The 138,096-nt window shown below is 50.4% G+C and overlaps 7 protein-coding genes and 1 long non-coding RNA gene across 15 annotated transcripts in view; 4 read left to right on the forward strand and 4 right to left on the reverse strand.

Moving 5' to 3' along the window:
• The first annotated feature begins 9,996 nt into the window (after positions 1-9,996).
• RARG (retinoic acid receptor gamma) lies at positions 9,997-30,947 on the forward strand. The gene is made up of 10 exons (XM_032876676.1): positions 9,997-10,254; positions 10,998-11,064; positions 14,645-14,973; positions 25,939-26,087; positions 26,305-26,446; positions 27,145-27,305; positions 27,493-27,669; positions 28,040-28,244; positions 28,681-28,839; positions 29,624-30,947. The coding sequence occupies exons 3-10, from the start codon at positions 14,790-14,792 to the stop codon at positions 29,821-29,823; spliced, it is 1,377 nt and encodes a 458-aa protein (XP_032732567.1). The 5' UTR covers positions 9,997-10,254; positions 10,998-11,064; positions 14,645-14,789; the 3' UTR covers positions 29,824-30,947.
• LOC116878871 lies at positions 24,889-28,682 on the reverse strand. The gene is made up of 4 exons (XR_004384901.1): positions 28,300-28,682; positions 28,034-28,186; positions 27,478-27,705; positions 24,889-25,303 (listed from the first exon to the last, which is right to left on the reverse strand). It is a non-coding gene; the product is annotated as an uncharacterized LOC116878871 (long non-coding RNA).
• A 2,137-nt stretch (positions 30,948-33,084) lies between the features above and the next one.
• On the forward strand, positions 33,085-48,849 carry ITGB7 (integrin subunit beta 7). 2 transcript variants are annotated; one of them, XM_032876675.1, is made up of 16 exons: positions 33,085-33,171; positions 39,702-39,838; positions 40,475-40,678; positions 42,360-42,561; positions 42,639-42,809; positions 43,558-43,799; positions 44,145-44,303; positions 44,617-44,712; positions 44,855-44,944; positions 45,817-45,957; positions 46,264-46,457; positions 46,818-47,041; positions 47,287-47,506; positions 47,645-47,853; positions 48,164-48,321; positions 48,578-48,849. In XM_032876675.1, exons 3-16 carry the CDS (start codon positions 40,478-40,480, stop codon positions 48,656-48,658), a joined length of 2,388 nt encoding a protein of 795 aa, XP_032732566.1. In that variant the 5' UTR covers positions 33,085-33,171; positions 39,702-39,838; positions 40,475-40,477; the 3' UTR covers positions 48,659-48,849. The 2 variants fall into 2 exon arrangements, 1 of the variants encoding a protein (XP_032732566.1); XR_004384900.1 differs by lacking the exon at positions 48,578-48,849 and having other exon boundaries at positions 47,596-47,853; positions 48,164-48,273.
• Positions 48,850-49,290: 441 nt separating this feature from the next.
• On the reverse strand, positions 49,291-58,908 carry ZNF740 (zinc finger protein 740). 4 transcript variants are annotated; one of them, XM_032876682.1, is made up of 7 exons: positions 58,629-58,904; positions 57,233-57,743; positions 54,900-55,049; positions 54,463-54,552; positions 53,904-54,027; positions 53,485-53,603; positions 49,291-52,572 (listed from the first exon to the last, which is right to left on the reverse strand). In XM_032876682.1, the coding sequence occupies exons 2-7, from the start codon at positions 57,239-57,241 to the stop codon at positions 52,483-52,485; spliced, it is 582 nt and encodes a 193-aa protein (XP_032732573.1). In that variant the 5' UTR covers positions 57,242-57,743; positions 58,629-58,904; the 3' UTR covers positions 49,291-52,482. The 4 variants fall into 4 exon arrangements, with proteins under 4 accessions (XP_032732573.1, XP_032732572.1, XP_032732575.1 ...); XM_032876681.1 differs by having other exon boundaries at positions 57,433-57,743; positions 58,629-58,903; XM_032876684.1 differs by having other exon boundaries at positions 54,900-55,081; positions 57,433-57,743; positions 58,629-58,903.
• On the forward strand, positions 58,364-86,049 carry CSAD (cysteine sulfinic acid decarboxylase). The gene is given in 16 exon segments (XM_032876680.1): positions 58,364-58,385; positions 75,522-75,658; positions 75,920-76,046; positions 76,165-76,255; positions 76,603-76,709; positions 77,140-77,255; positions 77,808-77,887; positions 78,203-78,257; positions 82,928-83,044; positions 83,123-83,187; positions 83,475-83,556; positions 83,979-84,178; positions 84,370-84,421; positions 84,559-84,591; positions 84,593-84,649; positions 85,531-86,049. Coding segments are annotated over 15 exon segments (1,482 nt in total). The 5' UTR covers positions 58,364-58,385; positions 75,522-75,532; the 3' UTR covers positions 85,705-86,049.
• Positions 86,050-102,071: 16,022 nt separating this feature from the next.
• On the reverse strand, positions 102,072-111,764 carry SOAT2 (sterol O-acyltransferase 2). Of its 3 annotated transcripts, XM_032876677.1 has the most exons (15): positions 111,471-111,764; positions 110,963-111,018; positions 110,369-110,505; positions 109,958-110,017; positions 109,533-109,640; positions 107,827-108,103; positions 107,335-107,404; positions 106,652-106,736; positions 106,111-106,156; positions 105,771-105,900; positions 104,718-104,815; positions 104,195-104,293; positions 103,336-103,471; positions 102,725-102,870; positions 102,072-102,528 (listed from the first exon to the last, which is right to left on the reverse strand). In XM_032876677.1, exons 1-15 carry the CDS (start codon positions 111,544-111,546, stop codon positions 102,478-102,480), a joined length of 1,575 nt encoding a protein of 524 aa, XP_032732568.1. In that variant the 5' UTR covers positions 111,547-111,764; the 3' UTR covers positions 102,072-102,477. The 3 variants fall into 3 exon arrangements, with proteins under 3 accessions (XP_032732568.1, XP_032732569.1, XP_032732570.1); XM_032876678.1 differs by lacking the exon at positions 109,533-109,640; XM_032876679.1 differs by lacking the exons at positions 110,369-110,505; positions 110,963-111,018; positions 111,471-111,764 and adding an exon at positions 110,277-110,305.
• Positions 111,765-112,665: 901 nt separating this feature from the next.
• Positions 112,666-116,357, reverse strand: IGFBP6 (insulin like growth factor binding protein 6; the record flags this gene model as incomplete). The annotated part of the gene is made up of 4 exons (XM_032876685.1): positions 112,666-113,011; positions 113,590-113,709; positions 113,896-114,035; positions 116,030-116,357. Coding segments are annotated over 4 exons (711 nt in total), but the record flags the coding sequence as incomplete, so codon positions are not given.
• Positions 116,358-131,536: 15,179 nt separating this feature from the next.
• SPRYD3 (SPRY domain containing 3) overlaps positions 131,537-138,096 on the forward strand; it is a 14,909-nt gene continuing 8,349 nt past the window's right edge. For both annotated transcript variants that reach the window (XM_032876696.1, XM_032876697.1), the window contains exons 1-6: positions 131,537-131,654; positions 133,112-133,258; positions 134,261-134,336; positions 134,852-134,976; positions 135,300-135,435; positions 136,271-136,456. In XM_032876696.1, the coding sequence (XP_032732587.1) occupies positions 131,632-131,654; positions 133,112-133,258; positions 134,261-134,336; positions 134,852-134,976; positions 135,300-135,435; positions 136,271-136,456 (693 nt within the window). In that variant the 5' untranslated portion in view covers positions 131,537-131,631. The remainder of the gene's footprint in view (positions 131,655-133,111; positions 133,259-134,260; positions 134,337-134,851; positions 134,977-135,299; positions 135,436-136,270; positions 136,457-138,096) is intronic.

The raw sequence follows: 138,096 nt of genomic DNA on the forward strand, positions 1-138,096 counted from the left end.
GCAAGAAGTGTCCCCTGGACCAAGAATCCCCTCCTGCCTCTGGAGGAGGAACGTACCTTATCCACACAAACTACAGAGACGATGAGCCAAGAAGGATCTCCAGCAGAGGTTGACTAGAGGAAGAGAACAGCCAACTTGCTCACCTTCAGCGGCCACGACGGAAGCTCTGGGAAGCACGATTTCCATTCCAGAAGTGGCAGAAGAGGATGTTCTGGAACCAGGGGAGCATGCCCAAAAACTAACATCAAAGCGGATGCACCGCTCTCAGGTACTGAGCGGGGGAGGCTGGGACTCTGAGCAGCCTTCTGCCTCTACCTGCCTGGGTGAAGGTGTTTAGTGATCCCTATCCTCACTCCAGAACTTCTACCTCCCCCCAGAGGAAGCAGTTGGCCAAAGGGCTCCAGGAGCCTGACAATCTCTCAGGGGGGGCAACAGCCCAGCTAGACTATCAGACAGTGCCTCTGAGAGGTGCGTTGTCCCCTGAAGCAGCGGCCAGTGCAGCCTGGAGGAGCCCCTCGGCCACAGCCACAATTGTCACTGCAGCCCAGGCAGGAGCTGGGACAGGCAGCTTGGCCTTTGGAGCAAGGGTAATTTGGGCAAGGTGAGCCGTGGCCGCAGGTCAAGTGCGGACCAGTGCACAGGCTGCAGGAGCCGTGTGGACAATTCAAGGGAGGGCAGGCAGGGCAGGGAGGGCAGGAGCAAGTACAGGGTGGGCCAGGGAGGCTTGGACAGGAGGGGCAGGGGGCTGCATAGGAGGGATAAGCAGTGCAGGAGCAGGTGGGTAGAGGACAGCTAGGGCAGGGGCAAAAACAGGCAGAAGGGGGACAGGACAGGCAAGGAGAGGCTGCTGCTGGTGGGCCGTGCCTGGAGGGTGGAGGGGGCTGTTGGTGAGTGGGTTTCTTGTTCCGAGGTCCCAAGCGTAGGCCGAGAGAGAAGTCCATTTAGCTGCAGGAGTGGCCAGGCTGGGGGCTGGGTAAAGGGAAAGGCAGGGGTGAAGTAGGAGGGGTGGACTAAAAGAGGCAGGGGTGGGGGCAGGATTAAAAATCTAAGACTTGGCTGAGCCTTTGCTGATCCTGCTTGGAGCTCAGACCTCCCCAGCCAGCCCTCCCCTTCAAGGCCTGCCCAGGGATGCCCTCCACGGAAAACTCTCTGGCCAGTCCCAGCGCAGAATGCAGAAGGCCTCGAATCTGACACTCTCGCTTTCATGCCTCCAGTCCTTTGTTTCCACTGTTCCTTTTGCTCTGCTCCAATGCTCTTTTTCTCTTCTCTGCCTGGTGAGGTTCTCCCATCTCTGAAGTCTTCCCCTTTATTCAATCAAATTGTTTTTTCTTGAGCTCCGGGCACCCGGGCACCTGACACCTGCCTGGGTAAGGACCCCTGCCCGACGTGCTGTTCTGGCCCAGACGGCCACTGGCCCAACAGCCAGACCAGCTGGTTCCAGCTCCCAGACAGTCCCCAAGGGATTTAGGGAAGCAGCAGCAGCAGCAGCAGCCGCTGCAGCAGGGCTGTCTGAGACACTGAGCCAGGATGTTGGCGGGAGCTGGCAGTGAAGGGAGGATGCTTAGGTTCTGGGGATTTCCAGCCAGGGCAAATCCCAGGTGTGGGGGTGGGGTGCCCTGCTGTCTCTGGAAGACTGTATTATTGAGGACCTACCCGTGTAGCAGGTAGTGAGTAAGACAGCTAAGTTAACTCTTTCACAGAGCTCCTGTGAAAGTGAGGGGTGGGGCAGGGTGGGGACCAAAACCAAACTAGTAAATAAACAAATACAGGAGCTGATTTCAGAGCCTGAGAATAGCTGTGGGAAAGCCACGGTGCCCTGATAACAAGGGGCTCAGAGAGATGGGTTCTTCGGCAGGAGCAACTAGTCAACCCCCAAACTGGCAGGTATGACAGCAGTTAAAAGTTTGGGGGGGAGGAGCGCCTAGGTGGCTCAGTTGTTGGGCCTCTGCTTTCTGGGATCAAGCCCCGAATTGGGCTCCCTGCTTGGCAGAAAGTCTGCTTCTCCCTCTCCCACTCCCCTTGCTTATGTTCCCTCTCTCACTGTCCAATAAATAAATAAAATCTTAAAAAAAAATTTTGGGGAGATACAATCTGTCAAGCCCCAGCAGACCAAGGGGGAGCTATCTGAGGCTGAATGCATCCCAGGTGTCTGGGCTATGGAGAAAAACAAAACTGAGGAGGGGATAAGGAATGTGGGAAGTTGCAGTATCAAATTTGGTGGTCTGTGTTGCCTGGTGGCTCAGTCAGTTAAGCATCTGCCTTTGGCTCAGGTCGTGATCCCAGAGTCCTCTAGGTTAGAGCCCTGTGTTGCATCAAGCTCCCTGCTCAGCGGGGAGTCTCCTTCTCCCTCTTCCCCTCTCCAGACTTGTGATCTCTTTCTCTCTCTGTCAAATAAATAAAATCTTTTAAAAAATTAAATTAAATTAAATTAAGTGGTCAAGGAAAGTGTCACCAAGAAGGGATATTTTAGCAGACTTGAAGGAAATGAGAAAGAGAGCCATGGAAAGATATAGTGGAAGAACATTCAACAGAAGGATGGGGGTGGGGCAGAGGTGGTGACCCTGGTGGGACTGGGGGTAAAGGAGAGTGCTAATGGCATAGGTAGGGAACAGGGCAGGGCCCCCAACACGCAAGGCCCTGGGAACCCCCGCAGGGGCTTGGATCTTACTCCAGTAAAAGGGAAAACCAAGGAGGGTTTTAGGCAAGAAAGTGTGTGGGTCTTCTTGGTCTCACTCCTGACCCCTGATTAAAATGTTCTTCCTGTGTATTTGGTGTAACCACTTTGGAAAACAGTTGGGCATTATCTAATAGAGATTGCCTAGAGGAACACTTTGACTCTAAGGTTTGGTTTGGCTTTTTTTCTTTTTTCAAGATTTTATTTATTTATTTATTTGACACAGAGAGAGTGAGAGTGAGAGCACAAGTAAGCACTGAGGCAAGCAGAAGGGGAGGGAGAAACAGGCTACTCGCTAAGCAGGAAGCCTAATGTGGGGCTTGATACCAGGACTCCAGGATCATGACCTGAGCTGAAGGCAGACGCTTAACTGACTGAGCCACCCAGGTGTCCCAGTTTGGCTTTTCAAGTAAGTTCTACACCCAATGTGGGGCTTGAACTCACGACCCTGAGATCAAGAGTTGTATGATCTACTAATTGAGACAGCAGTGCCCCAGGACTCTTAGTTTTGTTTTGTTTTGTTTTGTTTTTGTTTTTAAGTTTGTTTGTTTGTTTTAAGATTTTATTTATTTATTTGACAGACCGAGATCACAAGCAGGCAGAGAGGCAGGCAGAGAGAGAGGAAGGGAAGCAGGCTCCCTGCTGAGCAGAGAGCCCGATACGGGGCTCGATCCTAGGACTCTGGGATCATGACCTGAGCTGAAAGCAGTGGCTTTAACCCCACTGAGCCACCCAGGCGCCCCAGTTTTTTTTTTTTTTAAGAATTTTTTTTTAAGGTTTTATTTATTCATTTAACAGAGAGGAAGAGTACAAGCAGGGAGAGCAGCAGGCAGAGTAGGAGGGAGAAGCAAGCTCTCCTGAGCCAGGAGCTGGATGTGGGACTTGATCCCAGGATCCTGGGATCATGACCTGAGCTGAAGGCAGATGCTTAACGAATTGAGCCACCCAGGTGTCCCCCAGAACTCTTAGTTTTATAGCCTGGAAGAACTCTTGCATGTACGCCTTGGGAAACACGTGCAAGAATGTTCTTAGCTGGGGGTGCCTGGGTGGCTCAGTGGGTTAAGCCTCTGCCTTCGACTCAGGTCATGATCTCAGGGTCCTGGGATCGAGCCCCACATCGGGCTCTCTGCTGGGGAGTCTGCTTCCCTCTCTCTCTCTGCCTGTCTCTCTGCCTACTTGTGATCTCTGTCAAATAAATAAACAAAATCTTTAAAAAAAATAAAAATGAATGTTCTTAGGCGTGTTAGTTATGATGGGCATACTGAAAACAACTCAAACATCTACCAACAGTAGGATAAAAACATAAATAGTGATATATTTATGCAACTGAGTACTATGCAATAATAAAAAGGGAGTTATGTGCAACAACTTGGATATGTCTCACAAACAGGAAGTTGAACAAAAGAAGACACAAAAGAGTAATACAGTGTCATTCCATTTACATAAACCTCAAAAACAGACAAGATTAAGCAATATTGTTTAGGGATGCATATATAGATGCTAAAACTATAAGGGAAAACAAGGAAGGGACCCCTGGGTGGCTCAGTTGCTAGGCATCTGACTTTGGCTGGGGTCATGGTCTCAGGGTCCTGGGATCAAGCCCCATGCCCCCATGCCAGGCAACCTGATCAGTGGGGAGTCCGCTTGTCCCTCTGCCCTTCTCCCTGCTTTGTTCTCTCTCTCTCTCTCTCAAAAGATAAATAAATAAATAAATAAATAAATAAATAAAATCTTTAAAAAAAATGCAAGGAAATGATTATCACAAAAGTCAGGATAGTGGTTACTTCTTAGGGGAGGAAAGAAATTATGGGAAGAGGGGTGCCTGGGTGGCTCTGTGGGTTGAGCCTCTGCCTTTGGCTCTGGTCATGGTCTCAGGGTCCTGGGATCAAGCCCAGCATCCCATTGGGCTCTCTGCTCAGCAGGGAGCCTGCTTCCCCTCCCCCTCTGCCTGCTTGTGATCTCTCTCTCTCTCTGTGTCAAATAAATAAGTAAAATCTTAAAACAAAATAAAGAAATTATGGGACACAGGGAACTTCTGGAGTGCAGGAAATACTATTTCTTTTTTCTTTTTTTAAGATTTTACTTATTTACCTGGCAGAGAGAGAGAGAGAGAGGGAACACAAGCCTGGGGAGTGGGAGAGGGAGAAGCAGGCTCGCCATGGAGCGGGGAGCCCAATGCAGGACTCGATCCCAGGAATCAAAGGCAGACGCTTACGACTGAGCCACCCAGGCACCCAGGAAATACTATTTCTTGACTTGGATGGCAGTTAAATAGGTATTTGGTTTGTTCCAGTTTATCTGTACCCTGTTCGTAATGTATTTATATATTCTGCCTAGAAAGAGAAAATAAAGTATCACTTTTTTTTTCCTCTTGTCCATGCCACCTCGTTCAGATCAAGATGCAGAAGTTAGATACTTTCTAGCCCATATATCTATCTTTTCCACCAGATCTTAAGCACAGCGACTTTCCCTGTATTTCTGGCACCTATCAATGCCTGGCATGAAGCAGGTGATAAGTGTTTGCTGAACTGGATTGCATTGAATTTCCCAAGACTCCCATCCCATGGAGGGAGGGGCAGCTGCGGAAAAGGAGGAAGCCTGCTGTGGTCAAGTGTGCTCAGGACCGTGGCACCTGGGCAGCTCAGTGGGTTAAAGCCTCTTAACTTCTCTGATTCTCAGCTCCCTCTTCCGTGAAATGATAACATGGGATGATATCTGCCACCTCTCTGGACTGCGGTGTGGGTTAAGGCCCATGCCTAGCACAGTGCCTGGAACACAGTAGGTGCTCAACAAAGGATAGCTTCCCAACCCCCTGGCCCCAGCCCCACATCTTTTCTTCAAAGGAAGCTACTAGATGCGGCAGCCAGATATCAAAGATAGCCCCAGAGAGTGGGACAACATCTTTGGTGAAGGCCCCTGGAGCTCAGGTGGATCTGTAGTCTTGTGGAGAGCTGGCAGACAGGGGGATCCAACTGAAGCTGAACGGATCCCAGGCAGTTGGTGGGAGTTGGCCGGGGAGATAGGACACCAGAGTTCTGGGAGTTTCCATCTCGGGGAAGTCCCAGGTGTGGGTGCGGGGGTGCCAGTTCGGCCCCACCCAACACTCTGGCTCCAGGGGATGTGGGCACAGGGAGGAAAGTGGGTCAGAGTAGGGCTGGAATTTAAACCCATTGGTCCCATTACCTCTTTGCCAGCTCCAGAGGAGGCAGGGCCACAAAGGAGCCTGCTCCCTCCTCCAATGGGCCTTCAATTCCTTATCCTCAGAAAGGAAGAACCTTGGCACCTTGGTGTCTAGCCAAGAGGAACTGGAAGCCCCCCCCAGTGGACAGAGCAGAGAGAACCCTCTAACTCCTGGATTGAGGGTCTGTACAAAACACTGCTACACCCGCCCATATGACCACTGACAGACCCCGGGAGCTCTCCCCTCACATGGACTCCAGACAACTAGACCTAGTCCTCATTCCCGGGAGTGGGACAGGTCAGGGCTGGATCAGGGAGGGGGAAGGGTACATGGCAGAACAGCTTGGAGGAAAAGGCTTTTCTGTCTGGTGAGGCTCCAGCTAGGTAAACACAGGAATCCCTTACCCTGGGGGATCTGCCAGCAACGTGGGGCCTTGTATTCTGTGTATAATCTGAGGCCTAAGCCTGTGGTTTCCTCTTCCCTATCTGTGCCTCTATTTCCCTTTCTGGAGGAGGAAATCAAGGAGTTACTAGGTGTCCCCAGGGCCCCACTTTGGCTTTTAGGAGGTGCTTATCATCTCTCCCTTGTACTGTACCAAAATCCAGGTGGGGAACAAGAGTGGAGGGACCCTCTTCTTTCTCGGGGGAGAGGGTGGCTGGGAGCCAGTATCCTGTTTCAGGCCCTTTGCACATATTCCTTTGTTGCCTTCCTTTCTCTCCACTCGTCAGTTTTTCCTGGAAGCCTTTCCTGATCTCCTCAGCTGGGGGGGAGGTCCCCCTATTACCCCTCTCATTGTGCCTTATGCCTCTGCACACTACTTATTACTTGCAATTTTGAGGATAATTTGGTAAACATCTGACTCCTCCACCAGATTTTGAGCCTGCGGCAGCAGGAACCATCTCTGGGTATTCCCAGGGTCTAGTGCAGTGCTTGGCAAGTGGGTACTTAAAGAAGATTTCTTAAATTAACGAAGGATGCATGTTCAGGGAAGAAACTCCTAGAGTTGCTTAGGCTAGACACTAGTCCCCCAGTCTTGTGTTTCAAAATCAAGGCCTTATTCCTGTCGCTCTGGGCAGCACTGGGGGCCAGGAAGGGCCTTCCACACACAAAGTCATTCACCAGGAAAGCCGACAAACTGGCAAGCGGGAAAAGAGGCCTGGTCAGAGTGGTGGAATTGAGCAAGCACTCGGGACAGGGCTGGCACCAGCCTTGGCACGGGGCAGGTCTGAGGGAGGAGGTGGGAAAAGAGGGGAGGAAGGGAAAAGAGAAGACACGTGTTGTACAAAACATGTTTTCATCACACTCTCCCTGGATGCCCTGGCCTCCAAGCTCCAATGGCACTTCCGTGCCTTAATGATGTCCTTGGGGGCTGTAATGTAGCTCCCCCACCTCCTGCAGACATCTGCCAGCCACCTCTGAGCGAGGCATAGGATGTTCTCCCCAGCACAAGTGTGGGCATGGGATAATTACCCATTCAGTGTCCTCATGCTGGTGGGGAGAGGGGAGGATGACAATGAGAGGTGGGGCAAACAAGAACAGTCAGGGCAGGTGGGTCGCATGTCCTGTCCTCAGGATCTCTCCTTTTGGTCTTTGTGATGAGGGAAGCAAAGGAAGCCTGGTCCTGAGGCTCCCAAGAAATAATTTCTTCAAGTTGCCAGGGTGACCCGGTGGAGCAACCACAAACAGTAAAGGCTTGAAATAGGGATGACAGAAGGGGAGAAGAAATGAACGGAGTTCTCTCCAACCAGCTTTCAGAGTGGGAGGCTCTCTTCCCAAGGCTCCTGCTGAAATCCCTAGACGGAACACTGGTTCCATTGCAAGCCGGAGAGAAGAAGAAACCCAACCCATCACAATGCTCCACTTTCCTGATCCCCAGTCTGCTGGCTTTTTGTTTTGACTTCCAAACAGACCCCAGTCATTGGGTCCCAGGGAGGGGCGGGGGCGGAGGCGCGGCAATCCCGAGGGGAGGGGCCGGCACAGGGCGGGTCTTCCCGGGCATCGCCCCCTGGCTGCAGTCCTTGGCTGGGGACGGAGCAGGCCACCCGAAGGGAGGAGCCACAGTTACCAAAGGCGGATGGATGGACAAACACCACCAGAGACAAAGACAGAGGCAGACAGACAAACCAAAACAAAGAGAAGGGCAGAGATAGATGAGATGGAATTTTAGACCTGCTGACCCTTTCCAGGCCACCCCAAGGGTTTGGTACCTCCCCCCCGCCCCCTTTAGCTTCCTGGTCCCCAGCTGCTACCCCAGCTGCACAGTTCTAGAGCCCTAGCTCTTGGCCTCTGGGACCAGCCTCTGAGCCCCTTTAAGAGGGAGAGGGGGTAAGAGTTGGGAGAGGAGATTCCCAGCAGGAAGAGTGTCATGGGGGTGGTGCCTGGTTCTGTGTCAGGATGCCCGGCCAAGGGCCAGGGAGGGAGCCGTGCCCTTGTCCGGTCATGAGGACAGGAGACTCATTCACTGTAAACCAAGTACAGATGTGCTGGGACAGGGAGGGGGAATTGGGGCCACATTCACAAACCGCACTTGGGCCCACCCTTCTTCCGCCAGCCGCCAGCATCAGGACAGGAGGGGTTAACTCCGTAGCCTCCTGGCAGGATCCCTGCCACACAGGCCTGCGCCATCCCACCACAGCCTGGATGCCTGGGTCCAACTCCCTGACACTCGCCCCTCCTGTGCTGCTGAGTGCTGCTCCCAGGGTAACCAAGCAAAGTCAACAGCAGCCAGGCCACCTGGGGACGGGACCCTGGAGTACCTATTCCCAGTTCTTTCCACCCCTGGAGTGAAAGGGAGGGCCTTGTCTGCACCCCCATTGACGTCTCCTGTTCTCCTGAGAGAGCCGCAGCACGCCCCTTCTTTCCCCCTCTCCGTCACCTGACTCTGGCTACCAAAAGTGGCCTTTCCTAGGAGGAAGGACACCTGGCCTCCAGGGTGGCAGTGAGGACAGAGCAGAGTAATTTCTGTATGGAAAATGTGATGATGTGATCAGGAGCCCACGTCCCCAGCGCTGGTCACCCAGGGATTGTTGCTGGGGGAAGGTCCTTCGGGTGCGTCCCTCCCGCCCAGCTCAGCCCCTATTACTGCTCCCCTTCTCTCCTTTCTCACTCCCACCCTTTGTGCCTATGGAAGTGTTTGGGGTCCATGCACAGAGCCTGGATTTCAGACCCCTCCTTTTCTCTCACTCTGTCTGCAGTAGAATGGAGACAAACCCCTGGGTTCCCACTGTTGGCCTGAGACTCTTTGGTGGTCATGCTGAAGTCAGACACACACACACACACACACACACACACACACACAGAGTCAACAACATTCGTGGCGCATCTACCAGGCAAGCAGGCGCTGGTTAAGGCCGACACACACCCTCTGCTTGGGCTTTCTCCCTCACACCCAGCCCCAGGCTCCTCCCACTCCCAGCTACAGTTCCTCCTGCCCTCCTCACCAGTCTCTCCCTCTCCAGATCCAAGGTGGGGACAACATTGGCAGCCACCGACCCAGCGACCCTAAATCCCGGGCTTACTTAAGGCAGGGTGAGAGGAGGAGGTCTTCCACAACCCCTCCCCTGCCTCAGCAACCCCCCCAAATCCCACTAGGTAAACCAGTTTGCTCCTGGCACCAAAAGACGACCTGGGATAGGCTAGGGGAAGTAGAGACTACCTTGACCTGCAGGTGAAGGCTGAGCAAAGGGTAAAGACAGTGGCATTTGCTTCGTACCCAGCAGCCCCATCACTCCACCCCCAGAGATACAGCTCCCATCGTCTCCCCTCGGGAGGTAGCAGAGACTGGCTTCACTGAACCACACAGCCGGGCCAGGGAACCCAACCAGTACCCCTAAATGGCAGGAAGGAGAAAAGTGCCAGAGAGAAAGGGTGGCATCATGGGCCCAGGACACTGACCTCTTCTGCCAGCCTTGCCCAGCCTCCTGGGGATGGAGCCACGGAAGCCCAGCAAATGGGAGGGGCAGAGACCCAGGCGTCCGGGGCTGCCCCGCCCAACCCCCCTCCCACCCACCCCCGCCCCCCAGCCCCAGGGCACCGAGGAGGGAGCCGGGCAGGGGCAGGCGGCAGGGGAGGGAGGAGCGAGGGCGGGAGGGGGAGGAGGGAGCCGGGCTGGGAGGGAGGTGGGGGGGTGGGGAGGGAGAAAAAGAAAGAAAATATTTTCCGTGTCCCCGCCTGCAGAGTCAGTGTGCGGTTTGGGAGAAAATGTGTCGGATATTTTGGGGCGGTCACGTGGGCGGGCGGGCTCGGAGAGGCCCCGGGACAGTCCCAGCCTAGAGCCCGTGCCCCCCCAAAACCCCCCATTGCCGCGAGCCCCTGACACTGCGACGCCGCATCCCCGCGACCGCCGGACGCCGGGACCTCGGGGCGTCCGCGGCCTCCCTTCCCCCTCCCTCCCCTCCAGGTGAGTCAGGCGGGGAAGCAGGCTCGCCGCCGCCCGCGGACGCCTGGGTCCCGGCCGAGGTGGGCTGGGGGCGGGGGCGCGGGGCAGCTACGCCGCTCAGTCCCTGCCTCCGCTGCTCCGGCAGTCCGCAGCGCTGGAGGGGCTTCCTGCCCAGCTTGGGGGTCAGCCCCGATGCGGGAGGGAATAGGGAAGATTTAGACCGACTGGGGCTGGGTTGGGCTTCAGCGAGACTTCATTTCGGGAGAGCGCTTGGGGAACAGTCTTCAGCCAGGGGGTTTCTAGCCTACTTTTGCGCTTTGGAGCCTGAGGGAAGACAGGGTTCCCTCCTGTGTGGAAGGACCTCGCTAGCCCTCCCTCAGGCTTCCCCAGGGGAGTCTGACGGGTGAACTTCTGGTCCAAACTGGTCCAGGTTCCTCCTTTTCTGGTGGAATGGCCCAGCTGAGACATCCAAAGGGCAAGGAGACATCCAGAGGCAAGTGCTCCGAGCCCTTTGGGTCTGGAGTTTTCAGAGACAAGTGGATAGGATAGGGGTCTGAGAAGGTTCCTTAAACTGCACTTCTGTATTCCCTGTCACTTGTCCCCAAGCAGGCTGTGAGTCTTTGCTCCCTCCAGCCAAGGATGGGGGCTGCTCAGGAGTATTCAGGAGGGGAGCCCAAAGGGAACAAAGGAAGAGCAGCAAGACTGGGCCAGGGACCTAGGAGTCCTAGTCTGGGAGCCCCATTGACATGCCTCTCTGTCTTCAGCAGTGACAGCCCAGTCCCCTCAACCTGACCCAGTATGTAGGAGGGCAGCTCTGCAGGTGGCCAGAGGGTAAGAGTACGCTTGGCTGGGGGGGGGGGGGGCGGGGGAGGCTGAGGAGGGGTCTGTAGGGGGAGAAGCTGAGATGACTGTGCCCCTTCAGGGCCCATGTGCAGGGTAGGTGCAATTCCAGACCTCAGGTCTGAGGCTTCTGCCCTTAATGTCACTCCTCTGATGCCGAGTTTGGGTTGAGGACCACAGGCAGTGTCCCATATCCTTGAGGCAAGAAGAGAGAGGAAAGGGGTGGGGGGCACGAGGTAGTATGTGCAGGGTGCCTGGAGCATGGGTATCCCAAATAGACACACACACACACACACACACACACACACACACCACATGCATGCTCCCGTACACACATGCATGCACACTGTAGCTTAAAGCCTGGTAGGCAGGACAGGGCACACCCCCCCCATCCCGGCACACCCCCACCTCTGGCTCAGAAAGCCACCTAACTGGCACCTCCAGTTCCCCCCTCTGCCCCACCCTGCCCGTGCCCTCCATTGCCCACACACATTCCACTGGCATTGCCCGCCTGCCTGCCTCCTGGGCACTGCCCCTCCCTGGGGCCAGTGAGGTGGAGGGAGGGCACCTGGGGATGAGAGGTGGAGACTCAAGGGTCTGGACTCCCCCAAGGGTGGCACAAGGCCAGGGAAACCCAGGCCACCGCTGCCTCCTGGGGAGCAGGCTGGGGGCCCAGGCTAGAGCAGAGGATGCCTGGGTTCTCTGCCCAGGCTGGGGATGGGGTCATGGAAAAAGGTGGTCGTGTTTATACAGGGGGGAGGGGGGCAGCGGGTGGAGAGCAGCCGACAAGAGCAGCTTTGTTCTGAGCTCTAGAGCAGGCAGGGCGGCAGGGAGACTTGCTCCCCCCATCCGGCAGCCCCCTTCATCCATGCCCTCCCTCAACTCCACCTCAGCCCTAAGAGAAGCAGCTTTGTAAGGGCCCCTGGTCCCCTAGTCAGCCCCGCCTCCATCTGAGGTGGCATCTTGGGAAGAGAGAAGGGTTCTCTTCCTTCCACAGGTTCCCCAAAGAACCAACGCTTCTGGGTCCCTAGTGCAGGATTTCCTTTTACTCTCTGTACCACTGTCCTCTGTCCCTTGGTCCCTTCCTCCACCCAGAACCTAAGACCCTCTGGTCCCCTTCCCTTCCCAGCCAGGGCAGAGGAACCAGGGCTCAGAAATGGGTGACTCTCTGTGTCCTTCCCCTCTCCACTCAACTCTAAAGTCCCTTTTCTGAGGCAAAATAGGTGGAAGCCCAAGGCGAGCTGAGGTGTCCTTCCCTCATTACAGCTTCATTCCTCAGTAAGGACCAGGAGTCTGAGCATCCCTCTCTGGGACACCGACATCCTCCTGCCCCACACTCAGGTCTCTGTTTCCCACCTGTAAGTGAGAAGCAAGGACAGTGAGTGCTGGAGCCAGAGCCGGGGGCCCAGTGGAAGGCAGTCTGAAGAAGATGGGGGGGCTCTTGTAGCTTCTCACTCTTGGCATCCTAGGGGTTAATCCACCTGGAATGTGGCCCAGCCTGTTGAGCTATGGCCCAGGGGCCTCTGGGGCCCGGACTCCTGGCTCCACCTGGGCTTAAGCAGGGATGAGGACTTGAGGGAATAGGGGAAGGAAAAGGAGGAGGACCCTAGGGGCTTGGGGGTCAGCCTTTTAGGCCTGGGGAGACACTGGGCTGAGGAGTCTGAGGGCACTGGGGATATGGGTGATGCCTCGTGAGGAGCAAGGGTTCCTTCTTGCATCAGGACTGAGTGAAGGGTGGTGGTGTTAGGGTCTAACTTCCACAAGAGAGTTTACCCTCAGGAGTTTGAAGGCCAAGGTAGATGAGAGATAGAAAAGAAAGAAGGGAAGGAAGGAAGGAAGGAAGAAAGGAAGGAGGGAAGCAGAGGTACAAAGATGTAGAGGTAGGGAGGAAGGAAGGGAGGGAGGAAGGGAAGCAGAGGTACAAAGATGTAGAGATACTGATCCTAGAAGCAAAGACTGATGAAAAGAGATGCAGAAATGCCTATCACCTACCTCTGGGCCTGCCCACTCCATGATCTGTATGTGTTTCATTCTCAGTTTTTCTCTGTCCTTCTGCACCACAATCCATTATGGTTCTGGCTGGTAGAGGAGGTACCCAGGCTGGGTGACTCTCCTTCCCCCTAACTCCCCTAGAGTGGGCAGTTCTGGGGTTCCTGGGAAAGTCAAACTTTCCTTTGTCAGAGCATCAGGAGAGAAACCACCTGCCCAGTCCTTGGATTCCCATTTCCTCTCTCCTTCCTTCCTTTGTCCCTCCCCTGGGCTCAGGTTAAACATCTACTGGGGCCTGCCACACTTGAGGGAGGGGAGGATGTAGGGAGGGCTTCCTAGAAGCAGAGGGCTCAGAGAAGACAGAGAAAAAGAGTTGGGGAAGTAAAGTAAAGTGAGGACAAGGAAAGAAGCTGCTCCCTGGCCTCATACCTAGCACTCAGTGGGGCTTCCATCAACATCTGTGGTTTTGAAGGAGAGTAGGCAAGACAGGTTAGAGAGTGAGGGATAATGGAGATAGAGATCAAACTGGGAGAGGGGGAACTGGAAGAGGGAGTAATGAGGAAGATGGGGACAGAAGGAAATGCTAACTACAAGAGAGGTATGGAAGAAGAGAAGGTACAAAGAGAAATGACAAGAGACACATGGTATTTAATATGTGCCCTAGATTATTCTAAACGCTTTACATATGTGAAATCATTTAATCCTTACAACAACCTTATGAAGTAGGCCCTATTATTCCTAACCGACAAATGGAAACTAAAATTCAGCAAAGGGAGATTAAGTAACACACCTAAGGTCCAGCTAGTGAGTGGTGGGGATCAATGCTGGTAGCCCAGCTCCAGAGTCAGGGTTCCTAACCACTGGACCACTACTCCTTTCCAGAGAGATGTAGGGCCCCAAACTTACAACAGAAATATGTTTGCTTTCCCCAGAGTGGTAGAGAGTTTAAATAGTCTCTCTCTCTTCTTCTTCTTCTTCTTCTTCTTTTTTTTTTAAGATTTTAAAAATTTATTTGACAGAGAGATCACAAGTAGGTGGAGAGGCAGGCAGAGAGAGAGGAGGAAGCAGGCTCCCTGCTGAGCAGAGAGCCCAATCCTTTTTTTTTTTTTTTTTTTTTTTAAATAAGCTCTACACCCAACATGGGGCTTGAACTCACAACAGGAGGGTTTGAATCCTGGCTCTACCACGTACAGCCTTGTGATCTTAGGCCAGTCGCTCAACTTCAGTTTCCTCCTCTGTGAAATGGGAATCCTAATTCCTACCTCCCAGGATTGATGTGAAGGTTAAATCAAGGGTCTAGGGCTTGCTCTTGGGCTTCACAATCACAATCACAATCACGTCTCAGCTTAGGGGTCCTCTCTGCCGGGAGTCCTAAGACCTGAACTAGTTTACCCTTCCCTGGAGAATTTTTTTCCTCAACCTGCATAAGATCCTGCCCTGCCTCCTACCCTGGGGTAGAGCTAGGGCGGTGCAAACCTTTAGAAGCATGGAGGGAAAAGGCTTCAAGTGAGAGAGGGCCAGGGGGCTTGGAACCTTCTGGTGATCATTCTCTTATCCTTCCCTTTCCTCTCTTTCTCCCCAGGACTCTTGGAGACCCAGTGGGCAGGCCAGGAAGGGCGGGCACGGAGCCTCCCAGGCTGGGGCAGTGGGCATGGGCGGGGGCTGTGGCTGAAGACCTCCCCCGCCCATTGCAGACCCCAGGGGACTCAGCCTCCCTCACCGCAGCGATGGCCACCAATAAGGAACGACTCTTTGCAGCTGGTGGCCTGGGGCCTGGATCTGGCTACCCGGGGGCTGGCTTCCCCTTCGCCTTCCCAGGGGCTCTCAGGGGGTCTCCACCTTTCGAGATGCTGAGTCCTAGCTTCCGGGGCCTGGGCCAGCCTGACCTCCCCAAGGAGATGGCCTCTCTGTGTGAGTCTCAGGGACCTTGGGGGATGAGGGCAGGGGGAAACTGGAGGACATTTAGAGGTGGGAGCTAGAGAACATTGGCACCCTAGTTAGCAAGGCGGGCAGGGTTGGGGGTTTGATCTAAAGGAATAGGGGACAGGGGTTGTGGGAGGGGGTTTGGATGTGGAACAAATGACATTGTTTGCAAATGAGAGTTCTCCTGCCCCCAAAGCCTAGAATGTTGCCTCCTGAGTCAACTGGCGGTGGAGAATATTTTTTATGGGCAGCCAGGGGTGGGTCTGGGGAAGTGTGAGGCTCCTGCCTGTATGCTGTGGTGGGTACAGTGGGGGAGGAGCTTGGGGGGTGGAGGAGTCTGGAAGGCCAATCAGCTGATTGTGATCAAGGGGTGAAGTTGGTGAGGCAGCTTAGAGGCAGATAGCACAGAAAGGAAATGAAATAGTGCCAGGTGCCCAAAGATGTGTGGGGTCAGGGAACTCTCCTCTTGGTGGTGGGGAGGGTGGAAACAGCTGCAGAGAAGGTGGCCCTTATACCATAAGTAATCCGGGGAGGTAAAGGGGGGTGTTCCAGAAGCATCCTCTCCTCCAGCCATGTGGGTTCTGGACTCCTCCCCTCCCTCTAGGTCTGGCATGGTGCCCACATGCTGTGCAGATCCCTACTTGTTCCTCAGGCCTGCCCTCTTTGGGATAAGCCTTTGAGTGCTGACAGCAGACAAGCATCAGGCCTCTCCTCTTCCTTCTGGATCCTCTTGCCTCCCACTTCGTAGTGGGTCTTCTTGACCAAGCTATGACAGGCGTGGGTGCCAAGGGGCTGGAGGGCTGGGTGGCTGCGTTCTGCCGGGGGGTAAAGGGGCAGCATGTGAGCAGGTGTAGAGAACCCTTACCTGGAAAGAAGGGGCAGTGATGGAAGGAGAGGCACAGGGAAGGGCATAAAGCCGGAGGCCCAGAGACGGAGAAGGAAAAAAAAAAAAAAGACAGAAAGATAAAGACATCCTTTATAGCCCCGCAAGGTCAGGGGGAGAGAGAGGTGGGAGAGAAAGGGCCCTGCCTTCAGGAAGGGTGCAAACGGAGGGTTATGTGTTTGTGTGAAGTGGTGACTAGATGGGCTGGCAGCTCTAGTGGAAAGAATGTGCTCATCTGGAGAAGGCGTGTGAATGTGTGTGTTTGTGAGTGCACACGTGTGTGTAGACCATATACAGTTGTCTAGGCACAGCCTGTCCTCGAGACTCTCTGCTCATACACGAGATTCCAGTACGCACAACAGAGTCAGTGTGAGGACGCGACATTTAATTGGGCTGTTGAGGGTGTGTCTGGTTGCTGAGGCCTGCTGGTGGCACTGTCTGTAGACCAAAAGGGGATATTTGGGTGGCATACAGGTGAACAAGAGAGCACAAAGCCCCCTTTTTGGAAACCTCAGCTGGGCTTCCTCTGCCTCATTTACACGCCATGAATCTGTCCCAGGGCCTGAGGAGGGAGGAAGAAACCACCCATCGCACAGAGAACCGAGAACCCTACAACTCAGTGCCTTGGGACTTGGTTTCCCTAGGTTCTGGGAGAGGCCACTAAGGGAGCGAGGAGTAAGGAAGGAGAGGTGAAAAAGAATGGTAGTGGGGGAATGCTGAGAGCATGTGGCCAAGTCCCCAAGGAAGTTCTCCTGTGCCCTGGACACACTGAGATCAAGGTCAGGGATCAAAGCAAGGTCAAGGCAAGGGAATGGGTCACACTGGGCTCTTTCCCAGCAAGGCTGCACTGAAAGGGGGGAGGGGGACTGAAAGGAGAAATCCAAGGGAGGAGCCAAAATCAGGGAAGGTAGTTGGGGAGGGTGTGGCTGGCATGGGGGACAGGCCTGGGCAGAGAGGTGCTGGTGGGGTGGGGAGGAGGGGAAGGCTTGGGTCCAGACAGCCTGCATGGGAGTGGGGCATGCAGGGCCCAGTGGCAAATGAGAGGGAGGCAAAGGGGAGGGGAAGGGATTCTGGGGTCTGGGAGACCTCACATAGTGGGAGAGCAGCTGAGGGGTGAAAGGGCATAGTCTCTCATTTCTCTGCCCCATTGTCCCTTTTTGCCTAGGGCCACCCAGTGGAGAGGGATTGGAGGCCTAAGTCGGATGCCAAAGTCACACTCACCTTGAGTCTGTGTCTCTCTCTTCGCTCTCTCTCTCTTAGTCTATGGGAGGGAGGGTGGTGCATGAAGGAGTCTGGAACTTCTCCCTGAGGCTGCCTCCTGGATCCTACTGCTGGGTCCCTAGCACCTTGGAGACATCCACGTTGAGAAGGGAAATCTTGCTCCACCTCTTGGGGTTCTCCAGGGGCCTGAGTGGGTAAGGCAGGCATCTCAGAACTGGGGAGGGGAAAAGGGAGGGGGGCATGTGTTGTGGAGGCAAGCACAGGCCTGTGTGCATGGAAAAGCAGAGGTGTGTGTGTGTGTGTGTGTGTGTGTGTGTGCGCGTGTGCACGCATGCGCTTGTCCCAGTGTACATGCTCACACGGATGCATGAAACCCTGGGGTCTGCGTCTCTCTGTATCTCTGTGTTTATGAACACTGATGTGTTCTGTTTGCTTTGTCAAGACTACAGGGAACAGAGTGGGATGGGAGGGAAGGGAAGCCTTGCCCTCTTCCCTGCTTGAGGAGATGTCTGTGGTATAGAGGACCTAGCCCTGTTTATCCTCTGAACTTGGTGACAATGTCCCTGGGGCAAGGAGCCCAGGCTGCACTGCACTAAGTCACATGGAGCAACTGAGGGCAGGCTGGCACAGGAAGAAAAAGAGTTCTACTTAAAAGAAACTGAAAAAAGACAGACTCAGGGACCTAAGCGAGGTGACAGAGAACTATACAGGCCAAAAGGCACAGACACAGAGAGAACCCAGACGCTGGGAGAGGAGGCCAGTAGAACAGGCGGGTAAGGGTGGCGAGCAGGCGGAGACGAGGCCTCCTCCAGGAAAAAACCCCAGCCCACTGCCTCCTTCCCCTCCCCTCCCCGGTCTCCACTGCTCAGGCTCGGGCTCCAGCTCCAGGCCTACACAAACGGGGCTTTGATTGCAACAGGAAACCTCTCTGGCGGGGGGAGCTGGGCAAGCCGCCGCCACTGGGGCCCAGGCTGCACCCCCCTCTCCTGGCCCCCTACCCAGTCCCAGCCCCCATCCTGCCCGGCTCCTTCCTTACACCCCTGCTTTGGGCCCCATCCCTCATTCACACCTCCCTTCTCTCTTCTGCTGCCCCCTCCTCCAGAGACCCCCTCTCCCCATCTTCCTTCAGGTGGGACTCCTAAGTTAGGACTTACCCTCAAGGTGGGGCTTCTTGCTTTGAAATGCCCCCTCTTCACCTTTTTGAGGGACGGTTTTGGAAGAAAAGGAGAATTTAGCATGAGGAATTCGGAGCCACTTATCCTCCAGCTCCATCCAGAAGGTGGCAGGAGGGGGGAAAGGAGGGGTGCATAGCAGTAAGCTATTCCTCCCTCCACAGTCCCTCGTTGGCCAAACTCATCATTGCTGGGGTGGTAGAGGCTCGGAGGGGTGACCATGCAAGACCCTGAGAGCTAATGGCCCTGTTAGTGGGGGGAGGGGTACACTTCCCTGCCTCTGAGGTCTTGCCTTTGTGGGGCTCTAGCTGGGAGGGGTGAACTGTGGTGGTGGTGGGGATCATAGATGGGGAGGGGGGGGTGAGTCAGGCAGCAGCCCCCCCTCATACTCCCACCAGGCTGGTGGAGAACATCTGGTTCCCATGAAATGCTAGAAGGCTAATGGGTCTAATTGCTGCAATAAGGGCTGGGGGGACTTTGGGGATAAGAAGGGGCACTAGATTCCCCCATCCTCTTACCCTCTCTTCAAGGCTGTGCTAAGACTGTCTAGAATGGGGGGTTGGGGTTGATGGGAAGGGTGGGCCTGGCACTCTAATGCCTTGTCCCTTATAAGGCCCCCTCTCCCTGCAGTGCCTGGGAAGCACACACAGATGGGGTCATGAGGAGTGGGGTGCATCTGGTGAAGAGAAAGGGGGGCTATTGAGGACTCATGACTTCCTGGAGCCCTCCACCCGCCTCCTGTGCCCCACTCCCAACCCCCCTCCCTGTGGCCTGGCCACTTCTGGTTCTAATTACCAACCAGGCAGGGCTGACTTAATTGGGACCTTTCAGATTTCGGAGGAGGAAGGGGGGGGGGTGGGGGACTGACAGCCTGGAGTTGACTAATCAGGGCTCTTTTCCCCCTGGTTTTGGGGGTACTTCCCATTTTATACTTAATTGATTTTTTTTTTTTACCACTGCCCAGAGACTGACTCAGAAATCTATCATTCCCCCACACCTTCTTTTTGTGTGTGTGTGGGGGGCTGGATTGAGAAATGGGGTATTTGAGGTCGGGGGCAAGAGCAGGGAGCTCACATTGTGTTGGAAAGAACACTGCCTTCCCACTTCATCCCCACTTCAAGGGCCCCCCCCCCCCCCCCCCCCCCCCGCCACCCCGCGTCAGCCCTGCCACCCCGGCCGCACTCCCCATCCCCCCCCCATCCACGAGCCAGGCCCTCCTTCCCAGCCCTGCCCCCCCACCAGCCCGCCCCCCCAGTCCCGGGCCACCACTCCGGCCCCTCCTCCGCGCCCGCCTTCCTTCCCTGCCTACTCCTGGCACCCCTTCCTGCTCTTTATTCTTCCAAACTGGCGCCCCACTTCTGCAGCACCCCAGTGCGCCCCCCACCCGGTACAACAGATTCTTAGAAAAGCGCGCCCCGCCCTGGCCCAGCCGCAGCAGCCGGGCGGGGGAAGGGGCCGGCCGGGCGCCGCTCCCGCTCCCCCGGCGCTCCCCGTGCGAGCGGCGCTGACAGAGCCGGCTGGGCCGGCCCGCCGGGCGGGCGGGCAGCCTGGCGGGCGGGCGGGGCGCGGGGGAGGGGGCGGTTTCCGGGAGTCGCCGCCGCTGGCGCTGTCCCGGGGCCAGGGTCCCCGATTCGGCCGGGCGGCGAGGGCAAACTCTTGACGTGGCCAAACCCCCGCCCTCCTCACCCACTTCTCCGCCGGGCGAGGGCGCTCAGTGCCCGGAAGGGGCTACCGAGGGGACAGCGAGGCGGCCCTCGGAGATCTGAAGGGCACTCAGTGTGGCACTGAAGGGGAGAAGGGCCAGTGACTGCCCATGGGGGGTGATGTGTAATGGCTCTGAGAACAGTTGACGACCGGACCCGAGAGTTACAGCCGAGAGGGGCCCTTGGCTCTTTGGGGCCACTGGCACGGTAGAAAGCCTGGGGGAGGGGAGCTGGCACTCAGCAGGGCAAGTTCATCGGAGGCGCGGCTGGCACTGTAGGGACAGTTTGGGGTGGCAATTTTGTGCTCGGAAAGTGAAGTCAGGCTCGAGGAAGGGGCACTGAGAGAGGCGGTGGAGCGCCTGGGGAGCGTCAGTCGCGGGACGGGGCTGAGAGGACTTGAAGGGAGGCAGCCCGGGACGCGGCGAAGGGAGGACGGCTCCGGCTGGGAGGGGTAGACTCGGGGCTGCGCAAGAGGGGGCGGGGGACTCCGCGGCGGCGCTGGCGACGGCCGGGGGGGGGGGGGGGGGGGGCCGGGTCAGGAGGAGGTGAGCGCGCCCGGCCACCCGCCCCGAGGGGGGTTCCCGGAGAGTTCACGGCGGGAGCGCGCTCCGGCCCTTCGACCGGGGGTGGGGAGAACGGGAAGGAAGGAGGAGGCCGCGCGCGCCGAGCCGCAGGAATGTACGGTTCGGCCCCGAAGCGCGCCCGCGGAGGGAGAGGGAGGAGCCAGGCCTGGGAATGAGGGGGTGGAGGTAGTGCAGGTCCCCGAGCTCCGGAGAACTGCCGGGCGCCCGGAACCTCCATGTTCCCCTCTCCCCTGTCTTCCTTGATACCCCTGCCTTCCTTGATACCCCTGCCTGTATCGACTTGTGTGCAAAGAGTGCTGGGGAGGGGAGGGGGAAAACTCAAAAGGAAATGCGTGTGCTTGGTTCCTTCACTCCTTCCCCCGTTCCCGACCAGGGCACGCGCCGAAGTGCAAACGCGTGCAAAGCCTCGGGGCTGTGGAGAGAGAATGCTTAACAGCATTCTCCCGAGCTAGATGTGCTTGCACAAGCGTTTGTGCAGCTATGGTTTTGTGTGCGTGCAGATAAATGCATGCGCACTGTTGCATATTTGCAGATACGTGGTGCCTACCTAGATAAATGCATGCACGGATATGTGTCTAAGCAAGCGCGCGCGCCGGGTGCGAGTGTGTGTAAGTGTGCGCTCCACTCCCAGCTCGGCTAATCTTAGTGCCCGGCCCCCTTCGCTCTCCAAGCCCCACCCCCCACCCCTCCAGGCTTCGCTTTTACAAAAGGTCTCCCCAGTGTTAGCCGCCGAGGCGCCCAGAGTGAGCCGCACCGCGGCCGATGCGGCAGTCCCGGCTTTGCGCCCCGCCCAGTCCCTTTCCCCTGCTGGGGATCCCCCTCTTCCCCGCCCACCCCTTACCCCCCATGCAGCCTGGCGCCCTATGCTAGCCTTCCCCCTCCCCCCCTCCAGGAGCGGGGCGCCGCCGGGGGAGGAGGGGGAATCGGCTGCGGGTCCTTGGTGTTCCTAGCACCCAGCTTCCCTCCAAGCCCGGTCGCAATGTACGACTGCATGGAAACGTTTGCCCCGGGTCCGCGACGGCTGTACGGGGTGTCAGGGCCCGGGGCCGGCTTGCTGCGCAGAGCCACCGGCAGCTCCTGTTTCGCCGGATTTGAGTCTTTTGCCTGGCCTCAACCCGCCAGTCTGCAATGTAGGTACCAGAGCCCAGGGGTGGGGTGAGGGGTGCAGGAGAGGCAACACCTCCCCCTTTCCGTGTGTAAAAGGTGGAACCGGGGTGCAAGCGGAGATTCTCACTCTCTCAATGTGAGAGGCGGCTGTGTAGGAAAGAGAGGTACTGGCCCTTTAAACGTGGGGACCTTAGCGACTCCTTTGGGTGTGTGCTGTAGTGTTTGGAGTGTGTGTGGTTTTTATGGTGGGTGTTTAGGAGCTGCGGTTGATGCCACTCCAGACTTTCTGGGGATAGGGAGACCGAGATGCTATTGGTAGTTTGTGCCTGCAGGTCCGTGGCCCCGGAGGGATATGGCACCCAGAACCGTGGGTGACGTTTGTAGAGTCCATGTGGGAAGTTGGGAGCGTAAAAAATATTTGCAGAGCGTGTGAATCCCTGGAGTGTGCAGCGCCTTACGTAGGCAGTGTGGGTGTGAGTGTAGGGGGGTCTCTCCACGCCGCTCGCCCTCCGACAGCGCTGGCAGGTCCGCACGGCCCTTGAGTGGGGATGTTTGTGGCGTGGGGCCGGGAAGGCGTGTGCCCCTGCGTGGCTGCGGGGGCGGTTTTGGAAAGTGCCGTGTTCGAGCGTGCATCCTGTGTGCTCTGCGTGCGGGGTGGACCGGGTGGTGCACACAACGGGGAGAGGACTGGGCTCTGGCGCCCCTCCCCCACCTTAAAAAGCAACGTTTGGAACTGTGTATAGGGTTGTATGCGGCGAGACGACTTTTTCCTACGGCTCCAACACGCACAACTTCAGTAGAAAGCGAAAAGTTTACCCAAAGTCTGTTGATGGTGGAGGGTGGCCCGCAGGAGGCAGCGGCAGAGAGAACAGGACTCCTGGGTCCCCAAATATCCATCTTCCCCTCTCTGTGAAATGGGAGATGCCAGGCCTGGGGCCCTGGAACCCCTTTCCAGAGCGGTAATAAAAAGCTGGGGACTGAGAGGCAGTAAAAATGAAGTCCAGATGAGAGGCGGCTTTGAAGCCTGGGCCGAAGTGCCTGGAGGGGTGGGTGTGGGGAGGAGCCGGGAGGGGAGCCTCGAACACCCCCCAAATTTACCCGGGGCTGGGAGTGCGCTGGTAGCCCGGTGCGGACGCCGGGGCGAGGGGCTTGTGGGCAGCTGGGAAGGGGCAGGAGGCGGGCGGGGCGGAGGGCGCAGGGGGAGTGCGCGCGCGGGGTCACCGAGCCCCCGCCAACGCGCCTCGCTCCTTGGCACTCTGCAGCGCTGTTTACGAGAGTTCGGCTTTTTTTTTTTTTCCTTTACTTTTTTCTTTACTGCTCTTTTTCCTTTCTTAGTGTATTTTTTCTTTCTTTTTTCTTTTTTTGGGGAGGGGTGCTTTGGGTTCCAGGGCAATGCTGCTCATAGATTGGAGGAGGGAGGTGGCAAGCAGGAGACCGATCTTTGGGGGTGGGATGGGGCAAGAATTAAAAGTGTGGCATTTGTAGGGTGGAGAAAGCATGGAACTGTTATTACTTTGCACCAAATCCTGGCGAATTCTTAACTTTCCTTTCACTGCCCAATAGGAAGGGGAGTTGGGGTATGTTGGGAGGGGGGCTGAGGTGCAGAGACTTTCCCAGGAGGGGTTTTTGTGAGGGCTGGGTCCTTTTTTCAGGAGCTTGGCAGTCTCAGGGACTTGGCTGGCAGTCTGTTTTTTTGCATTTCAATTTGGACCAATAATTTTGGCCTCTAGGGTCTTGGTGGGCTTCAGGCCTGCTCCACACACTTTCAGAGAGAAAGTGTGTCTGCTTTGGGGAAGGGGAGAGGTCCCTTGAGGAGAGGGCCACATGGTGTGTTTGTGGGTGTTTGCCAGAGTCCTGGTGCTGCGCTGGCAGGCTGGGGGTGTTTGTCTGGTCGTGGAGCTGCTCTCTTGCAAATGTGAAGCTGGGTGTTGTGGCAGTGACTTGTGCCTCCACCGTGTGGCTGGAGTGAGTGTGCTTTTACCCCTGCCTGTGTGTTCTCCCACTCCAGGGGCCGGTTGGGCTATGGCTGCCCATGGGTAGTGTGTCTGCTTTTGTGCCCTGTGTGCTGTCGATGTGTGAGTGTCTCCAAGGAGGTGTGTGTCAGACTGTGAGTCTGGGATTCTCAGCCCTGTGCCTCGCAGCTGGGAGCGTTTACAGCCGGTTATAAAGAGGTTGTTTGAAGCTCCGCTCAGCCTGGCCAGGAATTTCCTCAATTTCAGCAATTTGGGCTTTAAAAGGAGAAAAACCTAGAGCCCACCCCCCTCCTCCCCAGCAGGGGCCCCTGCCTAGCTCTTGTTGGGGTCTCGGCCCAGGGCTGAGAAGGGACTCTGAGCAGGCCTAGGCCAATTAGCTCTCTTGTGCCCTTCGCCCCCAGAGCCCCTGGGCTGCACTCTAGGGTTCAGGGGGCAGGCTTGTGCCAGAGGGGTGCCCAGAAGGGGTGACACTACCACTTAGACAGGAAAAGTTGTCCCCAGGGCTGTCTCCCTGCGGCCCCCAATCTTGTAATTGCCTGGCACTGCCCTATGCCAGTCTGACCGCACCCAGGCCCTTTTGCAAGAGAGGAAATGAGGCAGCGCTCTGCGGGCAGGGAGGGCGTCAGCGCTGGAGCGAGCACCACCCCACGCACTGGCCTGTGGGCCGCACTTGTGCCCTCCTAGGATATCAGGAGGGGTCCTGAAAGGCATTCCAGCCCACCCCGCATCTCTCCGCCCCAGCACCTCCTGGAGTCCCCCCCACCCCCACCCCGGTCCTGAATAGATGGGAGGCACCTTTCCTCCCCTCTCCTCGGTCTTTTTCCAACTGGAAATCTCTCTCCGGCTGGATTCTTATGCTAATGGGGTCTGCGTGTTGGAGGGTGGGGAGGGCTTCCCTCCTGTGGGGTGGGTGGAGCTAGCCCGGAACCCCGGCATCCTGGGCATTCCTTCTGCCCTGCTGGCGGCCTGGGGCGGCCCTTTTGACCAGGTGGGCCACGGCAGGTTAGAATGAAGAAGGTGCTCACGAGGTGGGTGTGTGGGCCATTCCTCAGGGAGGGTCTCAGCGTTTTCTTGCACTAATTGGGCCCTCTAGGTGTGGGCATCAGGTCCTACCGGTTGTATAATTTATAGATTTTTCCAGCCTTGGAAGATGAACTACAGACCCAAACAACCAGCAGAATCAAAAAGGTCTCCCAAGTAGCCTCCTGAATAGGAAGGGTGTCCTCCCGGCCACACATGCTCAGTGTGGTGGGGGCTGAGAACCCCCCTCCCCACCTTTGAGCTGCAATTGGGTATTGGTGTGGGAAGTTTAGGAGTGAAGACCTAGGCTCAGAGAGGGTCCAGAGGTAGCTCCCCTCCCCCATGAGCCCTGTTTACCTACTGTCACCTGACTTTTCCTGCTTTGCTACACCCCCAGCCTCTTCTGGACCTGAGAATCGGAGCAAATATCTCGGTCTCTCCTTCCCCAACTTCTCTTGAGTCCCTGCCAGGCCACTTAGACTTAGTCAGAGGACCTAAGCGGCTTGGCTCCACCATCAACTGGTAGTGTGGCCCTGCGTTGGCCACTTCCCTCTCTTGGCCTCCGTTCCTCCAGGTGTAAAATCAGGCTATTGCATATCCTCTGACCTGCTTTCTTGATACTTGTGTCTCATTTGCTCCGCTGCCTCAGTGGTTCCTGGAGAAAAGGACACTGGCAGTTATTTGTGGGGAGGGAGCAGTATGAGAGGCAAAAGCTGGAAGATTATCCACCATGTACTACTTGAGAGAAACTGAGGACCTCTTCCATCTACTGAATACCCCAGCAGGTCAACTCCCTGGGTGCTAGCTGCTACTTGCTTACTGGGCCCCAGGACTCTTGCCTCATGAGGAGGAAGGTGGTGGGAGGTAGACGACCTGACGAGGTGGACCAACATGGACGTGATAGACAGCGACTATAGAGTGCAGATCACAGCCCATAACCCCTCCCCCTGACCACTTGATAGCTGGGGAAACTGAGGCCCGTGGCAGTTAACTGCCAGTATGACCTGGACCTGGAATTTGGGGAACTGAGCAGTGTCACGAGGGCTTGGACTGGCACTGTTGTGCAGGGAGATGGCCCGACTGCAGAAGGTGCACTAAGAGTGGTTTTCTGGAAGCGTTTGCTCTGGGGATGTACGTGGTCGTTGGGACTTTAAGTCACCTTGCCAGAGATGGTGGTGGCACCGCTGAGCTGGACGGAGAAGTGGGAATGGGGTGGATGTGTATAGTGAGGATGCCTGGAGAAGTGAGGGACCCTGCTCCCTGACCCTCATGTCACTGCTTTCCCCCCAGCGGTGGAGACCCAGAGCACTAGTTCAGAGGAAATGGTGCCCAGCTCGCCCTCTCCCCCTCCACCTCCTCGGGTCTACAAGCCTTGCTTCGTGTGCAATGACAAGTCCTCAGGCTATCACTACGGGGTCAGCTCCTGTGAAGGCTGCAAGGTGTGTGAGTAGTGGGGGTGGGAGCCCTGGGCCTCGGGTCCAGACCAGAGGGGCAGGACCCTGTGCGTGAGTGGCTCTCACTGGGGAGCGGGAGGGGCTGCTTTGCACAGACTTGGCCCCTAGTCTGGCGGGGGCCTGGGCCGACCCACAAGGCCCCAGAGAGGCTGGTATACTCCCAGCATCCTGCTTCACTGCCCACCCCCACCCCCAACTCCAGGGCTTCTTCCGCCGCAGCATCCAGAAGAACATGGTGTACACGTGTCACCGTGACAAAAACTGTATCATCAACAAGGTGACCCGGAATCGCTGTCAGTACTGCCGGCTACAGAAGTGCTTCGAAGTGGGCATGTCCAAAGAAGGTATTGCGCCTCCCCAGTCTGGCCAGAGCAGGAACCCTCCGGGCCCACAGGTCGTCGCTACCCTCTTCCCGCTGGCCTGCTGCCACTTCCTTGACTTCCGGGACCTGGCCTGCCTGGCCTGCCTTGCCTGCCTTGCCTGCCTTGCCGAGCTGCTTCTGCTTCTCGGTCCCTGGCCCATCCTATTTGATGAGTGCCCGCCCATTCACCCAGGAGGCCCCACCCCTTGCCCTTCTTCCCTCTCAGTGCTTAATCCTTCCTCTGAATGAGTGAATGGGGGTTACTGGCTCTCTTTGCCTGGTTTCATGGGGAGATATTGGTGGGGGGGGCTTAACAGTCACCTCCCTGCTCCCAAGACTGAGCCTGAGGTGGATCTGGGGTGGCCCCCCTCCCCTGCACCATTGTGCTGCCAAGGCTATAAGTGGATATCCTGCCGCCTGCATATCCTGCCCCCCCCCCCAGCTCCTGCAGGGTGACAGGAAGGGCAGGATGGAGCCGAATGGCTTGGGGAGGGAGCAGGGGCTGCAGGCCCTGGGTGGGGCTGGAGAGAGCCAGCCTGTGAATGGGAGCTCATAGGAGCTAGGGAAACTGAGGCAGCGATTAGGGTCCCAGGGAACAGATGTTCATGATAAGGACAGAGGACAGGATAATTAGGGTGAGAGGGGATACCCTGACCCTCTCTGTGTGCCTTCACCCCCAAGCTGTGCGGAATGACCGGAATAAGAAGAAGAAAGAAGTAAAGGAAGAGGGGTCGCTTGACAGCTATGAGCTGAGCCCTCAGTTAGAAGAGCTCATCGCCAAGGTCAGCAAAGCTCATCAGGAGACCTTCCCCTCACTCTGCCAGCTGGGCAAATATACCACGGTGAGTCCAGTGAGGGCAGGGGACCCTTCACTTTGGAGACTGGGTTGGGGTTGTATTGAGGTCACGGTCTAGTGCTGAGGCCAAGGAAGGGCAACAGAACGCAGAGGGGAGAGCTTGGGGTTTGGGCAGAAAGAAGATAGCCCCCAGGGCAGGCTTTAGCTTGCATTCCCACCTGCCTTCCCTGTAGAACTCCAGTGCAGACCACCGGGTGCAGCTGGATCTGGGGCTCTGGGATAAGTTCAGTGAGCTGGCCACCAAGTGCATCATCAAGATCGTGGAGTTTGCCAAGCGGCTGCCTGGCTTTACCGGGCTCAGCATTGCTGACCAGATCACTCTGCTCAAGGCCGCCTGCCTGGACATCCTGGTGAGTTAAGCCTGGTGGCCTGTCTCCCGCCACAGCCTGTGAGGCCAAGGAGTTGGTCTGCACAAAGATCTCATTATCTCCCCCAACCCCATCTCCAATCTGGGACTCCCCAGATCTTCTCTAAAGCTGAGCTTTTTTTGTCTTCCCCCTGCCCAAGACCTGATCCTACACTTCTGGACGCCCTGCCTCCTTCTGACCTCTCTTCCCTCCCAAGCTTTAGATTCCCCCCCTCGCCTCCCTCCTGTGCCTGCTGCAGGTTGCCCTCCTTCTGCTTCTAACTCCCTCCCGTGCACCCCATCGCCTCTTCTCTCCACCTGAGATGGGCTCTTCCCCAGACACAGCACTCAGCCTTCCCTTTGCCTACCTCCAGATGCTACGGATCTGCACAAGGTACACCCCGGAGCAGGACACCATGACCTTCTCCGATGGGCTGACCCTGAACCGGACCCAGATGCACAATGCTGGCTTTGGGCCCCTCACGGACCTCGTCTTTGCCTTTGCTGGGCAGCTCCTGCCACTGGAGATGGATGACACAGAGACCGGTCTGCTCAGTGCCATCTGCCTCATCTGTGGAGGTGCGGGGGCGCCCCCTGGTGGTTACCTGCGCTCCTTTCCCACTGTACCCCATACCTGCTCTGGGACCAGGCAGGAGACCTTGGTCCTTCATTGTTGCAGCCGCACCATGCGCAGACTTCTCAGAGCCAGTACAGGCTCCCCAGCAGCGCTGGGGCCTAGGACAGAAAGGAGAGCAGAGGAAGAGCTGAGGAGATCCCAGATGACTGGTGCTGAGATATAGCGGTCTGGGCAGGAGTGATTTACCAGAGGGGAGAAGGTGTGGGGCCTGGAGCAGGGGAGGTGGTCTGGGTAGGAATCATAGGAACCATAGGCAAAGGGCTGATGGGACAGAGTGGGGGGCCTGGGGGGGCCATAGGGCAGGGCCAGTTGGGGATGGGCCCTCTCACTGTCTCTCCCAACTCTTCCTCTCTCACAGCACTGTGCTTGTTCCTGCAGACCGCATGGACCTGGAGGAACCCGAGAAAGTAGACAAGCTGCAGGAGCCACTGCTGGAGGCCCTGAGGCTCTATGCGCGCCGGCGGCGGCCCAGCCAGCCCTACATGTTCCCGAGGATGCTCATGAAGATCACGGACCTTCGGGGCATCAGCACCAAGGGTCAGTCGTGAGGGCACCCCTTCCCTCTCTGGCACCTGCTGGTCTCTCAGGTCAGGCAGGCAGGCAGACAAGCGAAGACCAGAACAGAGCATCAGGGGCTCTGCACTGGACCCCTAGCTCTGCCGCAGGCTAGTGGGGAGACTTAGGGAACATTCCTTTACTTATTGTACCTTGTTTTCCTATTTGGAAGCTAGACTATACTTAACAGTTACCCCACCAGTTGTCGTGAGAACTAAGCAAGTTAACAGAGCGGGCTTAGAACGGCTCTGAATTAAAACTGCAGCTCCTCAGTGGCTATAGCCACATTTCAAGTGCCCAGGGGTGAGTGAGGACTGTGCTGGACGAAGCAGACAGTGCCATCCTCACAGAAAGTTCTGTTGGACAGTGATGATTCAGAAGGATGTGTGGCAGATAGTAGGGGTTCAGTTGTATTAGCTATTATTCTAAAGCTTAGTAAGAAATGACCTAGGAACAGTGGGCCAGCTGTAGACATGGGAAGGGGGAGCACCTGAGGGATGGGACTGAGAGTTGGGCCGTGATCTTGGAGCCTAAGAATGGGATGAGTGGGCAGCAAACTTGGCAGAGAAAGCAGGTAGAAGCTGCAGCAGAGGAGTGGCCCTCAGGGACCATGGAGTAGGGAGAGGGTGAGCTGGGACAGAGAGGTGGCAGGCTTGTGCTAGGTTCCTATGGTTCCTGTGTGTTCCCAGAGAGAGAAAGGTTAGGGAGATGGCCTCAAGGGGCATGGGCTTCTGCTCCCTTGAACCTCTTTGTCCCTCTGTTGCAGGAGCAGAAAGGGCCATTACCCTGAAGATGGAGATTCCAGGCCCGATGCCTCCCCTAATCCGAGAGATGCTGGAGAACCCCGAAATGTTTGAGGACGACTCCTCGCAGCCTGGTCCCCACCCCAAGGCCTCTGGCGAGGATGAGGTTCCCCGGGGCCAGGGCAAAGGGGGCTGCAGCCCCCAGCCTGACCAGGGCCCCTGACTTCCCTGCCGTGGGGGTTGGGGCTCTAGGCAGCAGACTGACCATCTCCCAGACACTGCCAGTGACTGGGGGAGGACGTGCTCTGCCCTCTCTCCACCCCTTCCAATGAGCTCCTTGTTTTTGCCAAAGTTTCCAGGGGTGCCTCTGTGTTCATCCCCTCCCTGTTCTAACTGGCTCCCTCTCCAGTCTTGGGGGCTTGCTCTGTTCCCATCAGGAGAGAGGGCAGAGGGGTGAGCCTCGGTTTGGACTCTAAAATCTCAGCACTGCCCCTCAGACACCAGGGTCCCACGCTCCCCAGGGCAGAAGGAAGACCCTGCTAGTTCCACAGCCCCTTCCTCTGCCAGGTGCTTAGGCCTCTGGGAGCAAACAGGAACACTAGAGACCAAAAAGGGGGCATGGGGGGCTGAGCCCACCCTCTTGCCCCTGCCCTTGGTGCCTCGTGCCGCTAATGCACCTGCCAGGTGCACGCTGCCCTCGGAGCCCCAGCCTCGTGCCAGGTCAGGTTGGGCCAGGCTGGGCCCTGCATTTTTGGGGGGCCCAGAGGGTGAAAGGGACAGACACAGCTCCGTTAGGCACCTCTTTGCTTGGGCCCAGAGTTGACCTTGTGCCCTCCCTTACAAGCCCCTCCCCAAGTCCTGTGTTGTCCACCACCCCTGTCATGTGCCTTGGGCTTCCCCTGCCTCCCATCTCAGCCACAGGGGCGGGGACCCTCCTACACTACAGAGGGGCCAGAGGATCCCTCTCCCCCTAGTGCCTTCCCCACTCCTTGATCTCCAGAGCAGCTTGGCCCAGGGAAGGGGGTGGGTGGGCGCTGCTTAGCTGATCCTTCCCTGACCCAGAGGAAACCTCTATTTATTTATTAGCTTTTGTTTACACCCTGGACTTGACCCCTTCCTCCAGGGGTCTTGGGAGGGGGAGCCCAGGGCCCCTGTGACCCCTCCCTTCTTCCTCCAATCCCCAGTTTGTATTTAGCTGCCAAATAAGATTCCCACTGGCTCCCCTTTTTCTCTGGGGGGTCAGGGTGCTGTCCCCTCCCCTCTGTTTACATCTCCCCTCCACCCCGCTGTATCGCATATTGCTGAGTTTTCTATTTTTGCAAAATAAAGTGATGGAAACTCATGGCACATGGCTGCCTCTGGGGGGGAGGTGGGGGAAATGACCTGGCTCACCTGGAGAGGGGCTGGGTGAGGAAGGTGAGCCCCTAGTCTACTGGATTTGCAGCTTTCTTAGGGAAACCAGGGAAATTGGATGAGATGCACCTGGATGGGGGTGGTGGGAGGGTGGGGGAAGGGACCCCATGGGGCCTACCCTGGGTTTTTGGGCCTCCCACAGCCACCAGGTGTGCACTCTTAGATTGGACCCTGTGGACCTCTGGGAAGGTGTGAATGGTCCCAGAGGCCTTTAAGGTGTCCCCACAGCCCCGTTATGTATATGTGCATATCTGCCCTTCTCTGGGGAGGGTGTTCATTGAAGCTGCCCTTGGCTCTCATGAGGGTCTCTGGCCCCAGAAGAACCACGTCCCACATCTGAGTTGCAGTGTTTCTGTTTTACACCAACCCTCTTTACTTCATGAGCTTCCCCGCTCTGTGACCCCACTATCACCTCAGAAATCACTCCCTCGGCCCCTTCTGACCCCACTGTTCCCTTTGGTCCTAATATCTCTCCTTGCCCCTACGCGCCTCACCTCTGCAACACTGCCACCCTTAGCCCACTGCCTGTGGCCTCCCCACTCCCCCTCTGCAACTCCCCCTCCATACCACCCCCCCCCAACCACACTGTGGCCCACCTTCCTCACTGGGACCGCACCCTGCCTACCTTGTGCCTGGCTTTCTTCTCGGATGACCTGTGCTGGGAAGACCTGTGCTGGTGTGGGAGAGAGGTTGGGGATGGGGGAGTTGGGGAGGAAAGAAGAGTGGGGAAAAGCAGAAGAAGAAAGTGAAAGAAGCTGTGGAGGAAACCACAGGGCCTGTGGGGAAGGAGGGGTCGTCGCCATAGTAACCCCTGCTTGTGGGGGAAGGGTACAAGGGCTGGTAGGCTGAGGCCAGCTGAAGAAGCGCCCCCACCCCGTTCCAGTGGCTCTCCCAGCAGCGACACTCCTACAGTCCACCTGCCGCTCACACCCACCGAGAGACAGGAGCTTGTCTACATGTGGTGACGTATCAGTCAGTCCCTGCCATGCAGAGGGTCCCTCTGGCAGAGGAGGCCAACTTGTGAACATAGATTTCCAGTCCAGCTCCTTCTCAGAGCTCCCTGTGGTCAAGCGTGGGTTGGGGGCGGGTATTTTCCACAACCCCTTCTCCTCCCAGCCTTTATCCTCGCCCTTGCTCCAGTGGCCGTGACCTCCAGCAGCCGTGACCCCACCCTCGGCTTCTCCCATTTCCCTCCTCTCCACCTTTCCCAGCCTCTGCCACTGCAGGGCAGGGGCCCCCCAGTCTTGTTCTCTGAGCCTGGCCCTGTATCCATCTCCAACTTCCCAGCTGGCCGGACCTTGAATTTCTCAGCCTCTCTCTCTGCTTCTCACCGTGTTCCTTCTCATCCACGGAGTCTATTATCAAGCCCTTAGGTCGTCCCGGGTTCTCTTGGAAGCAGTTGATGTGATTTAGCTCTTTTAATTCTCACGGCAATCCTCAGTTCCCTGGGACCGATGAGAGGAAGCCACAGGAAGGTTAAGTAACTGCAGAAGTTCTCAGGGCTGTCATGAGAGATCCAGGATTGGAGCTCAGGCTGTTTGGCCCCAGAGCCTGTGATGTTCAGCCCGCAGCATGATAGAGTGGGCACTGGGTTTTCAAAATGAGTGCCCATAGTCCCTAACATTCCCCTTCCCGGTACTTACTGCCTCCCTATTTCTTCCTTTCTTATCATGTTCCTGTATGAAGAAGTAGAGAGATCACACCAACTTGGGAAGCAGGCAGCCCTGGACGGAAAGCCCACACCAGCGAATTGTTAGCTATGTGGCCTTGGGCAAAGATTTTCATTTCTTACCTCTGAACCTCAACATCTATCTTTCCTCTTAGCCTCTATTTCTGTAAAATTTGGGGGCTAGGGGCATATTAACCTGTGGCTGTGTCATGGGTTAATTAAAATATCATGGGACACCCCAGCATGACATAGGGTCTTGGTAGCCAGACAAGCTTCCTTGCTTCCTTCCAAATCCCTGTATCATCACCCCCCTTGGCTCAGTTCCACCCCTATGGGCTCCACCTTCTCCTAGGTCAGTTACCCCACCATCCCGAAATCTCCTCCACCCCACCCCACCCCAGGGCGTGTCACTTCCTCCTCTGCAGCCTCCCAGATCAGTACACAAAGGCCACGGCTGCTGGAGGAAGAGCTGCTCGGTGGCATGCACCTGTGAGTACCAGGGCACTAGCCCTCTGCCTCCTCTCCTTACAACCCAACCCCTGCCTGCTCCCTACCACCTCCAGGGAATAGGGCTCCGGGCTCTGACCCGAAGATGCCCAAGATCCGGCTGAGACTGGAGAAAGGCTCTGAACTCCTTTCTGAATTCCTAAGATCCTCTTCCCAGTTCCCTCCTCCAGTTTCTCAAGCTCTCCCCGCCTCACCCCTACCTATCTCTCCCGCATAGGTTTCCCAAAAGTGGGGCTGGAGAGGGAGGCAAAGAAGGTAGGGGAGTGTATGACTGCTATCATTGGAGAGCCCACCATGTGCCAAAGATTATGTCAAGGTAGGGCTCTCCCAGTGTGACTCCCCAGCAGCTACCCCAGGTGCCTAGTGCCTGGTGCTCAGCTCAGATCTGCCAGTGACAGCTTGACAGTGGCTACCACAGTCCTGGGGGATGGTGGCCCAGTGGCTCTGTTCTCTTCCCTCCTTGTGCTGCTGAGTGGGCAGCAGAGGATTCCACCCGATTTGGGAGATCTGAATAGGTTGGGCAAATGCTCTGTTTCTCAGATGGTGAAGGGGGAATGTTAGGGTGTGTACTGGAGTCAGAATCGAGGCTAGGAAAATGGGACAACTACAGAGGAAAAGAAGGGAAGATGGCAGAAGAGCCCCTCAAGGGAAGAGAAAGGGGGTCAGGTGGAGCCCACTGGAGTTGATGGGGAGAAGGCACAACTTTTGATGAGTCTCACCTGTCTTAATCCCTGTTCACTGTCACTCACCGCCCTGGGATTCAGGTTTGTAAAAAGAGGGGGATGAAGTTGACAGCCCTGCTGTTCTATGGTTAGGATAGGAGGGAAAAGGAAGTAGAACAAAGAGCTAGCTGTACAGAAGTGGAGAAGAGGGGAGCCTGGGTGGCTCAGTGGGTTAAGGCCTCTGCCTTCAGCTCAGGTCATGATCTCAGGGTCCTGGGATTGAGCCCCACGTCCGGCTCTCTGCTCGGCAGGGAGCCTGCTTCCCTTCCTCTCTCTCTCTGCCTGCCTCTCTGCCTACTTGTGATCTCTGTCAAATAAATAAATAAAAATCTTTAATAATAATAATAAAAAGAAGTGGAGAAGAGAAAAGCAGCAGAAAGATGTCATCAAATTTTTGAGTGGGTGGGGGGGAGAAATTAACAGAAACAAGCTGCAGGTCATGTATCCCCAAGTTAGAAAGAAGAGGGAAAATTGCGAGAAGGGGGTTGGCAAGTCCTGGGCAGGGAGTCCCAGGTGCTCCCTTTAGGGGAGATGAGTGGGTTTGAGGTCTCTGGATATGTCCAATCCTGGGGGCTCCGCCTTGACAGATGAGTCAAAACTGGGTTTTGTGCTGCAGCATCGTTGGCCTCCTTGACCACAGGCGTGCAGAGCAAGCAGGGTTGAGGTTACAGAGCCTGAGCCGTGGGCCGACCTTGCACAGGAGGGGGGCCCCCGAGACATATACATATATATATAGCACCCGAGGTCCTAAGTGGTAGAACAGCTGAGGTCAACAACTTGGCACCCCACCCCTTCCCCATGCTGTATAGAGCATCCATTTGAATCTAGAACCAGGAGGAGGAAGATGCAGGTGCTTCAGGCCAAGGACTTAGTTGGCCTTTCTCATACACACACCACTCGTGGGAATATAAACCGACACAGTTGCTGAAGTGGTTATGTCAGTGATAACCCGCCAACATTACAAGTGATACCTATTTATTGACCCTACAAACCTCTTCCAGGGACTTTAAAAAAATTATTCATTTATTTGCCAGACAGAGAGAGAGGGAGAGCACAAGCAGAGAGAGGTGCAGGCAGAGGGAGAAGCAGGCTCCCCACTGAGCAAGGAGCCCGATGTGGGGCTTGATCCCAGGACCCCAGGATCATGATCTGAGTTGAAGGCAGACGCTTAATCAACTGAGCCACTCGGGTATCCCTTCTTCCAGGGACATACCCTACAGATTCACTCACACATATGTGAAATGATAAGTGCATGAATTTCCATTGCAGCATTAGTTTCAATAGTGAGCAATTAGAAGCAATTTAAATCCCCATGGGAGATTAACTGTAATGTGATCCATCTGTGCTAAGTGGAAATCTATATGGCTGTGAATATGACAAGCAAGATCTTTATTTTCTTCAGTAACAGGTTTCCAAGAAAAGTAATTGAAAGAAAAAAAAATAGAGGGCAAAACTGCATGTATTCTAGAATTGTGATCGTAGAAATCTGTCATTTGATTTGACCATTTGAAGAACATATATACTTATATTAGATTGTATATGCATAAAACAATCCCTAAAAAGATTATAAGCAACAAAAGATAATAAAAAAGTGATAGTTATTTATTTGGAGTGAGGTATGTAAACGGGAGGATGGGGGATACAAGTGGGAGATTTGTAAATGTTTTGATTTTTTATGTGATAAAATGCACATAAAATTTATAATTTTGTAAAGACTTTTTTAAAGATTTTATTTATTTATTTCAGATAGAGACAGAGAACGAGAGAAAGCACACACCATGCACAAGCAGAGGGAAAGGGAGAAGCAGGCTCTCCACTGAGCAGAGAGCCTGTCTCACGGGGCTCGATCCCAGGACTCTGGGATCACCACCCAAGCTGAAGGCAGACGCCTAACCAACTGAGCCACCCAGGTGTCCCTAAAATTGATCATTTTAACCATTTTAAGTGTTCGGTTCAGTGGCATTAAGTACCCTTACAATGTTGTACAACCATCACTGCTATCTAGTTCCAGAACTTTTTCTTCACTCCAGAACAAAACTGCCCGTCAGGCGGTTATTCCTCATTCTTCCCTCCTCCCCAACCCCCGCTGCAATGATCATCTACTTTCTGTTTCTGGGGATTTTTCTAGTCACAAGAGTTCCCATAAACCGAATCGTACAATGTGTGTTTTTTTGTGACTGGTTTCATTCACTTAGCATTGCGTTTTCAAGTTTCGGCGATGTTGTAGCATGTGTCAGGACTTCATTCCTTCCTATGGCCAAATAATATTCCATCGTGTGGAGATAGCACATTTTGTTTATCCGTTCATCAGCCGATGGACATTTGTGTTGTTTCTACCTTGAGGCTATTGTGAATAGTACTGCTATGAAGGTTCATGTACACATTTTTTTTTTTTAAGATTTTATTCATTTGACAGACAGAGGTCACAAGTAGGCAGAGAGGCAGGCAGAGAGAGAGGAGAGGAAGCAGGCTCCCCACTGAGCAGAGAGCCCGATGCGGGGCTCGATCCCAGAACCCTGGGATCATGACCCGAGCTGAAGGCAGAGGCTTTAACCCACTGAGCCACCCAGGCGCCCCCAAATTTTTGTTTTAAGCAACTTACTGGGGATTTATCAAACTCTGTTGTACCATTTTACATCCCCACCAGCAATATACGATGGCTCCATATTCTCTACATCCTCTTTTTCTATTTTTTAAAGAATTTAATATAGCTGGGGTGTCTAGGTGTGTCAGTGGATTAAGCCTCTGCCTTCCGCTCAGGTCATGATCTCAGGATCCTGGGATAGAGCCCCACATCTGGCTCTCTGCTCAGCAGGGAGCCTGCTTCCCCTCTCTCTCTCTTTGCCTGCCTCTCTACTTGTGATCTCTCTCTGTCAAATAAATTCATAAAATTTAAAAAAATATATATTAAAAAATTTTAATGTAGCCATTTAAATTTTACTGGGTATGAAGTGGTATCTCACTGTGGTATTTGATTGGCATTTCCCTGATGATTAATGGTGTTGAGCATCTTTTTCTGTGCTTGTTGGCCATTTGTCTACCTTCTTCAAAGAAATATCTACGTAAGTCTTCTGCCATTTAAAAATGGGGTGGTTAGGGGCGCCTGGGTGGCTCAGTGGGTTAAAGCCTCTGCCTTCAGCTCGGGTCATGGTCTCAGGGTCCTGGGATCAAGCCCCACATCGGGCTCTCTGCTCAGCAGGGAGCCTGCTTCCTCCTCTCTCTCTGCCTGCTTCTTTGCCTATTTGTGATCTCCGTCTGTCAAGTGAATACATAAAATCTTAAAAAATAAAAATAAAAAAATAAAAATGGAGTGGTTTGCCTTTTAGCTGTTGAGTTGGAAGAGTTCTTTATATGTTCTGGATCCTTCCCAGATATATGATTTGCAAATATTTCCTCACTTTCTGTAGCTTGTCTTTTCGTCTTCTCCATAGTGCTCTTTGAAGCACGAAAGTTTTATATTTATATATTTATATTTTTATGAAGTCCAATTGACCTATTTTTTTTTCTTTTGTTGCTTGTGTTTTTGATGTCCTCATTAAGAATCCGTTGTCAAGGGGCACCTGGGTGGCTCAGTGGGTTAGGCTTCTGCCTTTGGCTATGATCATGATCTCGGGCTCCTGGGATCGAGCCCCACGTTGGATTCTCTGCTCAGTGGGGAGCCTGCTTCTCTCTCTTTCTGCCTGCCTCTCTGCCTGCTTGTAATCTCTATCTGTCAAATAAATAAATAAAATCTTTAAAAAAAATCCATTGTCAAGTCCAAGGCCGCAAAGATTTACCCCTCCATTTTCTTCGAAGAATTTATAGTTCAAGGACTTACATTTAGGTCGTTGATGCATTTTCAGTTAATTTTTGTATATGTGGTGAGGTAGGAGTCCAACTTCCTTCTTTCACATGTGGATAGCCAGTCATCCCAGCACCATTTGTTAAAGACTGTTCTCTCCGCATCGAGTAGTTTGGCACGCTTGTTGCAAATCAATTGGCTGTAAATGGATGAATTTATTTCTGGACTCTCAATTTTATTTCATTGATCTACATGCCTACCCTTGATCTACATGCCACATTGTCTTGATCACTGTAGCTTCCTAGTAAGGTTTGAAAGATGTGAGAGACCTCTGATTTCATTCTCTTTCAAGATTGTTTTTGGCCATTCAGGGTCCCATGCAATTCCATAGGAAGTATAGGACCAACTTTTCCATCTCTGTAAAAAAGGCCATTGCAATGTACCTTTCTGATTTTTAAAAAATATTTATTTATTTGAGAGAAAGTGCGCTTGCACACAGGGGAGAGAGACAGAGGGAGACAGAGTGTCAAGCAGACACCGTATTGGGCACACAGCCAGAGGGACATAGGGCTCTATCTCTTGACCCTGAGATCAGGACACAAGCTGAAAACCCAGAGTCAGACACTTAACCGACTGCACCACCCAGGAGCCCCCTTAACTTCCTGATTTTTGTCTCTCTCTCTCTTTTTTTTTAAAGATTTTATTTATTTATTTATTTATTTATTTATTTGACAGACAGATATCACAAGTAGGCAGAGAGGCGGGCAGAGAGAGAGGGGGAAGCAGGCTTCCCGATGAGCAGAGAGCCTGATGTGGGGCTTAATCCCAGGACCCTGAGATCATGACCTGAGCTGAAGGCAAAGGGTTTAACCCATAGAGCCACCCAGGCTCTATTATTAATTGACAAACAATTAATAAGTTTTTAACAATCAGAAATTTGCCTGGTTTTCCCTGGAGGTCATTCCAGGAATTACCCTGCCTTCAGGCTCTTTCTTCAGTCTATATTTGCTCTGTGCAACATACAAGAAAGAGAAAAGTTTACCAACCATGGCTTGCCTTCCTGCATTATCCCAGGCCTTTAGAAATTTCTCTTATGGTCTAATCTTTATTCCTCTTGCTACCATGTCAGCTACCTTCCCTGCCTCTCTCACACACTCCTTCATTAGCTCTAGTCTTCCTTCCTCTCATTTTTTTAAAGATTTTATTTATTTACTTGACAGACAGAGATCACATGTAAGCAGAGAAGCAGGCAGAGAGAGAGAGAGGAGGAAGCAGGCTCCCTGCTGAGCAGAGAGCCCCAGGACCCCAAGACCCCAGGACCCCGGGATCATGACCTGAGCCGAAGGCAAAGGTTTTAACCCACTGAGCCACCCAGGCACCCCTCTTCCTCTCATTCTTATTCCCTGACTTTCCTCCCTTAAATTTAGAACCCTTGACCCTCTTTCTTTCTTTTTTTCTTTTCTCTCTTTCTCTCTCTTTCTTTCTTTCTTTATTTTTTTTTAAATTTTTTTAAGATTTTATTTATTTATTTGACAGACAGAGATCACAAGTAGGCAGAGAGGCAGGCAGAGAGAGAGAGAGGAGGAAGCAGGCTCCCTCCTGAGCAGATGAGCCCGATGTGGGGCTCCATCCCAGGACTCCGAGATCATGATCCGAGCCGAAGGCAGAGGCTTTAATCCACTGAGCCACCCAGGCGCCCCTCTCTCTCTTTCTTTAATGTTTTTTCTCTTTTTAAAAAGATTTTATTTCTTTATTTGAAAGAGAGACCGAGACAGAGCATGAGCATGAGCAGTGGGGAGGAGGCAGAGGGAAAGGGGGAAGCAGACTCCCCGCTGAGCAGGGAGCCCAATATGGGGCTCAGTCCCAGGACCCTGAGATCATGACCTGAGGCCAAAGTAGACGCTCAACCAACTGAGCCACCCAGGCACCCCTGTTCCTTCATTTAGAATCCAAGATTATGAAAACTGCAAGGCCTGTCAGATTATTTATTTAACTGTCTCTCTTTACAGATGTGGGAACTAAGGCCCAGAGAAAAAGTGTGATTGGCCATACAGCCATCAAGTGACTGAAGCAGGTCCAGAACTTGGTGTGTTTCCTGTTTGGTTCTGTTTCCACTGTGGCTTGGAATCCTGGTGACTAGACATTGGTGGGTGTAGACCTTAGTGCTTCCGGGGCTAGTCCCCAGACTCTTGTTAGGCCATTTTGCCCACCTTTTCCCTGGCAAAGTCTGCGCAAAGGAGGGACAGGACTTCTCTGAGGCTCCTACCCACATGTGGTGGCTGCCTCTTCCCTACATTTTTTTTTTTTTTAAGATTCTATTTATTTATTTATTTATTTGAAAGAGAGACTGAGCAAGAGAGAGAAAGCATGAACAGGGGGAGAGGGAGAAGCAGACTCCTCTGCTGAGCAGGGAGTCCGATGTGGGGCTCGATTCCATGACTCTGGGATCATCACCTGAGCTGAAGGCAGTTGCTTAACCTACTGAGCCACCCAGGCCCAGGTGCCCCATCTTCCTGACATTTTAAAGAAACAGCTGAATCCACAGGGAGAGACTCTCAGAGGAGATAAAGAATTGAGGTAGAGGTTTGTTTGTTTGTTTTCTTAAGTAAACTCTACACCCAAGGTGGGGCTTGATCAAGAGTTGCATGCTCTAGGACTAAGCCCGCCAGGCGCCCCTGAGGCAGAGTGTTGAGAGTGACAAACACAGGCTAAGTTTAGAGGACTGAGAGCTTAGAGGCCCTTCCTTAAGGACCCACGTGTCACCCTTTATGTCCTATTGTAGGCCATGGTGGCTTTGCCCATAGTCCTTGTTTTCCTGCTGGTCCTGAGCAGAGCGGAGAGTGAATTGGATGCCATGATCTCCCTGTCCAAGAAGGCCACAGAATGGAGGGATCCTGATCCATCCCTGCAAGGGTCCTGCCAGCCCGCCTCCTCCTGCCGGGAGTGCATCCTCTCACACCCAAGCTGTGCATGGTGCAAGCAACTGGTAAAGCTGGGCCTGTGACCTTTGGAGACTGTGTATAGGTGTATGTGCAGAACAGAGCTCTGTGCGTGATTGTGTGGGCAAATGTGTGATTTCTGGGTGCACTCAGCAGTCCCATGGGTGACTGAGTTTGTGCACCTAGGACTCCCGTGTGTGACTGTGTGTGTGTGCATGCATGTGTGTGCAAGGGCCCTGTGTGTATACACTTATGTGTCTGTGTATTTGTGTATCTCTGGAGAAGACTTGGTGACCTTACATTTGGTGGAAGTATGTTCTTGCTGGAACTCACACTTGCGGACAGGTAGAGTGAGCTTTGGCACATATGTACATGTGAGAAAGTGTTTGTCAGCTCAGGCAGCCGTAACAACATACCACAGACTGGGTGGCTTAAGCAACAGAGATTTATTTCTCACAGTGCTGGAGCCTAGATCCAAGATCAAGGTGGCAGTCATTTTGGTTCCTGGTGAGAGCCCTCTCCCCGGCCTGTAGTCAGGCTGTAGAGAAGCTCTCTGGTGTCTCATCTTATAATGGCATCAATTCCATCACCCCTCACCCCAACCACGTGAGGGTTCTCCCTTCACGATCTCAACTAACCCTCATTTCTTCCCAGAGGCTCTATCTCCAAATGCTTTATCATGACATTGGGGGTTAGTCCCTAACAGAAAGTATATGACTGGTTTTCTGAGTCTGTGGAGGGTGCATGGGCACAGCCTTCCCAAGGTATGTGTTCTCCTGTGGCTGGGAAAGTAGAAGGGAAGGAGGTAGAAGTGGGTAGGCTTTGGGGGAAAGACTTGATCTACCCAAGTGGCCCAAAAGGATGCTGGGGAGGTGTCTCCCTGGCCTGTCAAGCGAGGCAGTTCTTTTTTTGTGCCTTAAAGAGACAGGGCTCATGGAGTGGCAGAGCATGGTGGGTACCTGAGCTGGGGGGTGGAAGAGGGAGAGTTCTATCAGAGATGAGGGTAAACTCCCTAGAAGGCAGAGCTACAGAAGCTGAGTGGAGGCTGAGCCAGCCGGGGAGAATGGCACCCTGTGAATCTGGGAGGACCGGAAGAGGAGACTCAGAGTCAGCGGGAGACAGAGAGCAGAGAGGGGTGAGGCAGACAGTCAGATACCAGTCTGTCTCCTTCAATCTCTGGACCTAAGACTGGCACCAGGGCCAGCTGAGAAGCCACTGTAACCATTTCCTTCCTCTGCCACTTCCCAGCCAGTCCCCAAGGGACCAGACACGGGGGTGGGAGCTGGGTGGGGGGAAGGGAGAGGAGTCTCCTGTTTTGTCCTGGTCCTTCCCCCTCCCGGGGAACTTAGCCTGGTCTTCACCTGACCAGCTTTCCCGTTTTGGCCTGAGCATGCAGGAGAGCTCGGACTAGGAGACCAGGTTCCTCCTTTTCTTGTGGTAGTGAGGTGCCTGAGATCTCAACAGGAAGTCTGTGGCCCTGCGGAGAGGAGAAGGGTAGGTGGCTAGGGAGAGGGGGTTGTCTAGATGAGCAGAGCGTAGGTGTGGTGCTAGAGGAAGTGGGCTTAGACAGAACCAGGTTTGGAGGTGGCTGTGGGGGGACGGAGAGGGGAGGGTATCCGAGGGGTTCAGGGCACTGTGAGGGGAGGGTCGCGAGCGGCCTAGATCGCAGGTGTTGGGGTGGGGGTCCATGGGGGACCAGAGTCCCGACGCGCTTCCCCTTGGATTCAGAACTTCACCGCGTCGGGGTTAGCGGAGGAGCGGCGCTGCGGCCGGCGACAGGAGCTGCTGGCGCGTGGCTGCCCCTTGGGGGAGCTGGAGGAGCCCCGAGGCCGGCTGGAGGTGCTGCAGGACCAGCCGCTGAGCCCGGGCACCCGCGGCGAGGGGGCCACGCAGTTGGCGCCGCAGCGGGTGCGGGTCACACTGCGGCCCGGTGAGTCCCCGGGGGCGGGGACGGAGGGCGGGGCCGAGGTGCCATCTCCTGCCCGCTGACCCACGCCCGCCCCCCAGGGGAGCCGCAGCAGCTCCGCGTGCGCTTCCTCCGGGCCCCGGGATACCCCGTCGACCTGTACTACCTCATGGACCTGAGCTACTCCATGAAGGACGACCTGGAGCGCGTGCGCCAGCTCGGGCACGACCTGCTGGTGCAGCTGCAGCAGGTCACACACTCCGTGCGCATCGGTGAGCGCCCCTCCGGCCCTCGGCCTCCCCCTGCGGGAGCTCCGGCCCCTACCTGCCCTCTCCCAGTTTTTAGCAGACCTGCTCAGGCAACGGGTTTCTGGTCTCCCCTCCCAAAGACATTCATCTTCCAGGACAGAACTGGAGGGGATTTAAGAAGCTGTCCAGTAGGAGCACTCATTCTACAGGAGGGGTAACTGAGTCCCAGAGTCTAGCCAGACGGGGTTCAGACAGGGTCAGACAGGGCGCCCTGGATCTACCAACCAGATACTAGCCTGATACTGATACTACCGGATACTGCCCTGATGCCACTGTCTCAGCCCCATCTGTGTCCCTCCGACAAGGGCTAAATGCCACTGTCCCTGGCTGCGACTTCTGCACTCACATCTCCCTTGTTCAAGGGATGCCCTCCTTTGCCCACCCTATTCCATCTCCTTCCTCCAGAGACCCTGCCTGACTGCCACTGTGTCCTCCTCTTGATATCTTCCATCCCCCACTGCCCTGAACCAGTGATCCAAACATTTTGCTCCCCCCTCCCCCACCCCTACTGGCCAAGTAGGCCAGATACTCAGACCTTCCACGCTGGGGGCACTCGTTCTCATTATCTCCTCTACTCCTTGGTGACTGTCCCCCTGACCGCCTGCCACTGCTTCCCATGGACCTCTGCCTTCTGAGTCCTCAGCAGAGGCCCTTCCACCCTGCAGCTAGCCAGTGACTTCTGGCACACCCCTCATGATTTCCGCCCTCCCAGGCTTTGGCTCCTTCGTGGACAAAACGGTGATGCCCTTTGTGAGCACAGTGTCCTCCAAACTTCGCCACCCCTGTCCCACCCGGCTGGAGCGCTGCCAGCCACCCTTCAGCTTTCGCCATGTGCTGTCGCTGACCGGAGATGCTAAGGCCTTTGAGAGAGAGGTGGGGCGCCAGAACGTGTCTGGAAATCTGGACTCGCCTGAAGGTGGCTTCGATGCCATTCTGCAGGCTGCACTCTGTCAGGTGAGGACGTGGGGAGGGCATCTGGGTCCGAAGCACTGTTTGGGGCTGAGACTGCCACCTAGGGTCATCAGTGCCCAATTCTAGGGGTGCCCTTTGTACCATCCTCACTGTAGTTTGCATATTCATTTGAACAATTTCCTGGTGGATTGGAGTAAAGTACCTTAAGGAAGAGGCATGTTTTTCTAGTTCATAAGAAGGCCTCCGCTAGCGACCATGTTTGGGGGGCTGGGGAGAAGCAGGGGGCTGGAGACAGGGGGGTACACAAACTGACTCAGAATGAGGCTGGCAGATCCTTGGCTCATAGAGCAAGGTGCACAGCCTAACTTCCACCCCCACCAACCCCAGGAGCAGATTGGCTGGAGGAATGTGTCCCGCTTGCTGGTGTTCACTTCGGATGACACGTTCCACACAGCTGGGGATGGGAAGTTGGGTGGCATTTTCATGCCCAGCGATGGGCACTGCCACTTGGACAGCGATGGCCTCTATCGTCGCAGTCCAGAGTTTGTGAGTCTCTACCCTCGCCCCACCCCTATCGGAGCCACCCCTCCTCTATGTCCAGGTCCCCTACCCCTGCCTCCTCGCCCTTACCAGTGACCACCCTGCCCTCTTCCTCAGGAGCCCCTCTTCTCCATGTCCCCCCACTGGTCAGACAGAAACCCATGTCACCCCACTCCCTAGCCCCTCCCTCCTCCTTGCTGAGCCTCCAGGGTTCCTCTAGCTGGTGGAAACCTGGTTCCTGGACTTCCTGGGCAGAGGGCATGTTGGATGTTGTGGGGGAGACTGGCGGAGCTCACCTTGTCCCTGCTCCCCTGCCCAGGATTACCCTTCTGTGGGTCAGGTAGCCCAGGCCCTGTCTGCGGCAAATATCCAGCCCATCTTTGCCGTCACCAGTGCCACGCTGCCTGTCTACCAGGTGAGAGCTGTCTGAATGCCGGACCTTCCTGCCGTGACCCTTTCCCAGCTCCCTCAAAGACCCACTCTCTTCCTCCCCATACGTCCTCACCCCCCTTCCAGACCCTCCAGAAGCCCATTTCCTTCAACTCCTCATAACCTAGGAGCTGAGTAAGCTGATTCCTAAGTCCGCAGTGGGGTTGTTGAGTGAGGACTCCAGCAACGTGGTGCAGCTCATCATGGATGCTTATAAGGTAAGGGGCTGGGACTGGGCAGCATGGCGAGCGCAGGCCCTGGCAAGGGGCCTTTGGGGAGGTGACAGAACTGAGAAGGACTGATCACTTTTCGGTGTAGCCCTCCATGGCTCTTACCTACAGTTTGTCTATGGCTGTCATTAATCGTTCACTCAGCTGGGCTGACACTTGTACATCTGAAGTGTCTGGCTTGTGTGGAACACAGAGCCCTGCTCTGGGCAAGGAAGGAAAGGAACATTCATTGAGCCAGTATTTGATGCCAAACACTGTCCTAAGTGCTCATGCTGTTTGCCTTCCCACTTATCCCACTGAACCCCTGTTTGCTAACGATTAGCATCCCTATTTTATAGATGAGAATACGGACACAGGGGGCTGAATGACTTTCCCAGGGTCACACAGAGAACAGACAGAAAGGCTGGCATTTGTGTCCCTGTCGATCCATAAGGAAAGTAACATCTGGAGCCTACTTTCACTGAGCTTACAAATAATTCAGAGGTATTTTTCACAGGAACCATAGAATTTTACAGGTAGAAGGAACCATAAAGATCCTTAAGTGTTTCTTGGGCTTAGCTCTGTAACCATGCTATAGGCGTGTTATGACGGGGATCACATCCTAAAGCCACAGTGAGAAAATCTGAGACAGGATCCAATTTCCCAGGGCAAACTCAATTGAAAGACTCTGCCCTTGAGGGCTTTACGTGTACAGGTTGTATATCCTGATTGGGAGTATGAGAAGCAGCTCCTGCATGTTACAAGGGGCCCCATAGCAGGCCGAGGGCAGGCTTGTGGTGGAATTTGGAATGGCTGCAGAGGGCACAAGGTGGGGTTGGAGTCCTGCCTTCACGTGGTTACTCACTGTCTCCCTTCCACAGAGCCTGTCCTCCACGGTGACCCTCGAACACTCTCCACTCCCTCCGGGGGTCTACATCTCATACGAATCTCAGTGTGGGGATCCTGAGAAGAGGGAGGGTGAGGATCGGGGCCAGTGCAACCACGTCCGAACCAACCAGACGGTGAGAGCCAGCCGAGATAGGCAGAAGGAAGGAAGTGGGGGTGGGGGAGGGAAATTGAAGCAGGCAGGAAAAGATTGGGGGCAGACACAGAGAACAATGCAAAAGCATGGGGTAGTTCTCCCTCCATCCTTTCTGAAAGGGTTTAATGAGTGGCTTCCTCCAGTGGGTTTCTAAGAGATGGGTGTTAGCATGATCTTATCCCTTCATTTCCTAAGGAATAGGTTCTCGATGATCAGAGGGTTTGGCGTGTGTGTGTGTGTGTGTACACAGGACCTTTAGTCTGATTTCTGCCCATATTGTCCTCAGGTGAATTTTTTGGTTGCTCTCCAAGCTACCCACTGCTCCTCGGAGCCCCAGCTTCTGAGGCTGCGAGCCCTTGGCTTCTCAGAAGAGCTGACTGTGGAGCTGCACACTCTGTGTGATTGTAACTGCAGTGACACCCAGCCCCAGGCTCCCCACTGCAGTGATGGCCAGGGGCTCCTACAATGCGGGGTATGCAGGTGAGGCCTCCAGCTTCCTTTCAGCCATGTGGCTCCTCACACATGACCAAGTCCGGTATTCCTCCTCTCCCTTCTGTCCTCCCACTGGCATCTTTAGACATCTTTTTCCAGATGTCCCAAGACTCCACCCTGATTTTCATCTGAAGTTTCCCAGATATGCCAAGACCCTCCCCTCCACTCTTTTACTCCTTGGTGCTCAACCACATACCAGCATCCCTTCAGCCACTCATCTCTCTCCCACTCTTTAGAGATCTTAGGTTTAGAGGATCCTGGGAAAGATAGGTCAAGGGATGGTAACCCTCTGACCCGCCCTTCCCTTTCCTGGCTCTGCCTGACTCTGCCTCTGCCTTCCCCTTCCAGCTGTGCTCCTGGCCGCCTGGGGCGGCTCTGTGAATGCTCTGAGGCTGAGCTGTCTTCCCCCGATCTGGAATCTGGGTGCCGGTCCCCCAATGGGACAGGGCCCTTGTGCAGTGGGAAGGGACGGTGTCATTGTGGACGCTGCAGCTGCAGCGGACAGAGCTCCGGGAGTCTGTGCGAGTGTGATGATGCTGGCTGCGAGCGACATGAGGGCATCCTCTGTGGAGGTACCTGCAGGCTTTGGGAGAAGGGAGTGGCTTTTAGAGTGGCTCCCAAGGGTATTTAGGCTCTGGGGACTTCATGGCCTTAAGGGTGAGTATTGAAGGTTCTGGTGTAGGTTGGAGGTGTCTGGCAACCTTGGGAGGGAGTTGGATGCACGGGAACAGACCAGCCTTAGGCAGCCTGTGGTGGCATGTGATGCCCACTGTGTGTGAGGAGCGTGGTTGTCAGCCCGAGCATGGCTCTGCCCCAGGCTTTGGCCGCTGCCGATGTGGATTGTGTCACTGTTTCGCCAACCGCACTGGCAGAGCATGTGAGTGCAGTGGGGACACGGACAGCTGTACCAGTCCCGATGGAATTCTGTGCAGCAGGCACGGACAGTGCAGGTGCAACCGCTGCCAGTGCCTGGAGGGCTACTTCGGTGCCCTCTGTGAGCAGTGCCCAGGCTGCGCAACATCATGCGAGAGATACAGGTGAGGCCTCCGGTCCTGTGGGTTGGGAGCAGGGGCACAGCAGGGCTTGCAGAGCCACTCCCATCTGCCTGTTCCTTCCTGCTGCGTAGTGTGGGTGACAGCTGCCTAGCTGGTAATCTACTGGTGTCCACTGGACAGGGACTGTGCAGAGTGTGGGGCCTTTGGAACTGGCCCCCTGGCCCTCAATTGCAGCAGGGCTTGTGGCTCTGTCAATGTGACCCTGACTTCGGCCCCTATCCTGGATGACGGCTGGTGCAAAGAGAGGACCCTGGACAACCAGCTGTTCTTCTTCCTGGTGGAGGAGGGAGCCGGAGGCAAGGTTGTGCTCAGAGTCAGACCCAAAGAGAGTAAGTGTGGCAGGGATGCTATGGGCATGCCAAAGGGAGCCCTGGAAGTTTGATGGGTAGGGCCTCAAAACTCCAGTTGGGGACGTGAAGAGAATGGGAAACGAGGCTAGGGGTTGAAGTACAGCAGAGAGTCCAGGCAAAAGTGGAGGTGATGGACCAAGTGAACAAGACTAAGGTCTTGGCCACTGAGGATAACCTTGGCCACTGCCGGGTTCCCTTTGTTTTCAAGGACAGGCAGGGCTGGGGAGGCTGGACACACTGTGGGCAATGGCCGATCAATCCCCATGGCTCTGTTATTTCTTCCCCATAGGAGCAGATCACACGCAGACCATTGTGCTGGGCTGTGTGGGGGGCATCGTGGCAGTGGGACTAGGGCTAGTTCTGGCTTATCGGCTTTCTGTGGAAATTTATGATCGCCGAGAATTCAGGCGCTTTGAGAAGGAGCGGCAGCGGCTCAACTGGAAGCAGGTAGGGAGACTGCCTCCTACCCTGCTGGGCTCTCCCTGGTTAGGACCTCTTCGCTCTCTGCTGCCCGCCCCCTGCCCCCCAGCCCTGGCTCCTTCCTAGGCCGCCCCCTCACTTTGGTCTGTACCTCCTCTGGCCCACTCCGCTGCTAACTTCCATCAGCTCTTGGGGCGCTGCTCAAGTTTGAGGTTGGCCTCTTAGGATTTGATAAAGGAAAGCCCAGGGACTCTTCCTCATTGTTTCCAACCTCCCTTCCCAGGACAGCAATCCTCTCTACAGAAGTGCCATCACGACCACTGTCAACCCTCGTTTTCAGGAGGCAGGGAGTCCCCTTCTCTGAAGCAGAGGGAGGAGCACTCCTCCCAGGGCTCTTCTCAGCTGCCTGGAAGGGGACTACTGAGGAATGGTCACCACCCACTTCATTCTCAGAGTGACACCCGAGGGCTGCCTACCCTGGCAACCACGCTTCCCTACCTCATGAGTGGGGGTTAGCCCCCTATCCCCGTATACAATAAAGAGTCTTACCTCAGAGCATCGCTGTCATCTTGCTTTACCTAAGGCCAGAGCAGGCTGTGGAGCCTGGGCCTCAGGAAAACACGTGCTCCTTCCTCCCACCTGAGTGTAGGAAAAGCCTGTAACCCAAGGTGCAGGAGGTTTGGTAAGTGGCTGCCAGGCGGGAGGGGGGCGGGGCTTCTCAATCCCCAGGTAATGCTGATGTGGGAGGACTGCAGACACACACTCAGATACACGTTGGTACCCCGCCTCATTTTGTTCTGGCATGCATGTTTTTTTTTCCCCCCGTATTCAGAAGTGATATCCTGTTTTTACTTGCACTTGTTGCTCTTCTGTGGAGGGGCGTTTTAAACAGTGGCTTAAAGGATGCTGGACGTTTGGAATGGTTGTATTTGGGGGGAAAACAGAAAACCACTTTGGCCCCAAAGAAAAAGCTTTCCCAAAAAAAGAGATAGTATGTAGAAAAGCCCCATTTTCTTTTTATTTAAATATCCTAAATATATCACGAAGGAACATACACTGCACTTTAATGGTAAAAAGATACAAGTTTATAACATCTTATAAAAACTACCATTTAAAAGTGATCTTGTTCATTTGATATTCCCCTCCCCCAATAGCAAAATAAGTATATTAAAAAAAAAAAGAGAGGGAGGGAGGGAGGGAGAGGGCAGAGAGGAAGAGTTGGGAGGGATTGTTAAGATAAAAGCCTCAGGACTGCAGCAGAGGCAGAGCGTTTGGGGAGAGGGTTAGCAGTTGTGGTGGGACCCCACGTCTCATTTAACCCTCCAATGTCAAGCCATAGGGCACAATCAGTAGCTAAGTGATGAAAGAGGCTGTTGGGGGGTGGACGGAGAAGAGTTGGGGTGCAGGGAAGGGCAGGGCTGGTAGGGCCCAGTACAAGCCCCCCCCCCCCGAACTGGTACTACTCTTTCCCAGGTCCCCAAATTCCATGTCCTGGTCTCTGAGAGCCTGCCCTAGCTCCCTTTCCCTTCACTCCAAACGCACCTGAGGCATCTGTCCAGTGCTAGACCCCACCAGCTGAGGAGGGCTGGGGCCTTTGGCCCAGGAGCCCCTGCAGCGCTCTTTGTCTGTGCTTTCCCTGGGGTGTAAGTGGGGCTTCCGGGCCCTCTGGGAGGCTAAATCACTCCTTTCTCCTCTTTGCTCCTCTCTCCTCACACATCCTTGGCCCCAGAACCTGGACACAACCTCCCACCTGCTCCTGAGTTGCCCCCACACCCAGTCCTTGGCAGGGGTGCTTCTGGTATGGCTCTTTACACACCTGTGCACAAACTCCCTCTCTCTCACCCACCCTGGCAGGAGACTGGAGCTGTGGGGGGCCACGGCACACTGGGACCTAAGCACACATCTGCACATGTAGGGGAGAGGTCACTCAAGGGATTCTCTCCACACACACTCCACCCCTAAACAGATTAGCTGCAACTGGCAGGGAATGAAGCCTCCTGTTTTCAAAAGTGCTCCTGGGAGAAGTTTTTTAAATGTTGCCTCCTTCCAAGAATCTACTCCCAGAGGTGAGTGATAAATTCCGGCCCCAGAAGAGCCCTCTAACAGGAAAGGGGCTCACTTACATACGGGAAGATACCCAGCTTGCGGGGACCACATGGCAGCTTCAAGGACTGAAGCCTAGGTTCTGGACAGTATCAAATGCAAGTGCCAGCGTAAAGCTAGAAGAGCACAGGCGGCAAACACATTCCCCAGTGTCTCTTCCAAACGATCTCAGGCGCTGCCAGGGAAAATCTGAAGGGTGCCATACCCTTCTCTTTCCCTGAAATCCTCACATTTCGAGGTATAGAGCCCCTTCCCCCACTTCAGGTAACAGCGAGGAGCTTTCTGCTGCTGTTCCCTACATTTTCTAGGAAATGAAGTCACACTGTCTGGAGTTGCCATCTTAGAGCCCCACTGACAGCGTGGTCAGGTTCACCAAGCCTCCATGATTATTCCATGATTACTCCCCTCTATAGGTCAGGGCAGGCCACAGTGGGGGCCAACCAAACCCCAGGAACTTCCATAGCAGAAAGAGGGTTTTTTATTTCACTTTAAAAAGTTCATGTTTACAAGCTATGGCTTGGATTAAACACCCTAACCAGCCTGTTGAATCAATTAAAAAAAAAAAAAAAAAAACCCTCCAAAACAAAGCCCTTCACTCCCCTAAATCAAGTTCCTCAGCTCCTGCTGGGACCTCAAGCACCCTCAGATTTGGTGGTGGTGATGGGGGCTGTTTCATGCTCATCCTCCCCTGAGTTGAGGGCCAGAGAAGGGTTTGGCTCAATAATATGCCATCTCCAAGCATACAAACACAAGCACACATTTGAATGAACACATTCACACGTACACACACACACACCCCTGATCACTTCTTTGAGGGTGGGTAGGGTGGTGGTGTTGGGGCAGAGAAGAGCAAAGAATATGATTAAGAATAAAACCTACAATAGATTTCTTCCTCAGTCCTTTCTCTGCAGCACCCCCCACCCCCAATTCTTTGTTGGGTAGGGATGGCCATTAAGAAGGAAACGAAGATCTTATTCTTTGGGACCAAAGGCCACACCCCTATCTCCTCTCCCTGAATACAGTGATAGGACTTGGGCAGGGAGAGCAGCTCACGCTGCTCAACCGTCATGTCAGGGGACACCAAACTCCTCTGTTTCTTGAACAGTTGTTGCTGAACTTGGGACTAGTTTCGGGTTGTTCCAAGAGGGCACAAGGAGAGATAGCCCCCTTTGATATCCGTGACTACCTGCTGAACACCTCTGTCTGGCTCAGGAGTCAACGGCAGCGAGGTAGCCACACACTATCTCTAAGATCGAGTGCCCAAAGAGGGCATGGAAGGGCTCTGTGGGCCGCTCTCACCCAAGTTCCCTCCACAAGGCACTTGAGCTGACCCCATCAGGTACCAGGGTGGCCTGGGCCAATGCAACAGCTGTGGGCACAGCTCTTGCTCTTCCCTGGAGGAAGAAAGAGGTACCTGCCCACTCTAGTTGGACCCAGCCCTTATCTGCTCCTCCCACCATTCTTCCTTCTGTCCTTACGTGTATAAGGAGACAAGGTGAACTCAGCTGCCATCCCTTATCCTACTCTCCTTCAAACAGAAGGTGAGATGCAGGGCTGTGGAACACTGAGGATCAACTGCAACTAAAAACTCAATTTTGGGGAGGGCTGGACCAGCCATAGTCCCTGCTTTGACCAGGGCTCTATGCCTCCATGTTACCTGTATCCACAGTGTAGCTGCTAAAATTGCTTTTGGATAAACAAAAACAAGAACAGAATAAACAAACAAATCCCTCTCCCCAAACCTTTCCATTTCAGCTGCCAGCTGGAGTCCAAGGTTGCGGGAGCCACACCAGTCTTGGTCCTGTACCTTCAGTCCCCACTATAACCTCAGCCAAGGGTCCAGGGACTAGCTTCCCTACCCAGGAATGCTGTAGGAACTTCCCCGAGATACTCATAGTCTCAGATTATTTACAGAGCTGAAGCTCTGAGGCCGCTGTCCCCTGATGCACTCTTCTGGTCTCCTGGGTCAACTCCTCCAGGAGGGGGACAGGTACAGATGGGGTGGTGGTGGGACCATCAGACCAGAGGGGGTGCGCTCTTCGGTAAATTCTTCTGATCACTCCCACCACCCAGGGCCCCTTGCGCCTATAGAGAAAACTGCCCGTCGGAAGTCTTGGACTGGCACCCTTGGCACATCCGTTTGTGTCTGAGTAATCGATCTGTCCGAGAAAAACACTGAGAAGAAAGGAAGGATTAAGTGTTGAGAGAACCTCAGCTACCTTTGTCTAGCTCTGCCGTCCCCACGTGGGAGGCAGGAATTCGGTTCCACATGCCCTCAGCAAGTACACAGACGGCAGGAGCACACAGCGGTTAAGAGCACAAGCTCTGAAGTCGGGAGCCCTGGCTCTAGCCCTCAGCAGCTGTGCGACCTTGGACATGGTATCTAACAGCACTCAATCTGGACACTCATCTGTAACGGGGCTAAAGTACCTACTCACAGAAGGGCTGTGTCATTCATCCAATATTTATTGTCTGTCTCAAGGCAGGTACAGTTCTTGGGGCTAAGGACAGAATGGTGAACCAGAGGGGCAAAATCTCTGCCTCATGGAGCTTCCATCCTAGTGTTTTGAGATTCAGTGTAAGAGGGTGGAGCAAACATTCTCATCAGATCAGACACTGACACCCCCCCCCCCCCCCCACCCCATCCCCCGCAGCAGAGATGGTCTTTCTTCCAGGTGCACCAGCTCTGAGTTTGACTGAATCCTGCCTCTGCCCTTAATCTGCTGTGACTTCAGGAAACTTAACCTCTTTGAATCTCAATTTCCCCATATGTGAAATGATGACAACACAGGTCTTTATAGAATTAACATGAGGATTAAAAAGATAATCTATGTTTACAGGCTCTCACAGTACCTTGCACAGAAATAAGAACATGAAAAATGCTATTGTTAATACAATTATTCTCATGGCCCCTCCCCATAGACAGCTGCATAAGGCTAGAGAGATACACCTCACCCGGACATACTAACTCTATCATGGCCAGGAATTCGATGTGGCCCCTTGTCAGGAAGGTGACGGGGGCGGGCCCTGCTTCTTGGTGAAGGAAAAGTTTGTTGTGCGGGGTGGGCGGAGGACACATGAGCTTACCTGATGACACCGTTCACACTGGTAGGGCTTTTCACCACTGTGCACACGCTTGTGACGCTCCAGGTGGTACTTCTGGATGAAGCGCATATCACATATATCACACTCAAATGGTTTCTCACCTGGCCCACGTGGAGAGAGAAGTTGATTATCATGAGGTACACAAGGTAGGGACTTCATTCCAGGTATTTTCCCAGAAATCTTTAATTTTTAGCCATGTACAGACACCTAATGAGGAAGGGTCCCCAAAGCTGTTGGTCTCAGTTACATTAGATACAGAGCCACAAAATTTCTCTAGCTAACTCACTTATCTTCTTCCTCTATTTCTAATACTTGGCCTCTAAAACAAACCCAACAAGAGCTGTATACACACACACACACACACAAAACTACAGACTACTGAATATGAGCAAAAGACTTACCAGTATGAATAAGGATGTGCCTCTTGAGGTGGTAACTGCTCCTAAAGGCTCCAAAGCAGTGCTCGCAAATAAAATTTTTGGGAATCTTTACTTGAAAAGAACCATTTTGTTCCACTACCACCACCTAGAGGCAACAATCAGGCATGTCATAAAGCTATCTCTCAGCCTCCTTTTTGTCCTCATTCTATCCTAGGTCAATTTCCAGTTGCTGGACAAAGTAATCTTTCTAATGTTTCCATCTCCCTCATTCCCTAGATTTAAGAGACCCTCTGAGGAAGGAGGTGGGTATGGGTAAGCTGTATGCCCCATCAAACCCAACACCTCTGAATGCGACCTGAGGGAGGTCTACCTGCCCACAGGATCCCATGCCTCCCCGGCCCTCCTTCCTTTACCAAGGATGTTCTGGAGAGGGCAGAGATCAAAGACCAAAATGGTCTATGGAAGAAATCAGAGTGACCAAAACATCTAGGGAAAAGTCCAGGTTGAACCACAGATGAAAAGAAAAGAAAGATTATCCATTACCAAACGATACCAGTTTGGGGATTACCCCATTACCTGCCTTTTTAACAGTCTTCTTTGAATGAGAGGCCTCAGCCAAGCTGTCATCATCTTTGCGACTCCGGGACTTATCGCTGTCTTTTCGGTGGCCCTTTTAAAATAAATCAAAGCTAAACTCATAGCCTATCTCCCTACACAAGACAGGAAACCAAATGCTGTGCTTGCAGACAATTTCTAAGTAACAGTAACCACCTGCCCCAAAGGTTTAGAGAAGGTACTCATCCATTTCCTCTCTAAGCACTATGGTGTTAAGGGGTTATAGGTAAAGAAAAGCCCTTCCTTAGCTCTCTAAAATACCCACATTCACTCATTCCCCAGCTGGATCCCTTTTCCCCACTTCCCTAAATAGATGCACTGAGGAATTAAAGCTTGACATCTCCTGGCAGAGAGCTTGGGCCACCCGACCCCCAGGTGCCACAATGGACTCAAACGCTGTACCTGACTTGAGCACCTCAGCACATCAGGGCTACCTGCCCGCTCTCCATTCTCGGCCTGCTTGCTGGCAATCTGGCTCAGCATCATCTTCTTGCTGGCTGCAGTGGGAACCAAACTCACACCTGCTAGGCCTTCACAAGCCAGGAGACTTGCCTAAGTTGAAAGGAGATGAGGTGTCAGGTCACCTGGCAGGGCAGGGCAGGACAAAAACAGGCTGCCATCTTCTGTACAACTACCTTTCACACCCAGCCACAAACAAACTGCTTCTCTAAGGAGTGTCCCTCTCTACTGCGAGAAACTCTGTTTCCTTCAAGAGTACTCCCTAACTCACCTCACCAAGACCAAGTTACTTGTTATTATTCAGCATTTAAATACCAATCAAGTGAATAACCAAGTATTACTGACACTTTTGTCATTAGCAGTGTGCTAGGACATGTTACCAGGTACTTGACCTTGTGAATGGGCATGAGGGTCTGCCCGGCTGATCCACTGAAATGGGAGATTTCTAGCAGACTTTCCTCCTCTTCCTCTCTCAACAGAAGCTTCAGAGCTCACTATGATCGGCAGATATCACTGGTGCCAAATATATATTCTTTCAGGTCCCACAAACATGCTTATCAGCAAACTACGTTATTTCTCCCTTCAGATTTTAAATTCCCGAGGTGTTGTCAATTTTAACAGGTCTAAAAATTAAATCACTTGGAAGGATTTTAGGGTTGAGTATCACTTTCTCTTGACCTCCAAGGCCATTTATTTGTGTGCAAATCCATGTTTTCACATTCTCTACTCTATGTGTAGTTTAAAAACTGCTCAAACAAGGAATGATTAAAAAAATTTCCTCTTTTCATGGCTATATTCTTCAAACTAACTTTGTTTGGCTAGCACTAGAGGATATATTTTTCTTACTGAAAAAACATCTCTTTAAGAAACACTTCAAAGAAATAGTTCATCAGCAAACTTCCACAAGTCATTTATTTAAAAAATTCCTTTTAAAAATACTCTCTTAAAAAAAAAGTTCCTTTTAGTATAACCTGCGACCCCTTTCCTTTCTCCTTCAAGGACTTTGGACATAGAAAGGTTTAGAGGTGGAAAGATCAGATCTGCTGTTTGCACTTTATAATCTTGGGCAAGTTACTCCACCTCTTCAGGCCTCAGTTTCCTTAAATGCAAAATGTTTACGAAGAGTATCTACTCTCACAGGGCTGACGAGAATAAAACTAAGATACAAATACATAGCGGTACCCAATACAAAGTTAGTGATTAGTGAAAGGCAGTTTCTCAGAACAAGAGTGAACATGATGCTGTGATGGGGGTTGCAAACAAAGGAAGAAGAAACCAAAGGGCTCCTAATCTGCATGGAAAGGAGGAAGCTATGCATGCAGCTGGAAGAAAGCCAATTATACTATAATCAGACTGCCCTCCTGGTGAGACTGGTAGGGGAGGGTCCCTGGAAGAAAGCTGTGGGAAGCTCCAGGGATGCCCGCACATAGCTTTGCTATCCACACTTAGAACAATCTAACAGATCATCCTGTCTCTCCAATCCAATCCTGTCCCCTCACAATGACAATTATCTTCTAAATACACTGATCTGAGACCACTCTGCTACTTAACATTCTTCAGAGAGCTCCCATTCCCTACAGAATATAGTCTGATTCCTTACTGAGGCATAAAAGGCCCTTGGGTTATACTCTAACATCCCTAGGAAACAACTCCCTTACCCTAACTCTTCCCTCTATCATTACCTACCCTGTCCCCCTCACCCATTTAAGTCCTTTCCTCCTTAACTAGCAAACGACCTGCAGTACTCCTAACCCCATCACATTCTCCTATGCCTTTAAGCCTCTGCCCATCCAGTTCTCCTTGTCTGAAAGCCCTGTCTGCTTGTTTGTCTAGGAAAATCCTATGTATTCTTCAAGCTTCATCTGCTTTTGTTCATCTAAGCAGAGGTACCCTTCTCTCCTTTGCCACGTACATACCTCTATTATTGCATGTTCCTTCAATCAACAGTTTCATTGAGTCTCTGCTGCTAATCAACCACTATGCAAGGTATGATGTACATAAAGATAAATAACAGACTTTCTCTCCACTTCCCCCGACCCCAACCCAACTATCCTGGAAGCTTGCTGGGGATGGGGATAATCTTATTCATCTTTGTATCCCCAGCATAATGCCTTGCATGTAACAGGAGTTCAATTAATTCCTGTTGGAAAAAAACAAATGAAGCATTCACCAGACTCTTCACTCCCTCATGCCCCTCAGCACTTAATGTACCAAGTGTAAACTGAGTAGTTGTTTCGCAAATGTCCCATCAGTGCCTGTGATGCAGAATGGCCTACCTCCTTCATTTGACTGGAAGCTCCCTGAAGGCAGGGGCTGTGGCCTGTCTCCTTTCCTTCCTCTAGATCTCCCCCTGGTGTTTAATACAGAGGTTGGCTCACTGGGTTGGTCAATATGTTGACTAAGGCAGCATTCAAGAGTGAAACTGCAAACACGCTTCCCAGTGATCTTGAAGGAGGAGGATTCTATAGCTTTTTACCTGAGCCATGCTGATTTCTCACTTAATGCAACCCAAAAGTTCAGGAGTTTCTTGATCCACCTCTCCTAAGACACTGTTGTTTGAAGAACTGTCACCAAATCACTGTAACAACTCCTTCGTGTCCTTTCAGTCCTGCTGCCATATTGAACTGCCTTTGTCTTCAAACAGAACTTAGTGTCCTCCAAAGGGAAGATAGATGTTCCAAGAATCCCTGGACTCGGCCTGGCTCCTGCCTATGATCTGAAGAAGTCTGCCAGTCTTGGTTTTCCAACTGAATCCTCTCTTTGAAGTTCACGATCTGTTTCAGAAACCTGAAACCAGAAAAGGAGATGGGGCAGTTAGGTGCAACATTCTCAGGTCATACGACCTGCAGTAGGCTGGACCTTTTTTTTTTGGTGGCCGTGGCCGCTCTCTGTGAACCTCAGAAAGAGGACATTAGTTAAGCAGAGTTTTCTTTCTAGGTCAGGAGAAGAAACTGGCCTCCAGGGCAAAGACGAGCTGCCAACAGGAGTAAAAGTAACTGGGGCTTCTCATGGATGAACTGCAATAGGCCAACTGCTTGGATTTGCCATCTAACGAATAGAAGAAGGGGGCGGAGGCCCTTCGGGGCTTTTGTGCCGAGTGGGCCGGGCCGCGAAGCTCGCACTCTATTAAGGAGGCCAGAACTGGGGTGGAGAAAAGCTCAGAGGCTATCGCTGGACGTCTGAGTAGCAAGGCAGCAACCGGACTGGCAGTGTGCGCCGAGCCGGCCCACACGTGCGCGTTCTCCGAGTCTGCCCCAGGGCACGGAAACTCGCTGCGGAAGAAGGCAGGCAGGCGGAGGCCGGCGCTCCGTGTTCCCTCCCTGCTCCTCCTCCTCCTCCAGCCAGCCAGCCAGCCAGCCAGCCAGCCGCAGCGCCCCGCCGCACCGAGCCGGAGGAGAGCGCGGAGGAGAGCGCCGAGAAGCGCGCTAGGTGCGTGCTCGCGCCCGCGTCCCCGCCAAGCAAACCCCTCTCCGCCGGGCCGAGCGAGCGGGGTGTGTGTGTGTGCGCGCGCGCGCGCGCGGCCCCTTCCTCTCCCCCGCGAGCCCCCTCCCTTCGCCACGCGCCCCTCCTCCCTTCCCCTCCCCCTTCCCGCGCGGCGCCCCACGGCCTGTGAGCTGCTGAGGCGCTGCCGCCTGCCCAGACGACGCTGCGCTCCCTGAGGCGTGCTCCTACCTGCCAGGCGCGGCCTCCCGCGGTCTCCCCGACCGCGCGGCGCCTCCTCCAGGCCCCAGCACACCGTGCCAGCCCCGTGGCCGCAGCTGCCCTGCCGGGACCGAGGCAAGTTTACAAACACCAACCCGGGGCCCGTTTCCCCGGAAGCACTTCCCCCTCCCCCTCGTCCTCTCAGCCGAGCCGCAATATCCACTTCCGGGCTCGGAGCCTGGACCGGCGGGAGCAGCCAGAAAGGGGGTGAGGCTGAGGACGCTGGGAGGGTTGGGGGGGGTGGTTGTGCAGCTGGTGAGTGGGCGGTACCGGCGCGCGGAAGGACGGGAAGGGGGCGGGCCGGCGGCACGACGCGTGCGCCGTGGCAGGGCGCGCCCCGGCGGCCATCTTGGCTGAGGGCAGGAACGAAAACTGTGAAGTGACGTGCGTTGCCTTCTCTCGATAGGTTTTGCTAAGTGGGCTGTTGGAGGCTCCTTGAAAAAACGCCATCAGTTTCTCTTCCTCGCGTACGTCCCCCTGTCGCATCTGAGCCTGCAGCCCCAAGTAGAGCCTGAATAGTTCGTACTCAGCCTTTCCACGTAACTCAGCGAAGGTCCTCTTTATCTGAGTTTTCTTTTTTTTTTTTAAGATTTATTTATTTATTTATTTGACAAAAATAGAGAGAGACAGAGAGATCACAAGTAGGCAGAGAGGCAGGCAGAGAGAGAGAGATGGGGAAGCAGGCTCCCCTGCTAAGCAGGGAGCCCGATGCGGGGCTGGAACAGAGGACCCTGAGATCATGACCTGAGCCGAAGGCAGAGGCTTAACCCACTGAGCCACCCAGGTGGCCCATCTGAGTTATCTATCAGACCCAGCTCTGAAGATTCTGGGGCCGCCCAGTTCCTGGGAGAAGAGTTAATTTTCTTTGCATGCTTCCTCCGTGTACACTCAATCTGGGCGTGTCCCGAGGCCAGTCTGGTTAATTTAGACTGCTTAACCCTTCATTTCAGACGTTCCAGTGTCTAACATTGGCCTCCTCGCCTGAAAGAAGCCATAGGACTCCCCTCAGTAGAAGACTGTAGTTTCATTGGAGACTAAGTCATAGAGGGTGGCCCTTGGGTCTGGCGTTAAGAAGATGGAAACTTGAACTTTTCTTTAGAATCTCCCAGCTTGAGCTTGTTAGGGAGAGGTCCCGCTAAAGATGGACTATGCCAAGTGTTCTTAGTGGAAGGAAATGTCAATCCATTTTTAATCTCAGCTTTTGCTGTAGGTGCTGCCAGGATGTGAGTTTAGGAGAATTAATTGAGATGCCAAAAGAAAAATATTTATGAAAGAGAGGAATTCCCAACTACACTTTGTACACGGGCTTCATTTCCTTGAGCACTTCATGTTTTGAGCCGTTGACAGCAAATCTTTGTGCTCTTAGACTCATGATAAAATTGAGATTAAAAAATAGAGATATGTCATCAGAAAGAACCTTTTTTTTTTTTTTAAAGATTTTTATTTATTTGACAGATCACAAGTAGGCAGAGAGGCAGCAGAGAGAGAGGAAGGGAAGCAGGCTCCCCGTTGAGCAGAGAACCGCACGCGGGGGCTCGATTCCAGGACCCTGAGATCATGACCTGAGCCGAAGGCAGAGGCTTTAACCCACTGAGTCACCCAGGGGCCCCAGAAAGAAGTCTTAAAAAAAAAAAAATTCGCTCATACTTAATTTTTTTTTTTTTTTTTTAACACAGAGAGAGAGATCACAAGTAGGTAGAGAGGCAGGCAGAGAGCCCGATGTGGGGCTCCATCCCAGGACCCCGAGATCATGACCCGAGTGGAAGGCAGCGGCCTAATCCTCTGAGCCACCCAGGCGCCCCACTCATACTTAATTTGACAAGTCCACACACACATAAGAAGAAAAGGCAAAAATGTTAAATGTCTGTTTTCTACTATCCTGTGCTCCTGAAGATCGTCACTTTTATCCATTTGGCAAATATACTTCCAGGTTTTTTTTCTATGTTCATACAATTTTTTTTTATCCAGAGTATATTTATTGAGCACCTACAGTGCTGGACACTGTGTTAACATTGTAGATATCTAAGTTCTTTAACATTTTAACAATTGTTGCATAATATTCCAACTTATATTTGTGCTTTGATTTGTCTAGACTCGTCCTGATGGACATTTAGATTAGTTCCATTATTTGTTTTATAAACAGTGCCATAAAGAACATCTTCATACAATTAATCCTTTTGCACTTATAGATTTGTAGATAGAATATGTGCATTTAACACATTTTTTAAAAGATTTTATTTATTTGAGAGAGAGACAGCACAAGCAGGGGGAGTGGCTGAGGGAGAGGGAAAAGCCATGTGGGGCTTGATCCCAGGAAAATTTCTTGGGAAATTGACCTGAGCAAGGGCCCCTGTATGTTTTAAATCTTAATCAATTCTGTGAAATTGAATTTCAGTTCGTAACAATTTACATGCTCACTCAGAACCATGTATGAATGCCCCCATTTCCTATCGCATAGCAATACTGAATACTATGAATTTTTAGTGTGGTTGCCAATTTGATAGATGAAAAATAGTTGGGGCACCTGGGTGGCTCAGTGGGTTAAGCCTCTGCCTTCGGCTCAGGTCATGGTCTCAGGGTCCTGGGATTGAGCTCCACATTGGGCTCCCTACTCAGTGGGGAGCCTGCTTCCCCACCTCTCTCTTCCTGCTTCTCTGCCTACTTGTGATCTCTGTTCTCTGGCAAATAAATAAATGAAATCTTAAGAAAAAAAAAAGAAAAGAAAAATAGTGATTTCATCATTTAAATTTGCATCACCAATAGTGGAGGGGAGAAACTTCTATTGCATCTTCTCAAAGTTATATTAACTTTTTATTTGTCATATGTGTTTAAAATACTTCCTCTTCGTTTTTCGTTTATCTTTCAGCTTCCCCCTTCCCTGAGCAAATTATGCTTTACAGGAATTTATTTGAAGAATTCCTATCAAAAATAGGAATAAGACAGGAATGTTTACCATCAAAGCTAATATTGTATTGGAGCTCCTGGCCACTGAAAAGTCTCACTATTTTCATATGATACATTCATCAAGAAAGAGAATTGACTGACAAAATACTAAAATAGTGAGTTCAGCAGTATGACCAGATGGGAGATTAACAAACAGAAATTGTACACATAAAATATAAGAACCACCAACCATAAAAATGCCATGAAGTAAATACTCTCACAATAAGAATATTACGCTTCTAGAAATAAAGTTGACGGGAAACTTCAAGCCATATATTAAGAAAATCAGACTATTTTGGTGAAAGACAAAAAGATTTTGCTTAAATGGAGAGTTTTTAGCATGTATGAATAGAAAGTCTTAATTTTGTGAGAGACATGAGTTTTTGCTGTCGATTAAAGTAAGTTCTGGGGCCCCTGGGTGGCTCAGTGGGTTAAGCCTCTGCCTTCAGCTCAGGTCATGATCTCAGGGTCCTGGGATCAAACCCCACATTGGGCTCTCTGCTCAGTGGGGAGCCTACTCCCCCTCCCCCCCGCCTTCTGGTCTGGCTACTTGTGATCTCTCTCTCTCTGTCAAATAGGTAAATAAAATCTTAAAAAAAAATAAAGTAAGTTCTAATTAAGATAGGACTTTGGGGGTGTCTGGGTGGCTCAGTCGTTAAGCATCTGCCTTTGGCTCAGGTCATGATCCCAGGGTCCTGGGATCGAGCCCCACATCGGGCTCCCTGCTCGGTGGGAAGCCTGCTTCTCCCTCTCCCACTCTCCCTGCTTGTGTTCCCTTTCTCCTGTGTATCTCCCTGTGTCAAATAAACAAATAAATAAAATCTTAAAACAAAATAAAATGATGTAGAACTTTGCATGGAACTTAATCTGATTTTTAGATTTTCACGGAAAAGAGTGCTTGTGTGGCTAAGTGGGTTAAGCGTCTGCTCTCAGCTTAGGTCACAATCCCAGGGTTCTGGGATCAAATCTTGTGGTTGGTCAAGTTCCCTGCTCAGTGGGAAGTCTGCTTCTCCCTCTCCCTCTGCCCTTCCTCCTCACATGTGCTCGCACTCTCTCTCTCTCAAACAAATAAATAAATCTTAAAAAATTAGAATAAAATAAAATTTTCATGGAAAAGAATAAGTGCAAGGAGAGCAAAAATCACTTTGGAAAACACAGAGTGGGTAAAATAAGGGGTGAGGTAAAGCCATGAGTTATCTTTAACCACTTTAATGGTGTCTTTCTTTACACAGAGTTTTGAAGGTTTTATGTAGTCAAGTCTGCCTGTGGCTTTTGGGTTTTTGTGACGCTACCTCAAGATTATAAAAATATTTCCCTGTAGTTTCTTTTGATATTCTTATAGTTTTATATTTTCAGCTTATGTTTTTATCTTAGCTGCAGTTTATTTTTGTGTATGGTGAGAGGTAGTGAGAACTGCCAGACTTAAAAGTAACCAATAACATAGTGGGAGAGGTACTAACCTAGAATTCAGAAAATCAGAGATCTAGTCTTGTTCTTGTGTCACCTGTGTAATCTTGGACAAATTAACTCTAGACTGAGAGTTCTCATCTTGAAAACCAGGGTGAATAAATAAATATCTTTCAGGCTAATTTCCAGCACAATGTGAGGATCAGATGAGGTCACAGATGAGAAGGTTTTGAGAGAGAAAAAACCCTTTGCAAATCTTCTAAGATATCATTAATTCAGATTTTTGTCTATGTAAATCAAATATAAGTGGAATGCAGCATTATTTTTCAGTACCTGGAAATAGTGGGTCAATTCACTCAGATGTTCATTGAGTACCTTTGTGCAAAACCTTGGGGGAAGGGAGAGGGGAGAGGGGTGGATTGAAAACTAACATTTTTTGGAGTGCCTCTTTTGTATTTAGTGCTTTCCTTAAAGATAAGATTTTAACCCCCAGGAATTTACAGTCAGAAGGGGGAGAAAACACTATACACATAAGGAGAGTTGTGCCTTTATGGATGTGGGTATAGAGTCTGTAGGATTTGTGACCATGTAGATAGTACCGAGGTCAGTATCATTTTCTAACAGTAAGCCTGGCCAAAAGTGCTTTAAGGGGCAACTGCCCTGATCTTTTTTGCCTGCGCAGGCCTCCTCCTGTGTTACCTTCCCTAACTTCTTTGGCACAGCTCTCCCCTCGGGCCCATCCTATCAGTTATTCAAATAGTATTGTAATGATTACCAATAAGTCTTTTCCTGTACCAGCTCTCTATCACTTTAAGTCCTGAATGTTTTCTCTTTGAAGGCTGCCATGAGCCAACAGAGCAGAATTAACCAGCCCTGACTTTCCTTGTGAGCATTCCGCTCCTTTGTGGCAAGTGCCTCTGCCCACCTCCCTACTGGCCTGTTAGCTGGAGCACACAGGGTAGACACAGGCCCCCCCCCCCTGCCCCGTTCCCCCTGGGTAGTGCCAGTGCCAGTGCCAGAGATACATAATGAGTCAGTGTTTTCTGAACTGGCTGATCCCGTACCTTTCTCCGAGAGCCATTTGGGCTGCATCATAGAAAAGAGGAGTATATGGCTACATTTGTCACCTTTTTGTGACATTTGTGAGACCTTTTTGATGATCGTGGATTGAAGAGTTGGAAACCACATGATGTCCTAGGGCCATTCTTGAGCCTGGTGATTTGTATGTTTTGGAATTCTTATTGCCCCTTAACCTCCTTAATTTTTCTTGTTGATTAAAAATAACCTTTATTTTAACTATGTGAGTAATATGAAGTTATATAAAATTATAAAAGCATATGTGTGTAAATAAGAAAATGAAAATAATTCATAATTCCAATAGCCAGGAATAACCTTAATTACTATTTTGAAAGCTTTCCCCATCTTTTTCAGTCTTTTTAAAAAAGCATGGGAAGCGACTGCTAATAGGTATGGGGCTTTTCTTTGGGGTGATGAAAATGTTCTGGAATTAAATAGTGTGAATGATGCACAACTTTGTGAGTATCAAAAAAAAAAAACCCACTGAACTGTACAGTTTAAAAGGGTGAACTTTATGGTATGTAAATCGTATCTCAATAAAGCTATTGTTCTAAAAATACCTGTAGATATATACAGTGTTTGTCTTTTTCTGAACTGAGAGAAACTTGCAGATACCATACTCCTTTTCTGCTAAATGTTTCAGTATGTTTTCTCAGAATAAGAACATTCCCTTATAGGGGCATCTGGGTGGCTCAGTGGGTTAAGCCTCTGCCTTCGGCTCAGGTCGTGATCCCAGGTTCCTGGGATCGAGCCCCACATCGGGCTCTCTGCTCACCGGGGAGCCTGCTTCCCCCTTCCTCTCTCTGCCTGCCTCTCTGCCTACTTGTGATGTCCGTGTCGAATAAATAAATAAAAATATTAAAAAAAAGAACATTCCCTTATATAACTACAATGCAATGATCAAATTAAGGAAATTTAACACTGATCGAGCGCTAATATTTATGATACCATCCATAGTCAGCTTCTACCAGGTGTTCCAGTAATGTTCTTCATAGCAGGTTTTTCTTTCCTCATCCACATCAAAAGTAGGCAGAGAGGCAGGCAGAGAGAGAGGAGGAAGAAGGCTCCCCACTGAGCAGAGAGCCCAATGCGGGGCTCAATCCCAGGACCCTGGGATCATGACCTGAGCCGAAGGCAGAGGCTCAACCCACTGAGCCACCCTGGTGCCCCAACAGTTCTTCAGTCTTTCTTGGAGTTTCATGACATTGACATTTTTGAAAAGTAACCGGTTAGTTCTTTTGTATAATGACTCTCAATTTAGATATATCTGTTTCCTCACAATTAAATATGGGTTACGTATTTTTGGCAGAAATGTGACAGGAGTGAGGTTGAGTGCTTCTCAATGCCTCACATTAGGGCCATATGTCAGTCTGTCCCATTATCCATGATGTTGTCTTGATCACTTGGGTAAGGCAGTGTCCCCCGGGTTTCTCCACTATAGAGTTACCTTTCTCCCTTTAAAGTGTTTTTAAGGAAAAGAATTTTACAACAGAGCCCATGGGGGGGGGGTGGGAATGAAGCTTTATTCAGGTTTTGCTGTTGTGCTGATGTTTTTGGATGAGACAGAGAAAGATGTAACAATATTTGAAGACAAAATGAAAAGGGAAAAAAAAATCAGTCAGGGATGAGGAGGCAGGGAATCAGAATCTAAGTTTGAGTAACCAGTCGAAGATGGGGCCATTCACCAAAGCAGGGAACCTAAGAAGAGCAGATTTGAGAGGGCCGATATTGAGTTTAATTTTGGACCTACTGAGTATGAAGTGCCCAGGAGTCTTCTTAATTAGGCAGGTGGCTTCATGGACCTGGACTCAGGAGAGAGGTCTGGAATGGAGGAGCTGCCAGCAGGTAGCCCTAGGAACAGAAGCAGTTGTCCAGGGAGTAGTGCAGAATTCAACAGGTAAAAGAGGCACTGGGGGGGTGGGCAGCACCTGGGTGTCTCAGTGGGTTAAAGCCTCTGCCTTTGGCTCGGGTCATGATCTCGGAGTCCTGGGATGGAGCCCCTCATCGGGCTCTCTGCTCGGCGGGGAGCCTGCTTCCTCCTCTCTCTCTCTCTCTGCCCACCTCTCTGCCTACTTGTGATCTCTCTCTCTCTGACAAATAAATAAATAAAATCTTAAAAAAAAAAAAAAAAGAGGCACTGGGACAGAGCCCTGAGGGACTCTAGCATTTCAAGACGAGCAGAGGAAGGTGAAAGTGCAAACAGATTTAAGAAATGGCTGGTGGTAATCCTATGGAAGCCAGGGAAATAAGATGTTTCTAGGATAACGCTGATGTGTGTCCATTGGATATGGAAGTTCTTGGTGACTTGGTGGTGGGCTGGGGAAAGTGTGAGAGGAGGGAAAGTGAAGATGGAGTGCAGATGACTCTTAAGAAGGTTGCTTGTGATGAGGAGGTGGCTAGAGTGGGAGCATGTGAGAGGCTTAAACAACTTAAAATGCTGTGAGAAAGAGGTAGTAGGAAGGAGAGTTGAAAAAATGAGGGGATAATTAGGAGGAAATCCCTGAGGGAAAAGGGGAGTGGTTAGACCAATGGTTAGATCAGTGGTTGGAACTTGGATATCTCCAGGGCCAGGCAGGTAATGCAGATGAGTGAGGTGGGCTGGTGTGGACTGAGGTGAAACAGAATGCAAAAAGAATTTTTAAAAAAGATTTTTATTTATTTATTTATTTGATAGAAACGGAGAGCAAGAACAGGGGGGAGTGGCAGGCAGAGGGAGACGGAGAAGCAGGCTTCCCGCAGAGCAAGGAGCCCAATGTGGGGCTTCATCCCAGGATCAACCTGAGCCAGAGGCAGATGCTTAGCCGACTGAGCCCTCCTGGTGTCCCCAGAATGCAAACTTTTAAGGGTTTCTGTCCAGTGCCCTTGCGATGAGAGTTTACATCTTCACCCATTGCCATGACTTTGGCAGTGCCCGCCTGCAGGAGGACCAGACATCCTCACCTTGCTGCCCTGGGGTTTGCCAGGGTCTCCAGGGTATGAGCAGATGTGCCCCATGCCGAGATTTTAAGAGTCCTCGCATGGTTTTCTCTGCCTTTTGCTCCTTTCCTTCTTCCAGGAGAACTTTGTGTCCCAGATAGGGGCTGTTCCTTCAGCCTAGGTCTTGGACTAAAGGCGTACGATTCAGAGCTGTAGCCAGCCACACCAACGTAAACCAGGAAAGAGAGACAAACTTCTCTTGTGGCAAGCCCGTGGGATTTTGAAGCCATTAGTTCCCACAGAAAAACTGTCTGATGCAGGTGTTCACCTAAAATAAAACCGTACTAAGATACCATTTCTTACTCATCAAACCACAAAGATTCAGAAGTTTGACAGCATACTCTACTACTAAGGCTAAGAAGGCAAGCGCTTTTTCATACACTGGTATAACCCTCTGTGGATGCCAGCAGTCCTCATCAAAATTACCGATGCAGGTGGCTATAACAAAAAGGGTAACAATAAGTCTGCCAAGAACGTGGAGAAATTAGAACCCTCCCACTTTGCTGATGGGAATAAAGAATGGTACCGGCTCTTTTGGGGGACAGTTTGGCTGTTCCTCAAAAAGCAAATCATAGAGTTACCGTAAGACCCAGCAGCAGTTCCACTATCGAGTATGTACCCAGGGGAATTAAAAACATGGACCCACACAGAAACTTGTACATTCATGTTTGTAACAGCGTCTGCTGTTCACAATAGCCTAAAAGTAGACACAACCCGAATGTCCATTGGTTGGTGAACGGTTAAATAAAATGAGGTGTATCCATATTATGGGATGTTATTTGGCTCTAAAAGGGAATGAACTGTTGATACATGCTAAAAACACGGATAAACCTTGAAAACACTATGTTCAATAGAAGAAGCCATATCTTCAAAAGAAGATCATATATTATATGTTTCTGTTTATATGAAATGTCCAGAATAGGCAAATCTGTAAAGGCAGAAAATAGGGTAGTGGTGGCTGGAAGCAGGGGTGGGTGGGTGGGTGGATTGGAAATGGAGAATAAGGAGTGAGCGCTAATGAGTTTCTTTTTGAGGTGATGAAAACATCCTGGAATTACTGATGATCGTTGCATAATTCTGTTATTATACCAAAAACCACTGAAAATGTACAGCTTAAAGGGTTATGTTTTATGGTATCTAAATTACATCTCAATGAAGCTGTTTGATTAAAAAAAAGAATATAGGGGCGCCTGGGTGGCTCAGTGGGTTAAAGCCTCTGCCTTCGGCTCAGGTTGTGATCCCAGGGTTCTCGGATGAGCCCTGCATCGGGCTCTCTGCTTGGCAGGGAGCCTGCTTCCTCCTCTCTCTGCCTGCCTCTCTGCCTACTTGTGATCTCTCTCTGTCAAATAAATAAATAAATCTTTAAAAAAAAAAAGAAAGAATATAGAAATTCTATGTGTACGAATACAGGATCACCTATATATTGTTAGCTGAAAGAAAGCAAGGTACAAATCAGTGATTATATGCTATCATTTGTGTCAAAAGAGAAAATAAGAATACATATCCACATTTGTTAGTATTTGCATTAAAATCTCTGAAAGGTTACCCAAGAAACTATTAAAATATGGTTACCAGTGGGGGTGGAGGTGGGAATGGGACACATGGAATGGAGTCGGAATTAGACTTTTCACCGTTAATATTTTTATATACTTATATATAACATATATATTTATATATATTTATGATTCTTGCACTACCTGAATATATTGCTTACTCAAGAATTAAAAAATGGGAAAGAAAGCATAACAAATGCAAACTGCAATGGTAATAAAGTGGCAATTCCAACTACAGGTGATTGTTGCTATTTACTAATTGAGGTCTACTGTTGGTAGGCCTGTTTTTTTTTTTCACCAGAAGCTGGAAGTTTCAATATTGACAATAGTTTTTAAAACAGGGGGTGCCTGGGTGGCTCACTGGGTTAAAGCCTCGGCCTTTGGCTCAGGTCATGATCCCAGGGTCCTGGGATAGAGCCCCACATTGGGCTCTCTGCTCAGCAGGGAGCCTGCTTCCTCCTCTCTCTCTCTCTGCCTGCCTCTCTGCTTACTTGTGATCTCTCTCTCTCTGTCAAATAAATAAATAAAGTCTATTAAAAAAAAGTTTTAAAACAGGGGTGCCTGGCTGGCTCAGTTGGTAGAGCACATGACTCTTAATCATGAGTTTGAGCCCCACTGGGAGTAGAGATTACTTAACAACAACAACAACAACATACTATGCAAACCAAATGAAACCACCTCTGTGTGAGAGCTGGCTCACAAGTGACCTGGCTTAGCTGCGAGCTTCATGAGGGCAGGGCTATGGCCTTTACTTCCTCTTTTTTTTTTTTTTTTTGTTTAATTTTTATTTCATTAAGTAAGCACTCTGCCCACTGTGGGGCTTGAGCTCGACGACTGAGCCAGCCAGGTGCCCCAAGGGCTATGTCTTTTGCTCTCTATTGTATCTCTAATGGCCACCAAAGTGCTTGGCACATACTAGATACTGAACAAATATTGAAAGAAGGAAGGGAGGACGAGAAGGAGGAGTTGTGGGGGGGGCAGTCCAGAGGGCAGATAACCAAAAGTTGAGTGCTGTTATCCTTTGAATATGGTTATTACCTTCATTACGGCCCTTTGGGTTCCCCTCACCTCTCTCCTGTGTTGGAGGTGTTTGAATTGATCCGATTCTCTGTCTTTTGTCTATGACCCAGTTTTGGTTGGTTTGTTTTGTTTTATCTCTGGAAGTTTTGGATCCTCCGCTGTTCTAAGACAATATTATAATCTATCTTTTATTGGTCCTTCAGTGGATGCGTTTAATCTGTCCTTCTGTTCTACAAAGCTTTCTTTGATTTCTTTCCTCCTCCTTTCCTTCCATTTCTGAAACTTGTATTACTTGACTCTTGGTCCTTTTGGATTGCTCTAAGGTTCTTTTCTTTGTCCATCTCTTTATATTTTTATCTTTCTGTGTGATTTTCTTGGCATCGTTTTATTTCTAATTTTTCATTTCCGTTGTCATATTTTTAAAATCCTAGAGTTTCTTCCTGTTCTCTGAGTATTCCTTTTTGAGGGCGACCTATTTTTTAATGAATACAATATCTTCTGGAAATTTTGAGGCTTCTTCTGCTCCCTGACTTTCTTTTCTTCCATCCAATGCCTTCTTTCAGTTTGCCTGTTTTTATCTATGTGGTTTAGGTTAGGGGCTTTCCTCTAGTGTCTGGTAACCTCTGGCTGGTTGGTTGCTCACAGTGAAGAGGGAGGCATGCTGGCATATTGGAAGGCCCAAGTGCATAGATGTGCCATATTGACTTGTGGGCACCACTGACCAGGAGATCAGGTGAGGACTTGAAATAAGAGCATCAGGAGGTCTTTTCTCTGGGGCTGTTGAGGTCAGTTTCTCCAGAGAGGAATCCTCTACTCTCCTGGCCCTGGAACGTTTACCCCTGGCCACTGGTTCTGAATGCTGGTTAGGAGAAAGGAGTTGATTTGATGGTGACTTCCTCCTAATCCTACTGTATTCGGTGCAGTGCCTCCTGCTCACCTGGTGTGCCTCAAGTCTCTAAGTCCTGGCCTCAACCTTCCTGGTGGTCTAGTGGTTAGGATTCGGCGCTCTCTAAGTCCTGGCCTCCCTAAGTCCCTCCCTACCTGTTCCATTTGCTCTAGAAAACAGATCTCTTGCTTTTTTGGAAGCAGGGGGGAAAGGAAGGGAGTTGCCTGACTGTATAAGTAGGAGGAGGAGAGGGAGCTCTGACTGCACCTTATACACACTACTACAACTCCCTCCTGCCTTCCAAGATGGCTAGTGTTTCCAGTTCCTGAGCCTTTCTGAGCTTCTGCCCCAAGAACCAGCTTGTTTCCCATTGGCATAGCCATCTGCAGACATACTGGTTTTGGCTTTCTGCCTTGTGCTAAACCAGTTACCGCTTCTCATCTGCCTTCTGTCTTCTGCGATTATTGACATTTCTCATCTCTCCTCATTTACTTTATTCTTCTGAATTTAAAATGCCACCGATACAGTTTTAGTGGGGTTTCAGGAATGAATGGTGGTACACGTAGGTGTTTAATCTGTTACGTTTAGTTGGAATGAGCACCGGGACCATTGGATTCTACTAGTAAAAGCCACCCAGCCATTCAAATTGATAGAGCTATAAATTCATGGTCCCTGTAGATTTGGTAAGAGGAGGATTGGCCAGTTGGATTGGAGTTTCCCCGGGTGGATTTGGTGGAAGGACCAAAGGGTGTAGGAGCTGAGGATTTTGCACAGAATGCCTGAAACAACAGAACATACAATCAAGGTTGCATAAGTGAAGAAAAGAAAGATAAGAGGGAGTTGATGGCTAGAGGAGTTGATGGACTAGAGATCCCATGAAGTTGGAAGAAATGTAAATTTTTAAACAAACCCTACTTGGTTCTACCAACATCTTCTCAGCCCTGAAGCCCTGTTCCTAACTCCATTCATATTTCTTTGCTTTATCATTCTATCCTGCAGGTTAATGTCCTTCTTTTTTATTATTTATTTATTTATTAAAAAAAAGATTTTATTTATTTATTTGACAGAGATCACGAGTAGGCAGAGAGGCGGGCAGAGAGAGAGGAAGGGAAGCAGGCTCCCCGCTGAGCAGAGAGCCCGATGTGGGTCTCGATTCCAGGACCCTGGGATCACGACCTGAGCTGAAGGCAGAGGCTTTAACCCACTGAGCCACACAGGCGCCCGTCCTTCTTCTTTTTAAAAAGAAAAACTCTGGGACATCTGGGTAGCTCAGTCGGTTAAGCGTCTGCCTTTGGCTCAGGTCATGCTCCCAGGGTCCTGGGATCGAGCCCCACGTTGGGCTCCCTGCTCAACAGGGAGTCTGCTTCTCCCTCTCCCTCTGCCTGCCGCTTCCCTCTGCTTGTGCTCGCTCTCTCTCTATGTCAAATAAATAAAATAAAACCTTCTAAAATATAAAAAGAAAAGAAAAAGGAAAACTCTTGGCATGCCTGGGTGACTCAGTTTATTGACCGTCAGCTCTTGGTTTCGGCTCAGGTCATGATCTCTTGGGTTGTGGGATTGAGCCCTGAGTCAAGTCCTGAGTCAGGCTCTGTTCTCAGTGGGGAGTCCGCTTGAAATTCTCTCCTTCTCCCTCTGCCCCCCCCTACTCCTGCATGCACCTGCACGCTCACTCTCTCTCTCAAATTAATTAATTAAAAAAAAGAAAAAGAAAAACTCTGCAGGCGGGGGCCCTTCCCTTTCTCAGGGGCCCAGGGCAGGATTCTGTATGTGGCACAAGGGTGGTGATGTCTCACTTCTCTGTTTATCCCTGGAAAAAACTGGGAGTATTCAGAGCCCTTGGCTCCAGATTTCGTTTCTGAGCTATGACTCAGGTGGGAAGGATAAAGAAGGTCCTGGGAGGGGAGGATGGAGTCTCCCCTACAGACCCTTTCTTTGGAGCTTTGGGGAAAGCGTCCCTCCTGCTAGGAGATTCTCTTTGTTAAGCAGTTGTTCTCGCCTTACAAACCCCCTGCAACCTGTTTTCTGCCCCTGCTTGGAAAGAAAAGTCTCCCTTGGCCTGCTTGTCATGTCTTCTGGCCTGAGCTCCTGTGAACACCAGCAAGCGCCTTGGAGGTTGTCTCTTGGAAACCCCTTGTTTTATAGAAACGGAGGCCCTGAGGTGTCCTCACTCCTGGCCCAGTGGTCTCAGCAGCACAGCACACTCAGGGCCTGACGGAGCCTCATGAGAGGCAGCCGAGTGTGATGGTTAGGAGCAGGGAGCTTCAGAGCGCACCATGCCTGGCTTCACACCCCGCTTGGCCATGTGCTGGCTGTGTGATCTGACCCAGCTACATCCATAGCGTCTCTGGAATCTCAGTTAAAATGTGGGCCATAGGGGCGCCTGGGTGGCTCAGTGGGTTAAAGCCTCTGCCTTCGGCTCAGGTCATGATCCCAGGGTCTTGGGATCGAGCCCCACATCGGGCTCTCTGCTCAGCGGGGAGCCTGCTTCCTCTCTCTCTGCCTGCCTCTCTGCCTACTTGTGGTCTCTGTCTGTCAAATAAATAAATCTTTAAAAAAAAATGTGGGCCATAAACCTACCCTCAACAGTTGTAAAGATGATAATAATACACATTAAGGACAGAGTGTGGCATGTGGTTAAGTGCTTCATTGGTACCTATCTTCCTTTGCTTCTTCCCCTCAAGCCTCTCCACCCCAACACCCCACAGCTGCCACCTGTCAGGGGAGCTAAAGCAACACTGATAAAGGACTGACCCTTCCATTTTCAAGGCCTGGGCTAGCTCCGCTCTCTCCCCAAACCCTGTCTACTGAGGAAATGTTTAAGGGTTGGACCTCTGGGGTTCCTTGAACCTGTTTTCTACTAGTGTGGGGTCCAGTGGCTGCTGATTGTGGATTAAACCAGAGCAACTCACTTTGAGGAAGTTTCCTCTTCCTATTCCCTTGATCCTCTCATTCACCTGTTTGAGGGGGGTTCCTAGGCCTTGGTATTTTCCCCTCAGGGTGTTTTCCCCTGGCTGTCCCTCTGAACATTTTCTCCCATGAGAAACGGAGCCCATCACCAGGCTTCAGCCTGTACCCTGACTCTCAAATCTGCTTTTTGTTCCTGTAGCTCATCAGAGCTTTGGGCGGACCTCCTCCTTCCTCTCTCCTTTCCTACCCACACCACCCTTCTTCCAGTGTGCATCAGTTCTCGCCTGGTTTACAGCCACACCCTGTGACTTCTGCCTCCTGTGCTGTATACTGGTCTGGGCATCAGCTCATCTCTATTCCTTGCCACTGAGACAGTGAGTTCCTGTTTTCTTTTTCTCTTCTTTTTTTTTTTTTTTAAGATTTTATTTATTTGAGAGAGAGAGAGAGAGCATGAAAGGGGAAAGCAGACTCCCCACCGGGATAGAGCCCCAGGACCCCGAGATCATGACCTGATCTGAAGGCAGATACTTAACCCACTGCCATCCAGACGCTTCAATGAGTTCCTATTTTCAGCAGGATAAAATTTAAATCCCTGGGCCTTTCTGGCACTCAGGGCTCTCCCATAACCTCATGCAACTCTGCTTACCTTGCTTTTGCTCCAGTGTCATCCTTGCACACCTCCCTCCAGCCAGCCAGGCACCTTCACTGACCTTACATCAAGCCATACTTTTTCCCCATGTTGGCTCCTGGCATCACCCTACCCCCACATGCTCTCTTTCTCCCTTTTGCTAATCCCATTTCTCCTGCCTTCTTTCCAGATTCAGCTCCAGTCCCACTGCAGATCTTCCGCAGTCTTCCGCTGCCATCCACCATCCGTCTCCTCTTTAACTCTGTAGCACATGGGGTCAGCATCCAGCCTGCCTCAGGCTGTGACCGTTGCACGTGCATCTGTGCCCTCCCAGCAGACAGGGAGGCTGTCTCGGTCCCCAGTACGATGTCACGAACACAGTTGGTGCTCACTTGAGACCACCACGTTCTGTGTATTGAATGCTCTCAGCCTGCGAGGCACGCAGATTACACTTGTTTAACAAAACGCTTCCTCAACATAACCCCCCTTTCCTTCCTGCTCTAGGAGAGGGCTTTAGAAATCAGGATGGTTCGGGGGGGGGGGGGCGGCCTGGGTGGCTCAGTGGTTAAGTGTCTGCCTTCGGCTCAGGTCATGATCCCAGGGTCCTGGGATCAAAGTGTCTGCCTTCGGCCTGGGTCATAATCCCAGGGTTCTGGGATTGAGCCCCGTATTAGGCTCCCTGCTCTGCAGGAAGCCTGCTTCTCCCTCTTCCACTCCCCCAGCTTGTGTTTCCTCTCCGGCTGCATCTCTTTCTGTCAAACAAATAAAATCTTAAAAAAAAAAAAGAAATCAGGATGGTTCTTTGGGGGTGGGGGTACAAATAGATAAACTGTTTCACCTCCACCTCTCTCAGGCTCGCTCCCCCTTCTGTCTCCAGGGTCAGGGGCAGTAGCTCCCTGCACCACACCCCCTACATTCTCCACTAAGTCTGATCTCCAGCCCTCTGCTTCACAGTGATTCTTCCTGGCTGCTCTCTCAACCCCGATGTTAATGTTTTTTGCTTTTCTTTGCATTCCCCCCTTCTTCAGGTCAGCTAATGATTATTCAGGGACTTATCTCAACCAGTTGTCCCTATCCCAAATCTCTAAGTTCTCTTCAGGGCAAGGGTCAGGAGAGTGAGCTCATGGTCATGTGACTGTTGCCTATACCTCACCCCCTCCGCTGTCCCAGTCCTAACTCTCTCAGAAGCTAGTTGGGTGCCTTCCCTCCGGCTCCCCTGAACAGAGACCTGGGTGGAAAGGTAAGACCCTCATCATTGCCTGAGGTAGGCGGTGGCCACTGGTTTCCACCAGCTCAGCGCTCACTGCCTGTTTCTTCCCTACCTGTTGCTACTGACCTTCTCCCTGGGCGCTTGCTCTTGTCCGCCCAGCGAAGGCTGGGACTGAGCTGTGGCTGGGGTCCTTGCTGCTTAGGTCCTGCTGGGATACACTGGGCGGAGTAGGGAATAACTCCTGCTTTGCTCACAGATTTTATCCTGATGGCTGACTCTAAACCACTCTTCTCCCCTGATGGGGACCCCATGGCTGCAGAAGCCTTGCTCCGGGATGTGTTTGGGATTGTTGTGGATGAGGTCATTCGGAAAGGGACCAGTGTCTCTGAGAAGGTGGGTCCTTTCCCCTCCTCCTGCCCATTGTACCTGGCTCTGAACTTTCCCCCGCCGACAAGGCTTCACCCCCCAGTTCATCACTGTCTCGCCGTGTAACTCAGGGATTATATGCTGCCGCCTACTGTGCATATTTACCCTTGTTCACGAGTTACTTGGGAAACATTCCTAACTCATTTTCCATGCAAGCTGAGAGGCCGTGCGGGCAGCCGGTCAGTGGGGTGTCCACGGGCCGCCAGAACCTCCCGCTCCTCCCGCCAGGTCTGCGAGTGGAAGGAGCCGGAGGAGCTGAAGCGGCTGCTGGACCTGGAGCTGCGCAGTGAGGGCGAGGCGGCTGAGCGGATCCTGGCACGGTGCCGGGAGGTGATCCACTACAGTGTGAAAACCTGTGGGTCCCGGGCTGTGGCGGGAGGAGCGTCTGGAGTTTGTCCGTCTGCCGTTTGTCCGTCTGCCTGCTGCGACTGCCCTCTGAGCTCCCTGCCCCCCTCTCCACTGCCCTTCTCCAGGTCACCCGCACTTCTTCAACCAGCTCTTCTCAGGGTTGGATCCCCACGCTCTGGCGGGGCGCATTGTCACTGAGAGCCTCAACACCAGCCAGTGAGTCATCTCTGGGCCCCATCCCCCCACCTTACAAAGGCTTGGATTTGCTGGAGTCATATCCCAGGGGGAGGAGAATGGTTTTGCTCCCCCCCCCCCATTTCCTGGCATCTCTGCTAGCAGTCTTTCTCCTTGTACCCTTTGGGCTCCCTTTCTCCCAGCTTTCTCATACCTCCGGACCCCCAGTTCTTCCTCATTCTTGCTTCCCTGGCTCTTGGTCACCAGGTCATTCCTCTCTTTGGACCTTTCCTCCCTCATTGTCCCCACCTCCTTTTCCTGCTCCTCTGAGTCTGACCCCGCTGGCCCTCCCTCCTCTTTTCCTTTCTTATCCCCTCCTCTCCTGGCAGGTACACTTATGAAATCGCCCCTGTGTTTGTGCTCATGGAAGAAGAGGTGCTGAAGAAACTCCGGTCCCTGGTGGGCTGGAGCTCTGGGGATGGGGTCTTCTGCCCTGGTATGTGAGAGGGAGGGGGGCCTCTCTTTGGCCTTTTTGAGGGTTCTCCTCCCCCACGATTTTTTGCTCTATGCTGGTGGGCGGGGTGATTCCTCTCTGTCCTCTCCAGCTGGGCTTGGGCCAAATCTGAGAGAAGCTGCCCAGTCCCCTGTATCCTCATGTTTGTCAAACAGTCCATGGGATCAGCACTCCAGTGCCTGCTCTGGGGAGGGGAGGCACTTGCCTGGGTCTGCCCAGGATATGGAGGGGAGTAGTCCGGGGGAACCTGTGAATCCTGGGGCTGTTCGGGGGTTATCAGCATGCTCCCAGGGAGAGCCCTGGGAGCCTATCACTCATGCTGCTTTGATCTGTTCACCTGGGTGGAGATCAGGGAGAGCAAGCTCCAGTTTTGACCCACTGCTCCTCCCTCTTGCCACCTTCCCTGCGACAGGTGGCTCCATCTCCAACATGTATGCCGTGAACCTGGCCCGCTATCAGCGCTACCCGGACTGCAAGCAGAGGGGCCTCCGGGCTCTGCCGCCCCTGGCTCTCTTCGCATCAAAGGAGGTGAGAAGAGGCTCAGATCTGCCCTGGGCTCCTGATTCTAACGTCCAGCCAGTGGAGTCTGCCCGCCCAGACCCATCTCCAGGGCCAGCCTGCCCCCAGGCAGAAGCATTTCCTTGCAATCAAGGGACTGGGTAAACGCTCCCATTCGCCTTGCCTTCTGTGCGCAGGTAGCAGAGGGACCAGGAGTGCAGCGTACATAGTCCACGCCCTTTCTACTCAGAGTGTGTGGTCTGTGGACCAGTAGCATCAGTGTCACCTGGGAACTTGTGAGAAATGCAGAGTCTTAAAAAAGAAAGAAAGAAGGAAAGAAAGAAAGAAAGAAAGGAAAGAAAGAAAGAAAGAGTGAGTCTCAGGCCCCACCCCAGACATACTGAGTATGAATCTGCATTTGAACCAGTCACCCTGGTGATGTGGAGGCACATGAACATTCGAGACGCCTTAGTCTACAGAGTCTCATCTGTTGCAGCTCACACATTCACCAGTGTCTCTCTCCTCCCTGTCCTTCCTGCCCTCTTGCCCCAAGCCTAATCTGCCCTCTGCCTTTCTCCACAGTGTCATTACTCCATCAAGAAGGGAGCTGCTTTTCTGGGACTTGGCACTGACAGTGTCCGAGTAGTCAAGACAGATGAGAGGTAAAGTTCCTTCTGTTCACATGGCTCAGAGCCAGCCTGGCACAGTGTGCCTTCCCGCTGCCAGAAGCTCTGGCCTCAGGCCCATGCCGCAAGTGGGCTCTTCTCCCCTCTCTGTTCCTACAGAGTTGCCCCTTCTGTCTACCAATGGCTGCTGGAGTCCCTCGCCCTGTTCCCTGAGATCCGCTTACCCCTCTTAGGAAAAAATCAACATTATGGCCACTGTGTAGCTAACCCCACATTACCCTGCTCTCAGCCATTCTGCCTCCTAGCTGAGAAAACCAATTACTTCTTTACCCAGTCAGTTTTCTTTTCCAGAGGGAAAATGATTCCTGAGGATCTGGAGAGGCAGATCAGTCTGGCCGAGGCCGAGGTGAGTGAGGGGCGCTGGGACAGTGGAGCAGAACCCCTTGGTCTTTTCTTGGAGGCTTCTCTGGGCCCTCCCCACTCAAGGCGCCGCTCAGTCCCTCTTCTTGACCTCTGTGCCCTTCTGCCCCGTGGGCTGAAGTGATCAGTGGGAAACCTGAGGAGTCAGGACACTCTGTGCTACCCTTAGGGGCTTTGCCAAGACCCTTGGGCAGGACCGGACCCCAAGAGTCAGGAGCAAGCTTGAGTCACTGAGCATAATATAGAACTTTATTGCATAGGGTTGTTGTAGGTATTACATGAGTAAGTATATATGCACTTGAAACAGTGAAGGACTATATAAATACTAGTGGCCATTATTGTTTTTGTTGTTATTATTGGAGTACTTACAGCCATTTAAAAGAATAAGGTGGGTAGTATTTACTACCTTGAAAATACCCCCATTATATATTTAAGTAGACCTATATAAAGTACATATAGTATGTTGCAGTATAGAATGAACACTTTGAACCTATGGTTATTTATTTTTACTTTTTAAAATTTTTTTAAAAATATTTATTTATTTGGAAGAAAGAGAGCATACAAGAGCATGGGGGGTTGGGAGGGGCAGAGGGAGAGGGAGAAGCAGGCTCCCCCCTGAGCAGGGAGCCCGGGATCATGTCCTGAGCTGAAAGCAGACACTTAACTGACTAAGCCATCCAGGCGCCCCAGAACCTATGGTTATTTAGAATAATACATACTTAAAAAAAAAGATTTTATTCATTTATTTGACAGAGTGAGGCATAGTGAGAGAGGGAACACAAGCAGGGGGAGTGGAAGAGGGAGAAGCAGGCTTCCCGCCAAGCAGGGAGCCCGATGTGGGGCTCGATCCCAGGACCCCAGGATCATGACCTGAGCTGAAGGCAGATCCTTAACGACTGAGCCACCCAGGTGCCCCGAATAATACATACATATTGATAAATGGGTGTTACCTCTGAGTAGCAATGTGAGCAGTATAGAATAGTCGAGTACCACTTTTATTGGGTAAACCTTTTCTTTTTTTGTAAACGCTGTACTGAGATATCACTCACATGTCATACAATTCACCCACTGAGAGTGTGCAATTCAGTATTGTTGTTGTTTTTTTAAGATTTTATTTATTTTGGGCGCCTGGGTGGCTCAGTGGGTTAAGCCGCTGCCTTCGGCTCAGGTCATGATCTCGGGGTCCTGGGATCGAGTCCCGCATCAGGCTCTCTGCTCAGCAGGGAGCCTGCTTCCCTCTCTCTCTCTCTGCCTGCCTCTCCGTCTACTTGTGATCTCTCTCTGTCAAATAAATAAATAAATAATCTAAAAAAAAAAAAGATTTTATTTATTTTATTTGAGAGAGAGAGAGTGAGAGAGCATGAGAGGGGAGAAAGTCAGAGGGAGAAGCAGACTCCCCAGGGAGCTGGAAGCCTGATACAGGACTCAATCCTGGGACTCTGGGATCATGACCTGAGCCAAAGGGCAGTCACTTAACCAACTGAGCCTCTCAGGCGCCCAATTCAGTGGTTTTTAACAGAGTTGTGCAACCATCACTACAATACAATTTTCATCACCCCCAAAAGAAACCACACACCCTCAACCCCCAATTTCCCCCAAACCTACTAGGCAGGACTATGCGAGTTTGTGTCTCTATGGACCTGCCTGTTGTAGATTTTTCATATTTATGGATTTACACTATGCATGGTCTTTTGTGATGAACTTCTTTTACTTAGCATACTGTCTTCGAGCTTTGTCCTTGTTGTGGCGTCTCAGCATTTCATTCCTTTCATTGCTGGGTAATACTCTGTTGTATTTCATTGATCTGTTCCTCTGATGATGGATATTTGGGTTTCCACTTTTCAGCTCTTCTGAGTAATGCCACTATGACCATTTGTGTACAAGTGTTTGTGTGAACGTATGTTTTTTGTTTTCTTTTTTTATATATATATTTTTTAAATCTTTTTTTTTAAGATTTTATTTATTTATTTATTTATTTGTCAGAGATCACAACGGGGAAGCAGGCTCCCCACTGAGCAGAGACCCCCATGTGGGGCTCGATCCCAGGACCCTGAGATCATAACCTGAGCTGAAGGCAGAGGCTTTAACCCACTGAGCCACCCAGGCGCCACTGTTTTTCGTTTTCTTTGGTATATACACTTGGGGACAGAATTGCTGATTCATCCACTAACTGTATTTAACTTTTGAGGAGCTGCCAAACTGTTTTTCCAAGTGGCTATACCAGTTTCCAGTCCCACCAGCACTGGATGAGGGTTCCAGTTTCTCCACATTCTCACTAACACTTGTTACTTCTTTTCTCCTCGTCTGTTTGCTTCCTTCAATGGAAGTATGATTAACATAGTGTTAAGTTAGTTTCAGGCATATGACACATTGATTCAATAGTTCTATCTATATGGTACTCGGAGCTCGCTAGGATAAGTGTAGTCACCTCCTGTCACCATGCATTACCACAGTATTAATGACCAGACTCCCTATGCTGTGCTTTTTTTTTTAAATTTTTAAATTTTTTTATAAACATATAATGTATTTTTATCCCCAGGGGTACAGGTCTGTGAATCACCAGGTTTACACACTTCACACTGTGCTTTTTTTTTTTTTTTTTAAGATTTTCTTTATTTATTTGACAGAGAGAGAGCACAAGTAGGCAGAGGATAGGAGAGGGAGTAGGAGTAGGAGAGGGAGAGGCAGGCTCCCAGCCGAGCCTGGAGCCTGTCCTGGGGCTTGATCTCAGGACCCTGTCACCACCCGAGCCAAATGCAGCCGCTTAACCAACTGAGCCACCCAGGTACCGCTATGCTATGCTTTCATCTCCACGACTTATTTATTTTACAACTGGAAGTTTGTTCCTCCTAATCCACTCTATTTCACCCATACTCCCCCAGCCTCCCCTCTGGCAACCACCAGTTTGTTTTCTGTATTTGAGCCTGTTTCTTTCTTTGTTTCTCTCTTCATTTGTTTTATTTTTTTCAATTCCACATACAAGTGAAATGATACGGTATTTGTCTTTCTCTGTCTGATTTATTTCATTTAGCATTTTATTCTCTAGGTCTATCCATGCTGAAAATGGCAAGGTCTCATTCTCTTTTATGGCTGAGTAATACTCATGCACACACACTCACACACACACACACACACACACACACATATACTACAGCTTCTTTATTCATCTATTGATGGACACTTGGGTTGCTTTCCTATTAGCTATTGGAAATAATGTGGCAGTAAACATAGAGGTGCATATATCTTTTCAAATTAGTGTTTTCATTTTCTTTGGGTAAATACTCAGTAGTGGAATTATGGATCAGATGGTAATTCTGTTTTTAAGTTTTAGAGGAACAGTGTCTATACCAATTTACATTCCTACCAACAGTGCACAGGGGCTCCCTTTCCTCCACATTGTCGCCAACACTTGTTTTTTGTTTTTTTGATTCTAGCTGTTCTGACAGGTGGGAGGTAATACCTCATTGTGGTTTTGATTTGCATGTCCCTGAGGATGAGTCATGTTGAACATCTTTTCATGTGTCAGCCATCTATATGTCTTTGAAAAAAAAAGTCCATTCAGGTCCTCTGCCTTTGTTTGTTTGTTTGTTTATGATTTTTAAGTAATCTCTACACCCATTGTGGGGCTTCTGCTGCTTTCCTTTCCAATCTGGATGCCTCTTTTTTTTTTTTTCCCCTTACCTAATTGCCCTGCTAGAACTTCAGCATAATGTTGAATGGACAGGGGGAGTGTGGGCATCCTTATCATGTTCCTGATCTTAGGCAGAAGGCTTTCAGTCTTTCAGCATTGAGTACAATGTTAGCTGTGGGTTTTTTGTAGTTGCCTTTTATCAGTTTGAGAACATTCCCTTCAACTCTTAGCTTGTTGAGTATTTTTATCGAACAGGATTGTTGAATTTTGTCAATTTTTTTTCTGGGTCTGTTGCTATGTGTTTTTCCCCTCTTTATTCTGCTAAGAATGTATTATGTTAATGGATTTTGGGATGCTAAATGGAGCTTTTGCTCCTGGAACAAATCATTTTGTCTTAAGGTGTAATTTTTTTATATGTTGTTGGCTTTGGGCAGCCAGTGTTCTGTAGGTTTTTATATCTATATTCACAGAGATATTGTCTGAGGTTTTCTTGTGACGTTTCATCTGGCTTTGGCATCAGGGTAATATTTGCCTCATAGGATCAATTCAGCAGCGTTCCTCTTCTGTATTTTAGAATTTTTTTGAAGAAGCGGTATCCGTTCTTTCCTAAATGTATTGTAGAATTCATCAGTGAAGCCATATGGGCCTGGGCTTTTCCTTGTGGTTGTTTTTTAAAATAAAAATTCAAGTTCTTCATGAACTTTTGTACTATTAGACTTCTTAAAATAGCATTTTGATCTTCAAGACATTAAAAGTGTTTGAAAGTATGTGAGCTTTGAAATAGACCTGCAGCCAGACCTAGGATTGAATTCCATCTCTGAAGCTTCAGCTTGGGGGTGAATTTCTTATTACCGCCGAACCTTAGTGTCCTCACCTGCAAATTAAGGGGGCAACAGTGGCATGTTGTCAGGGAAAGGGCCGAGGTCAGGCATGCAGTAAGAGCTCAGAGATGGCTCAGCGCCGGGCTCTGGGTAGCTTTTTAGATCCCTTCACAGCCTCTTTCTCCTCCTGCATTTTTGCCGCAGGGTGCTGTCCCGTTCCTGGTTAGTGCCACCTCTGGAACTACTGTGCTGGGGGCCTTTGACCCCCTGGAGGCAATTGCTGACGTGTGCCAGCGTCACGGGCTGTGGCTCCATGTGGATGTAAGTGAGCCTTGGGCCTGAGTGGGGGGGGTGGGCTCAGTCAAGGCCAAGGCCCATGTTATTCCTTTTGCTCCACAGGCCGCCTGGGGTGGGAGCGTCCTGTTGTCACAGACACATAGACATCTCCTGGATGGGATCCAGAGGTGCATATGGCCACCTACTTCCTGAATCCCACCCTTCCAATCCTTGACCCAGAGAATAGTCCTGGACTAGGGAGCTTCCAATGGGAGGGAGGGAAGGAGGTTGGTGGGAGGCGCGCTGGAGAGATGGTGGATTGGGGCCCATCAGACACTGGAATTCTTCCTGACTGCTGGGCAGTCTCAAGCCCCTTTACTGAAGCTGTGGTAAAGGTTGTGGGGGGGTGCTCTGGCTGAGGAGCAGCGAGCTGATGCCGCTTTGCTCTGCTCACCCCCTCCCCCAAAACACACAGGGCTGACTCCGTGGCCTGGAATCCTCACAAACTTCTCACAGCCGGCCTGCAGTGCTCAGCTCTTCTCCTCCGGGATACCTCGGTGGGTCGGCCCTGCTGCTCTCCTCACTCCACCTCTCACCCTGGACCTCCATCTTTTTCTCTGTACCCCCCCATCCTTTGCAAGGGTCCTGACCTTATTCTGTTCTCCTCATCTGAAGCTGAGTTTCTGTGACCACCCTCATCCCCTGGGGTGCCCCCTTCCCCACTGTGGCCTGTCTTCAAGGCAAAGGGAAAAGTTTCTAGCTGGCAGTTGTAATCGAAGGGATCCTACACCAAATCTGGGGAGAACTCTGGGCATTGGAGAAAAACCCGGAGAAAGGGGCCTGATGGCAGGAAAAGAATGGGTGGGCTGAGCTAAGAACCGCCCCCCCTTCACCTTGCAGCTCTGGAGGCGGCCTCGGTGGTGAGGATGGGGTCTGACAGTCTCCCCCTCTTTCCTACCCCAACCCCGCAAACCAACAGAACCTGCTTAGGCGCTGCCACGGGTCCCAGGCCAGCTACCTCTTCCAGCAGGACAAGTTCTACGATGTGGCTCTGGACACCGGAGACAAGGTGGTACAGTGTGGCCGCCGTGTGGACTGTCTGAAGCTGTGGCTCATGTGGAAGGCACAGGGCGGGCAAGGGCTGGAGCGGCGTGTTGACCAGGCCTTTGCCCTAGCCTGGTAGGAGTGGGGGCGGTCCCAGTTCCTCTGCCCTGGGGTTCTGTCCTGGCCCATCCTGCCCCCACCCACTGCCCTGCTCTTCCCATTTTCCTTGTTCTCAGGGTCTCTGGGCTCATTCTGCAGGACTCCTTTGTTTCTGTAGCTCTGCTTTCCCTCCATTTGTGATTTTTTCCCTCTCTCTGTGTTCGCAGGTACCTGGTGGAGGAATTGAAGAAGAGAGAAGGATTTGAGTTGATCATGGAGGTATGCCCCCACCCTCCCACATCCCAGTCTATCCCCACACAGCAAAGCCCTGGCGGGTGGGAGGGGTGGGGGTGGGGGGTGGTGAGGGGGGAACATCCCCCTTCCACAGCTCACCTCTTCTCCCTCATTCCTCCCAGCCGGAATTTGTCAATGTGTGTTTCTGGTTTGTGCCCCCCCAGCCTGCGGGGGAAGCAGAAAAGCCCCGATTACAGTGAAAGGCTGGCTAAGGTAGGCTCTGTCTTCTGGGCTCTGGTCAAGCCAGTTTAGGGAACTGCCATGCTTCTGGTGTGTTTCTGCCCCCTGCTGGCCATGCATGGCATGGCAGGTCCCTCTGCTAGTCTTTCTCCAGAGGTGGGGGTGTGAACAGGAAGACAACCCAGCTTGTCCTCATTTCTGTGGGGATGGGGATAGGAAATAAGGTATGTTTCTGCAAAATTAAAAGAAGACAGAGAGGGATGCCATGGGAGAAGTCACCAGTGCGTGTATGTAATCCATGGGAGTTCTGCTGAGAGCTCCAGCCCAGGACAGCCATGCGAGGCCTTATTCCCTAGTGCTGGGGGCAGAATAACTCTGTAAGGCTGGTCTAGACCTGTCTCCTACAGGAAAGGAGACATGTCATATCCCTAAGGATAGATTGGTGCTAAGTGCCGCCGATGATCTGAAAGGACAAGAATGTTCTTGCCCTTAAGGAGTTATTTAGAAAAACGAGTTACCTATCTGAAACCAGTATGTTTGAGGCAGTCTTATAAATTACATGTTAGATTACAGGGTACAGATCACAGATATTCCAGGAATTCAGAGAGGGGAGAAGAAGGTGTTAAGGATGACAAAGTCTAGATGTTAGACTAAAGCAGTGTTGTGTGTCAGGGAACAGTCAGGATTTGGCAGAAAATGGTCCGTGTGACAACCTAGAGATAGGTAAGGTAGGAAATAATGCAGAAGCTAGAGAAGGCCAAGCAGGTGGGATGCAGTGGAAAAGGTGACCCAGGGCCACGGTCAGGAGCTGAGTGATGAGTGCTCCCTTGGAAAGGTAGCCGAGTGGGAGGGAGGTGCACCTAGGGGAGTGGGCATCAGGCCGCAGCTGGAAGTTCTTTCCACCCCTTCCACAGGTGGCCCCGGTGCTCAAGGAGCGCATGGTGAAGGAGGGCTCCATGATGATCGGCTACCAGCCCCATGGGACCCGCGGCAACTTTTTCCGCATGGTTGTGGCCAACCCTGCGCTGACCCGGGCTGATATGGACTTCCTTCTCAACGAGCTGGAAAGGCTAGGCCAGGACCTCTGAGCCGCCTCCTCGCTGCTGGCCCTGACACCCCATTTCGCTCTCACTGTCTCTGCGTTTCCTTCCTGTGTTCTTAATAACAGAGGGACCTTAACAACCTTGATATGCCTTGACCCACTAACTCTCTTATGAAATATTTGCTATTAGGAGGACATTTAAATAAATTATAGTATATCTAGATCATGGGATGGTTCTCTGCCATTAAAATTATGTTTATAAATAAGATTTTTATTGATAGGAGGAAAGATAATTTTAATATAATGTTATATTGAAAAAGCTGGATATGAGACTTTGTATATAGTAATATCTGAGTGGTGTTTAGACATACATAGGAGAAGACCGATAAAATGATATATGCCAAATATTAATCATTTTCTAATAATAATAATAATAATAAACCTGGGATGGGATTATAGGCAATTTAAAATTAATTTTTATACTTTTTGTGCTCCTCCCTTTATTACATAATGAATATGCATTACTTTTATAATAATAAAGCATAATAAAGCAAAACCTTCAACTATATTATTTCAGAATGTTTTGAAGTTTGTTACCTTTCTACCAAATAATAGCGAATGAAATGTTTTTTTAAAGGGTGGTGTGAGAGAGGCTAAAGATAAGAATTTTTTTTTTTAGATTTTATTTATTTATTTGACAGAGAGAGAGAGCACAAGCAGAGGGAGCAGTGGAGGGAGAGGGAGAAGCAGGTTCCCCACAGAACAGGGAGCCCAATGTGGGACTCGATCCCAGGACCTTGAGATCAGGACCTGAGCCGAAGGCAGCCGCTTAACTAACTGAGCCACCCAGGCACCCCTAGAAGTTTTTTGTTTGTTTGTTTTTGTTTTTGTTTTTGTTTTTAAAGAAATTTTTAGTAGGAGAGGAAAGACCAAAGTGGAATAGTTCTAAATTAACTTACTTTAGTGACATTGAAAACAAAATGGGTACTGATTATATGTTGGGACCAGAGCCTTGTCTGCTTATCACTCCTGAAAAATCCTCACACACAAAGCAAAGGAGGAATTTGCCTTCTGTAGGGGCGCCTGGCTGGCTCAGTCAGTAGAGCAGATGACTCTTGATCTTAGGGCCGTGAGTTTGAGCCTCATGTTGGGTGTAAAGTTACCTACTTACTTATATACATACATATATAAATTTAAAAATAAAACACAAATTTTCCTTCCATAATTTAAACAACAGAAACCAAGTTAAAAAAAAAAAAAAAGAAGAAGAAGAAGGGCACCTGGATGGCTCAGTTGGTTAAGCGGCTACCTTTGGCTCAGGTCATGATTGGAGTCCTGGGATGGAGCTCAGTGGGGAATCTGCTTCTCCCTCTGCCTCTCACCCTGTTCGTTCTCTCTCTCTCTCTCTCTCTCTTTCAAATCAATAAATAAAACCTTAAAAAAAAAAAAAGGCCCAGCAACCAAACATCCATTTTACACTTAAAATCCTGGGCTGGTGTTGCTTTTCAGTCATTTTTGGGGAAAGAGGCAATTAGCTACCCAAGTTATTTGCTTTTGTCATTGTTGTCCAAGGTTAATTGAAGATATTACAGCAGAAAAATTCAAATGGCTCCACGAGGTGTTTTGAAATTCATCCCAACTCGAGACAGAGTGACCTGCAGACTATAGACTGCCCAAGTCCAAGACCATCAACATTTCCTCAGTGTCAGGATCCACTGCCATGGTCTCCTGCCCCAGCACTGAGACCTCAGGAATGTAATTCTGTCTCCTTTCTCTCTCCTCCTGCAGCTTGGTGGAAACCCCTCTCACTGGGCCTCTCCAAGTCTGCTCCCTCTGACATGTGACAGGCTGTTCTTTCTTGCAGAGCTTCTTGACGGGAATAATGGCATCTCCTCGCACACGGGCTCGTTGGCATGGAAGAGGTTGCCCAGGCACGTGTAGTACTTCTTAATGACCACGCGACCCATTCTTCATGGCTTTGGTGCCAACGCAGCGCAGGTTGGCGGGTCTCATAAAGGAGGAAACAGTACTATGCAAGTTATTAAGAACAAGTGGCAAGTCTACCAGAACTTTCTGTTATTTCCAATTCCTAAAAATACCTTTTATGGAAACAATAATGTGGTCATGTAAAAATCATCCAAAGTTATTTGAAGAGGCAAATACAGACTGTACAAACCATAGCAAAGGAACATCCAAATCACAGACCCAATTCTCTTGACCATTTGGCAGGGGGGAAAAGTCTTTCTATTTATAAACTGCTAACAATTCCCCTATAAACTTATTATTCTGCAAATGGTATTTAACTTCTTCCAAATAATAAAATTGTTTGAGAGTATTAATAATTTGAACTCTAAGCCCTATTCTTATCTGCCCTGTTTTCTCCATGGCACGTGTATCTGGCATCGTCTATATTTCAGTCTCTATCCGTCTATCTATCAGTCAGTATATTTATTTAAATTATTTTCTGTCTCACCCAATTATAATGTAATTTCTGGGAGCAGAGATTTTGTATCACTGCTTCCTAAAATGCAGTCTGGTACTTACTGGATGGATAATGTTGAGTGAATGGTTAATGAGCTCCAGGTAGTAGCTGACTTGCTGTCAGTCACGTAACTGAGTGGTGGAGTCAAAGCCAAATTCAGGCCATCTTCCTCTGGCTCTTGACCACAGACATAGCCTGCTTCTGTTGTCATGTGTATGTAATTCATAGGTTGGGGGGTGTTAGGCCCGTTGTATTATCTATATGCTGTGGAACTGCTGCTTGCAGGAAGGATGAAGCCATGAGTAGGTTCAGATCCACATCTTGCCCTTGATCTGGGGAAATCGTGTTTTCACCAAACAGGAAACAAGGCTGTTGGGAGTACCTACCTGGGTGGGTTGCAATGTTGGAATAGATTTTGTTTTGTTTTGGGTTTGGGTTTTGGTTTAGAGAGGTTGATGTATTCAAGTGGCTAGATTGCACAGGACTGGGGAAGGAAAATGGCACCCTCACAGGTAGGCCATGGGCTGAGGTGCTAAGAGCTGGGTGGGCACCTGTGATATGGCCGGTCTTGAGGTTGATGGTTAAGAGCCTTTTTAGGAAAGTAGATGAAAGGGACCAAGCTACAGGAAGGTCAGAATTTGACTAAACACTTGGAACTTTTCTTTCTTTCTTTCTTTTTTTTTTTTTTTTTAAGATTTTATTTATTTATTTGACAGACAGAGATCACAAGTAGGCAGAGAGAGAGAGAGAGAGGAGGAGGCAGGCTCCCCGCTGAGCAGAGAGCCCGATGCAGGGCTCCATCCCAGGACCCTGAGATCATGACCTGAGCCGAAGGCAGAGGCGTTAACCCACTGAGCCACCCAGGTACCCCCAAAATATTTTCCTTTTGAAATAATATAAAACTTACAGAAAAATTTCATATAATAGTGACAGAGAACTTCCATATACTCTTTACCTAAATTTGTTGATTGTTCACATTTTGATACATTTTCTTTATCATTCTTTTATATATGTACTATAACATGTTTTTTTCTGAACCATTTAAGAGTTGGTTTCATGCAGTATGCCCCTTTATCTTTCATACTCTGGTGCATATTTCTTAAGAAGAAGACTATTCTTAAATTTAAATTCAATTAGCTGACATGAGAAGAATGTTATCTTTTTTTTTTTTAAAGATTTTTTTTTTTTAATTTATTTGACAGACAGATCACAAGTAGGCAGAGAGGCAGGCAGAGAGAGACAGGAGGAGGAGGCAGGCTCCCTGCTGAGCAGAGAGCCCGATGCGGGACTCGATCCCAGGACCCTGAGATCATGACCTGAGCCGAAGGCAGAGGCTTTAATCACTGAACCACCCAGGCACCCGAGAAGAATGTTATCTTAAATAACCATGGTACAGTTATCAAATTCAGAAAGTTTAACATTGGCACTATACTTTAAAGTCCGTGTTCCAAAATTGTCTGTTGTCCCAGTAGTGCCCATTATGGCATTTCCCCTCCCATACGAGATCCCAGGCCAGGATCATATATCACATTTTGTTGTCATATTCTGTTTCCTTAAACTCAAGTAAACTCAACTAAACTGAAATAGTTCCTCAGCGTTCTTTGTCATTAATGACATTGACATTTTTAAAGAATATGAGACAGTAATTCTATAACGAATATGAGACAGTCATTCTATAGAATGTTCATCTATTTGTTTTTCCTGATGTTTCCTCTTGACCAGATTCAAGTTCTACATTCTGAGCTGGAATATGATATAAATCACATGTGTTCTTTTCAGGGAAGTTAACCCCAAGGTCCGCAATGTCCATCCGCTTCTTATTGGTGATGTAATTTGATCAAGGTCAAAATGGATCAAGGGGTTGTCTAGTTTCCTCATAGTATAGTTACTGTTTTCCCCTTTACAACTAATACACAATCTATGAGGAGACATTCTGAGAACATGCAAATATCCTGCGGGGCTTGTACTCCCTGCTGAGACTTAGGATTCACTCATGATCCTTGCCCAAGCCAACTTTCATCATAATGGTTGCAAAATGGTGATTTTCTAACTCTAGCAAGCCCTCTACTTTTATCATCTGGCATTCAACTACAAAGAAGAGCCCTCCTTTCTCCTCATTCATTCACTCATTCATTCATTCATCTATTTACTATCAGTATGGGGCTTTGTTTTATCCAGTAAGTTACAATCCAATTCTTTTCTTTCTTTCATTTTTTTTTAAGATTTTATTTATTTATTTGACACAGAGAGGGAGATCACAAGTAGGCAGAGAGGCCAGCAGAGAGAGAGGGGGAAGCAGGCTCCCTGCTGAGCAGAGAGCCTGATGTGGGGCTCGATCCCAGGACCCTGAGATCATGACCTGATCTTAACCCACTGAGCCACCCAGGCGCCCCTCAAATAAATAAATAATCTTAAAGAAATCATGATCTAGGCACCCTGTTCATAGCTAATGATAGATTGATGGACTTGTGAATTTTAGACTCACATCCTCTGGGATGTGAGTTTATTTTTATTTATTTATTTATTTATTTATTTTGGATGTGAGTTTAAAATCCCATCTTAATTGTGCTAAGGGAAACAAAGGGCCAGAGCTTTAAAGGGGGGAAGTGATGTTCCACTGGGAGATATCACAGAGGAAGCAGAGAAAATGGATTGAAAACCCAGGATTGTAGGTGGGGCGTGAGGTGCAAATGAGGTGGGATGCTTGATTCTTCTCTCTCTTTTTTTAAAATTTTATTTTATTTTTTTCAGTGTTCCAAGATTCATTGTTTTTTCTCTCTCTCTCTCTCTTTTTAATTTTAATTTAATTTTATTTATTTATTTGACAAACAGAGATCACAAGTAGGCAGAGAGAGAGAGAGAGAGAGAGAGAGAAGGAAGGAAGCAGGCTCCCCACTGAGTAGAGAGCCCGATGCGGGGCTAGATCCCAGGACCATGGGATCATGACCTGAGCCGAAGGCAGAGGCTTTGATCCATTGAGCCACCCAGGCACCCTCTCTCTCTCTCTCTCTTTTTTTTAAAAGATTTTATTTATTTATTTGACAGAGATCACAAGTAGACAGAGAGGCAGGCAGAGAGAGAGGGAGAGGTAGAAGCAGGCTCCCCACCAAGCAGAGAGCCAGACTTGGGTCTCGATCCCAAGGACCCTGAGATCATGACCCGAGCCGAAGGCAGAGGCTTAACCCACTGAGCCACCCAGGTGCCCCACTGTTTTCTCTTTTTTTAAAGAGAAGTTTCTAAATGTTAAATGAAGTACCTTGAAGGTCAGACTTTGTATAAAGAAGGCAACATTAAAAATAATAATAATAAATAATTTTTTTTTTAAAAGAAGGCAACGTTCTCTCAACCCGTGGTTAGTGTTAGTATTACAAGTTTGCTAGAATAATAGGTCTTGGAGTTGAAAGGCCTGCACAAGTACTCACTTGATACAACCTTGGCCTTAGGCAGATTTTTTTAACCTGTATTTTACAAATAAGGCAGCTGAGGCTGGGCAAAGCTATGGTTCTTACAAAGTCACAAAAATATCTCTTAAGGAGAACATGTAGTTTATTCTAAAGAGGATTACCATTGGTTTGTACAAGCCACCATCTCCTTTTTAATTTTATCCCCCCCAAAAGCAACAATTCTGTGCTTTCTTTTCTAGACTGATATTTTGTCAGTTCTTGAGATCCAGTTTCCACATGTTAGAAGAATCCAGTAGTCTGATGACCTAGTTTTGAAAAATTCCTGAAGTTCAGTTTTAGCAAATTCTCCAGTGCCAACATAATTAGCTTGCACATTTCCTTAGTTTGTAGCATGTTATTTTTAGCTTTTTTTCCTTATAACCACATACATTTTAAAGTTGGATGAGAGGTTTAAGTGTTTTTAATGTCAGCTGGAGGTGTTTTGCTGCTGTTCCCTTCTGCGAAGGAAGGTAGACTAGAGGGTTCTATATACCAGATATAGACACTGGGATTTCTTTGGGGGAAGATTCTAAACCACACATTCAATTTCTTTAACAGATCAGGCTGTTAAGGGCTGTTTCTTCTTGAGTAAGCTTTGGTAATTTCTGTCTTTCAGAAAATGGTGTATTTTCATCTAAGTTGCAGGATTTACTGATCTAAACATGTTTCCTTACTATCCTTTTAATATCTGTAGAATCCGTAGTATTGTTACCTGCCTCTCCTTCCTTATACTGGTAACTTGTGGCCTCTCTCTTTTTTTTTTCCTTTTCAGTTTATTATTATTATTTTTTAAAAGATTTTATTTATTTATTTGACAGACAGGGACCACAAGTTGGAAGAGAGGCAGGCAGAGAGAGAGTAAGGGAAGCAGGCTCCCTGCTGAGCAGAGAGCCCGACTCAGGGCTCGATCCCAGGACCCTGAGTCCATGACCTGAGCCGAAGGCAGAGGCTTAACCAATGAGCCACCCAGGCACCCCTCCTGTTCAGCTTAGTTAGAGGTTTCTTGCTATTGATCTTCTCAAAGAATCAGGTTTGGGATTACTGAGGTTCTTAATTGTTCTTCTCGCTTGATTTCTGCTCTAATCTTTATCCAAGTGAGTTTTCCAGATTGGCAATATTCAGTGCATACAGTCACACCCTGATGCTGAAAGAGTAACACATCCTGAGGGAAATGGAAGCTTTGGTTACTACAAAACTGTGGTATTCAGCACAGTGTAGGCTACAGTACAGACCTACAGACCAAAGTAAGAGACTGAGAATCCAGAAATAAGCCCTCACACTTACAGTCAGTTGATTTCAACAGGGATGTCAAGGCAGCTCATTGGGGGAAAGAATAGTCTTTTCAACAAATGGTGCTGGAAAAACTGGGTACCCATATGCAAAGGAATGAAGTTGAAACCCTTTATCACATCATGCACAATAATTATCTCATAATGAATTCTAGAACTAGGGGCGCCTGGGTGTCTCAGTTGTTGAGCATCTGCCTTGGGCTCAGGTCATGATCCCAGGACCCTGGGATCGAGCCCCGCATCGGGCTCCCTGCTCTGTGGAGAGCCTGCTTCTCCCTCTCCCACTCCCTCACCTTGTGTTCCCTCTCTCACTGTCTCTCTCTCTGTCAAATAAATAAAATAAAAATCTAAAAAAAATTTTTTTGAATTCTGGAACTAAATATAAGAGCTAAGACTATAAAGCTTTGGGAGGAAAATAGAGAAGTAAATCTTAGTGTGCTTGGGTTAGGCAGAATCTTACATATGACACCAAAAACACAAGCCACCAAAGAAGAAATAGATAAATTGGACCTCATCAAAATTTAAAACTTGTGCTTCAAAGGACACCATCAAGAATGTGAAAAGACAATGTGTAGAATGGAAGAAGATATTTGCAAATTACATATCTGATAAGGGACTTATATCTGGAATGGTTGAAGCCCTCTTACAACTCAACAAAAAAGACAAATTACTCAATTAAAAAATGGACAAAGGATCTGATTAGATGTTTCCCCAGAGAAGATATACATGTGGCCAACAAGCATGTGACAAGATACCCAACATCATTAGTCATCAGGGAAATGCAAATCAAAACCACAATGAGATACCACTTCATACCCAGTAAGATATTATAACAAAAAAAGAGAAATAGCACATGTTGGTGGGGATGTAAAGAAATTGGAACCCTCAGGAGAACCTGGGTGGCTCAGTGGGTTAAAGCCTCTGCCTTCGACTCAAGTCATGATTCCAGGGTCCTGGGATCGAGCCCCGCATCGGGCTCTCTGCTCGGCAGGAAGCCTGCTTCCCTCTCTCTCTCTGCCTGCCTGTCTGCCTACTTGTGATCTCTGTCTGTCAAATAAATAAAATCTTAAAAAAAAAAAAAAGAAATTGGAACCCTCATATACTGCTAGTGGAATTGTAAACTTGTGTAGCCATTGTGGAAAACAGTCTGCCATTCCTCAAAGGTTAAATATAGAGTCATCATATGACCCAGGAATTCCACTCCCAGGTATGTACCTAAGAGAAATGAAAACAGGCATCCATACAAAAACATGTATACAAATGTTCATGGCAGCATTATTCATAATAGTGCCAAAGCAGAAATGATCCAAATGTTCATTGTATTGGTCAGGGTTCTCCAGAGAAACAGAAACAAGAGGATATATATGTAGATATAAGAGGCGATTTATTATACTAATTTGCTCACCTGGTTATGAAGGTTGAGAAGTTCTACAGTCTACCATCTGTAAGCTGGGGTAGGGGTGGGGGCCAGGAAAGCCAGTGGTGTAACTTATTCTGAGTCCAAACTCCTGAGAACCAGGAAGCCACTCAGATATCTCCCAGTAAGAGGCTGAAGGCCCAAGAACCAGGAGCTCTGATGTCTGAAGACAGGAAAAGATAGATGTTCCAGCTGAAGAAGAGAATTTGCCCTTCCCTTGCCTTCTCATTCCATTTGGGCCATTAAAAGACTGAATGATGCCTGCCCATATTGGTGAGATGGGATCTTTCTGCTCAGCCTACCAAATCCAATGCTAATCTCTTCTAGAACAATCTCACAGACATACCCAGAAAAAATGTTTTACCATCTATTAGGGCACCCCTTAGCCTAGTCAAGTTGGAACATAAAATTAACCATCCTATTCATCAACCGATGAATGAGTAAATAAAATGTGGGATATCCATGAAATGGAATGTTACTTGACCACACAAAGGAATGATGTACTGGTATATAGTATAAAATGGGTTGACTTAGAAAACAATGTGCTAAAAAAAAAAAAAAAGCCAATCTCAGAAGACCATATTTGGTACGTTTCCATTTATTTGAAATCTCCATAATAGGAAGTAGATTTGTGGCTGCCCAAAGCTGGAGGGCTAGAGGGGAATGGAAAGTGATTTCTAATGGGTACAAGATTCTGGGGGCAGTGATGAAAATGTACTAAAATTAACTGTAATGGTTACACAAATCTGTGAACATATTAAGACTATCAACTTGTACCCTTTAAGTGGGTATATTAAATGGTATATGAATTATATTTAAATAATCCCAAAGTATATATATTTGAATAAAGCTGATATACTGTATATGTATACATCTTTCCTTTTAAGATCAGGAACAAGACAGAGAGGTCCACAATTACTCCTATTTAACTGTACTTGAAGTTATAGCTAGGTAATAAGGCAAGGAAAAAAAAGACATAAAAATTAGAAAGGAAGAAGTAAAATTGTTTTGATTTTCAGGTGACACGATCATCTATGTAGAAAGTTCCAATGAGCCTACAAAAATGCTACTGGAACTAGTTTAGCAAGGTTGCATGATACAAGACCAATAAACAAAAATTAATTGTATTTCTCTACACCAGCAACAAACTATTGGAAGTGGAAGAGACAATATCATTTACAATATCATCAAAAAAGAAGAGAGAAATATGTAAGGACAATGTAAGGACAACTCTGATGAAAGATGTACAAATCCCATACACTGAAAACTAAAAAAACACTGGCAAGAGAAATTAAGTAAGACTTAAATGGAGAGATATACAGTGTTTTTTGCTGAAATGCCTCGTATTGCTAAGACGTTAATTCTCCCCAAACTTATTTTTAGATTCAGTGTAATCTCAATAGAAACCCCAGCATGGTTTTTGTAGAGATTGACAGTTGATTCTAAAATTCATATGGAAATGCAAGTGATCTGGAATAGCTACAACCAACTTTGTTTTTTTAAAAAAGACTTTATTTATCCACTTGAGAGAGAGTGCATGCGAGAGAGAGAGAGAGAGAGAGAGAGAGCGAGTGCTAGCACAAACTGGGGGATGGGCTGAGGGAGAGGGAGGAGGCTCCCTGCTGAGCCGGGAGCACTATGAGGCCAGGAGTCCAGGACCCTGGCATCACAACCTAAGCCCAACGCAGGTGCTTAACTGATTGAGCCACCCAGGCACCTCCCAAAAACAACTTCAAAAAAGAAAAAAGTTTGGGGCACCTGGATGGCTCAGTCAGTTAAGCATCCGACTCTTGATTTCTGCTTAGGTCATGATCTCAGAGTTGTGGGATCAAGTCCAGGGTCCAGCCCCAGGTGGAGCTCCACACACAGCGGAGAGTCTGCTTAAAGATTCTCTGCCTCTGCCCTTACCCCCACTTGCACATGCTCTCTCTCTCTCTCTAAAATAAATAAATCTTTTTAAAAAATATTTTATTTATTCATTTATTTGAGAGAGAGAAAGAGCATGAGTGGACAGGAGGATCAGGGGGAGAGGGAGAAGCAGACTCCCCACAGAGCACAGAGCCCGATGTGGGGCTTGATCCCAGGACCCTGAGATCATGACTCTAGCCAAAGGCAGACACCTAACAACTGAGCCACCCAAGAGCCCCCAAATGAATAAATCCTTTTAAAAAAGATTTTATTTATTTATTTGAGAGAGAGCAAGTGCACATGAGCAGGGAGAGGGACAGAGGGAGAAGGAGAAGCAGGCTCCCTGCTGAGCAGGGAGCTGGATGCAGGCCTCCATCCCAGGGCTCTGGGATCATGACCCTTTAGCCAAAGGCAGGCACCCAAACAACTGAGCCACTCAGGTGCCCCTAAAATAAATAAATCTTAAAAAAAAAAAAAAAAGAGTAGTGTGTGACTGTGATGGAATACTACACAGGTAGCAGCAGAAATTTACATATTTAAATGTAGCATCATTTACATATTTTTAAACAGTGATGAATAGAATGAGAATTGTAGCATAAATTACTTGATATAAATTAAAAAGGTAAAGTACAACACTGTTATTTTTCAAGAACACATAGAGATTTGTCATGTACTAGAGTGGATCCCTAAGGGGGGGAAGGAGATGACAGGAAGGGATGAGTGCTTGAGTAATTACCCCTACTAAACTGTGAAGAGACACTTTTGTAGATACATGATTAACTCAAAAGTGAGAGGAGGTGAGAAAACAGCCACAGTGAGCAGACAACTTTTTCCAGAAGTTTGGCTATGACAGGAAGCTGAGCAGGGAGACAGCCTGATGAGGATCTGGGGTGAAGAGGGGAAAGTTAGAGATGGGACATAGTAGAGGAACTCACCTGGGTGCTAATGGGAACATTTGGTAGAGAGGGGAAAGGAGGGGGAGGTGCCTGGAACTCATAAAAGGGTCTTAGTGTTGGAGGTAGTGGGAGGGGAGGGAATGTCTTGTGATGTGAGGAGGGCGAATTCCTGCAGTTCACAGGAGGAACCTAGAGTCGGGGAAAGCTGGAGTGTGTGCTTTGGGTGGATCTATAGAGTTGGAGATGAATGGTGGGAAAAGAGAGAAGAAATCAAGTTGTTGGGGATGCGTGGGTGGCTCCGTTGGCTAAAGTGTCTGCCTTCAGCTCAGGTCATGATCTGAATCAGGTCATGTCCTGGGATTGAGTCCCACATCAGGCTCCTTGCCCAGCGGGGAGCTTGCTTCTCCCTCTGCCTGCTGCTCCCCCTGCTTGTGCGCTCCCTCCCTGTCTCTCTGACAAATAAATAAATAAAATCTTAAAAAAAAAAAAAAGAAATTGTTCTTTTGGAAAGTGGGGAGGGAGTCCTCCAGATTAATAGGATCACTGGGCATTGCTGAAATGCCCATTTGAATTCTGTGTTTCAGAGTTGTGGAGTGTTTGTTATAGGAGGGGTGCTCCCAGCAGCAGAGTGAGGGAGGAGTAATATGGGAGGGAGAAACTCCAACTAGTGGAGTATGGGACGATATGGAGGTCGCAGACCACTGGGCCAGCACAGATTAGGAGGAAGGCCACAGAAGAGGGGAGTGAGTGTTACGTGGGATCCCAGGACAAGCAAGGAGATGCGGAGAAAAAACTGGACAAGTCAAAGGTGTGAATAGAAGGTGTTTGGCTTAGAGGATGGGCACAGAGTCTGAGGGACACAGATAGGGCCCCAGGGAAGAGAACCCGAACAGACAGACAAGGTGGTTCCTAACCCAGAAGGAGGGCCTTGCTGGGTGGGAAGATGGTCCCAGAGTCCTCCCTGACTCGAAAGCAGATGCCCACTCCAGGCGCTGTATCCCCACTGATGTCCTGGCCCAAGGCTGGTGGGGCGCTGCTGCCACCCTCTGGGTACCAGGGTAAAACAAGGTTCCACGAAGGTGCCTGAGCCTGTGCAAAGGAGGGGCTCTCTGGTCTGACCCACCTCTACTCCACTTTGGTTCAGCCCGAGGGGTTCTGGTCTGGGCACATTTGGCTCTCTGCCACTGCCTTCTTCTCAGACCAGGAGTCAGGGCACTAAAGCCCCCGAGATGGCTTTGGTGGGCGAGGGGGCCTGGATAGAGCCCAGTCGTGTACGAGCCTCAGGATGATGAATAAGTTGAAGAACCCACGTAAAATGAGGAGACAATACCTTCCTGACATTGATTAATTTCCTCACCATAAAAAAAAAAAAGCTATAATTTTGAAGAAGAAGGGTGGCTTGGTTTCATGAATTTTAATGCAGGGGTTGTCAAAGTGTGGTTCCTCAACCAGCAGTGTCAGCATATTTTGGCAATTCCCAGGCCATGCCCTAGAAGGAATCTGAAAATCTTGGGGTGGGGCTCATCCTATCCTGGCCCGCCCTGGAGGGGATTCCAGGGTGTGGTCCAGTTTGACAATCGCTGTTCTAAGGGAATTTCCACTGCAAACACCTGCCTCTTCTTAACCAGTATTACTGGGGCCAGGGGCTGGATGTGCCAGTGAGGGCTTGAACTTGGTGTTAGGAAGGGGAAGGTCTAATGAGGAAACCTGGGGAGGAACGTCCTCATTCTCACCATTTAAGAGTCTGGAGACCAGCTTTGGAGAGCCCCTGACCAGAGGTCAGGACCATGGGGGATCCTGAAAGAACATGACTCAGATGACTCTGGCTTTATGGGGATGAGGTCATCATAGCTGTTCTTCCTGCCTACCAGGCAGCAACAGGAACCACTGAAGAGTTAGAAGACAACTTAAGAAAATATTAGGAGCACTTAAAGAGCTTCAAGTAGTGTACCAAAAAGTACTTTCTGGAACTAAAGAAACGTTATTTCAACAACCACAAAAATTAGTATATGCATCAAAAGAGAAAAGTCTGGTCCCTGCTGGGACTCAAATTAGTGGCTTGGAAGGACAAGTGGAAAAAATACTTCAAAGCACAGAGCAAATAATACAAAGAGATGGAAATAAAGAGGAAAATTTGAGACTTGGAGAATAGATCCAGTAGTCCTAACATTCAAATGTATTAGCTCCAAAAGAACGAAAAGGCACAGATCGAAGAGAGGTAATAATTTAAAAATAGAAGAAGACTTCAGTGACTTGAAAAAAAGATCTCAGCTTGCAGACCAAAAGGGCACAGGAAGACACAAAAAAAGGAAAGAAAAGAAAAGACAGACATCTAAGCATGAAACTACTGAATTCCAAGATTAAAGAAAAACATTTTCAGGTTTCTAGACAGAAAGATCCAGTTCTGTACAAAGGGAAAAGCATCAAATTGACCCAGGACTCTCCATCTGAGGTACTGGAAGCTAAACGTGGGACAGCGAGAGAAAAGGATCGGCTGCCCAGGGACCCCATCCCCAGCTGGGAAAGCTTTCACCTGTCAGAGCAAAAGAAAGATATTTAGAGCTATAAAGAGTATCTCAATCTCTTATCTCACCTGAGGAAAATACTCAAGAAAAAAACTAAGGGAATGGAGAAGTCAAGGTAGAGGAATATGAGGGGGGAGGAAAACCTCCAGTGAATAGGACACTTGGCCAATATCACGCTGTTAAATGCTCACGGAGCTGGACAAACACCTAATTATACCTAGGGCCCTAAGTACTGTGTTCTCTTGGGCACACCTAGGGATGGGAAGCAGAGTAAGAGAGATCAAAGTATTCTGAAGGCTCTCTTAGCGGGGTAGAAGTGGCAGGAAAATAAAACATCTTAATGGAAGAAATAATTGGTATATTAACTTTTTAAAATTTTTGTTTCTTTACTTGAGAGAGAGAGGGGAGTAGGAGCAGGGGGAGCAGCAGAGGGAGAAGCAGACTCCCCACCGAGCAGGGAGCCCCGAACGGGGCTCGGCCCCAGCACCCCGAGATCATGACCTGAGCTGAAGGCAGATGCTTAATGGCCTGAGCCTCCCAGGTGCCCCATAATTGGTATATTTAAAAATGATGACGAAGAAGTAGGTAGTGGATTATCAGTGCAAGTAAGGATAGGTAACTATCAAGGGATTGGAAAAGTGCACTTGAACTTCCAAAACAACAAGAGAGTAGGGGAAATGGAGGGCATAGCCGCAACTCATTATGGCATGATGAAGGAGCATATGATACAAGATATGATACATAACACATTGAAACCAAATGTGCCATTCATTCCATTTTGGAAATCATAATTCAAAATAACACATAAAATCAGTTGATTTCAATATGCTAACAATGAACAATAATAAATTGAAATTAAGAAAACAATAGCATTAAAACATATGAAATACTGAGAGACAAATCAGATGTGCAAATTCTTTGTGCTTAAAACCATGAAATTTTGGGGTGCCTGGGTGGCTCAGTTGGTTAAGCGGTTGCCTTTGGCTCGGGTCATGGTTCCAGAGTCCTGGGATCAACCCCCATGTCGGGGTCCCTGCTCAGTGGAGGGCCTGCTTCTCCCTATCCCTCTGCCTACCTATGCTCTCTTTCTCTCTATCTCTCTGTCAAATAAATAAATAAAATCTTTTTTAAAAATTAAAAAAAAATAAAACAGTGAACAAAAATTGTTGGTACATATAGGAAAGTATATTCCATTTTTAAAGCAGTGATCATAAAGCAAAATGAAGATAATAGACATAATTTTCTGCTTATCAGGTTGGCCAAAATAAAGAAGTTGACCCAACCCCATATGCGCAAGGGCATTGGGAAATGGGTGACGTCATTTATCTTAAATTCACTTAAACCTTCCAGAGGGAAGTTTTGAATTTGGCAACTTACACAAAATTGAGAGTAATACCATCCAATGTTCTAGTAATTCTGTTTCTCGAAAACTGCAGTAGGAAAGTGCACAAAGATGTGTATACATACACGAGGAAGTTCATCATAGAATTGTGTATAAGAGCCAAATACTGGAAACAATTGAAATGTACGTAAATAGTTAAATAACTTCTAGTGTATACATGCAGTAAGTAAAAGTGAGGAAATAGATCTATATTGTTGACATGAAAAGATATCCATTCACACTGTTAACATGGAAAAGAAAAAAAAAGAAGTACCGGGCGCCTGGGTGGCTCAGTCAGTTGAGCGTTCCCGTTCGGCTCAGGTCGTCATCCAAGGGTTCTAGGATCAAGCCCTGCATCAGGCTCCCTGCTCAGCGGGGAGTCTGCTTCTCCCTCTGCCCACCCCCCTGCTTGTGCTCGCTCTCTCTTGCATGCACGCAAAAATAAATTAATTAATTTTTAAGAAGATTCTTATTAAAAAAAGAAGTACCCATCCCTCTCTCAGGAATCCTGGTTTGTTTGATCCTCTGTGCCCCGGGGCTAAGTTCCCTAAAAGTTTACTGGTCTAGATGTCTTCCCCACACCAGGTGAAGGGGGACCTGCGTAAGGAGGACAGAAATGATCCTCTCCTTAGAGTGACTACACAGTCTGGTTTCTGGAATAGTGCTGAACATGAATCTTTTGACCTTCTGAACCTGTACGGTGAGGACACTCTTCATTTTAAGGTCCCCTTATAGCTGTGGAAAATGGGGCTCAGGAAGGTGAGATAATCGCATCAGGTCTGTACAGGCACTTCCTCTCCTGGGTCTGCTGTGGGCTGTCCCAGATGTGCCAGAGGTTGCTGGGAGCAGAAGGATTAAGGGGTGTGGAAATGTGAGGTGAAGGAGGAGTAGAGGTGGAAAGGAGGGCAAAGTTGGGTTTTGGGGAGGGGATGGCGTTAAAAAGGCAATAGATGTCATCCAAGACCCTCAGCCCCTCCCACCACACAATCTTGCCTCTGGGGACTCAGCTCTTCCGGTGTGCCTGTCAACGTGGGCCTTCATCAAAGAATGAATGAAGGAATAAACCAATGAATGAATAAAAAGAGACACAGTTTATTATTGTACTGGAAACAGTACAAAAAGCCAGCCAAACCCTTCTCAGACCTTGGCGGCCCCGGCTTCTTTAGGTAACCCTGCACTGACCAGATCTGTAAGATCCTTCAAGTTTTCCCAAGTCTGGACAGTCATGAGGTAGGAGGGGACTCTGTGCCTGGTCGAGGGGGCTGGAGGCTCAAGAGCCACACCATTCCGTGTCTGTGCTCAGTGGCCCTCTGGGTCCACGGATCTCCGTCTCTGGAGTTCCCTAGTGGGTCATGCCGGCCAGGCCCCCTTGACTTGGAGCTAGATCCAGGAGTGCAGGGAGAGGCACCCTGGTCCCAGGCTTTGCAGGCAGAGAAGAACTTGGTGGTATCATCTGGGCAGTGAGGGTGCTCTGATCTCTAGGTATGGCAGGACCAAGATCGAGGTGTCACCAGACCCCAGAAGGTCGTCTGTGCCGGAGAGAGGTGAATTGTACATGAGTTCCCCTGTGCCCACCCTACACATCCAAGACACAGAAGCCCCCACACCAGGCCCTGGTCCCTGACCAAATGGCTGTTGAATTGGTGAACAATAGAGGGCTGGCTGTTGTGGAGGGGAGGTGTGTCCTTCTGGATGGGGAGCTGAGTGACAGTCGTAGTCCCTTACCTGGGGGAGGGGGCAGTGTCGCCGAGCATACCATTCCTGGCAGTACAGGCTGACCTGGATGCCTTGGCCCAGAAACAGCATGGTCCACATTAACACATTCCACGCCGGGCCCGTGTGCCGGTCATGCATCATGAAGTTCATCAGCCCTGATGTGGAGGAAAGCTTGTTACTCCAACTCCAGACACCTCGTCTCCCTGGCTGCCTTCTCATTCCCAGGGCACTGGGGAGTGAGGGAACAGGAACTTGAACCCAGATCTAGCAACCCATAGAGATCTCAAGTGGCTCATGTGAAAGCAGGATTCCTCTGTTTATAGGAGTATTCTGGATCTTATACTAAACCTATCCTCACGCCACTTCTCCCCCTTGTCCCCCTCTATGTGTGTCCTGCTCAGATGCTCCTCTCCAGCCAGAAATCTTCTCCCACATCCCCCAAGAAAACCCCTGCTGCCTCCCTCCCTGTTCCCAAGTTCCTTCACACCCCAACTTTCATGCTTCCCCCTCCAGAAGGGTGTGTGTCCTCCCCTGTCAGTCTGGAATTTCCAGAAGCAGGACTCCAGGCTTCCTCCCTCTGGATGGCTACCCCTCCCGTGGCACATGGAGGCCCAGCTCACCTCCAATAACTAAGAAGAGTATCAGCATGACGGGGTAGAAGAATCCCAGGACAAAGCAGAAGATGTACTCATGGACCACGGCAGAAACCAGGAACACACCCAGCATGGCGGCCCCTCGGGCCCGGCCGCCAAGGAGCTGGCAGGGGTGGGGGGAGGGTGGAATAAGTCTCCTCAAGACTTCTCCACAAAGAGCCCCCTCTTTAAGGAAACCAGGAGAGTGTATGGTACAATGGAAAGAATATGGGATTTGGGGTCTGAAGGGCTGGTATATCTTATTTAAGAGCATTTTATTAGTTCTTTGGGCTAATGCAATCTTTAAAAGGGGATATAATGATACTTGTCAGGGTTACTGTGCAGATCATGTATGTGAAAAGTCTTGGTAACTGAGAGTCGCTATATGCATGTTCCTGAGGAGTCTAAGGAGGGGGAAATGCTGTGTGGGGGTGGAGTTAAGGATAAGGAAGGAAGGGGGCGCCTGGGTGGCTCAGTAGGTTAAAGCCTCTGCTTTCGGCTCAGGTCATGATCCCAGGGTTCTGGGATTGAGCCCCTCATCAGACTCTCTGATCCGCGGGAAGTCTGCATCCTCCTCTCTCTCTGCCTGCCTCTCTGCCTACTTGTGATCTCTGTCTGTCAAATAAATAAATAAAATCTTTGAAAAAAAAAAAAAGGATAAGGAAGGAAGGAAGTTAGACCCTAAGGAGGATTTTCTGCCCATTGGGTTGGGTAGAAGAGCGTAGATGGAGGTCAAGGGGGCCCCTGGGTCTGGAAAAGGTGAATGGTGTAGACAGAGGGAAAGAGAATGTTCTGGAAAGACTCTACTAGCTATGGGAGCTGGGCAGGTGGTCTGCTGAGCTCGTACCCACAGCCCATCTTGATATACGTAGCTGTATAGCCAGTCATGGACCACCACGTTCCAAGTGCGGTAGTAGTTGGAGAAGGACGTCGAGTTCCACCAGTCCTGGGGGAAGAATGGGGTCAGGGTTGGGGGAAGGAGGTGAGTATCAGGGTCCTGACTCTTCTTGGGCCCCAGCTGCTCCTCCTTGCTTCCTGCACCCTGTCCCAGTGTTCCCCAGGGGGCTGGTCCCCGGCCGAAGAGAGACAGCAGGCACTCTCCCAGCTGTCTCTTCAGGATCTGGGGACCTCCCTCCTTTGCTCCCTCTCAGGGGAAGACGATTCCAAAGTAAGATGCGAACGAGAGCTTTTGGCCCTGGCTAGTTGGGAGGTGGAGGGGTGACATCAGAACCATATCCAGGGCAGCCCGTTTCTCACGTGGGAGACTCAAGGCACAGTGGAGGTGACACCCCATGGAGCCACCCACGTCCCCAGATCACTCTCCGGCCCTCCCTGCATCCAGCTCCCAAGGGGTCAGGTCCAGGCCCCACCCGGTAGAACATTCTATCTCCAAATCGTAGCATCTCTGCGAAGGCGTTGAGCCAGCAGTGGAGGAAGGCAAAGAAGATGAGCAGCAGCATGAAGATGCCTGGTGAGTGGGGACAAGGGCTGAAGGTCAGACTGGCCCACCTGGATCCCCTGGGAAGCTCCAAGGGCCCCTCATTGGCAACCAGGGCCCCAAATCCTACCACCACTTATTTGTCACTCACTAACTCATGCATTTATTAATCCATCCATCTGCTCATGACCCCCATGTTGGATGCTGGGGATGCACAGATGAAGCTCAAAGCCCCTGACCCTCAGGAGTTCATGGAGTGGTTGAAGAGAGAGAGAGAGAGCAGAGAGAGACAGGCGGAGATAGGGACGGAGACATGTCCAACCATGCATCAAGGTCAAGTGTGCTGGGAGCTAAGCATGGTGGCCATTGATGGGCTTAGCAGTGCAAAAAAGGGGTGGGTCATGGTGATTGATGGCTAAAACTGAAAGGCTTCCTGGAGGAGGAGGCTCCAAAAACAGACGGGACTTCGCTGCTGGAAAATGGGGAAAGGAAGTCCAAGCTGAGGGACCAGTATCAGCGAAGGCCTGGAGGCATGAAAGTGAGTATCTTTCAAGGAATGGGCGGAGCCTGGGGCAGGATGAGAAGACAGGAGGGGCTTTCTGGGAAGGGGCCTTGAATGCCAGGCCAAGGGGTCAAACTGTATCTGGAGAGGCCAGCAATGGGGAGTCACTGGAGATTTTGAACCAGGGTGGGGAATGACTAACCTGGAGGAGGGACGTTCATCTGGGCAGCAGTGTCGGGGGCAGGTGGGGGAGGAAAGATTGAAGGGGTAAGGAGACAAGTGAGGAGGCCAATGTGGAAAGAGAGAGAGTGGAGTGGTCATCTGAAGTGAGCCATGATGGGAGGGGCCACACGTGGGAGAGGTTCCAGAGGCAGGACGTGTTGAATCTGACTGAAGGGAAAGAGAGAGGGGAGGGAGAAGTCCCCTACTAGGAAGCCTTCACCCGGGTGCAGCCCTCCCCAGCCCTGCCTTTGGTGGCCACACCTGGCAACGTGGCATGCATGATGGAGAGCACCAGAGCCCGGGTACTGAAGGGCTCCCGGCTCATGTTGGCAAAGACAGGAACGCAGAGACGGCTCAGGATGAAACAGGCATACAGCACACAGCCCAGAGCCTGGGGAGGGGTGCGGGAGGGGTGAGGGACATGTCACTTTAAGAGGAGTCACAAGCAGCTCCCCCTCCTTCTGGAATTGGATTCTAGCCCAGCACCTGCCTCCTCTTACCTTAGCACCACCCTCTGCCCTCCTCCCCAGCACTCCCCATCTCAGTCCCAGAAATGCCCCCTCAGCCACCACCTGTCTGCCCTTCTACCCCATCTTCTGACCTGGGCGAAGTTCTTGGCCACATAATTCCACCTGACGTTGGGTGTCCTGCAACAGCAATGGGGATAACATGTTTCCCAACCTTTTATTTTTTTCCCTGCCTGCAGGGGCACAGGCCCTCTCTCCGAATCTCCTGAAGTTCCTCAGGCCTGGGAGGATAATCTGGGGAGGTAAAGGTCTAGAACATTCTGCACCATCCATACTAGACACGGCAAATGGATTTTTAGCTCGAATGTCAATTAAAGTGACTAACCATCAAGAGTTTGCTCCAGACTGACCGGTTTCCCAAGGTGGAGGATTTTTGGTACTAAAACTGGGGCAGCCCTTGGCAAGCCAGGACAGTTGGTCACTCTCGTGTCACCATGCGCTGTGCAAAGGAGAAGGGATAGTCTACCTGCCACTTATTTCCCATTGTAATTATGGGAAGCTTCTTGAGAAACTGGCCAGGGTCTGGAGAGAGGCTAAAGACCCCAGAGAGAGGAAAAGAGAAGGGCAATGCCCCTGATGGGCCTGGGCATTTGGGAAAGAGGTACAGGGTCTTACCTGGGGTAAGTCTTCCTGTAGATGAGTGTAGGGCAGAAGAGGAAGTAGAGGTAGCTGGAGAAACTGGGGGCTTGTTTGCCGTCACCTGGGGAAGAATGAGAGGGCTCCATCAGTGAAGGGGGAAAGGAGAGAGAGGGGGAGAGGGGTGGGGGCTGGGGAAGGGCCAGGTGGGTGGAGGGCTGGGTAGGACAGGGGTTCAGGGGATAGGTGAGGGGCTGGATATTGGGTCTGGAGGTGTGGCAGCGAAGGTGAGACTACACAGGAGCTGAAGCTGCTCTTTGACACCCTTCTTTTGCTTCCATTCCAGGCGCCCTACTTCCTGGTACAGGACCTGCTTTGTCATTTTTCGTTTGGCACCCACAAGTTCCACCACATATTCCTTCTCTCCTTCTGTTCTGACTTCCTAATATAAGGCTCTCATACCCTGGGTCTTTCCAGGCTAGGCCTGGAAATTGGAAAGTGCCAGAAGTCCTGGGTGTCAGAGGCGCCATATCTCAGAGGCGGGACTTGAGAGGCGGGACTGATGACTAAGGCCCACAGAGTCCAGCTGGGAGGCCAGAGTTCTGCCCTGGGGGCAGCACAGGATCAGGAAGCCAGAGCTTGTATGAGAATCTTGCAACCGCTGACTTCACTCAAACAGCCAAAAGGCCTGAGTTCACAGCGGGGCCCGCGCAAGGCCTCACCTACTCTGGCACAAAGGGCTCCAGGCACAGCCTCTCTCAAGAAGGAGTAGCTCTTCATCAGGAGCCTGACCTGAGATGGAATGGAAAGGAGGTTAAGTCGCTGTGTGGTTTTGAGCTAATCACTTAACATCTCTGTGCACTCCTTTACGGAAGAGAGGCAGGTGGATTGCAAAATCTGTACCATCAAAGCCCGTATTTTATCTTTTTGTCTGCTAGTCTTATAGCCTAACAGGTCGCTCCTGGGATGAGTCAAGGGTAAACGGGTACAGGAAAGGTCTGAGTGGAGCCTCCAGCCAGCCAATACCGGTGACTCCTTGCAAAGTCCGATTTCATTTGCACAGCAGCAAATTTCCTTGGAGCCCCCGCTGGTGCGTTCAAACCCTTGAAGACTGACTCCGCCCCTAGGAGCTAGCTCCGCCCCCACCAGTACTATAGTATCTAGTGCCTCCCCCACCCCCCGAGCCCCGCCCCCAGCTTCGTCTCGCCCATCACCTGCTCGAAGACTAGGACACTGCGCGAGGCCGGCGGGAGCTGATACATCAGGGCCACGTGGACCGGGAGGACGCAGAGCACCGCGTTGTGGGCGGCCAGCAGCACGCAGCCTAGGCCCACCCCTAGCGTCCAGGTCCCTCCAGCCCGGGGCCTCGCCCACAGCCGCAGGGCCTGGTAGGGCACCAGCAGAGTGGACAGGAACATGGGGACCCACGTCATCAGCGCCAAGGGCAGCTGTCCAAAGCTGAAGATCAGTAGGTCAAACTCCAGCATCAGCCTTGGAATGGAGAGGGAGAAACAAAGGAGACAAATGTGTGGCCCATCTTTGTCCCCTCCCTCTGCAGTCAGAGCTCTTGGAAGACAAACCGAGGTATTTTGTGAAAGTTAACCAGCGCCCCATATCTGAAGGTTTTCAAGATGGCACCTCTGTTGTCCCGAAGTTCTAGCACAGGGTGTTGCCTGAAAAGACTCAATCGTGGGGTGGTTTTGCTTACACATGCCTTTTAGAGCTCTCTGAATCTTAGGGTGTTGCAGGAGGGCTCAGAACTTTGTATGCTGCTGGTATTAAAATATAGGGTATTCAGAGTTTAGCCTTGATTTCCGTTAGTTGTGTTCTTTTGGAGTGTCTGTAGCTGTAGATGGAGTTAGTAGAAAGCAGGTCGTTGGGTGTTCTATTTGCTTATGTTTAGATTGTATGGTTTGTAACAGGGAAAAATTGGAAACCACCTAAATGTCCATGAGTGAGTAAAGGACAGTGGGCTGACATGGAAAAATCTTTAAGAGAGGAAGATAAGTTATTAAGGAGTAAAAACACAACAGTAAGTACAGCAAGTATCTTATTTATGCAAAGCCTTGCAACAGACACCTTCTTGGTTCTTATGCACATGTGGATGTGAACGCATGGAAAATGCCCTGGAGGGAAACTGTCAAAACTGTTAAAAATGTTATCTCTGACAGCGGTCTGGGGCTGGTGGAATGGTCAGGAAGGGCTGTCATTTTTACGTGTATTTGAACTTTTTACTGAGATTTGATCCTTCTATTCCTCATATAATTAATAACGATTTTGCCGGAAGGCAATTCTGTTGCTGAACCCACAGATTCTTGGTCCTCTTCTTTTTACTGCTTCCTAAACTGTACTTCCAGTGAGACAGGGGAGGTGTAAATACAGACCCCCACCCTGGGCTCTTCACCTCTCTGAGACTCATCCCCAGAGTCGGCGGTGCTCTGGGGGGATGTCAGTGGGCATGTTTGGGTTCCCCACAAGACTGGGAGTGCCTCAGAGACTGGGATGCGGTCTGGCTCTCATCTCTGGCCCTCAGGCTGGGGAATTGGAAGGTGCCCAATAGAGGTTACTTGGATCAAACAGTGCTGACTTGGGAGGGAGTGTGAGAGGTAGGAAGTGTGCCTGTGTGTTCACATGTATCTGGGCATGGTTGCTACTGAGAAGTATTTGAGCAGGAGACAGAATGTCCGCAGAGTGGCTGACCCGGGAGGTCAGACCAAGGGCCATCCAAGGCTGTGGAAGGAAGAAGTCTAAGAGTGTCTTTTAGGTGGCAAGGTTGTTGGAAGCAATGGTGATGTGTGTCCAGTAATCAAAGGATCAAAGTGTGTGGGGGGGCTGTGGTTGCTCAGGCCAGTGGCAGGTGGAACACTGGGGACCTAGGGGTCTGATCTGTGTGCCTATCCCAGGCGGGAGGGGGGCCTACCTGCCCTCGTCGATGAAGTCGATGGCCAGGGTGCTGATGATGAAGACACACAAGCCGGCGATGAACATGTGGTAGATAGTACGGAAATGTGGCACTTCCATCAGCTCGCTGCAGGGACAGGGGCCCGTATGTTGATGTGGGAGGGTCCTCAAGGACATGGGGACCAGCTCAGGCACGATACACATGTGGGATGGGGACTAGCGATTGGGAACTTGCGGCTAAGGGCTGGGACATGGCTGGAACTTCTCATCCTGGTGGCCTTTCTTCCACAATCATGCCCAGGGCAAATGGAACATGAACTTTAGAAACTCTCTCCAAGTCTTCCCTCCAAACCCCTAGAACCTGAGGATTTGAATCGAGGGGTCCTGGACCCCAGCCAAAGCTCTTTCTTTTCCTCCCATCCCAGGTCCGTGATGTGGACTTACTCAAGCAGGGACTTTCGGATGATGAAAATTTTCCGTTTCCCCAGGGATGGCTCCCGGGCCCTGAATGAAGACAGTTGGTCTGGGTCAGGACCTGAGAGAAGGCGGCTCTGGGCAGAGAGCAGAGCCTTGCAGAAGGGTGGATACTTGGGAGCCAAGGGCAGTAGTGGAGGAAGATCAGGGTGAGGGCCAGAGGGCAGGACCAGGTGGAAGGTCAGGGCCAGGGCAGAACAAGGCCCAGAGGTGGAGGTCAGTGTCAGGCAGGCGGAGGCCATAAAGACAACAGAGAGAAGGTTGACGTTGTGGTCGTGCCCACACTGACAAAGGATGCATGAGATGATATTTAGGGCTCATAACCCTCGCTGCAGAGGCGCCTGCTACAGGAACCCAGCCCCCAGCTCCTCAGACGCTCACTTGCTCGAGGAATCTGGAGGAACGGAGGGCGGAGGTCCACCTTGCAGTGGGTAGGACTGAATGGCCTCCCACATGGCCCGGTCCAGTAGCTCCATCAGTGGTCCCTGAGCTTGCTCCAACAGCTGCATCTTCACGGCCTACGGGACAGAGCAGGGCAGGCTGGCGGTCGCTCCCCCCGTGAGCCGTCCTCTCGTTCGCCATGTATTTGCTGAGCTTCTCTGCGCGCCAGCCATGTTGCTAAGTGCCGGGAACAGGCAAGGCTCTGGCCCAGGGGTTCCCCCCAGAGTTCTTTCTCCCTGGCTTCTCAGGGCAGCAGTGAGGACCAAGGAAAGCCACTTCCACAGCCAGGGTCTGGATGCCGACCACCTTGTCCTCTCTGACCCTACTCTCTTCTCCCTCTCCCCAGCCTTCCCTCTCCTGACCTTTATCCCGCCAACAGAAGACTGTTCACTGGCTGACTTTTGGCCCCTGGCCTCCCGATAAGTATTTCCGACCCCTCTATCTTAACCCTTAGCTCTCACCTCATCTAAAGGGTTTGAGCCCCTCCATTCCAAGACCTGTCCCTCTTGACCTCTGACCTCTGACTTCCCTCACCTCCATATGGCGGGTCCATTGCACCAAGTCCATGCCTCTGTCCTTCTCAGTGTTTCCTAGGAGGAGGGGTCAAAGGGCATATCCAAGGGGGAGGAGTTAGGCTTCTGCCACCTCGGACAGACCCAGAAGCATCCTCTGTCCAGGAAATGCTTTCTGTCAGCTCAGCAGCCTCCCTGCCCCCAACCAGGGGAGTATCTTGTATCATGGCGGGGTGATCAGAAGGGGAAGTTTTTTTTGCAGAGGGTGAGGAGGCCACTGGGAGCCTGATGACATTACCTGGGAAATGGGAAGTTACTTGGTTCACCCTCAGGAGTGAAAGAGCCCACAATATAGGGCAAGGCCTCAGCTCTGAATATCTCTTTTCACTTCCCTTTCCTGGCTGGTCAGTGAAGGGCAGAGACAGCGGCTGCCTTCCCTTGCCTCCCAAGACAGCAGGGACGCCCTCTCAACAAGACATCCCCACCTCCAGCCCCCGTGAGCTCTCTGCCCACCCTCCAGGGCGGTTCACCTTCTGCAGAGGGTCGGTCCTCTTGCTCTCCTCTCAACCCTTCTCCCCTCCGCAATCGGGCCACCTTTGGCTCCATGATGTGAGTCTTGACGGGTCAGCAAGCGGCGGAGAAGTGGCGGAGAAGTGTCCCCTCCCTTCCTTCGCAGCCTGCCAAGCTCTTATCTCACTCAGCTCATCGGACAGCTCCAAAGACTAAAGTCCTTTCAGGAGGAGGGAACCTCCAGGAGCTCAGCAGGTTAGAGGGTAATGCTTCTCAGTTCCAGACTGCTGGCTGTCCCAGGAATGGTTGCCACCCCCAGCAGCCCAAGCCGCCACCCAGATGTCCAGCTGAGGGAGCCACGCCTCCCACTGGAATGGTGGCTTTGCATCTCTGTGTGTCGTGGGGAGGGGGGCTTGTCGACTAGCACGACTTGCTTTCCCAGCAGCCTGCAGGCTCTTCAGGTAACAGTGAGCTCGGCTCCCTTAGACCGTGCGATAAGGCATCTTGTACGCGTGTGATTCATATTATGATGGGGTGCCACTTGTGACAAAGGTGATGCTGTGGCCCCTCCAGGAGGGGCTGGGTGCCAGGGCCCCCAAGCAGCCGCTCTTCCCTACACCTGCTGGGGTTAGCGTGTGGGCAGAGAGGACGCAAAACCAACACTTATTCTGGGTCTAGGGAAGGCCAGGCATTGTCACAGATGGAAGAACAAGATTTAAATCTCCCATTTACCAGCTGTGTAACTTCAGGCAAGTGACCCAAATATTGGAAGCCACAGTTTCCTCCTCTGTAAAAACAGGGGCAAAAGTCCCTACCTGACAAGGTTATTGTAAGCACACAATGAGGCAGTCCGCGAGATGCGCACGCTCCAGGGTCTGGCCCATGGGAGGGGCTCAATAAGCAAGACTTTCCTTCCCTTTTTAGTAGGATATAACAGAAAAGTAAGTGTTTTGAGAGTTCCTCTTTGTTGGGTTCCTGCTGGGGATTAACTATTAATCCTTTCTCTCCCCTCTCCCCTTGTGTCCAAATATTAGTGTTAGAAACAAGGTCACAAACTGAGAAAAAGGCCATGGCCTCTATGTCTGTCCTGCTCCCACTCCCTGGTGGGTAGCTGGGAAAGGCTTGAGGGTTGGAAACCTCCACCAGTGGCCGGAAGGTGGGAGAAAGAAGGACTGGGGCTCCATACATGTGAGAGGTAGAGACACAGAGACGTAGGCCAGAGACCCCCAACACAGCTTTATTCACACCCAAAGCCCACTCTAACAATCTTCCCGTGTGTGGGGTCTAGGGGTGAGGGGGGACAGTGGGGGTAGGGCCTGAGGTGGAGTATGGGGCTCAGGGCTCCTGAGTTACTCATCACTCAACAAATGACCCAAGATGGCAGCCCCATGCTCCTTCCAGGGGCCTTGCTGCATCTCCCCACCCCTCCCCTCCAGCATTAGCCGCTGCTCCCAGGGGGGCAAGAGGAGCTTCCATCGCCATCCGGGGACCCCTGCAGGGGCTGGCCCATCCGATCCACACACCAGCAGGGACCTCGGCGCTGGCCCTGGGAGGAGCGGCACTGGGGAGAGAGGCACAGAGGATCAGAGGGGTCACCGTTAGGCCCCGGCAGGAGGGACTGGAGGGCCCATGGGTACTGAGTCTCTTGCTCTACTCTCCAGAGAGACTCTCCACCCACTCAATTGGCCCCAGTCTTCCAGGCCTGAACCACAGTTGTCAAGGTGCAGTTCCCAAACCAGCCTCCGGCATCAGCACTAGGGACGGCTTAGAAATGCAAATTCTCCCTAAAAATTCACAGCCCCTAGGCCCCTAGGTGACCAGAGCTGTCTCACCAGTGTGAGCCCGGGACTTAGGCATTCCTGAGTCAGGCAGTCTGACTCCATTACTATAGCATGTGGTTGTTCTCTGTGTTTGTGTGGGTCCTAAAGTGGGGAGATCTTTTTTTTTTTTTTTTTAATAATTTTATTTTTTATAAACATATATATATATATATATATTTTTTTTTCCCCCCAGGGAAGTGGGGAGATCTTAAAGGCAGGAACAGTCTCCTTAATGCCCTTTGTAAGCGCCCCTCACCCCATCCCTGGTAGGCACCTGTGCTGCTGGACCAAGGGGCAGAGAGGAGACAAGGAGCCTCACCTGCCGCTTCCGGTAGAAGCCCCGATGGTCACAGTTAGGCACGTAGAGGGTGTGAGCCCCTCGGTACACCTCAGTCTGTAGTTGCTGAAGCACTGAGTCCAGATGTCTGCGGCACGGGCCCTGGGAGGAGGGAGAGCAGGCAGCTCGGAACCAGCCCAGCCTAGCTCCACTATGACATCCCTGGCTCCCCCAGCTGGGCTCCCAGGACGTGCACATGGGAAAATGCTCCATGCCCAAGGGGACAGCCTGTGATGGGAGTTTCCAGGGCTCCCCACCCCTCCGGCTCTCCGCCAGTCACAAACGCACCATCTCGGTGTCTTGGACACCCCCAGGACTGGGCCGGCCCGCAGTGGTAGAGGCCCCTGGATTCCTCTGTTGGTCTCTGCGGTTCACGTCCTGGGGACGAGTGGTCCCTGCTTGGGGTTTGCTCTCCTTAGGATTCTCTCCTACAGCCACAAGAGGAACGGGGGAGGAAGAGTCAGAAATTGGGAGTCAAAGACCAGAACCAAATGGAAGAGAGCCTTGCTCACCCTGACTCCCTGAAGTGGGAGGAAGAGAAGATCTTTCCAAGCAGTGGAAACAGGTCAGTTAGAACTTGCCTCCACCTGTACCATCTTCTGGCCTCAGTTTCTTTCTCTGACAAAGAGGGATATTACCTTTCCTGACAATATGTCCAGACTAGTCTTAAGGCAGAAGCACTTTGGAAAGCAAACACAGAGTGTAAGTACAAATATATCTGGAGGCCTTGGGCTTGCGGTGAGAAGACCTGGCTGTTCCCCCCAGAAGCCAGCAGGGGGTGCACCAAGCCAGGGAGATGAGGCAGAAGAGCAAGGGCTGTGGGAGGGGGATTAGCGGAGACCCAAGTGGAATGTGTGTCCCTGGTGTGAACCTGCTGTGACTCAGCCCATCCCTCCCAGGCTTTAGACATGGTTACTTTTGGGGCACTGCAGTGGGGGCCTCTCCCTTCTGGTCCCCCATATCTCAACCCACCTCAACCCCAGGGGTCCCAGGAGCAGGTACGATTAAGCCCTTGACCAGGACAGGCAGAGGACAGGTTGCAAAGATGCAGGGAATGAGGGACTTCTAACCTTCAGGCTGTTCTTGGCTCTGGAGAAAGTGTCATACATGGTGTCTGGGGAGCCTAGGAAAGCTCAGGTTGGGAGGGGGTGAGGAAATAAATTGGGACCACCAGGATGTCAGGGTGAGGAAAGGCAGGGAGGGGAGTATGCACTGCTTGGAACTTGTCCCAGCTGTAAAATTAGATATTATGGCCCCAAAGGGATCAGCTCTTCCTTTCCGTGCCCAAAGACAAGCTCTGCTCAAGTACCCAGTCCTCAAGCCTAAACAGTTGCTCCCACCTGCCCTATACCTGCCGCTCAAGAGCCAGTCCCTCTGCAATCCTGATTCTGATCCTTCTTCCTCCACCCTTCTCAGACCTTGCCCCTCGTTCCCTCCATTTAGTACCCTACCACAACCATGCTCCCACTACCTTCTCTGACCCACCTAGACAACCCTTTCTATTAGGACCCCTAGCAGCTCGGACACAGGCATTTGGACTGAAAGAAACTCCCAGTTAACTTCTCATCCCTTCCCATGAAAGAAACCAGGAGCCCCTGGGTGGGGGAACTGCTTTCATTTCCTGCCCTCCCCTGTCCTTGCTGCCCCCCATCTTTTGGATTCTGACTCACTTCTGTCCCACCCACCCAATGACTCAGACTTCTATTTTCCTCCCTGGGGTAGGGTGGGGTAGGGTGGGTGGAGGGTTCTGAGCAGCTTTAAATCATAACCCTGATTTGGCAGATTCCTTCTTTTCCCACCTCTATCCCCTTCTCTTCAGGCCCCCAGAGCCTGCCCTCTGACCCTAGTCTAGTCTGAAACAATTCTGGGTTTGGGTCATCTTCTGTTCTAGAGCCCATGCTCAGGTGCTTTGGACACCCTGATATTAAGGGGAGAAGGGGGGGGCTATTTCTCAGAGTGTGCAGGATTTTGGAGTCTGGATTCCCTTCTCTCCTTTTCCAAATGGAAGCTGGGAACAACATCTGGGTCCTTTCTCCAGCTGGGAGTAGGGGATGGAGGTGGGGGCATTGAAGGAAGGAGCAGGGATGCTGTGGCATATGGCATGGCCCTAAACCCCTCCATGCTCACCTTTCCCTTCAAGAGAAAATGAATTGGGGGGGGTAAGGTTCAGAGCTCAGACATTTCCCTGCTTTGTCCCAGAGCCTGTAGCCACACCCCAACCTTCTAGCTGTTTCCCCCCCTTGTCCCTTCACACCCAAAACGTGTCCCCCGCCCCCCCCCCCCCCCCACCCCCCCGCCCCGGGCTAAGAAGAAGAAGCATCACTGACAGAACCCAGAGGCTGGCAGGTCCCTGCTCTCCAGGACCCTGCCCCGGGCTTTGCGGGGCTCACGTGGGCGGGGCAGGGGCGGGGCGCCGACTCACCCTGGGGCCCGCGCGCCCGGCGGCAGCGGCCGCGGCCCAGCAGCAGCGCCCGCAAAGGCGCCTCCTCTTCCTCGGGCGGGTGGCACTGCAGTCCTGGGGCGCAGTTGGGGGTGTAGACCCCGCACTGCTGCCCCTCCCTCCTGAGACAGCCCCCAGCTTCCGTACAGGCCTCCGCCGGCGGCCCCCCATCCTCCTCCTCCACGCAAGTCCCGGGACAACCCGCCTGCACCCCCTGCCCGCAGCCTGGGCACCGTGCCAAGGCGGCTCCTGAACGGGCAGCGAACAGCACAGTTAGCAGCAGCAGGGGCAGCAGCAGCCTGTGGGGGGGTCATGGTCAGGATTTTTGCCTGGTCCACTCCTCCCAGAGCCCTCGCAGCGCAGCTGCTGCCCGCCGCCGCCCCTCTGACTTAAGTAGCCGCCGGTCAGGGGCCGGGCCCTTTAAGAGCCAGGTGAAGGGGGGGGTGGGGGAGAAGGCAGGGGCATTCCCTAAACTGGGTGGGACTGGAGAGGGCCCCCCCCCACCTGGGTCCTCCCCACTTTTCTCTCCCCCCTCCCTTCCCAGTTTCTGTTTACTTCCCAAATTACTCTGATTTTTCTTGCTTTGTTCCAGGGACTCGTGGCCGGAATTTGGGAGCTGGACAGCTGGCTGGAGGCACTAGAGGGTGGGGAGGGGTGGAAGAAGGAGAGGACGGGAGTTGGGATGAAGCGGAAAAACCTCGAGTCCGGTTCATGTGTATGCATGGGGGATGAAGGGGCGTAGGGACTCTGGTGGGGAGTGAGGGGCCTACTGTCTGAAAGGAAGGGGGAAGGGATGGTGTGTGGGAGTCACAGGAGAAATGTGTGCAAAGGGAAAAGAAAAGGCCAGAGATGATGGATAATGGGGTCTTGGGAAAACCCACTGCTGAGGGGAGAAAGTAGCCTAAGGAAGAGGAGAGGAAGAGGCACGTTTGAGATGTTCCTATGGGAAAACGGATCAGGGGGGTCAGACTGGGTGAAGGTGGTAGAAAGGATTGAGGGGAACAAGGGGAGAGGGGGGGGGAGGGTGGGGAGGCACACTTTGAAAGTAAAGGCTTTAACCCTAAGATTGTGGTGGGGCCACCAGAATATTCTGGTGTGCAAGAGTGAAAATAGCTGAATGCCCAGCAGGTAGGGACAGGGTAGTGGTGGGGGATTGGCCTGCTGACATAATGGAGGTGGAGGGGGGTGGGGCAAAAATTTGAGGAACCCACACTCTGGGTGCTGTTGGCAACAGTGGACAGAGAACAGACACCCCCCCCACCACCACCACCAACTTCTGTCCTTCAGGTTAGCTTCCATTCCTTTCCTTTCTTAGAATCTACCCCTTCACCCCCAGTATCAGCCACTGGGTTGTCTGGATTCCGTGTCGGGTTTTGCTCTGCCCAGGGGGTGCTGGACCACTGCGTCAGGGTATTTCTGTCTTCACTACATTGTCTACCAGCCCCTCACACCCACCTCCCCTCTCCAGGGCAGTGTCCCGCCCATCCCCAGCCCTCCTAGCTGAGCCTGCCTTCCCAGAGGCAAGAGGCAGGAAGAAGGACCGCTTCTCTTGGCAGCACCCGCCGGCCCTGCTCAGGATTACGCAACAAGAACCATCTCATTCTTTCCTAAAACAAGGGCTCAGGCTGGTGACTTAAGTTTAAAACGCTGGGCCCCCAAGCAACAATGTCAGCAAGGGCTTCCGGAACTTTTACGCAAATACAAAAAAAAGAACTTCACTCCCAGCACCACTCCACCCCCTGTCCTCACTACCCTGGGACCCTAGAACATGAATTGGGGGAGCAGTGTCTTATAGTAGCTGTGAGACACTGAGGCAGATGAGACAGGCTGGGAGGAAGAGAGTTGGGGGCCTGGGAGGGGGAAGCTCCTCTCCACTCTGCGGAGACCCTGTGACCTCCTGCTCCAAGCTGTGAGCCCAGGGTGGAGAGCTCCGTCCTGTCCCCAAACCCTTATCACTGTTTATTTTGCCCTGTGGATGGGCTCCAGCTTGTTGCTCCTGCATCCGACAGGAAGTCCAAAGGAAGTCTGGGATGAGAAAGAGATGGATGTGCTCCCTGCAGGATCCCAGTGTGACTTTTTAAATGGTCATGCTTCTCCTTTGTGGATTATATTGCAGGAGAGCCCAATACTTGGGAGCCTCTCCCATCCGCCCTTCCTTCTCAGTAATCCCTTCTCAAACTCCCCATCACCCCTCCCACATCACCACCACCCTTACAAGAGATTTGCCCTGTTTACGGCTCCCACCTGCCCAGCTTCTCCCTCCCTGCCCTGTGAGCCGGACGCCCAGTCCAGGACCACCACCATGCTGGGGACACCACACTGCCCTTTCCCCCAGCTCTCCAGCACGGACATCCAGAGCTGCACTGTGTGGGTGTTGGAGTCTAACCAGTCTTTTCCTTGCAGACTGAGACTCTGGGACTCAGTTTTTTCCTCCCTCTGGGATGCCCTTTAATGCAGCCCCGGAAACAGTGGGAACCGCAGGACCTGCCAAGTGCTCAGGATGGAGCACGGGCCAAGGGGCAGACCTGTGGGACTCGAGCCTCCTTGTGACAGAAGAGTTAGCTGAAAGCTTTGCCAGGACTGTGAAAACAGGCTTTTCCAGAAGTAAACGCTGCTGGACCTCCTCCTTCTCTTGCCTGGGATGCTCTCTTCTCTGGCTCCCTTATGCACTGTGTCTCTCTCACACACAGCCTGTCTGTCCAAATCCCTGACACCCTAGGGGCTGGCTTCCTTTCAAGAACAAGGGGTGAAGGAAAGGGCTTGCTTAGACCCTTCGAGCTTTGAGTCTGAGGAAAGACAAGTGATGGCCCATTTCCCAGACGGAAAGACCTGGGGATGTGGATCAGTGACCACATCAGGACATGGCCCAAGTCTGGTGTGGGCTGGATGAGAACTGTTGCGATAACCTCAGCTGGCCTCCAGCCTCCAGTCCCTGCAGTCTCTCTCCCACACAGCTTTCCTGTTGGTCCGGCGGCACCCAGTCCTACTCACGTGACTCTCTCTTCCTCAGAACACCTCCGCTGAAATGCCAGATCCCCTCCCTCCCATACGCATAAGGCCTGTGCTTCCAAGTTGCCTGGGTGGCTCAGTGGGTTAAGCCTCTGCCTTCGGCTCAGGTCATGATCCCAGGGTCCTGAGATAGATCCCAGCATCCAGCATCGGCATTGGGCTCTCTGCTCCACGGGGAGCCTGCTTCCCCCCTCCCTCTGCCTGCTTCTCTGCCTCTGTTAAATAAATTAAAAAAAAGACCTGTGCTCCCATCTACCATCCATGGCCCTGCGGACAGTGAACCTGAAAGCGCTGGCTGGTTCACCCTCCCCCAAATCCCCTTGGTGGTCTCCCACCTCTGGGCCTGAACAGAGATTAGGGGAAACAGATGTGCGGCCTAATTGATGCTCAGAGGTGATTTCTTCCTCTGGACTCTACGCTTTCAGTTCCCAGGGATAGAACCCTCATTCCCTTCAATATACACCAAATTCCATCACCTCTTCCTCAGTGGCTGGGCCAGCTCTCTGCCTTCCTTTTATTTCATCCACATCGTTGTGTTGCTGTCTTAAATTTTTGTTTATCTTTTCATGTGTCCTATTTTTCTGGTTGGATTTGGAGTACTTTGAGGACAGGGGTCCCACACCCTCTTCATCTCTGGGCCAGCAGCTACCATTTAAGAAGTTTGGAACGGATACAAGTAGAAGTTGGTGTTTTTGGTGGGAGCAAAGGGCAGTGAGAGGTGAAGGGAGGAGCATTGTACCTCTTCTGGAAGCTCTACCCATTGTTCCTGAATTTCTGGGCTAGCCCAGCCCACCCCAAGAGGTCTCCTGGCCCTCCCACCCCTTCAGCCCTCTTCTCTCTTTTCCTCTTTTTCCCCCTTGCTCTTAGGGTAACGGCCAAAGAGTCTAAGAGGCCCAGAGGATGGTCAGGGTACAATAGGAGAGGGAAACCTGGTCCTGGAATAGATTAAAGAGGGCTTTCTGGAGAATACGACTTTATACTAAAATTTGGGAGTAGAGATGGGAGGACAGCACGGCATTTTTCTAGACTGGGCTGGAGTCAGCCAGCCAGTTTGGGAACTGGGAATCATTAGTGGACAAGGAGCCGCAACTGGGGATCTGAGATTTACTTCTTTGCAATTAAATGAATAAAAGTATATTCAGTAGATTCACAGAGCATCTATTTATATGGATGTAAATAGGTTATATGGACACAAATAAGGAGAAATCATGCTCTCAGAGAGCTTAAGATTTATATCTGTCCATCCAACACATACTTCATAAGCACTTAAAAAAAAACAATAGGGATGCTACGGTATTCTGGGGTAGAATGTAGACTGTTGCAAATAAATCTAACTGTATTACAGGTCTATGACATAAACACACTGAAGGGGGTAAGGGACAAAAAGGTGCTGACCTAAGTAACTTTAGAGAACAGTGTTTTGGGGGCACCTGGATGGCTCAGTTGTTTAAGCATCTGTCTTTGGCTCAGGTCATGATCCTGGTGTCCTGGGATCCGCATTGGGCTCTCTGCTCACTGCTTCTCTGTCCCCCTCTCCCTCTGTGTTCTCTCTCTCTTGCTCTTGTGCTCTCTCTCAAGTAAATAAGTAATATCTTTAAAAAACCTCAGGGTTTTGCCTGGGAACTATGAGGATAAAGATAAAAGGTACAGCATAATCTACATGAACACTGTGCTCTAGTTGATAAAGTTTCTCATGGGCTTATAGGTTACAAATTTTTGAAACTACTTTCATGTATAGTTGGGTTGAACAAGTAAGTTATGGACAGTGGGAAGCCAGATTTCCTTTTTTTTTTTTTTAAGATTTTATTTATTTATTTGACAGACAGAGATCACAAGTAGGCAGAGAGGCAGGCAGAGAGAGAGGGAGAAGCAGGCTCCCAACTAAGCAGAGAGCCCAATGCGGCGCTCAATCTCAGGACCCTGGAATCATGACCTGAGCTGAAGGCAGAGGCTTTACCTCACTGAGCTACCCAGGCACCCCAGGAAACCAGATTTCTCACTGATGGTGGGAGAAGTCACAGGTAAGTAAGAGGGACAGGCTGGAATGTATCCTGTGATGTTTGGTTAGGAATCAGAGGCCCAGTATGAACTCATGTTTCACTTAATATATATACACAGATGGGTGAATACAGAAGCAACTCTAGATATGTGTATCTACAGGGTTTAGCATATGTATTATCTAACTTCGTTCGCTGAGTGGGCCTAGAAGCAGTGGCACCCCAATAGCAGTGAGCACAGCTAGCAACCAGATATTGGTTTCTAACTACCATTCTCCAACAAAAGGAAGCATAACTCCTTTGAGAAATAGCTGGTTCTAGGCCTGGTACAGGAAATACAAGATGAAATAGAACACCTTGTAGTATAAGAAAGTAAGGAAGTGCTCAAAAAACCAAAAAGATGGGAACATATTAAAGAGATGTAAGAACCAACCTGAAAGGACTCTCAAAGCTGAAAAAATTTTATGCAACCATTAAATAATATAATTTTGGATTAAATAAGGTAGAAAATCAATATACAAGTGCATATGGATTATATTCATTTGCTAAGGCTGCTATAACAAAGTACCATAGATTGTGTGTTTCAAAACAACAGAAATTTATGGTTTCATGGTTCTGGAGGCTAGAAGTCCAAAGTGAAAGTGCTAGCAGGGCCATGTTCTTTCTGAGACTCTGGGTAGAACCCTTTCTTGCCTTTTCCTAGCTTCTAGTGGTAACTGTCTATTCTTGGCAACCCCTGGCTCGCAGAAGCATCAGGCTAATCTCTGCTTCTGGAATCACATGGGTATCTTCACGTTGGCTTCCCTCTGTGTGTATCTGTCCAAATTTCCCCTTTTTACAAAAATACCAGTCATATTGGATTGGGATCTGTCCTAATGATCTGAACCTGGTTAAATCTGTGAAGAGCTTATTTCCAAATAAGATCATGCTCAGAAGTACTGGGAGTTAGGACTTCAACATTTCTTCTTCTGAGGAATACAGTTCAGTCCATAACACTGATATAAATAAGTGGTTGAATAAACAAACAAATAGAAAAACAAATGGGGACGAGAGGATAAATTTTCCTTCCAGGAGACTTCCAATATATGTAGATACTCTGCTCTCCAGAAGGCAAGAGCTTAATACCTCTCCCGCCTTGGGCTAGACTTGGTGACCATGCTTCTAAAGAATAGAATACAGGATGTTGTTTTTCCAAGAGAAGAGGGAGATGGGGGCAAAAGAATACACTACGGGAAGGAAAAATAGTAACTTCATAGGGAAGACATCTAGCAAACTCTACCTTAACCATGTGATCAAGGTTAACCTCACCAGAGTTGTCAAACGGGTATTCACGTGTCCCCTGATATGATGACATGGGAAACGCTTCACCTCCGTGAATTTTTTTCCCCACAAATCCATACCCCAATCCAACTATGAGAAGAATATCAGACAAATCCAGATTGCAGGACAGTTTAGAGGATACCTTGCCTGTTTTCCTCAAGACTGTCAAGGTTATGAAAAACAAAGAAAGACTGAGAAACTGCCTCAGACTAGGGGAGACTGGGGAGAGATGACAATAAAAGCAATGTGGTACCCTGGATTGAATCTCAGAACAGAAAGAGGACATCAGTGGAAAAATGATCAAATCCAAATAAGCTTTTCAAATGTCAGGGGGGCAGCGAGTGCCTGGCTGGCTCAGTTGGTAGAGCCTGCAACTCTTGATCTTGGGGTCATGAGTTCAAGGCCCATGTTAAATGTAGAGATTACTTAAAAATAAAATATTTTTTAAAAATCCAAATAAAATCTAGAATTTAGTTTATAGTGATATACCAATGTTGGTTTCTTAGTTTTGACAAATATACTATAGACATGTAAAATAATATCAGTGGGAGGAACTGGGTGAGAGGTATTGGGGAACTCTCCATATTATCTTTGCAACTTTGCAATAAATCTAAAATTATTGCAAAATAAAGGCCTTATTAAAAATACATATCATAGGGCGCCTGGGTTGCTCAGTGGGTTAAGCCTCTGCCTTCGGCTCAGGTCATGATCTCAGGGTTTCTGGATGGAGTCCCACATCGGGCTCTCTGCTTGGCAGGGAGCCTGCTTCCTCCTCTCTCTCTCTGCCTGCCTCTCTGCCTACTTGTGATTTCTCTCTGTCAAATAAGTAAATAAAATCTTTAAAAAAAAACATATCATAGCATGGTTTAATCTCAGTTTCTTTTTAAAAAAAGATTTTATTTATTTATTTGTCAGAGAGAGAGAGAGAAAGAGAGGTAGAGGGAGGAAGAGAGAGCACAAGTCAGGGTGAGGGGCAGAGAGAGAAGCAGACACCCCACTGAGCAGGGATCCTGATACAGGACTGGATCCCGGAACCCTGGGATCATGACCTGAGGCAAAGGCAGACACTTAACTGACTGAGCTACCCAGGCACCCCTAATCTCAGTTTCCAAACATACAAACAAAGTTTTCTATGTCCTATGCCCTGAGCTAAGGATACAGAAATAAGTAAGATGGGGCACCTGGGTGGCTCAGTGGGTTAAAGCCTCTGTCTTTAGCTCGGGTCATGGTCCCAGGGTCCTGGGATCGAGCCCCACATCGGGCTCTCTGCTCAGCGGGGAGCCTGCTTCCTCCTCTCTCTCTGCCTGCCTCTCTGCCTACTTGTGATCTCTGTCAAATAAATAAATAAAATCTTTAAAAAAAAAGAAATAAGTAAGATGGCCCCTACTTCCAAAGAGATCACAGTCTACAGAGGATGTCCACATGAGCTACTGACAATGATAATTATAATAATTAATAATAATAATAATAATAATGCTAATAGTAGCTTATATTATCTAATGCTTTCTATATGCTGAGAACTGTGCTAGTACTCTACATTTAATGCTTACTGTAAGTTTATAAGGTGGGTGATGTTATTATTCCCATTGTTCTTCCTATAGGAAAACACCAAGTCTTCAAAGAGACAAGTGTTGGAGCAAGGGTTTGAACTCAGATCTCATTGAACCCTCTGTGACCTGCCTCGTTGTTTCCGGCCTCCTACTTGCCTTCAGCAGTGTTGGCTGGAGGTCTTTGCTTAGAACCATCTACTGGGCAAATCCATATCCAAAAGGCCTCTTTATTTTTATTTTTTTATAAAGATTTTATTTATTTATTTGACAGAGAGAGATCACAAGTAGGCAGAGGCAGGCAGAGAGAGAGAGAAGGAAGCAGGCTCCCCGCCGAGCAGAAAGCCTGATGCGGGGCTAGATTCCAGGACCCCGGGATCATGACTCAAGCCGAAGGCAGAGGCTTTAACCCACTGAGCCACCCAGGCGCCCCCAAAAGGCCCCTTTAAACATGATTACTTTGACTGGGAAAAGGGCCATTCCACAGAGCATCGGTGGTTAAATTCTGAGCCTTTAATATGTTGCTATGGTCAACATGGTTCTCAGAACATTAGCTATCAGAAGAAAGAATATGGGAAATAAACCAGAGACATTACCTAAGATCCTAATAGAACTTTGCACCGGTACCTGTTTCAAGCCCAACACATCTAAACCATTCTTATTCTGTCCTCCCACAAACCATTCCTCAGCTTTCCTATTTTGCCAATGGTCTCAACACTTTCCCAATTTCCCAGTCATCCTCTACTCTTTTTTCTTTTGAAATTACCTGGATATATCTTTTGATATTCCTGTTGGTTCTCCCATTTGGTCTTTTTTTTTTTTTTAAGTAGGTCCGTGCCCAGCATGACCCAGTGTGGGGCTTGAACTTACGACCCTAGGATCAAGACCTGAGCTGAGATCAAGAGTCAGATGTTTAACTGATTGAGCCACCCAGGTACCACCCCACCCCCAACCTGGTCTGAAAGTGTTTCCATTTCTACGGGCATCCTGATGGTTTGGGGTTTTCATTGTCTTTCACCTGGACCAAGCCAATAGCTTCTTTTGGATTGCCCTGGTTTTAGACACTACCTTCTCCGTACCCAGACTATTCTCTCTGAAATGAAAAATAGAGCATATAATTCCGCTGCTTAGAAATCTTCAATGACTCCCTAAGAACTCCAGGATCAAGTCCAAATCCTTGGTTCTTAATCCACTTTTCTATAACCCCTATTATTACCTTACAAGAACCACCCACCCCTTGACCAAATATGTTCTTTAAATTCATACTTCTGAGCTTTTTTAAAAAATATTTTATTTACTTATTTGACACACAGAGAGAAAGAGAGAGAGAGAGATCACAAGCAGGCAGAAAGACAGGCAGAGAGAGGGGGAAGCAGGCTCCCCGCTGAGCAGAGAGCCTGATGCGGGGCTCCATCCCAGGACCCTGAGACCATGATCTGAGCCAAAGGCAGAGGCTTTAACCCACTGAGCCACCCAGGCGCCCCTGAGCTTTTTTTTTTTTAATGAAGATTTTATTTATTTGACAGAGTGTGAGTGAGTGAGAGAGAGAGAGAGAGAGAGGGAGAGAGTGCACCAGCAGAGGAAGTGGCAGGCAGAGGGAGAAGCAAGCTCCCGGCTGAGTGGGGATCCTGACTTCAGACTCGATCCCGGGACCCTGGGGTCATGACTGGAGCTGAAGGCAGATGCTCAACCAACTGAGCCTCCCAGGCGCCCTACTCCCGAGGTTTTATTCATAATCACACTCCTAACTTTTCCCTTCTTCTCCAACCTTGTGTTTTCTAATTTTTTATTATCAAGCTCTGGATGAAATTGAGTCTGTTCACCCTGATCCCAAGAAGCTCACAGTCTCTGGGGAAAACAGAAAAGCAAATCAACAATGACACCACGTAAAGATAGGAGGGACCAAGGACTAAGTGACACAAAGGGAGAAGAACCTAAGTTTGTCTGGGAGAATCAGAGAGAAGGCTTCACAGGGGAGGTGATGCTTTGATTGACTCTTGAAGGAGTAGAAATTTCACAAGGAAGGACTGAGGGGAAGGCTTCTAGGCTGTGGGAACAGCACCTGTCTTTACCAGTTACATGGCTGTTCATCTTGTATCTCCTCTCAACATCCCTTATAGTTTATCTTGTATTTCTAGCAGATTTTCATATACCATATCTTATCTTCTTCTGATTGGCTTATGAATGCCTTTAGGAAAGTGCCCACATCCTCTATTTCTTTCCTTTTTTTAAATTAAATTAAATTTTTTTTATTTTTTTATAAACATATAATGTATTTTTATCCCCAGGGGTACAGGTCTGTGAATTGCCAGGTTTACACACTTCACAGCACTCACCATAGCACATACCCTCCCCAACGTCCATAACCCCACCACCTTCTCCCGACCCCCCTCCCCCCAGCAACCCTCAGTTTCTCTTGTGAGATTAAGAGTCACTTATGGTTTATCTCCCTCCTGATCCCATCTTGTTTCATTTATTCTTTTCTTACCCCCCCAAGCCCCTCCACTTCCTCATATCAGGGAGATCATACGATAGTTGTCGTTCTCTGATTGACTTATTTCACTAAGCATGATACCCTCTAGTTCCATCCACGTAGTCGCAAATGGCAAGATTTCATTTCTTTTGATGGCTGCTTAGTATTCCATTGTGTATATATACCACATCTTCTTTATCCATTCATCTGTTGATGGACATCTAGGTTCTTTCCATAGTTTGGTTATTGTAGACATTGCTGCTATAAACATTTGGGTGCATGTGCCCCTTCGGATCACTACGTTTGTATCTTTAGGGTAAATACCCAGTAGTGCAATTGCTGGGTCATGGGGTAGTTCTATTTTCAACTTTTTGAGGAACCTCCATGCTGTTTTCCAGAGTGGTTGCACCAGCTTGCATTCCCACCAACAGTGTAGGAGGGTTCCCCTTTCTCCGCATCCTCGCCAGCATCTGTCATTTCCTGACTTGTTAATTTTAGCCATTCTGACTGGTGTAAGGTGGTATCTCATTGTGGTTTTGATTTGTATTTCCCTGATGCCGAGTGCACATCCTCTATTTCTATTCCTCTGCAAAATGCAAAATGCAGGTTGCAAAACTTACTTTACAGAATTGTTGTAAGTGTGTTAGGGGAAATTCATGTGACATACTTGGTAGGTACTCAGTGTTTTTGTTTTTGTTTTCCTATAACGAATAAAGTTCCTGGCCCACACTAATGTACTCAGCATTTAATGAATGAATGATCCTACCCTGGTTCAAAAATCACTTTCACATCTGAACTCTGGGCTTTGGGAGGCCTCATTGGATGGGAAAAGATCCCGATCTTTCAGCAATGTTTCAGCAGGGCAAGGATACTAGCCTGTGAGAGCTAACCAAATAGATGAGAGCTGTTCAGTCTGAAGAGGAGGCAGAGATAATTCAGACAACTCAAGTTTACTGAATGCTTACTTATATTTTGCATGATTCTCACAATGTTCCATTACCATCTCCACTTTGCAAATAAGAAGACCTATTTAGAGATGTTAAATACCTTGCCAAAGCCACAGAGCTAGATGGTGGGATCCACTGGATTCCAAGTTCAATGCTCTTTTCACTTCAACATAAAAACTTTCATGATGCAGAAAAACATGAAGACTTTGGATAAGTTAAACACAGACTTCTTTGCTAAATTATCTAAATAGTCAAACCACATGTAACTTCTAGAGCTAGAGAGAGGTTGTTTTAAGGCAACTAAAAGGAAGGTAGCCTTATGTTGCGGGTAGGGTGGGAATAAACACAAGAAATGTATTATTATGATAAACAGCACAGACTGAAAAAGGAAAGAAGTTAGAAAAGAATTAATAAGATCATATGTAAAAGATCCCTGGTAAGTCACGAAAAGACTAGACCTTCTCTTTTTCTGCTTCTTGAGCTATGAGAATACCCCCAGCTTAAGTCTGGGCTCTTTCCAAAAGCAACCTGGGGCTGATTGAAGTCTGGGTTCCTGCCCTTTTTGGTAGGCCAGCTGTGCCCTCTTTATAACCTGTCTCTGGCAAAGCTGTTGAAGAAAGTATCCTAGGCTGTAACAAAACATTGGTTATAGTAAATATTTCTTTTTCCTCCCTAAAATTTTGGCCTGAAAGCCTAGAATTTAATATTAAACAACCAGAGTAAGTTAAGGGGGATAGCAATTAAATCTATTACATCACCATCAAATACATTTGACCCTTGAGCAACATGGGTTTGAACCGCACTGGTCCACATACAAGCAGATTTTTTTCGATAAATACAGGATAGCACTATGAATGTATTATCTCTTCCTTATGATTTTCTTAGTAACATTCTTTCCTCCAGCTTACTTTGCTATAAGAATACAACATATATGTATAACATGCAAAATATGTGTTAATTGACTGTTTATGTTATGTTATGTTTATGTCATTAGTAAGCTTTCTGGTCAACAGTGGGTTATTAGCAGTTAAGTTTTGGGAGAATTAAAAGTTATATGCAGATGTATCATATTTATCAGGAAAAAACCCACACATAAGTAGATCTGCACAGTTCAAACCTATTGCCGTTCAAGGGTCAACTGTACTCTTTGGGAAGGACTGAATAACTGTCTCAGATTGAGGAGACTAAGGAGACATGACAAGGGAATGTAATGTCGGATCCCAGATTGGATGTTGTACAAGGAAAAGGACATTAGTGGAACAACAGGTGATGTCTGAATGAGATCTGTAAATCACTTAATAGTATTATACCAATGTTAATATCCTGGTTTTCACTAATTATACTAAGGTTATATAAGATGTTAACATTAACATGTGGAATTCCATGCACAAATATAAACTGTTTCAAAATTTTAAAAAAATTTATTAATGGTTTATTGACTTAATGCAAAATCTAAAACCATAAAACTTCTAGAAGAAAACACAGGAGAACATTTTGTGACCTCGGGATAGGCAAACATTTCTTAAATGGAACACCAAAAACATGATTCATAAATTAAAAACTTGAAAAGTTGTACATCTTCATGATTATGAACTTCTGCTCCTGGAAGAACACTGTTAAAGGATGAGAAGACTAGACACAGACTAGAAGAAATGTAAATCACATATCTGATGAAGGATTTGAAGTCAGAATATATAAAGGACTTTCAAAATGCAGTATTAAGTGAAGCCACTCGATTTTTAAAACCGGACAAATGACTTGCACAGATATGGCCACTCTCTCGATTGTGGACTTATGAGGATTCGTTATGGATTAGCCTCAGGATCTTCACCTACAAAAGGAGACATAATAAGATTCGTCTCGGAAGACATATGGATGACAAGTATGCATCTGAAAAGATTTTCAGTATCATTAGTTATTATGGAAATGCAAATTAAAATCACAACGAATTACCACTATATACCTACTAGAATGGCCACAGTGAAAAAGAATGACATCACCAGCGTTGGAAAGGTTGGGGAACAAATGGAACATTCATACGCTGCTGATAGGAATTTAAAATGATACAAGCATTTTGGAAAACAGTTTGGCAATTTCTCAAAAAGTGAAGCATACATTCACCACGTGGCACAGCCATTCCTTCCTAGGGGTTTCCCAAGAGAAGATAAAATGTACGTCCAGACAGATTTGGCATACACGTTCATAGCAGCTTTATTTATAACAGCCCTAAATTGGAAACCACCAAATGTCCATCTGTCAACAGGTGAATCATAAGCAGTCTGTGGTATAACCACAGAGGAGCATACTACTCAGCAATAAAACAATGGATGAATCTTAAGGTAATTATGCAGAATAAAAGGAGCCAGACACTCCTCCCCCACAAGAGCATATACCCTGTGATTTCATTTATGCAGAATTTTAGAAAATGCAAACTCAACTAGTGACCAAAAGCAGATTAGTTGTTTCCTGGGGATGAGAGAGTGAGAGGGAAGGATTACAAAAAGAGCGCAAAGACACCTTTGGAGTGATGGGATGTTCACTGTCTTGACTGTGGTGATATTTTCATGGGTATATACATAACTTATAAAATTGTACACCTTAAATATGTCGGGTTTATTATATGTCGATTATATCTCAATAAAGTTGTTTGATCAAATACGTTTAGATACCAAGCACAAATTACCAATTAAATCCTGAGGATGCCAACAGATGGAGGATTCGCTGAAAGGGCCAGCCTCAAACCTGGGACCTGATCAGAGAATCCCAGGTGGAATCACCATCAGTAACACTCTGAAAACACCTTCTTCTATTTCTCCATTTCAGGCCCAAACTAGCTATCGAGTTCCTGGAAGGAGCCAGGAGACCTTGTGTGGGATGGCTGTGACTCCGGAAGCAGCCTTGGCCTGTTGCTTTTTGGCTGCCTTTGGGAGGAGTGGAGCTGAGGCTGGGGGCTATTGTCATAGCTTAGGAAGAGGAGGTCAAAGAGAAGCAATGAAGGAAACAGGAGCCAGAGATGAGTTGGAAAAAGTAACTCGATTTTTGCAATCCAGGGGTTGGAAAGGAGCTAAGAGATCACATGCTTCAAAATTTTTGTTTATGGGTAAGAACACCAAGACCTGACCTCAGGCACAGACAGAACTGAAGCTTTCATCCAGATTTCCCAATTTCCGATCTACATTTACTTCCCTCATCGATTTCCATCATGCCAAGTGGCCAAGTGGCTGCTGTTTGGTATACAAGATGAAGGCTTCCATCCCATCCAACATTTGTAACAATAACTATTTATAAGCATGGGATAAAGCCCAGGCTCTGAAGGATACCACAGTCTGTCAGAGACAGATCTATATACAGAGGTGACACTTAAATAATAAAGGGTAGGAAAAAAGTGCTAGCGATGAGGCCCAAATGACATGGTATGAGAATGCAGAGGAGGGAAAATCCTCCTATCTGGAAGAGAGATCTGGTGATGGGAGGCGATCTGGGTAGCTCCAAACACTCTTTAGTAGGTGCTCAATAAATATAAGTATCCTTCCACCCTTCACGTAATGACTCCCGCCTAACTTTACTTAGGTCACACCCAGAGCCTCCGGTCCGGAACAGAGTGACGTTTCGTGCCACTGAGCTTTCCGCATCCAAAGTTCTCTCCTCATGGAATGGACTGTCCTTCCCAGAACGAGCGTAAGATGACATGACACGGAGCTCCGGAGAATAGAGAGCACATGGTAACAGCACAGCTCCGGCGAATATAAAGCATGCGGGAACAGTTAGGTGCACGAGCTATGGAGGCCAGCCTCAGGATCTTCATTTGCAAAAGGGAGATAATAACAAGATTCATTTCAGAAGGTTGCGGAGTGGATTAAAAGGACGTTGCTACGAAGCCTTCCTCCGCGGCACGTCCCGCACAGAAGGAGCGCTCGGGCAAGATTGGCAGTCGCCGTAGGTGCGCAGCGACCTTCTCCCCGCCCACCGCGGGAGCCGCCCCTTGGCTGCCCAGTCAGCGCCCAGGGCGCCGGGCGCGACCTCCGCGCCGCCACGTCGCCGCCTCCCACCCTCCGACACTCGGCTTTACCAGCCCCTACCCTGCGCTAGGTACCCAGCTCACCGGGCCGCGCCCGACCCTGCCTGCGTCCTCCGATTGGCCCCTGCAGATGTCCGTCGTCCTGGGCCGCTGCAGATTGGCCGGCGTGGGAGGGGAGGGGCGGGCCTCGGAGGAGCGTAGGAAGGGCGGGGACCCGGATGTGTGTGGTGGCGGCGGCCGAAGAGCTAGGGTGCGGAGCTGAGAGGCCTATGGATGAGGAGGACGCGGCGGCCCCGGTAGGCGGGGATCGGGGGCGGGGTCCCGGAGGCCTCGGGTCTCCTGGGAGCTTGAGGCAGGAGGCGGGGGTCCTGGGCGGGGGCTTCGGGGTCAGGGGCGTGGCGTGAGCCTCGGTCACTGGGCTTCCTGCCTCGGGACCCTCCTCGGTGCCGGGCCTGGGGAGACTGTGCGTAGTCGCGGGGACGAGCCGGACCCCCGGGTCCCCGGGTCTCGTCTGAGCGACCAGGCCGTGCCCAGGCTGGAGGAGGTACCCGGTGCGGCTGCCACTCGTGGGTGCCGAGGCTGTGCGGTTCTGGGCGAGCAGACGTCCCCAGGTCTGGGGGCCAGTATCTGTCTAGGGTGGAGCCCTGGTTGCGTGCGAGGAGGGCAGCCCCGGTGGTGCCTACCCTTCTGGGCCACGTGGTGGCTTGCAGCTACTGCAGGAGGGGGCGCTTTAGGATTGAAGGATTGAATTCAGCCCAGCTGAGGCTTATTTAAGCACCTACTGTATGCAAGGCACTGTCCGGCCTTGATGGAACCCCTGTCCCATTGTTGGGTGACAGGAAGAGAAAATAACCTCCTGTTTTTCTCACTTTTCGCTTCCAGGAAAAACCCATCCATCCATCCATCCATCCATTCATTCATTCATTAGCATTGTGGTGGTTTAAATACCCAGGTCATTCTACTTCTCTGCATTTTCACTGCTACCATCCTAATGGATACCATGTCTCATTGGAGCTGCTGGAACAGTCTCCTGCTTAATTGTTCTCCACTTCTGTTCTTGCTTCTGTTATGATCGATTCTCCAGACAAGGGCAGGAATGATCTTTAAGATCTGATAAACCTTAAAATCCTATCATTTTCTTGCTTAAAACCCTCCAGAGGTTTCCCATCCCACTTGGAAGGAAATCCAAACTCCGTAACATGGTCTGCAGGGCCTTGTAGGGCCTCTCTCTGGCTCCAGCCTTCTTCCCATCCTCTTCTTGAACATTCTCCCACATTTTCCCTACACACCAGCCACCCTGGCCTTTCTGTTCCTCTACCATGCCTGCTCCCTTCTAGCCCAGGACCTGTGTCCTGGCTGTCCCCTCTACCTGAAGTACTCTTCCTTGGGCTTGTCACATGCCTGGCCTCTTCTCAAATCAAATGTCTCCTCAGAGAGGCCTCCTCTGTCCACTGTATCCAAAGTAGTCTTTAGACTTTACCCCATTATTCTGTGTCACCCCACTCTGTTGTTTCTTCCACTGGCCAACACTGTCGGGTCTGTGTCTCATCTGTCATGCCTCCCGACTAGAATGGAAGTGCAGTGAGAACAGGAATGTCACCTGTTTTTGGTGCATATAGCAGGAGTCAGTACATGTTTGCCGATTGAAAGGATGGCTTCGAGTCCAGTGCCCTGTCCACGTTCTGGGTCAAACAGGCTGAGCTGCTTTGCTCAGGGCCCTGCTTCCTTCTCAGTCCCCTTTTCCCCGTGGCAGGTTTGTTCTCATGAACAAGATGGATGACCTCAACCTGCACTACCGGTTTCTGAATTGGCGCCGGAGGATCCGGGAGATTCGGGAGGTCCGAGCTTTCCGATACCAGGAGAGGTTCAAGCACATTCTTGTAGATGGAGACACTTTGAGGTGAGGTGGCGGCGGGGAGGGGTGCTTTCACATTTTCCTTGCTCTGCCAGATCTTAGAGATGAAAAAGGGCTTTTTTGGAAGCAAGGACTGTCTACACTGGGCAAGCCTTTGACCCTGGAGGCCTTTCTGAGTGGAGCAGCATGTACTCCTACAGCCCTCACTCTCTTCTGCCTGTTTCTGGGTCACTCTGTCCTGGTCCACGTTGGAAGGAATTATGTCAGATATAGGAAGTGGCAGGTGCCTTGAGTTGCCCCAGCGCCTTGTTGAGAGGACTCCAGTGTGGGGTGTCTGTGTCTCCACAGCCTGGGTCTCAGGGGTTGGGTTTGGAGGAGAGTAGCCATGTCAGAGGCAGTGGATTTCCTGTTTTGGAAAGGATAGTTCCCTAGTGCATCCTGCCCGCCACTGTCCAACCCTTCGGGGTGTGTGTTTGTGTTTGTTTTCTCTCTCTTTTCTGGCTTAATCCCCTTCCCTGACTCCTTCTGAGCCTAATTCTCTCATAAAGCTGTCCCTGAAGGCGGGGAAGGAAGTAGTGCTATTTAGCCTGGAGACAAGAAAATTGAGGAGTGGGGACCGAATACCCATCTTCCAATCTACAAAGGGCTTTGGTACAGAGGATAGAGACCAGACTTTCTTCAGCTCCATTGAGAACAGAGCCAGAGGAAAAGGGCTGAAGCTGCAGCATGAGGGACTGAGGTTAGACAGGGTTGTGAGACCCCTGCTAGGCAACTAAGGGAGGCTCTGCATTCTTTTCCCCCTGGAAATGAAGGAGCCAGGCTTGTGTTGGTCTGGTGTGGGCTGGACCCTGGCTGGAGGCAGCAGGAGGGGTGGGTGACCTCAAGTATTTCATTATGGTGTCTGTGCAGATGTCCTGAAGTGTGGTCTGATGGAGTCTCCACTGTGTTGGCCCTTGTGGGTTGGGGTTGGGGGTGGAGATGCTGAGGCCCTCCCCCCAGCTCTTGGGCTAGGCTGCTCATGGAACTCCCCCCTCATTCCTCCCTCAGTTACCATGGAAACTCCGGTGAAGTTGGCTGCTACGTGGCTTCTCGACCTCTGACCAAGGACAGCAATTATTTTGAGGTGATCAAGGCAGTGGATGGGCAGAGCAGGGGGAGAGCTTGTTAAGCTCCGGGGAGCTCTTTTACTAGATTCTTGATCTGATCCTTTTAATTTTCCATCAGGGCTGTCTACTTGGCTGAGAAAAGGGCACAGGATAGCGTGGTGCCTCAGCTGAGAGACAGGTGCCCTAGTCCTGTCACCCTGTCCCTCTGTTCTCCTGCCCCTCAGCTAGGTAGATGTTGACACATACCCCAGACTCTGACCTGTGGCCTTTCCCACCTGCTAACCTGAGCCCAGCCTCTGCTCCATCTCCTGTCTGTTTCCATAATTTGGAAATGATTTTCTGAGTAATCCTGACAAAGTAGGCCCCTAGTCTCCCCAGTGCTCCTCTTAGTGCCCTGACTTTTCTCTGATTCACATGTTTTTGGTCTCTCTGAGCCTCTTTGAGTTTTTGATGTCTGACTGCTCTTCCCCAAGCCCCCAGCAACTCATCCCATTTCTGGTGCCTGCTGACTGCCCTGCTCTCCTCCCTCCAGGTATCGATTGTGGACAGCGGGGTCCGGGGCACCATAGCTGTGGGACTTGTCCCACAGTACTACAGCCTGGATCACCAGCCTGGCTGGTTGCCTGACTCTGTAGCCTACCATGCTGATGATGGCAAGTGAGTTATCGTCTGTGGAACCTTACCCCTTTCCCATGGGTTTGGGGACCTTAGATAACAAAGGACTACCTTGGGTGGCTTTTGCCCTTCCTTCACCTATCTTGGGGTATTTTCATGGACTTTTCTGATCAGGACAGAAAGGTGGCCTGATGGCGAGCCTTGGAGGTTTGCGGACTTAGAGGGGAGGGTGGAGCTCATGCGTGGACACAGGTAGGTGCGTCACAGAATGACTGGGAGCAGCAAGAGGGGCCCCAGAGGTCCGGTGCTCTGGAGAAGTTGGGAGGCCAGGGTCAGGTCCTCTGTCTGTGCTGCCCCGTCCACAGGCTGTACAATGGCCGAGCCAAAGGCCGGCAGTTTGGGTCAAAGTGCAACTCTGGGGACCGGATTGGCTGCGGCATCGAGCCCGTGTCCTTTGATGTGCAGACTGCCCAGATCTTCTTCACCAAAAACGGGAAACGGGTGAGTGGGAAATCCTGGGTGGGATTTAAGTGGCTTGAAGCCATCCAAGGAATTGTGGGAATGAAAATCGCCCAGCTGAGGCTTGCCCAGGGACCCCTTGGCTTCGTTCCCACCTCCTTCAGGCCATCCTCGACTTCCCCCGAAGTCTGCATGCGGGAGAAGCCACTTCCCCTGCCCAGGGAAGCTGGGACATTTGCCTAGACGAGAGATGCAGAGGGGCAGGTGGACCGAAATGGGGTAGGGGAAGCAGGATTGGGTGATGTGGGGGAAGGTTTTGAGCAAAAAAACGAGAGGTAGAGGTTATGGCTTTGACGCATAAGCTGGAGGTCCTCTTCAGAGCTTTGATTGAATGCTTTTGAGGATATGTCCTTTCTGTGTTATTTTCTTGTTTCACATCTTTCCTTCCCTCTTCAGAGAGAGCCTAGTAGTGCTGAAGGGTTGGGGAAGAGCAAGTAGAAGAGAGGGACCCCCAGCTCTCTTTCTTCTCCTATCCAACTCCCTCTCCCACCCTGGGAGGATGGCTTTCTTAGGCCTTGGCCACGATGATGTCCTTCCTTAGTGTCCCTGCCTCTGCTCTTTCCTGCTCCAGAACACACTCACATGCCAAAAGTCAAGAGACTTGTGTTTGCTGTCTAGCGCTGTGGATGCCTTGCTCGTCCAGGAGTCCTTAGCCACTTTTTAAACTTCTCTGTACCTCTTTTTTTCTGTCTGTCAGTGTGTGTGATAATTATTTGTTGCATCATCTCAGAAGTACCCTGGTGAGAATTAGGTGCACTGAGGAGCAGGGAGCCAGGTGGCAGCTCCCTCCCTCCGGCTCTCCCTCCCTCCGCTGCAGGTGGGCTCCACCATCATGCCCATGTCCCCAGACGGACTGTTCCCAGCGGTGGGCATGCACTCCCTGGGTGAGGAGGTGCGCCTGCACCTCAACGCTGAGCTGGGCCGCGAAGACGACAGTGTCATGATGGTGGACAGTTACGAGGACGAGTGGGGCCGGCTGCATGATGTCCGAGTCTGTGGAACTGTGAGTGACGGGGGGTGGGGGGGGGGGGGTCGGCGGGGAGGGCTGGGCGCAACCTCCCTGGGCCGCATAAGCGGGCTGAATTACTTAGAATGGGGAGTGAAGACAGTGTCTTTTGTAGGGTTTTGGGAGATGGGAATTTGGGACTTTGACATGATTCTTTGAATCCAGATCCGTGTTCCCCTTAGTGCTGATTGTTCTTCTTCCCTTGCCCGGCCCAGAGAGCTCAGGTTAGTTTCTCTACTCTTGGCATGGCACTAGGTTCTCCTTTGCCTTCTTTGGTTCCTTCTGCACCTGGTGCCCTCTGCTGCCCTATACACCTGCCTTTGAAAGGCTGGGGCTCACTTGCAAGTGGGATGCCTGGATCCCCATTTTGCCGCATCCCAGTTCAGCAGGTCCAAGCCCTCCATTCACTGTCACAAGTCCCAGTCCCGTGGGGGAAGGTTCTGAGATCTTTTTGTAGTAAGCGTGACTATCAGAGGCTTCCGTCTTCTCCCTACATTTAAAAAAAATATATTTTTTTATCTATTTGACAGAGACACAGTGAGAGAGGGAACACAAGCAAGGGAGAGTGGGAGTGGGAGAGTGGGAGAGGGAGAAGCAGGCTCCCCGCTGAGCAGAGAGCCCGATGGGCTCAATCCAGGACCCTGGGATCATGACCTGAGCCAAAGGCAGATGCTTAATGACTGAGCCAGCCAGGTGTCCCCCGCTACATTTTAATAGAGGATGAGAACAGAGGCAGATGAAAATTCCATGAGCGTCCTGGACTCTGCAAAGCTTGCTTTTTTAGACATCTTCCCATTGTACCTGCTCTGGTCTCTCCCTGGATTTGAAACTTTCTTGGGGAATATTTGAACCTTGGGAGAGGGAAGTTCTTCACCTTTACCCTCTCTGCCTCATGTTGGGTTGGGAGTGAATGGCTGCTGAGTCAGGGGTCTGGCCCTGACCTCCAGTGGGCTGCTCGGGCCTCCCACTTCGAATTGTCCCCCTGCTGCCCTCTTGCTTCTGGCTCAACCTTTTTCTCCACCCTCTGGCCTTCTCACCCGAACCCAGGCTGTTTTCAGTTCAGCCTTTGGTAGCAAAACAGAGACAGTGGGGGGTGGGAGTGGATTATGAGCAAGGCTCCCCCAATTCTGGAGTTCAAGGTGAGTCAGACTTAAGGAAAATGGCAGCATGTGTGCCCTCCTGTTGCTTCTGATACTCCGCACCCCCTCTGGCGTTGGGTTCTGAGGATGGTGCTGGCTGCAAGCCAGGGGCTTCAGATCCCCACTCCTTGACCCTCATCTCTTTCCTATCTTTTCCCCCTTCTACTATCCACTATCATTTTGACAACATCTACAGAGTTGAACTTGGGACTGAGCCAGGGTGATGTTCCAGCTCTCATCCCTGACCTCTCCTCAAGAGTGTTTTCCTGGCATCCTTTCCCTGCCTGGACCTGTCCCCACTCTGCCCCCAGCTCCTCCCAGGCAATCTTTTCTAATTGATGTAGAATCCTGTAGACATTTATAAATAGCCTTCCTTCCTCTCTGCCCTCCCCCAGTGCCCTCAGGTCACACTTTGGAGAATTTTTTCTTTCTTAGACATGAGCTGTGAAGTCTGGCTCTTGTCTCAGACCCTCACCCCAGGCTGGGACTGCCGGCAGG

Source organism: Lontra canadensis, unplaced genomic scaffold (assembly GCF_010015895.1).
Source record: "Lontra canadensis isolate GAN:19392208 unplaced genomic scaffold, GSC_riverotter_1.0 scaffold59, whole genome shotgun sequence".
Classification (NCBI taxonomy): domain Eukaryota; kingdom Metazoa; phylum Chordata; class Mammalia; order Carnivora; family Mustelidae; genus Lontra; species Lontra canadensis.

Coding starts and splice junctions, on each gene's coding strand:
- RARG (XM_032876676.1), top strand. CDS start 14,790: ATGGCCACCAATAAGGAACGACTCTTTGCAGCTGGTGGCCTGGGGCCT. Junction 14,974..25,938: donor CAAGGAGATGGCCTCTCTGT/GTGAGTCTCAGG, acceptor CTTTCCCCCCAG/CGGTGGAGACCCAGAGCACT. Junction 26,088..26,304: donor GCTCCTGTGAAGGCTGCAAG/GTGTGTGAGTAG, acceptor CCCCAACTCCAG/GGCTTCTTCCGCCGCAGCAT.
- ITGB7 (XM_032876675.1), top strand. CDS start 40,478: ATGGTGGCTTTGCCCATAGTCCTTGTTTTCCTGCTGGTCCTGAGCAGA. Junction 44,713..44,854: donor CCACGCTGCCTGTCTACCAG/GTGAGAGCTGTC, acceptor CTCATAACCTAG/GAGCTGAGTAAGCTGATTCC. Junction 45,958..46,263: donor ACGTCCGAACCAACCAGACG/GTGAGAGCCAGC, acceptor TATTGTCCTCAG/GTGAATTTTTTGGTTGCTCT.
- ZNF740 (XM_032876682.1), bottom strand. Junction 54,028..54,462: donor CAAAGAAGACTGTTAAAAAG/GCAGGTAATGGG, acceptor TGTTGCCTCTAG/GTGGTGGTAGTGGAACAAAA. Junction 52,573..53,484: donor AGTGTGAACGGTGTCATCAG/GTAAGCTCATGT, acceptor CTTTCTTCTCAG/TGTTTTTCTCGGACAGATCG.
- SOAT2 (XM_032876677.1), bottom strand. CDS start 111,546: ATGGAGCCAAAGGTGGCCCGATTGCGGAGGGGAGAAGGGTTGAGAGGA. Junction 110,018..110,368: donor CCTCCAGATTCCTCGAGCAA/GTGAGCGTCTGA, acceptor GTCTTCATTCAG/GGCCCGGGAGCCATCCCTGG. Junction 102,529..102,724: donor GACACTGCCCCCTCCCCCAG/GTAAGGGACTAC, acceptor TCTCCGGCACAG/ACGACCTTCTGGGGTCTGGT.